Here is a 144,179-nt window from a genome sequence, read left to right as displayed (position 1 = left end):
GACCAAATTCTAATTAGTCCAATCGTTTGTTGTCACAGCAACAATTTTTTGAAGAGCTATTAACAAACAGCTTAAGCAACAAGTTAAATGAAAGCAAGGTACACAACCGGGAATAACTGATCTAAGCCATACTGAAGGAAATGAAACCAAATTAACCCTCATTAATTCCTTATTTTATCGAAATTGTTCAAAAACCTGTAACCAAATCGAAACAAAAAACTTAATTTCACGGTGCCTCGAATTGCTCAAAAACAGCTCATCTTTCATTTCATCAAAAAATTTATAAACAAAACAGTTGGCTCAAAACTGAGAACAAATTAAGCACAGTAAAAATTCAGGAGAACAAAAGAGAAGATAGGTAGTAGTGGAAAAAAGATACCTTAGAAGGACAATTACAGGATGACTAGAGAGAAGCCTTGTCGGACCCAAAATGGAACTGACTGGGCAGCAATAAAGAAAGAAAAGAAGTACCGTTCGAAGAAGAAGAAGAAGCAATAGAGACATTCCAGAGAACTAACGCGAGGGTAGCAAAACGTCGGTTCCAGAGAAGGCACGAGGCGTCGGTCGAATGCGGGACAGTTCAAAACTGGATCATTTACCATAGCAAAATCAATTTTTCCCTGCAAAGACTTTATTCCGAACAAACAGCTACAGTCTTTCTGGCAGTTGATCTGAGAGAACTAAGGTGAGGCGCCTCGATACGAAGAAAGACCGAAAAAAGATCGAGTTAGAAAGAAAGACAACGGAGATGATATCAGAAGAGTAGCAACTACGAGACTAATCAGATCAATTCCAACCAGGACACAGGCATGTCGCGAGGTGTATCTAACAATAAACGAACAAAACACTCAGGATTTTTTTTTACCACAAGTAGGGTTGAGCCACTTCTAATGAAGATATTTTGATACACTCAGAGCAGTTTGGAGAAGAAACACACACTAAGATCACTACACTGTTCAACAAAAATCTAATCACTAAGTTTAAGATGATTGATAAAACACATGACTATACAGACTGAAACGTTAAGTGGAATGAGAGGATCGACAATGATTTGAACTAGTGGGGCCATAAACAAACAAAAGATAGAATCAGATGGCGGCTGCAGCTGATTGCAATCTCCTAGACAACAGGCTCTCCGCGCTGGTTCAGCTCAGACCAGGGTTTGGCACAATGCAGCGGGAAAATTCGCGTCAGGAAGCCTTACTTGATCTATTCAACTGCTACTGGTAGCCCCACACGCACAAAGACATTTCGAACTTTTTAGAGGAGGGTCGTACTTGCACGAGATACTTTAAGAAAGACAATTAAAGTTGTTTCGACGCAAACAGTTTAGGTTATACATGCCACTAAAAAGAAGTCAAACAAACAAACAATCCGCGAGAGCAGCTTCGGGACAGTTTTGTTGGCTATCAATGGCTGTATAGCAGAGGGAGTAGTTATCGTTAGTCAAAGATAAAAAATTATCATTTGGTTTGCTAACCTCCCGCCATAAAACAACGAAAAAATTGATTAATTTCTGCCAATTCTAATTGCATAAACATATCTTTGTTCTTGGCAGATACTGCGTTTATTGCTCTCAAAAGCACGTCAAACAAACAATAGAACCAACAAAAACGGAAATAATTCACCAATTCTTTGTAAAAAACTGATGCATTGCTGTAACGAGCGCGCTGACCAATCTTTTCGACTACTGAAAACATGTATAGAATTTTCTCATCGTTGCTCTTATGACAATTAAACGTTTTTTTTTGTAAATGAGTCGGTAAATTGAATGCATGTTGCGTTAATAGCTTGTTATTAGCCTAAAATTTTAATTGAGGTGCTCCGATATGAAAACGGAAAAAGTTTTCCTCGACAATCAGAAAATTTTTGTCCCGATCAATTGAAAAATGGTGAGAAACTCGTTTCGAATGTGTTTTTTTTTCTACCCAAAACTAAGTATCACAAATAACCAATCGACTGGGTTGATTGATATATATCATATTCAAGCCCTTTTATTTTGTGATTACAACGTCATTCAAACTTTATCAAGTTTTAGGCTCACAAAACTTGATTTTACTATTTCGTTTTTTGTTTGTTTGTTACTTATTTTTCTTCTAAATATGCTATTTTTTGTAGTTTTTGTTTTCTCGACTAACTTTTAACGCGTTCGTATAGTCCTCGAATTAAAAGTGACACTTTTTTTGCAGAAAAGAAACTAAAATAAAAACATATTTCTTCTGAATATGGTTGGAGCCTTTCATGCTAAAAGCACAACAACCAGCTATACTTATTCTAATGGTAACTAAATTGTTCAACATCTGATTAAAAAATATTTATTTGAATTAATTTTACTTGCGTGAAAAAAAAAACTCTTTAGAGTAAATGATTTCATCTCTTTATTTCCTCAGCCTGATTGAATTAATAAATTAAAGACAATTTAGATTTTTTTGCGTATATCTAAGTTTATGTCTGGTTCATTTGGAAATGCAAGTTGTTTATTTTCAATTACATCTTGATATTTTGATAACCGTCATATTTAAATAATTGTAATACTATTAAGATCTACTTTTCAAAAAAAAAGTTGCAAAAATTTTTTATTCTTATTTTTTTTCTGTCGTGTTAAAGGAATGATGGCATCAAAACCGTCAAAAGCAGAGGAAGATCCGATCGCGTGTCCGGACACTAATGCAAACACATATAAATCTGAACGGCTATCGCCAGTTATCGCGTGATGATGTCGCCGTCGGAACACTCTCAGCTACTTGCACAGCAAGCGGCAAACCTTGTTTAACTTTGTACTTGGAACGCTTATTACAAAAAATATCTTGACACGTCATACCACTTGCTATTCAAAATGTAGTTAGAACAGTTTTTGATAGCGATGAAGCTGAAAAAAGTGTAGGTCCGGACTTGTTATTAAAACAACTAAAAGAGGTGCTGGAAAAGCTACCTCCCCAGCACGAATCTACAAGAACATGCAACAGCAGTCAAAGAGTCGCCGCATGGGAAAAAATGAACGAAAAACGAAAGGCCAGAAGACCAAAAGATGGACATATTATATATATCAACATACTTTAAAGTCCAGGAAAAATGATGTTTACCGCTATATTTAGCGTTGCAAACCTAAGGAAAAAAGTTCATGCAGAAAAATCCATATGTAGAAACCTCAAAAACAAAATTAAAAAAATTTAGCGCTATAGCAGGAGATGCTTATGAAAAAGCTAAAAAGGTGAGAAACTAACGGTAGAGAACTTTTTTTAGTACTCAAGAGCAATAAGAAATTTTAGAAGCAAAGTGAAATTTTTGAAGCAAACGTTACAGAAATTCTTATAGAAACCAAAAGCCGAGTGAAATTTTAGAAGCATTACACGCCACTCTAACTGCGCTAACAGCAAGATCAGAACTGAGAAATTTTGAAGACGAGTAGCAGTGAGCAAGAAAGTTCACACATAGCATACGAGCAATACTTTCTTAAAAAACTAACGCATTTTTTGCAGCAACAGCAACATCATCGAAATCAACAAGGAAAATAAAACAAGAACAAATCATTACAATCAAGAACTCCGTCTAAAACAAGAGATAATTTTCAATGTTAAAGGTAATAAGGTAATTTTATAAAAAGGCAACAACACAAAGCACGTCGGAGAAAAACGGTGCGACAGCTTTAGACAAATAGTTTCAGATGGATATCTGAAATGTGGCCCTGCATTGGGAAAAATGTTCACCAGATGGAACGATTACAAAATAAAACAAGGATAGACGGTTACTGCGCAAGTAGCACAGAATGTTCCGACCACAACCTTAGAACAATGGAAAAACTTTCTTATTCAAATTGGTGTCGTTTTCTCTGCATGGTGTGATAAATAGAACTTTGACAATCATAGTAAAAAAACTTTTCGGAAAACAGTTATTGAAGAAAATTGAATTAAAAAAATTGTTAAAAAAATTTAAAGAAAAATTTAATAATTTTTCAAAATTTTTTTAAAGAAATTTTTAGAACCTTTGTTTAGAAAATGGTGCTAAAAACTCAAAAAAAAAAAAATTTTATTTCAGTAAAACGAAGTTTTCTTGGATTAAAAAAGAAGCTTAAATAAGCCATTCTAAGCTTAAACGCTCACAACATATTAGTTCGAACTTAGACTAAAATTTCAAACCGGTTTTGTTGGACTTTGTGCAAAACTTATTGAAATTTTTAAATGTCGTTCGAATCACGATTGAAACGGCTTCACTATGATATATAAATCGACCGATTTCGATAATTATTTGTGGCACCTGATTTTGCATGGAAAACAAAAACTTCTCTGCTTAACGGTTGGGAAGCAAAAACTTTTACTAGATTTAAATGTTGATTCGCTAGACAAAGACAGTTAAAGATTCATTGAATGAATTTTTTGCCAGATCAAGAAAAAAATTTCTATTCATATTCAAAACAAAGTTCAAACCGTTTTTACGTAAATTTCTTAAAAATCATGAAATCGGAAGAGATAACAAAATTGAATCATATAAAAAGCTAAAACAACTCACATAGTTTTCTGCCAGCATGAATCACTTCAACTCTCCCGATTGTGGGCCAGCCTATTAGGGAAACTGAGGCTAATTTGAAAAAAAAACTAGAAGAAACAATTTGAAAATACCCGTGAAAAAAATTGAATTTGGGAAGAACACACAAAATTATATGAAAACATCAAAACAGCAATAAAATTTATCTGGAAAGTAAAAACTACGAGTCTGAAAGAGACACTAGATTGAAGTGTGAAGCCAGCCATAATGGAAAAGGTGCCTGACTAGAACAATGAACAGCAAACAACAAAAAGGTTTCAGAGTCATTTGCGAAAAGACATTTGGTTGTACAAAAAAAACACCCTTCTAATGTTTTAGATTCACTCGCAGTAGTTTGGGCATTAGAAATGTACAAGCATTACCTGTTAGGAAACAATTTCATCATTGGAATAAAGGACAACGCCCCTATATCAGCAGTAAATTGAAAGAAGTCCAATAAAAGAACCAATTTGGGTTAAATAGGTGGTAAGATCAAATATTACCGAATGAAATTGGAGTGCTATGCTTTCCTGCTGTGGGTATGACCATAATCGATTGTCTATCCAGAGAACCAAACGGTGACCCAATGTTTATTTAGTCCGATCGTTTGTTGTAACAGCCACAAATTTCTAAAATATACTTTTAGAAATTTGTGGCCTATAATTTCTAATTTTCTAAAAATATACTGAACGAACTAAAACAAAATTAGTAGAACTCACATCCTCATCGAAAAATTTCAAAAATTTAATAACTAAATTGTTAGAAAAAAGTCGAAACTCCCGGTGGCTCATATTGCTCAAAAACAGCTCACCTTTCATTTCATCAAAAGTTTTCTCCAGAGTACAGTTGGTTCAAAAGTGAGGAAACTTAAGCAGCAAAAATGCCGGGGGGCAAAAGAGAAAATATATAATAACTGGATAGAAGATACGTTAGAAGGACAATGACGGGATGACTAGAGAGAAGACTTTGTCGGACCAAAAATGGAACTGACTGGGCAGCAATAAAGAAAGAAAACAAGTACCGTTCGAAGAAACAAAAGTAAAAGGAACATTTCAGAGAACCAACGCGAGGGTAGGAAAACGTCGGTTCCAGAGAAGGCACGAAGCGTCGGTCGAATGCGGGACAGTTCAAAACTGGATCATTTACCATAGCAAAATCAATTTTTCCCTGCAAAGACTATATTCCGAACAAACAGCTACAGTCTTTCTGGCAGTTGATCTGAGAGAACTAAGGTGAGGCGCCTCGATACGAAGAAAGACCGAAAAAAAGATCGAGTTACCATCTTTCTGGCAGTTGATGTGAGGGAACTAAAATGATGAGGAGCAACTACGAGACCAATCAGATCAATTCGAACCAGGACACAGGCAAGTCGTGAGGTGTATCTAACAATAAACGAACAAAAAACTCAGGTTTTTTTTTACCACAAACATGTTTGAGCCACTTCTAATGGAGAGATGGTTTGATATAGTCAGAGCAGTTTGGAGAGTAAACACACTCTAAGCTCACTAGACTGTTCAACAAACATCTAATCAATGAATTTAAACTGATTGATAAAACACCTGGCTATACAGACTGGAAAGTTTAGTGGAAAGAGAGGATCGACAAGGATTCGAACCAGTGAGGCCATACACAATTACAATATGGAATCAGATAGCGGTCGCAGCTGGTTTCATTCTCCTAGACAACAAGCTAGCCGTGCCTGTTCAGCTCTGGCCGGGGTTCAGCACAATGCAGCGGTGAAACTCGAGTCAGGAAGCCTAACTTGAAGTATTCAACTCTTATTAGTGGCCCCACATGCACGAGGACATTGTTAACCTTTCAGAGGAGGGTCATAGTTGAACGAGAAACTTTCAGAATGCCAATTATAGTCCTTTTTTTCGGCTAAACTTTTTACATTGATAACGCAACCAAGGCAGTAAGTACAACGTGACTCTGTTAGATCTAGAGAGGACCAAAAAACCGAAACTATACGTACTTGTCGCAATAGATAGTTTCACAAGTAGTCTCACGAAAGAGTCATTAAATGAAACGGTGATAAATCGGCCACAAATTTCCTAGGAAAAAACTATGAAAAACGGATCTAATAAAGCGGGCCATTTTTTAGGTTTAAAAGAGATATGCAAAAAAAATTTGTAAAGAAAAATGGAGGAACCATTTTTCCCGATGGGGACCATGGATGCTGTAGACAAGTCGAACAAACAACCCGGGTTGAACAAAAATGCTCATCATACAATTTTCATATATGAAAAAAAAAGCTTATCATGCAATTTCGTACAATTCCTTAGATACAGAAAATGTTAACAAAACTCTAAGATAAGCGTTTTTTCATCAATGAAAAATGTAGGACAAGCATTTTTTCATAAACCAAGAAATTTTTAAAAAATTTTCTCAAAATTTTTGGGATGTGTTCGTGACCGAACACAAGTGACGAACAACCATGGTTCACTCAGAGCTAGAGTCATCAAAATGTTGATCGTCTAGCATTTACAATGCATTGGAAACGACCTGAATTGTGTAAGACTTCTTTTCACAAATCATATAATTGAAGGATCAAACTTTTAAATGTTGGCAAAAAAATTCAAAGATGATTATTTCTAAAATTAGAATGATCAAATTATCAGATAATGATCAAGGCATATATAAACTTGCCATACAAAAAATAGGAGGTTTTCAGCCTATTTGAAAAAAGTTATCCAGAGAAACGGAAAAAACCAATTTTTGTGTATCCAGGACCAGGGGCAGATTTAGTTGGGGGGGGGGGGGCGGGGGGGGGGGACGCCCCCTCCTCAGGGATTGGACCCCCTGCCGGCCCGCCGGCCCAAATGTTCCCCCCTTTGTACTATTTTGAGATATCTAGATCCGGCGCCGGACCCTAAAAAAATATTAAAGGTGCATTCGGCGCCACTATATAGTAATTTTGAGGGGGGAGAGCTCGACAAAAAACGCAATTGTTTTGGTTAAAATTTTTCAAAAAATGCCGTAAAACACTTTTTTTGGCCTGTTTTTAATTTTTTGCCTGCGGCGCACAAAAATTTGTCAAAACAGCGTCTTTTTAGTACTTTGGGAGAGCTCGGAAATCTCGGAAATCTCGGAAATCCTAGATTCGCCCCTGTTCAGGACTACGTTATGCAGACAAAAAAATTTAAATTTGCATGCAAAAAAAATTTTTTTGGAAAATGTTTGTTTGAGAACAAAATTCGATTTGCGATTGAAAAAAAAAATTGGGGAATTTTCAGTAGTACTTGGAAAAATTGTTGTCGCCATCAAAAAAATGCTAGTCATACAATTTTCATATATGAAAATTGTATTCAAACCATTTGTTTCCAAAAAAAAAGTTTTTTTTTTAATCACCAGACTGTTTTATTTGGTTCAAATAGCCGCAGAAACTAGTTCGAATCTTTTTTTAATGATTTTTTGAAATTGTATGAAAATTGCATGACTAGAATTTTTCCATAATTTGATGTATGGAATTGTATGATAAGCATTTTTGGTGTATGGAATTGTAAGATAAGCATTTTCATTTTATGAAGGTCAACCCGGGCATAATAGCGGCAAAAAGAAAACTAGGAACAATGTTGTTAGACGGAAACAAAAACAAACCGATAAAACTCAGTATCAGCACGATAATTAGAGATGTGAAATGACTATGCCCGATCGTGACTATGCTGGATCTATAGAGAACCTTAAAAAAACCGGAAATATACTACAGCGTCAGAAAAAAAATGTCATGCGGGCTCAAATAAAACTTCAAGCGAACTTCAAATAAAACTGCAAGGTTGATTGCGAAAATCAAAGACGCAGCACAAAACGTCATGAGAAAGATTGTACGCTTAAAAATTCTGCCGATTCACCGACAAACCCTTTGAAAGGGAAGGTGTTATCAGAGGTCGAGTCCGAAAAAAGAAGGGTGGAGCAGCTAACCGACCAGAGAATTGCCTCAACCTAAGACCAACCTGTTAGCGGAGCCAAGGCAGACCGGAAATTGTCCCGTCGTTGAACTGAAGAGCTGACATCGGGAGACCGAGGCTTCGCAACCAGAGGAGAGCGAGGAGGCAGAAAATGAGACATTGATCTTAAATTAATTCTAAATGGGAAGACACAAGTAACAGTCAACACCGTTCGTTAAAAGTCGATGGCACTTTTTGAAAACATGACTTTTTAGGATTTTTTTATAGCAGTGAAAAAATGAAAAAAAAATAAATTTCTCTCATTCCAAGTCTAGCTCTCAGGAAAAGTTTGAAGCTAAAAAGCACTAATGAAAAATTGGAAGCTACTCTATTTACGGATCATTTGAGCGGAGATGAACTTAGCTATAAGGTGGGCGGAAATTGTGGAAAAATTGACAAACTCCGCTAATCCTATCGAGATTATACGACTGAAGTTTGATTGAGGTAGTTTGATTTATGAAAGGGACAGAAGATGCGGAAAGTTGGAAGTTTCTATCCTTTCCAAGGGTATGTTTCGACCATAACCATCTGCAGATCAGCTTTAAATTGTATTTCAAATTTCGGATATTTATTTGGTTCAATTCAAAGAACTGAAGCGGCTTGAAACCTTCTTGTTTACATTACATACACGAGTCCAAAATTTCGCCAAAAACAATTTTAAACGTTAATTACTTTCTAAGTTCGTTTTTATCAATTATCTTTTTTCTTCAGAAAATGCGCTTCAAATTGTGGTCTTCGAATTTGGGCAAATAATCAGTGCTCTGTATTCGATCCAGCGCTAACTCTTTAGAAAAGCCCAAAATCCTCTCCGAACGTCCTGTTCAAAATATCTTGGGTAGTTTCTGCGTTTTTAATATAAAACGGCTGAATTTGCGAAAAGCACAAATTGTCGGCTAGTGTAATCGCTTCCTTCGTCGCCTCGTAATCTTGAACTTGTTTCTTCTGCATTGAAACGGCGTCTGATGATGTTTTGAGCAATTTACAGTCTTTTTTCAATGAAAATAAATAAAGTAGCAAGTCATTCATAACGAACTCTTTAGTTCGGTTTATTAAATAGTGAACCACAATTTTGGTAAACTTGTCACATAAGTTTTTCTTAATAATTTTCATGTACTCTAGTGTCAAATGTCGAATGAGGGCCACACTTTCGTTTAGCTGGCCATTGAGGAAAATATCGTTAGATAAATCCTGGAAACTGTCGTTTACTGGAAATACACCAGCGCGTAGCAGTTGCGTTTTCCATCTTTCAGCGTCGTCTTCGTTTTCAGCCACAAGAGTAAGTCTTTCGTAATCCTCACTCACTCTTTTACCTAAAAAGCGATACTCGTCATCAAGGTTTCGACCATCAACCAAAGAGTCCCCCATGACATCCATTTGATGCGACGCCAATAGTGAACCGGATTAACTATGAAAAACGGATCTAATAAAGCGGGCCATTTTTTAGGTTTAAAAGAGATATGCAAAAAAAATTTGTAAAGAAAAATGGAGGAACCATTTTTCCCGATGGGGACCATGGATGCTGTAGACAAGTCGAACAAACAACCCGGGTTGAACAAAAATGCTCATCATACAATTTTCATATATGAAAAAAAAGCTTATCATGCAATTTCGTACAATTCCTTAGATACAGAAAATGTTGACAAAACTCTAAGATAAGCGTTTTTTCATCAATGAAAAATGTAGGACAAGCATTTTTTCATAAACCAAGAAATTTTTAAAAAATTTTCTCAAAATTTTTGGGATGTGTTCGTGACCGAACACAAGTGACGAACAACCATGGTTCACTCAGAGCTAGAGTCATCAAAATGTTGATCGTCTAGCATTTACAATGCATTGGAAACGACCTGAATTGTGTAAGACTTCTTTTCACAAATCATATAATTGAAGGATCAAACTTTTAAATGTTGGCAAAAAATTTCAAAGATGATTATTTCTAAAATTAGAATGATCAAATTATCAGACAATGATCAAGGCATATATAAACTTGCCATACAAAAAATAGGAGGTTTTCAGCCTATTTGAAAAAAGTTATCCAGAGAAACGGAAAAAACCAATTTTTGTGTATCCAGGACCAGGGGCAGATTTAGTTGGGGGGGGGGGGCGGGGGGGGACGCCCCCTCCTCAGGGATTGGACCCCCTGCCGGCCCAAATGTTCCCCCCTTTGTACTATTTTGAGATATCTAGATCCGGCGCCGGACCCTAAAAAAATATTAAAGGTGCATTCGGCGCCACTATATAGTAATTTTGAGGGGGGAGAGCTCGACAAAAAACGCAATTGTTTTGGTTAAAATTTTTCAAAAAATGCCTAAAAACACTTTTTTTGGCCTGTTTTTAATTTTTTGCCTGCGGCGCACAAAAATTTGTCAAAACAGCGTCTTTTTAGTACTTTGGGAGAGCTCGGAAATCTCGGAAATCCTAGATTCGCCCCTGTTCAGGACTACGTTATGCAGACAAAAAAATTTAAATTTGCATGCAAAAAAAATTTTTTTGGAAAATGTTTGTTTGAGAACAAAATTCGATTTGCGATTGAAAAAAAAAATTGGGGAATTTTCAGTAGTACTTGGAAAAATTGTTGTCGCCATCAAAAAAATGCTAGTCATACAATTTTCATATATGAAAATTGTATTCAAACCATTTGTTTCCAAAAAAAAAGTTTTTTTTTTAATCACCAGACTGTTTTATTTGGTTCAAATAGCCGCAGAAACTAGTTCGAATCTTTTTTTAATGATTTTTTGAAATTGTATGAAAATTGCATGACTAGAATTTTTCCATAATTTGATGTATGGAATTGTATGATAAGCATTTTTGGTGTATGGAATTGTAAGATAAGCATTTTCATTTTATGAAGGTCAACCCGGGCATAATAGCGGCAAAAAGAAAACTAGGAACAATGTTGTTAGACGGAAACAAAAACAAACCGATAAAACTCAGTATCAGCACGATAATTAGAGATGTGAAATGACTATGCCCGATCGTGACTATGCTGGATCTATAGAGAACCTTAAAAAAACCGGAAATATACTACAGCGTCAGAAAAAAAATGTCATGCGGGCTCAAATAAAACTTCAAGCGAACTTCAAATAAAACTGCAAGGTTGATTGCGGAAATCAAAGACGCAGCACAAAACGTCATGAGAAAGATTGTACGCTTAAAAATTCTGCCGATTCACCGACAAACCCTTTGAAAGGGAAGGTGTTATCAGAGGTCGAGTCCGAAAAAAGAAGGGTGGAGCAGCTAACCGACCAGAGAATTGCCTCAACCTAAGACCAACCTGTTAGCGGAGCCAAAGCAGACCGGAAATTGTCCCGTCGTTGAACTGAAGAGCTGACATCGGGAGACCGAGGCTTCGCAACCAGAGGAGAGCGAGGAGGCAGAAAATGAGACATTGATCTTAAATTAATTCTAAATGGGAAGACACAAGTAACAGTCAACACCGTTCGTTAAAAGTCGATGGCACTTTTTGAAAACTTGACTTTTTAGGATTTTTTTATAGCAGCGAAAAAATGAAAAAAAAATAAATTGCTCTCATTCCAAGTCTAGCTCTCAGGAAAATTTTGCAGCTAAAAAGCACTAATGAAAAATTGGAAGCTACTCTATTTACGGATCATTTGAGCGGAGATGAACTTAGCCATAATGTGGGCGGAAATTGTGGAAAAATTGACAAACTCTGCTAATCCTATCGAGATTATACGACTGAAGTTTGATTGAGGTAGTTTGATTTATGAATGGGATAGAAGATGCGGAAAGTTGGAAGTTTCTATCCTTTCCAAGGGTATGTTTCGACCATAACCATCTGCAGATCAGCTTTAAATTGTATTTCAAACTTCGGATATTTATTTGGTTCAATTCAAAGAACTGAGGCGGCTTGAAACCTTCTTGTTTACATTACATACACGAGTCCATAATTTCGCCAAAAACAATTTTAAACGTTAATTACTTTCTAAGTTCGTTTTTATCAATTATCTTTTTTCTTCAGAAAATGCGCTTCAAATTGTGGTCTTCGAATTTGGGCAAATAATCAGTGCTCTGTATTCGATCCAGCGCTTACTCTTTAGAAAAGCCCAAAATCCTCTCCGAACGTCCTGTTCAAAATATCTTGGGTAGTTTCTGCGTTTTTAATATAAAACGGCTGAATTTGCGAAAAGCACAAATTGTCTGCTAGTGTAATCGCTTCCTTCGTCGCCTCGTAATCTTGAACTTGTTTCTTCTGCATTGAAACAGCGTCTGATGATGTTTTGAGCAATTCACAGTCTTTCTTCAATGAAAATAAATAAAGTAGCAAGTCATTCATAACGAACTCTTTAGTTCGGTTTATTAAATAGTGAACCACAATTTTGGTAAACTTGTCACATAAGTTTTTCTTAATAATTTTCATGTACTCTAGTGTCAAATGTCGAATGAGGGCCACACTTTCGTTTAGCTGGCCATTGAGGAAAATATCGTTAGATAAATCCTGGAAACTGTCGTTTACTGGAAATACACCAGCGCGTAGCAGTTGCGTTTTCCATCTTTCAGCGTCGTCTTCGTTTTCAGCCACAAGAGTAAGTCTTTCGTAATCCTCACTCACTCTTTTACCTAAAAAGCGATACTTGTCATCAAGGTTTCGACCATCAACCAAAGAGTCCCCATGACATCTATTTGATGCAACGCCAATAGTGAACCACTAGTTTTACATTAATTTTGAAGGAGAGCGCGCGGCGACCAAATTGTAACTTTTTTATAAAGCTCCAAAAAGTGCCCAAGCAAGACATTTTTGCCTTGCTTTTTTCAAAAACTTGCTAAAAACTCTTTATTTCCTTGGAGCGCTCGGAAAATCAATTTGGTCAAATAAAAATTCCTAGATCTGCTTCTGCTTGAAATACTCCGTAAAAAGGCTAATGAATTTGTTTATTTGCGTTTTTGAACTTTTCATACTAATAATGCCACTGCAAGACCCATGTTCTCTCAAGTTGATTTTTTTTTACAGTCCTCATCTGAAATATGCAAACCTGTTAGGTAAAACATGCATATTGAGCCTTCGACGTCCCCGTCCATGAGTCGCAAATTGTCCAGCTTCAAGCATGCCACAAATGTCTTCTTGTCTTTGTGCTTGAACCATTGTAATTCGTCACTTGAAAGAACAAACCAAAACTTATGCTTTGTGTTCGTTTCCGGCTGCAAGATACTCAACGGTCCAGACTTGTTCAGATTTGTACTCATAATTGACCGCTTGACCTTGAAACTATGCCCGTCTTCAGCTAAGGCGTTTGCTCGTTCAACTTGCTTTGCAAAATCTTCATTCGCTGAATTTATATAGCATTCCTCAATTTTGAGAGCAGCATCGATTGCATCTTGAACTAGCATGTCATTTGTTAAAACAAATTCCACGCACTTGCGGGTTATTTCATCCATAAGAACAGGGTATGATTGCAAGGTAAGTCTGCCACATCGAGCTATTGCCCCTTTCACTTGAACTACAATGTCTTTCAGACAGTTCATCAACGGCAGTCTGAACCTCTCGATACGTTGCCGAGCAACCGTATTGAACGCTTTGTCGGGTATGAAAAAACCGGTTCGGATCGCCCTCGAGTTTTTGATCGCGTAAACAACTTGACGGTTGTCGTTTTCATTAAAAACCGAGTTGATATTGCGTAATCGGTTTACGAGTGTCTTTTGAAATATCATGTTGATCCGAGCGCCTTCTGTTAAGTCGGTGCTTTCTTCTTTCGGCTCCGAAGAGCTACTAGCACAGCCGAACAAAGCTTTGTTCAGGCTATCGCCGAATGTTTTAACGAGGGTTGACACCGAAATGTCACTTCGAACCGAAGTAATTGCTTTGATCTCGAAACAGTTTCGTTGCAAAGTAAACATCTGCTTTTGGAGTTTATCTCGGATATCGGTAACTGACTTCCGGACAGTTTTTGCAATCAAGTTCGAAATCATGACCCGAGCTGCTCGAATGCCAATGTGATTTTCATACGGAGCGAATTTTGGAATTGCCGCATGAATTTTATTGTTAAATTTATCTACACATAAAACTTCTTTTTGGTTGATTCCGTCGTCCATGTTTCCAATTCCGACTACTTGAGGAAAAGTAGACAAGTAAGAATCCAGAAAGGTTTGAATATCGTCAACTGAAACCAGATCGAGTTTGGTCAAAATTAACGATGATCTGACTCGGTGAGAATCCAAATCACCAAGAAGTTTAAGAACCCTGGCTTGGTTATTCGGATCAGTCACAGGCACAACTCCAATTAAAATACAATCGGAAGAGTAGTCAAACTCTCTCATCACAAATTCCCTGAAACTATTCCAGTTATCGCTGTTTTTGACACCTGGGAAATCAACGAATGTAATATCCCCGCAGAGGTCAAATGAGTTAAGTTTCACTTTAATCGGACTTTCTAGGATCTCTGTTTCTGTGAAGCCAAGAGTCGCTGCAGTTCTGATTAACTCAGTGCCCAAATCTTCTCCCGTGAGGAATCGGGATCCCTTTAGATCCTCCAGTTCGAACCAGGAATCAAGACCATCAACATGACAAGTCTCGACATGCACAGGTCGGTCAATTTTCTGGTCTTTAATGTAAACTGAGCTTCCAAACAATTTTTCCAGCAGCGAACTTTTCCCGGATTTTTCGTTTCCAAGTAGAACTACTTTAGGAATTTGAGGCGTTTTTGCGAAAGGGACGCCTGTTTTGAGAAGCACATTGTTAAAGTTTTGAACTTCTGCAATGAAGTTTTTCCTGATAACAAAGCGGAAAACCGTTTATGTTATTATTACACTATAAAATCAAGCGCTTGAAGAAAATTTTGCTAATGAAAACCTTAATATATTGAAATTAACTAATCAAGTTTATCGCCCACGAACGTATATCACAGCTAAAACAATTTCATGGGAATGGTTAAATAGTCGTAGCCTCAATTGTGGATACGAACGACTTTTTCCAATATAAACCTTCCCAACTTAATTGAATTTTAAAAGGTATTAAACTTTTTATTCCGATCCTTTAATGAAGAAAGCGCTAGAAAGTTTGACGACGTTTGCTGAAATTTGTTCCTTAAATCAGCTTCAAAGTCTTCCGAAAAAGTGACCTTAACAACAAAGTTACTCACATGCTTTCACTCGAAAAAATAACCTTAACAACAAAATTACTCACATGCTTTCTTCACTCCAAAAAACACTTGAAATTTAAACTCAAAATCTTTTGATTCAGTTCACTCAATAGTTTTGCATTAAAGTCAGAAGTGAAAAGTTTCAATCATCCGTTGAACTAATTTCTTCTATGTTTGAAATTTTATAGTTTGTTCACCTTTTCCCGCAACTAATTTACCAAATAGGAAGCTCACAGCTTGCTGTTTTGAAGATTACTTTAAGTCATTATCGGTACAATTTTAAGACATTTGGTCAGCATTCAGGGTTTTCCGAAGCCCAAAAAGTTGGGTATGTCTTAAAAGAAGCAAAAAGTTTTCAATTTTGCTCTAGAATCTTACACATCCCACCCCCAGGAAAGCAAAAGATGGACATTTGTTTAAAATGTATCTCATCATAGATGTATAAAAAAAGCGTAAAATTAGCGCAATAACCGGTTATTGTTTCTACTAAAAAAAACGGGTGTCCCATTTTAAAGCATCACAAGAAATTTTAGAAAAATTGTTCGGCCGGGGACCGGTATTTGGACCGGTATAAATGTGGTCTACTGATGCACACGAAATCTTGTTATACTGCCATTGATCGGTCAAAGGGGGTTTCGTAATTACACCCTGGATTAAAAGTGGAAATAAGTCAATTATTTGAGAACTGGGGAGGGAACAGTTGCAATTCTTTAACTCTATCCGCAAATTGGAGAAAACGATGGTTGGTTTGTAACAGTTATAAATCTTCATATTACACAAGCGAAGTGGATCTTCGCACCACTTGCGATACAACACAATCGTAAAAAAGCTTAAGTCAATTTTTTAATACTGAAAAAAAAACTCGGTGAACCAAAAATTTCTCGAAAAAAAATAATTATGGGGTCCAGATAAAGCTGGAGGTACAGGTTTGATTTTGAATGAATTGGCTATACTGATGCTGCACGAAGAAAATGAATTCAAAAATTGGTCTTTACCTAACAAAAATATAGGAGTCGCCGCTTCTGCAGGACCAATTGTCGCAACCGGTTCTATCATTTAATTTTCAATCTGAAATTTGATTGTGTAAACTTTAACAAAGTTCAAAAAGTTTTCTAAAAAACTCTAAAAAATTCTAAAAAACGATCACAAGACTAATAAAAATTCACAACTTTTTTCTGCAGAAAGCAGGTTGTGTACACTTAAGCAGAGAAAACTCCCAAGTTTGGTTTTCTTGATTGAACACAGCCTAAGAACTGTCACGGTAGTTTTTGCGTGAAGTGAAAAAAAAATCGAAAAAAAATTGTCAAAACTTTGACTTTTTTGATCGCCATCAGATTTTTTAAGCAAACTGTGCATAAACAACTTTGAAACGTTATCTTTCAGCATCCTGTTGTTTCGATTAAATTTATCATATTATGTTTGTCAGGAGAGTTAGCAAAAAAAGTCCAAAAAAAGGTCCAAACAAATGAAAAATTTTGCATTCAGGAGAATCATAACTTTTTGCATAAAAAAATAAGTCATAGCCCCATAAGCAGAAGGAGTTCGCAATCTGCGTCTTTGATTGGGTTCAAATTTCAGATTTGGGAAGTAGTTCTTGAGAAAAGTCAAAAACTTCCAAAAAAAACGGTCAAAAAGTCAAAATTTTGACTTTTCGAGGCCCATAAATTTTGCTGTCAACAATTTTTGGTGTAGTCGCTTAAGAAAATGAGCTTCCGACAACTTTTTGTTTGAATTGAACCAAAAGTCTCAGTTATGGCAGGAAAGTTTTCGAGAATATTCAAAAAGTTTGAAAAATTGAAAAAAAAATCACAAATTCAACTTGTCCGGGGGCAATAACCAATCCGGGGGCATTATCCCCGTTGAACCCATAATGGCAGATATGAGAAACAGTTTTCGAAACAAATCAAAGGTTCACGAAACAGTCAAAAATGAAAACTTTGACTATTCCGAGGGCCATTAATTTTTGTATAGAAAAAATTTTGAATATAGCCCCTTTAGGAACGAAGACTTTTTAAAAGCTTTTTTTTTCATTAAAGCTATGTACTCAGATTTCAGAGTAAAAGTTTTCAAGAAATCGAAAAAAGATCAAAAATATGGGTCAAAGATTCCCTCACAGACTTTTACGAAGGCTGTAGACAGAGGGGTTTAGTTAAGAAAGGCTTTAGGAGAGTATGGAGGCACACAGGGGAGTGAGCAGTTTTTCAATTTAGACGCATTTTTTGAAATTTAGCGGAAGATTCAGAGAAAAACTAAAATTTTTGCAAAAAGCGAAAAAATTCTTCAAAACGAAAAAAAATGATATTTTAACACACCGAGTCGTAAGCATGCAGCTAATTTGAAAAGTGCGGAGGGAAGAGTTAAAACTGTATTTTCCTTCAAGTGACCCAAAAATAGGTCATTAAGTCAATAAAAAACTTTCTTTCTAGCTAAGCAACAAAAAGAAAGGAATGCGAAGTCAAGGTAAGTGAGAATACAAACTGCAAGAACAAAACAAACACTAAAAACAATTTTGAAAATTCGCGGGCAAAAAATTGATTCCAAGATTTGACACTTCAACTGACAACAGGTAAGCAGACAAATAATTGACCAACATTTTCATTTGAAACATTAAACTACCCGCTTGAAAAAAACACAGATCCTGGTCAGATTCGAACCCAGGACTTTTACCGCCTCAGACTAATTTAGCCGGGAATGCTAAAAAATTTGTTTATACTATGAAACAAGGTACCACTAGCAATGAGTCCAGACATCCAACTTGTGAGCAAAGTTATTTACGAAACAAAAGTAAAGAAACCGATTGCAATACACTTGCTTATCGCAAGGATAAAAAATCAAATGAGCTAGTCTTTGGAAATAACAGTCGTTTAACACCGAGTTCTAAATTCAAAAATCAACGCAATGCAGAATCTTTAAAATTTATGGGTAATTTGCTGACAACTATGTGTGATTTACAGACTCTGATTCCACACAGAGGCGATGCTGCAATGTGAAAACAGAAGCAAAAAAAGGGATAAAAGTAGCTCTAAAAAAAGAAAAAGAGTAAAACAAGCATCGAAAAACAAAACGCTTGCAATCTGTCGGATTTGTCTAGCATCTGCGCCAAGTTTCTTGAATGAGTGAAAACACCAGCCTTTAAAACGGCGATAGAACACACTATGACATTGAATTACCATCGCTATATAGTAGCAGTGCCACAACTAATGCACTTTATTTTCGAGTTTAATTGGAAAAAATACGATTTTAAAAAAAACACTATGCGTGCTAGCTGGCGTGAGTAAAAAATTAGTGAGTCTGAACTTTGTCTCGAAGAAAATATAAAGGATTTCCATAAACTGCTTCTTCTTTGCAGTTTCAGAAAATTCGAAAACTTTTTCATTAACCACGAAACGCAAAACATTTTTTTTACCGATGTGACACTGACCAGCTTAAAGATGATGTGACATTAACCAGTTTATGGCATTAAAATCAAATAAAATCGAAGCCACAAAATATATGTAATTATTTCGGCGACAGATAAAGTTCTCTAGAACGTCAAAATGTAATAATCCTATAAAAAAGTAAGTACTGCGTTTATTGACAATTTTAGAACTCTCTGCTGGATCTTTATCTTTATGTGTTTTAATAAACACATAGCTACAGAGAGTTAAACAAATGTCAATATACGCAGTGTTTAATTTGTCATCGGAAAATTACATTTCGACATTCTAGAGAAAAGTGTAAACAAAACATATTTTTTGTGTCCTCGGTTTTACTTCAATTTCCCACTTCATCGTTTTCAAAATAAGCGAACTATGTTTGACCGAAGCGAAAATCTGGTCAGTGTCACATCATTTTTAACCTGGTCAGTGTCACATCGGAAAAAAAACTGATTATTGCATTTTTCGTTAATGTCAAAGTAATTAAAAATTCTGAAAATGCAAAAAGTAGCAGTTCGAGGAAAATATCGAAGAAAATTTAAATTTCAAAAAAAGACCTGAAAACCTAAATAAATTCAGAAACAATTTATGACCAATTTTGTTTGATAAAACTTGATCAATTTGAGAAAACTGAATCAATAGGTATATTTAATTTCCGATTGGAAAACTAGAAGTGTTTGCACCATTGCCATTTTTTTTAATTTGAGAGCCAAATTTTCTATTCTTCGCTGCAATTAAATTTAAATTGAACCTAAAAAATTACAATCCGATAACAATCTAATTTGACGTGAAAAAAATCTAGACTTTTTCCGAACAAAAAAAAACTAAAAAAAAAAACAAAAAAACTGCACAAACTAAATAAAAGTTTTCACTGCTTTCGTTGACCAAATTTTTGAAAAAAATTCAGCTCAATTTTTTCCTGTTCAAGTCAAATAATTATTGTTTTTCAATGAATATTCCAAATTTGTTTTAACACGATTCGCTTTCTCAGTTGTGAAGCATCAAAGCAATTGTCATTTTCAGTCAGATGCCAAGTTTTCGAGTGCACAAAAAGAATAACTGAAAATTTCCGTGGGTAATGAAAATCTGCTTAGCAATAAATTTTGCTTTCAAGATGCGGGAAGAAAGTGATGTCGGTTTAGTAGAAAAAAATTACTAAAAAGAATTAAGTCATCTGTGGCCTGCGGTTGTTCTTTCTGAAAATGTTTCTTCTAATTTTCCATTTTTTGGTAAGTAGTCTCTTGGCTATCCGAAAACACAAAAATAAGCCCTGAGAGCGAATTTTGGAATTGCCGCATGAATTTTATTGTTTAATTTATCTACACATAAAACTTCTTTTTGGTTGATTCCGTCGTCCATGTTTCCAATTCCGACTACTTGAGGAAAAGTAGACAAGAAGAATCCAGAAAGGTTTGAATATCGTCAACTGAAACCAGATCGAGTTTGGTCAAAATTAACGAAGATCTGACTCGGTGAGAATCCAAATCACCAAGAAGTTTAAGAACCCTGGCTTGGTTATTCGGATCGGTCACAGACACAACTCCAATTAAAATACAATCGGAAGAGTAGTCAAACTCTCTCATCACAAAATCCCTGAAGCTATTCCAGTTATCGCTGTTTTTAACACCTGGGAAACCAACGAATGTAACATCCCCGCAGAGGTCAAGTGAGTTAAGTTTCATTTTAATCGGACTTTCTAGGATCTCTGTTTCTGTGAAATCAAGAGTCGCTGCAGTTCTGATTAACTCCGTTCCCAAATCTTCTCCCGTGAGGAATCGGGATCCCTTTAGATCCTCCAGTTCGAACCAGGAATCAAGATCATCAACATGACAAGTCTCGACATGCACAGGTCGATCAATTTTCTGGTCTTTAATATAAACTGAGCTTCCAAATAATTTTTCCAGCAGCGAACTTTTCCCGGATTTTTCGTTTCCAAGTAGAACTAATTTAGGAATTTGAGGCGTTTTTGCGAAAGAGACGCCTGTTTTGAGAAGCACATAGTTAAAAACTTTAACTTCTGCAAGGAAGTTTTTCCTGATAACAAAGCGGAAAACCATTTATGTTAATTTTTTACACTATAAAATCAAGTGCTTGAAGAAACTTTTGCTGATGAAAACCTTAATATATTGAAATTAACTAATCAAGTTTATCGCGAATGAACGTCTATCACAGCTAAAACAATTTCATGGAAAGGGTTAAATAGTCGTAGCCTCAATTGTGGATACGAACGACTTTTTCCAATATAAACCTTCCCAATTTAATTGAATATTAAAAGGTATATAAACTTTTTATGCCGATCCGGTCCAAGAAAGTGATGTCGGTTTAGTAGAAAAAAATTACTAAAAAGAATTAAGTCATCTGTGGCCTGCGGTTGTTCTTTCTGAAAATGTTTCTTCTAATTTTCCATTTTTTGGTAAGTAGTCTCTTGGCTATCCGAAAACACAAAAATAAGCCCTGAGAGCGAATTTTGGAATTGCCGCATGAATTTTGTTGTTTAATTTATCTACACATAAAACTTCTTTTTGGTTGATTCCGTCGTCCATGTTTCCAATTCCGACTACTTGAGGAAAAGTAGACAAGTAAGAATCCAGAAAGGTTTGAATATCGTCAACTGAAACCAGATCGAGTTTGGTCAAAATTAACGAAGAGCTGACTCGGTGAGAATCCAAATCACGAAGAAGTTTAAGAACCCTGGCTTGGTTATTCGGATCGGTCACAGACACAACTCCAATTAAAATACAATCGGAAGAGTAGTCAAACTCTCTCATCACAAAATCCATGAAACTATTCCAGTTATCGCTGTTTTTAACTCCTGGGAAACCAACGAATGTAACATCCCCGCAGAGGTCAAATGAGTTAAGTTTCATTTTAATCGGACTTTCTAGGATCTCTGTCTCTGTTTCTGTTTCTGTATTTGGACCGGTATAAATGTGGTCTACTGATGCACACGAAATCTTGTTATACTGCCATTGATCGGTCAAAGGAAGTTTCGTAATTACACCCTGGATTAAAAGTGGAAATAAGTCAATTATTTGAGAACTGGGGAGGGAACAGTTGCAATTCTTTAACTCTATCCGCAAATTAGAGAAAACGATGGTTGGTTTGTAACAGTTATAAATCTTCATATTACACAAGCGAAGTGGATCTTCGCACCACTTGCGATACAACACAATCGTAAAAAAGCTTAAGTCAATTTTTTAAAACTGAAAAAAAAAACTCGGTGAACCAAAAATTTCTCGAAAAAAAAAAGTTATGGGGTCCAGATAAAGCTGGAGGTACAGGTTTAATTTTGAATGAATTGGCTATACTGATGCTGCACGAAGAAAATGAATTCAAAAATTGGTCTTCACCTAACACTTCCTCTACTATATTAAGTGCAAAGAGGAGAGAAAAGTTTGAGTTAATCAATTTTCCCAAAGAGTTGCTGCAATGTGAAAACAGAAGTGAGTTGCTGCGATGCTGCAATGTGAGTTGCTGCGATGCTGCAATGTGAAAACAGAAGCAAAAAAGGGATAAAAGTAGCTCTAAAAAAAGAAAAAGAGTAAAACAAGCATCGAAAAACAAAACGCTTGCAATCTGTCGGATTTGTCTTGCATCTGCGCCAAGTTTTCTTGAATAAGTGAAAACACCAGCCTTTAAAACGGCGATAGAACACACTATGACATTGAATTACCATCGCTATATAGTAGCAGTGCCACAACTAATGCACTTTATTTTCGAGTTTAATTAGAAAAAATACGATTTTCAAAAAAAAAACTATGCGTGCTAGCTGGCGTGAGTAAAAAATTAGTGAGTCTGAACTTTGTCTCGAAGAAAATATAAAGGATTTCCATAAACTGCTCCTTCTTTGCAGTTTCAGAAAATTCGAAAACTTTTTCATTAACCACGAAACGCAAAACATTTTTTTTACCGATGTGACACTGACCAGCTAAAAGATGATGTGACATTAACCAGGTTATGGCATTAAAATCAAATAAAATCGAAGCCACAAAATATATGTAATTATTTCGGCGACAGATAAAGTTCTCTAGAACGTCAAAATGTAATAATCCTATAAAAAAGTAAGTACTGCGTTTATTGACAATTTTAGAAATCTCTGCTAGATCTTTATTTTTATGTGTTTTAATAAACACATAGCTACAGAGAGTTAAACAAATGTCAATATACGCAGTGTTTAATTTGTCATCGGAAAATTACGTTTCGACATTCTAGAGAAAAGTGTAAATGAAACATATTTTTTGTGTCCTCGGTCTTACTTCAATTTCCCACTTCATCTTTTTCAAAATAAGCGAACTATGTTTGACCGATGCGAAAATCTGGTCAGTGTCATATCATTTTTAACCTGGTCAGTGTCACGTCGGAAAAAAACTGATTATTGCATTTTTCGTTAATGTCAAAGTAATTAAAAATTCTGAAATTGCAAAAAGTAGCAGTTCGAGGAAAATAGCGAAGAAAATTTAAATTTCAAAAAAAAAGACCTGAAAACTTAAATAATTTCAGAAACAATTTATGACCAAGTTTTTTTGATAAAACTTGATCAATTTGAGAAAACTGAATCAATAGGTATATTTAATTTCCGATTGGAAAACTAGAAGTGTTTGCACCATTGCCATTTTTTTTAATTTGAGAGCCAAATTTGCTATTCTTCGCTGCAATTAAATTTAAATTGAACCTAAAAAATTACAAGTCAAACCGATAACAATCTAATTTGACGTGAAAAAAATCAAGACTTTTTCCGAACAAAAAAAAACGAAAAAAAAAAACAAAAAAACAGCACAAACTAAATAAAAAATTTCACTGCTTTCGTTGACCAAATTTTTGAAAAAAATTCAGCTCATTTTTTTCCTGTTCAAGTCAAATAATTATTGTTTTTCAATGAATATTCCAAATTTTATTTAACACGATTCGCTTTCTCAGTTGTGAAGCATCAAAGCAATTGTCATTTTCAGTCAGATGCCAAGTTTTCGAATGCACAAAAAGAATAACTGAAAATTTCCGTGGGTAAGGAAAATCTGCTTAGCAATAAATTTTGCTTTCAAGATGCGGGAAGAAAGTGATGTCGGTTTAGTAGAAAAAAATTACTAATAAAGAATTAAGTCATCTGTGGCCTGCGGTTGTTCTTTCTGAAAATGTTTCTTCTAATTTTCCATTTTGTGGTAAGTAGTCTCTTGGCTATCCGAAAACACAAAAATAAGCCCTGAGAGCGAATTTTGGAATTGCCGCATGAATTTTATTGTTTAATTTATCTACACATAAAACTTCTTTTTGGTTGATTCCGTCGTCCATGTTTCCAATTCCGACTACTTGAGGAAAAGTAGACAAGTAAGAATCCAGAAAAGTTTGAATATCGTCAACTGAAACCAGATCCAGTTTGGTCAAAATTAACGAAAATCTGACTCGGTGAGAATCCAAATCAACAAGAAGTTTAAGAACCCTGGCTTGGTTATTCGGATCGGTCACAGACACAACTCCAATTAAAATACAATCGGAAGAGTAGTCAAACTCTCTCATCACAAAATCCCTGAAATTACTCCAGTTATCGCTGTTTTTAACACCTGGGAAACCAACGAATGTAACATCCCCGCAGAGGTCAAATGAGTTAAGTTTCATTTTAATCGGACTTTCTAGGATCTCTGTTTCTGTGAAATCAAGAGTCGCTGCAGTTCTGATTAACTCCGTTCCCAAATCTTCTCCCGTGAGGAATTGGGATCCCTTTAGATCCTCCAGTTCGAACCAGGAATCAAGACCATACCATCAACATGACAAGTCTCGACATGCACAGGTCGATCAATTTTCTGGTCTTTAATATAAACTGAGCTTCCAAATAATTTTTCCAGCAGCGAACTTTTCCCGGATTTTTCGTTTCCAAGTAGAACTAATTTAGGAATTTGAGGCGTTTTTGCGAAAGGGACGCCTGTTTTGAGAAGCACATAGTTAAAAACTTTAATTTCTGCAAGGAAGTTTTTCCTGATAACAAAGCGGAAAATCATTTATGTTAATTTTTTACACTATAAAATCAAGCGCTTGAAGAAACTTTTGCTGATGAAAACCTTAATATATTGAAATTAACTAATCAAGTTTATCGCGAATGAACGTATCTCATAGCTAAAACAATTTCATGGAAATGGTTAAATAGTCGTAGCCTCAATTGTGGATACGAACGACTTTTTCCAATATAAACCTTCCCAATTTAATTGAATATTAAAAGGTATATAAATTTTTTATGCCGATCCTTTAATGAAGAAAGCGCTAGAAAGTTTGACGACGTTTGCTGAAATTTGTTCCTTAAATCAGCTTCAAAGTCTTCCGAAAAAGTGACCTTAACAACAAAGTTACTCACATGCTTTCACTCGAAAAAATAAACTTAACAACAAAATTACTCACATGCTTTCTTCACTCCAAAAAACACTTGAAATTTAAACTCAAAATCTTTTGATTCAGTTCACTCAATAGTTTTGCATTAAAGTCAGAAGTGAAAAGTTTCAATCATCCGTTGAACTAATTTCTTCTATGTTTGAAATTTTATAGTTTGTTCACCTTTTCCCGCAACTAATTTACCAAATAGGAAGCTCACAGCTTGCTGTTATGAAGATTACTTTAAGTCATTATCGGTACACTTTTAAGACATTTGGTCAGCATTCAGGGTTTTCCGAAGCCCAAAAAATTGGGTATGTCTTAAAAGAAGTAAAAAATTTTCAATTTTGCTCTAGAATCTTACACATCCCACCCCCAGGAAAGCAAAAGATGGACATTTGTTTAAAATGTATCTCATCATAGATGTATAAAAAAAGCGTAAAATTAGCGCAATAACCGGTTATTGTTTCTACTAAAAAAACGGGTGTCCCATTTTAAAGCATCACAAGAAATTTTAGAAAAATTGTTCGGCCGGGGACCGGTATTTGGACCGGTATAAATGTGGTCTACTGATGCACACGAAATCTTGTTATACTGCCATTGATCGGTCAAAGGAAGTTTCGTAATTACACCCTGGATTAAAAGTGGAAATAAGTCAATTATTTGAGAACTGGGGAGGGAACAGTTGCAATTCTTTAACTCTATCCGCAAATTAGAGAAAACGATGGTTGGTTTGTAACAGTTATAAATCTTCATATTACACAAGCGAAGTGGATCTTCGCACCACTTGCGATACAACACAATCGTAAAAAAGCTTAAGTCAGTTTTTTAATACTGAAAAAAAAACTCGGTGAACCAAAAATTTCTCGAAAAAAAATAATTATGGTGTCCAGATAAAGCTGGAGGTACAGGTTTGATTTTGAATGAACTGGCTATACTGATGCTGCACGAAGAAAATGAATTCAAAAATTGGTCTTCACCTAACACTTCCTCTACTATATTAAGTGCAAAGAGGAGTAAAAAGTTTGAGTTAATCAATTTTCCCAAAGAGTTGCTGCAATGTTGCTGCGATGCTGCAATGTGAAAACAGAAGTGAGTTGCTGCGATCAAAAATTAACGCAATGCAGTATCTTTAAAATTTATGGGTGATTTGCAGACAACTATGTGTGATTTACAGACTCTGATTCCACACAGAGGCGATGCTGCAATTTGCAAACAAGCAAAAAAAGGGATAAAAGTAGCTCTAAAAAAAGAAAAAGAGTAAAACAAGCATCGAAAAACAAAACGCTTGCAATCTGTCGGATTTGTCTTGCATCTGCGCCAAGTTTTGTTGAATAAGTGAAAACACCAGCCTTTAAAACGGCGATAGAACACACTATGACATTGAATTACCATCGCTATATAGTAGCAGTGCCACAACTAATGCACTTTATTTCCGAGTTTGATTGAAAAAAATACGATTTAAAAAAAAACACTTTGCGTGCTAGCTGGCGTGAGTAAAAAATTAGTGAGTCTGAATTTTGTCTCGAAGAAAATATAAAGGATTTCCATAAACTGCTCCTTCTTTGCAGTTTCAGAAAAATCGAAAACTTTTTCATTAACCACGAAACGCAAAACATTTTTTTTACCGATGTGACACTGACCAGCTTAAAGATGATGTGACATTAACCAGGTTATGGCAGTAAAATCAAATAAAATCGAAGCAGCCACAAAATATATGTAATTATTTCGGCGACAGATAAAGTTCTCTAGAACGTCAAAATGTAATAATCCTAAAAAAAGTAAGTACTGCGTTTATTGACAATTTTAGAAATCTCTGCTGGATCTTTATCTTTATGTGTTTTAATAAACACATAGCTAAAGAGAGTTAAACAAATGTCAATATACGCAGTGTTTAATTTGTCATCGGAAAATTACATTTCGACATTCTAGAGAAAAGTGTAAATAAAACATATTTTTTGTGTCCTCGGTTTTACTTCAATTTCCCACTTCATCTTTTTCAAAATAAGCGAACTATGTTTGACCGATGCGAAAATCTGGTCAGTGTCACATCATTTTTAACCTGGTCAGTGTCACATCGGAAAAAAACTGATTATTGCATTTTTCGTTAATGTCAAAGTAATTAAAAATTGGGAAATTGCAAAAAGTAGCAGTTCGAGGAAAATAGCGAAGAAAATTTAAATATCAAAAAAAAAAGACCTGAAAACTTAAATAATTTCAGAAACAATTTATGACCAACTTTTTTTGATGAAACTTGATCAATTTGAGAAAACTGAATCAATAGGTATATTTAATTTCCGATTGGAAAACTAGAAGTGTTTGCACCATCGCCATTTTTTTTAATTTGAGAGCCAAATTTGCTATTCTTCGCTGCAATTAAATTTAAATTGAACCTAAAAAATTACAAGTCAAACCGATAACAATCTAATTTGACGTGAAAAAAATCAAGACTTTTTCCAAACAAAAAAAAACGAAAAAAAAAACAAAAAAACAGCACAAACTAAATAAAAAATTTCACTGCTTTCGTTGACCAAATTTTTGAAAAAAATTCAGCTCATTTTTTTCCTGTTCAAGTCAAATAATTATTGTTTTTCAATGAATATTCCAAATTTTATTTAACACGATTCGCTTTCTCAGTTGTGAAGCATCAAAGCAATTGTCGTTTTCAGTCAGATGCCAAGTTTTCGAATGCACAAAAAGAATAACTGAAAATTTCCGTGGGTAAGGAAAATCTGCTTAGCAATAAATTTTGCTTTCAAGATGCGGGAAGAAAATGATGTCGGTTTAGTAGAAAAAAATTACTAAAAAGAATTAAGTCATCTGTGGCCTGCGGTTGTTCTTTCTGAAAATGTTTCTTCTAATTTTCCATTTTTTGGTAAGTAGTCTCTTGGCTATCCGAAAACACAAAAATAAGCCCTGGGAGCGAATTTTGGAATTGCCGCATGAATTTTATTGTTTAATTTATCTACACATAAAACTTCTTTTTGGTTGATTCCGTCGTCCATGTTTCCAATTCCGACTACTTGAGGGAAAGTAGACAAGTAAGAATCCAGAAAGGTTTGAATATCGTCAACTGAAACCAGATCGAGTTTGGTCAAAATTAACGATGATCTGACTCGGTGAGAATCCAAATCACCAAGAAGTTTAAGAAGCCTTGCTTGGTTATTCGGATCAGTCACAGGCACAACTCCAATTAAAATACAATCGGAAGAGTAGTCAAACTCTCTCATCACAAATTCCCTGAAACTATTCCAGTTATCGCTGTTTTTGACACCTGGGAAATCAACGAATGTAATATCCCTGCAGAGGTCAAATGAGTTAAGTTTCACTTTAATCGGACTTTCTAGGATCTCTGTTTCTGTGAAGCCAAGAGTCGCTGCAGTTCTGATTAATTCAGTGCCCAAATCTTCTCCCGTGAGGAATCGGGATCCCTTTAGATCCTCCAGTTCGAACCAGGAATCAAGACCATCAACATGACAAGTCTCGACATGCACAGGTCGGTCAATTTTCTGGTCTTTAATGTAAACTGAGCTTCCAAACAATTTTTCCAGCAGCGAACTTTTCCCGGATTTTTCGTTTCCAAGTAGAACTACTTTAGGAATTTGAGGCGTTTTTGCGAAAGGGACGCCTGTTTTGAGAAGCACATTGTTAAAGTTTTGAACTTCTGCAATGAAGTTTTTCCTGATAACAAAGCGGAAAACCGTTTATGTTATTTTTTACACTATAAAATCAAGCGCTTGAAGAAAATTTTGCTAATGAAAACCTTAATATATTGAAATTAACTAATCAAGTTTATCGCCCACGAACGTATATCACAGCTAAAACAATTTCATGGGAATGGTTAAATAGTCGTAGCCTCAATTGTGGATACGAACGACTTTTTCCAATATAAACCTTCCCAACTTAATTGAATTTTAAAAGGTATTAAACTTTTTATTCCGATCCTTTAATGAAGAAAGCGCTAGAAAGTTTGACGACGTTTGCTGAAATTTGTTCCTTAAATCAGCTTCAAAGTCTTCCGAAAAAGTGACCTTAACAACAAAGTTACTCACATGCTTTCACTCGAAAAAATAACCTTAACAACAAAATTACTCACATGCTTTCTTCACTCCAAAAAACACTTGAAACTTAAACTCAAAATCTTTTGATTCAGTTCACTCAATAGTTTTGCATTAAAGTCAGAAGTGAAAAGTTTCAATCATCCGTTGAACTAATTTCTTCTATGTTTGAAATTTTATAGTTTGTTCACCTTTTCCCGCAACTAATTTACCAAATAGGAAGCTCACAGCTTGCTGTTTTGAAGATTACTTTAAGTCATTATCGGTACAATTTTAAGACATTTGGTCAGCATTCAGGGTTTTCCGAAGCCCAAAAAGTTGGGTATGTCTTAAAAGAAGCAAAAAGTTTTCAATTTTGCTCTAGAATCTTACACATCCCACCCCCAGGAAAGCAAAAGATGGACATTTGTTTAAAATGTATCTCATCATAGATGTATAAAAAAAGCGTAAAATTAGCGCAATAACCGGTTATTGTTTCTACTAAAAAAAACGGGTGTCCCATTTTAAAGCATCACAAGAAATTTTAGAAAAATTGTTCGGCCGGGGACCGGTATTTGGACCGGTATAAATGTGGTCTACTGATGCACACGAAATCTTGTTATACTGCCATTGATCGGTCAAAGGGGGTTTCGTAATTACACCCTGGATTAAAAGTGGAAATAAGTCAATTATTTGAGAACTGGGGAGGGAACAGTTGCAATTCTTTAACTCTATCCGCAAATTGGAGAAAACGATGGTTGGTTTGTAACAGTTATAAATCTTCATATTACACAAGCGAAGTGGATCTTCGCACCACTTGCGATACAACACAATCGTAAAAAAGCTTAAGTCAATTTTTTAATACTGAAAAAAAAACTCGGTGAACCAAAAATTTCTCGAAAAAAATAATTATGGGGTCCAGATAAAGCTGGAGGTACAGGTTTGATTTTGAATGAATTGGCTATACTGATGCTGCACGAAGAAAATGAATTCAAAAATTGGTCTTTACCTAACAAAAATATAGGAGTCGCCGCTTCTGCAGGACCAATTGTCGCAACCGGTTCTATCATTTAATTTTCAATCTGAAATTTGATTGTGTAAACTTTAACAAAGTTCAAAAAGTTTTCTAAAAAACTCTAAAAAATTCTAAAAAACGATCACAAGACTAATAAAAATTCACAACTTTTTTCTGCAGAAAGCAGGTTGTGTACACTTAAGCAGAGAAAACTCCCAAGTTTGGTTTTCTTGATTGAACACAGCCTAAGAACTGTCACGGTAGTTTTTGCGTGAAGTGAAAAAAAAATCGAAAAAAAATTGTCAAAACTTTGACTTTTTTGATCGCCATCAGATTTTTTAAGCAAACTGTGCATAAACAACTTTGAAACGTTATCTTTCAGCATCCTGTTGTTTCGATTAAATTTATCATATTATGTTTGTCAGGAGAGTTAGCAAAAAAAGTCCAAAAAAAGGTCCAAACAAATGAAAAATTTTGCATTCAGGAGAATCATAACTTTTTGCATAAAAAAATAAGTCATAGCCCCATAAGCAGAAGGAGTTCGCAATCTGCGTCTTTGATTGGGTTCAAATTTCAGATTTGGGAAGTAGTTCTTGAGAAAAGTCAAAAACTTCCAAAAAAAACGGTCAAAAAGTCAAAATTTTGACTTTTCGAGGCCCATAAATTTTGCTGTCAACAATTTTTGGTGTAGTCGCTTAAGAAAATGAGCTTCCGACAACTTTTTGTTTGAATTGAACCAAAAGTCTCAGTTATGGCAGGAAAGTTTTCGAGAATATTCAAAAAGTTTGAAAAATTGAAAAAAAAATCACAAATTCAACTTGTCCGGGGGCAATAACCAATCCGGGGGCATTATCCCCGTTGAACCCATAATGGCAGATATGAGAAACAGTTTTCGAAACAAATCAAAGGTTCACGAAACAGTCAAAAATGAAAACTTTGACTATTCCGAGGGCCATTAATTTTTGTATAGAAAAAATTTTGAATATAGTCCCTTTAGGAACGAAGACTTTTTAAAACTTTTTTTTTTCATTAAAGCTATGTACTCAGATTTCAGAGTAAAAGTTTTCAAGAAATCGAAAAAAGATCAAAAATATGGGTCAAAGATTCCCTCACAGACTTTTACGAAGGCTGTAGACAGAGGGGTTTAGTTAAGAAAGGCTTTAGGAGAGTATGGAGGCACACAGGGGAGTGAGCAGTTTTTCAATTTAGACGCATTTTTTGAAACTTAGCGGAAGATTCAGAGAAAAACTAAAATTTTTGCAAAAAGCGAAAAAATTCTTCAAAACGAAAAAAAATGATATTTTAACACACCGAGTCGTAAGCATGCAGCTAATTTGAAAAGTGCGGAGGGAAGAGTTAAAACTGTATTTTCCTTCAAGTGACCCAAAAATAGGTCATTAAGTCAATAAAAAACTTTCTTTCTAGCTAAACAACAAAAAGAAAGGAATGCGAAGTCAAGGTAAGTGAGAATACAAACTGCAAGAACAAAACAAACACTAAAAACAATTTTGAAAATTCGCGGGCAAAAAATTGATTCCAAGATTTGACACTTCAACTGACAACAGGTAAGCAGACAAATAATTGACCAACATTTTCATTTGAAACATTAAACTACCCGCTTGAAAAAAAACACAGATCCTGGTCAGATTCGAACCCAGGACTTTTACCGCCTCAGACTAATTTAGCCGGGAATGCTAAAAAATTTGTTTATACTATGAAACAAGGTACCACTAGCAATGAGTCCAGACATCCAACTTGTGAGCAAAGTTATTTACTAAACAAAAGTAAAGAAACCGATTGCAATACACTTGCTTATCGCAAGGTTAAAAAATCAAATGAGCTAGTCTTTGGAAATAACAGTCGTTTAACACCGAGTTCTAAATTCAAAAATCAACGCAATGCAGAATCTTTAAAATTTATGGGTAATTTGCTGACAACTATGTGTGATTTACAGACTCTGATTCCACACAGAGGCGATGCTGCAATGTGAAAACAGAAGCAAAAAAAGGGATAAAAGTAGCTCTAAAAAAAGAAAAAGAGTAAAACAAGCATCGAAAAACAAAACGCTTGCAATCTGTCGGATTTGTCTAGCATCTGCGCCAAGTTTTCTTGAATGAGTGAAAACACCAGCCTTTAAAACGGCGATAGAACACACTATGACATTGAATTACCATCGCTATATAGTAGCAGTGCCACAACTAATGCACTTTATTTTCGAGTTTAATTAGAAAAAATACGATTTTAAAAAAAACACTATGCGTGCTAGCTGGCGTGAGTAAAAAATTAGTGAGTCTGAACTTTGTCTCGAAGAAAATATAAAGGATTTCCATAAACTGCTCCTTCTTTGCAGTTTCAGAAAATTCGAAAACTTTTTCATTAACCACGAAACGCAAAACATTTTTTTTACCGATGTGACACTGACCAGCTTAAAGATGATGTGACATTAACCAGTTTATGGCATTAAAATCAAATAAAATCGAAGCCACAAAATATATGTAATTATTTCGGCGACAGATAAAGTTCTCTAGAACGTCAAAATGTAATAATCCTATAAAAAAGGAAGTACTGCGTTTATTGACAATTTTAGAACTCTCTGCTGGATCTTTATCTTTATGTGTTTTAATAAACACATAGCTACAGAGAGTTAAACAAATGTCAATATACGCAGTGTTTAATTTGTCATCGGATAATTACATTTCGACATTCTAGAGAAAAGTGTAAACAAAACATATTTTTTGTGTCCTCGGTTTTACTTCAATTTCCCACTTCATCTTTTTCAAAATAAGCGAACTATGTTTGACCGAAGCGAAAATCTGGTCAGTGTCACATCATTTTTAACCTGGTCAGTGTCACATCGGAAAAAAAACTGATTATTGCATTTTTCGTTAATGTCAAAGTAATTAAAAATTCTGAAAATGCAAAAAGTAGCAGTTCGAGGAAAATATCGAAGAAAATTTAAATTTCAAAAAAAGACCTGAAAACCTAAATAAATTCAGAAACAATTTATGACCAATTTTGTTTGATAAAACTTGATCAATTTGAGAAAACTGAATCAATAGGTATATTTAATTTCCGATTGGAAAACTAGAAGTGTTTGCACCATTGCCATTTTTTTTAATCTGAGAGCCAAATTTTCTATTCTTCGCTGCAATTAAATTTAAATTGAACCTAAAAAATTACAAGTCAAACCGATAACAATCTAATTTGACGTGAAAAAAATCTAGACTTTTTCCGAACAAAAAAAAACTAAAAAAAAAAACAAAAAAACTGCACAAACTAAATAAAAGTTTTCACTGCTTTCGTTGACCAAACTTTTGAAAAAAATTCAGCTCAATTTTTTCCTGTTCAAGTCAAATAATTATTGTTTTTCAATGAATATTCCAAATTTGTTTTAACACGATTCGCTTTCTCAGTTGTGAAGCATCAAAGCAATTGTCATTTTCAGTCAGATGCCAAGTTTTCGAGTGCACAAAAAGAATAACTGAAAATTTCCGTGGGTAATGAAAATCTGCTTAGCAATAAATTTTGCTTTCAAGATGCGGGAAGAAAGTGATGTCGGTTTAGTAGAAAAAAATTACTAAAAAGAATTAAGTCATCTGTGGCCTGCGGTTGTTCTTTCTGAAAATGTTTCTTCTAATTTTCCATTTTTTGGTAAGTAGTCTCTTGGCTATCCGAAAACACAAAAATAAGCCCTGAGAGCGAATTTTGGAATTGCCGCATGAATTTTATTGTTTAATTTATCTACACATAAAACTTCTTTTTGGTTGATTCCGTCGTCCATGTTTCCAATTCCGACTACTTGAGGAAAAGTAGACAAGAAGAATCCAGAAAGGTTTGAATATCGTCAACTGAAACCAGATCGAGTTTGGTCAAAATTAACGAAGATCTGACTCGGTGAGAATCCAAATCACCAAGAAGTTTAAGAACCCTGGCTTGGTTATTCGGATCGGTCACAGACACAACTCCAATTAAAATACAATCGGAAGAGTAGTCAAACTCTCTCATCACAAAATCCCTGAAGCTATTCCAGTTATCGCTGTTTTTAACACCTGGGAAACCAACGAATGTAACATCCCCGCAGAGGTCAAGTGAGTTAAGTTTCATTTTAATCGGACTTTCTAGGATCTCTGTTTCTGTGAAATCAAGATTCGCTGCAGTTCTGATTAACTCCGTTCCCAAATCTTCTCCCGTGAGGAATCGGGATCCCTTTAGATCCTCCAGTTCAAACCAGGAATCAAGACCATCAACATGACAAGTCTCGACATGCACAGGTCGATCAATTTTCTGGTCTTTAATATAAACTGAGCTTCCAAATAATTTTTCCAGCAGCGAACTTTTCCCGGATTTTTCGTTTCCAAGTAGAACTAATTTAGGAATTTGAGGCGTTTTTGCGAAAGAGACGCCTGTTTTGAGAAGCACATAGTTAAAAACTTTAACTTCTGCAAGGAAGTTTTTCCTGATAACAAAGCGGAAAACCATTTATGTTAATTTTTTACACTATAAAATCAAGTGCTTGAAGAAACTTTTGCTGATGATGGGAAACCAACGAATGTAACATCCCCGCAAGGTCAAATGAGTTAAGTTTCATTTTAATCGGACTTTCTAGGATCTCTGTCTCTGTTTCTGTTTCTGTATTTGGACCGGTATAAATGTGGTCTACTGATGCACACGAAATCTTGTTATACTGCCATTGATCGGTCAAAGGAAGTTTCGTAATTACACCCTGGATTAAAAGTGGAAATAAGTCAATTATTTGAGAACTGGGGAGGGAACAGTTGCAATTCTTTAACTCTATCCGCAAATTAGAGAAAACGATGGTTGGTTTGTAACAGTTATAAATCTTCATATTACACAAGCGAAGTGGATCTTCGCACCACTTGCGATACAACACAATCGTAAAAAAGCTTAAGTCAATTTTTTAAAACTGAAAAAAAAAAACTCGGTGAACCAAAAATTTCTCGAAAAAAAAAAATTATGGGGTCCAGATAAAGCTGGAGGTACAGGTTTAATTTTGAATGAATTGGCTATACTGATGCTGCACGAAGAAAATGAATTCAAAAATTGGTCTTCACCTAACACTTCCTCTACTATATTAAGTGCAAAGAGGAGAGAAAAGTTTGAGTTAATCAATTTTCCCAAAGAGTTGCTGCAATGTGAAAACAGAAGTGAGTTGCTGCGATGCTGCAATGTGAGTTGCTGCGATGCTGCAATGTGAAAACAGAAGCAAAAAAGGGATAAAAGTAGCTCTAAAAAAAGAAAAAGAGTAAAACAAGCATCGAAAAACAAAACGCTTGCAATCTGTCGGATTTGTCTTGCATCTGCGCCAAGTTTTCTTGAATAAGTGAAAACACCAGCCTTTAAAACGGCGATAGAACACACTATGACATTGAATTACCATCGCTATATAGTAGCAGTGCCACAACTAATGCACTTTATTTTCGAGTTTAATTAGAAAAAATACGATTTTCAAAAAAAAAACTATGCGTGCTAGCTGGCGTGAGTAAAAAATTAGTGAGTCTGAACTTTGTCTCGAAGAAAATATAAAGGATTTCCATAAACTGCTCCTTCTTTGCAGTTTCAGAAAATTCGAAAACTTTTTCATTAACCACGAAACGCAAAACATTTTTTTTACCGATGTGACACTGACCAGCTAAAAGATGATGTGACATTAACCAGGTTATGGCATTAAAATCAAATAAAATCGAAGCCACAAAATATATGTAATTATTTCGGCGACAGATAAAGTTCTCTAGAACGTCAAAATGTAATAATCCTATAAAAAAGTAAGTACTGCGTTTATTGACTATTTTAGAAATCTCTGCTAGATCTTTATCTTTATGTGTTTTAATAAACACATAGCTACAGAGAGTTAAACAAATGTCAATATACGCAGTGTTTAATTTGTCATCGGAAAATTACGTTTCGACATTCTAGAGAAAAGTGTAAATAAAACATATTTTTTGTGTCCTCGGTTTTACTTCAATTTCCCACTTCATCTTTTTCAAAATAAGCGAACTATGTTTGACCGATGCGAAAATCTGGTCAGTGTCATATCATTTTTAACCTGGTCAGTGTCACGTCGGAAAAAAACTGATTATTGCATTTTTCGTTAATGTCAAAGTAATTAAAAATTCTGAAATTGCAAAAAGTAGCAGTTCGAGGAAAATAGCGAAGAAAATTTAAATTTCAAAAAAAAAGACCTGAAAACTTAAATAATTTCAGAAACAATTTATGACCAATTTTTTTTGATAAAACTTGATCAATTTGAGAAAACTGAATCAATAGGTATATTTAATTTCCGATTGGAAAACTAGAAGTGTTTGCACCATTGCCATTTTTTTTAATTTGAGAGCCAAATTTGCTATTCTTCGCTGCAATTAAATTTAAATTGAACCTAAAAAATTACAAGTCAAACCGATAACAATCTAATTTGACGTGAAAAAAATCAAGACTTTTTCCGAACAAAAAAAAACGAAAAAAAAAACAAAAAAACAGCACAAACTAAATAAAAAATTTCACTGCTTTCGTTGACCAAATTTTTGAAAAAAATTCAGCTCATTTTTTTCCTGTTCAAGTCAAATAATTATTGTTTTTCAATGAATATTCCAAATTTTATTTAACACGATTCGCTTTCTCAGTTGTGAAGCATCAAAGCAATTGTCATTTTCAGTCAGATGCCAAGTTTTCGAATGCACAAAAAGAATAACTGAAAATTTCCGTGGGTAAGGAAAATCTGCTTAGCAATAAATTTTGCTTTCAAGATGCGGGAAGAAAGTGATGTCGGTTTAGTAGAAAAAAATTACTAAAAAGAATTAAGTCATCTGTGGCCTGCGGTTGTTCTTTCTGAAAATGTTTATTCTAATTTTCCATTTTGTGGTAAGTAGTCTCTTGGCTATCCGAAAACACAAAAATAAGCCCTGAGAGCGAATTTTGGAATTGCCGCATGAATTTTATTGTTTAATTTATCTACACATAAAACTTCTTTTTGGTTGATTCCGTCGTCCATGTTTCCAATTCCGACTACTTGAGGAAAAGTAGACAAGTAAGAATCCAGAAAGGTTTGAATATCGTCAACTGAAACCAGATCGAGTTTGGTCAAAATTAACGAACATCTGACTCGGTGAGAATCCAAATCACCAAGAAGTTTAAGAACCCTGGCTTGGTTATTCGGATCGGTCACAGACACAACTCCAATTAAAATACAATCGGAAGAGTAGTCAAACTCTCTCATCACAAAATCCCTGAAATTACTCCAGTTATCGCTGTTTTTAACACCTGGGAAACCAACGAATGTAACATCCCCGCAGAGGTCAAGTGAGTTAAGTTTCATTTTAATCGGACTTTCTAGGATCTCTGTTTCTGTGAAATCAAGAGTCGCTGCAGTTCTGATTAACTCCGTTCCCAAATCTTCTCCCGTGAGGAATCGGGATCCCTTTAGATCCTCCAGTTCAAACCAGGAATCAAGACCATCAACATGACAAGTCTCGACATGCACAGGTCGATCAATTTTCTGGTCTTTAATATAAACTGAGCTTCCAAATAATTTTTCCAGCAGCGAACTTTTCCCGGATTTTTCGTTTCCAAGTAGAACTAATTTAGGAATTTGAGGCGTTTTTGCGAAAGAGACGCCTGTTTTGAGAAGCACATAGTTAAAAACTTTAACTTCTGCAAGGAAGTTTTTCCTGATAACAAAGCGGAAAACCATTTATGTTAATTTTTTACACTATAAAATCAAGTGCTTGAAGAAACTTTTGCTGATGAAAACCTTAATATATTGAAATTAACTAATCAAGTTTATCGCGAATGAACGTGTATCACAGCTAAAACAATTTCATGGAAAGGGTTAAATAGTCGTAGCCTCAATTGTGGATACGAACGACTTTTTCCAATATAAACCTTCCCAATTTAATTGAATATTAAAAGGTATATAAACTTTTTATGCCGATCCGGTCCAAGAAAGTGATGTCGGTTTAGTAGAAAAAAATTACTAAAAAGAATTAAGTCATCTGTGGCCTGCGGTTGTTCTTTCTGAAAATGTTTCTTCTAATTTTCCATTTTTTGGTAAGTAGTCTCTTGGCTATCCGAAAACACAAAAATAAGCCCTGAGAGCGAATTATGGAATTGCCGCATGAATTTTATTGTTTAATTTATCTACACATAAAACTTCTTTTTGGTTGATTCCGTCGTCCATGTTTCCAATTCCGACTACTTGAGGAAAAGTAGACAAGTAAGAATCCAGAAAGGTTTGAATATCGTCAACTGAAACCAGATCGAGTTTGGTCAAAATTAACGAAGAGCTGACTCGGTGAGAATCCAAATCACGAAGAAGTTTAAGAACCCTGGCTTGGTTATTCGGATCGGTCACAGACACAACTCCAATTAAAATACAATCGGAAGAGTAGTCAAACTCTCTCATCACAAAATCCATGAAACTATTCCAGTTATCGCTGTTTTTAACTCCTGGGAAACCAACGAATGTAACATCCCCGCAAGGTCAAATGAGTTAAGTTTCATTTTAATCGGACTTTCTAGGATCTCTGTCTCTGTTTCTGTTTCTGTATTTGGACCGGTATAAATGTGGTCTACTGATGCACACGAAATCTTGTTATACTGCCATTGATCGGTCAAAGGAAGTTTCGTAATTACACCCTGGATTAAAAGTGGAAATAAGTCAATTATTTGAGAACTGGGGAGGGAACAGTTGCAATTCTTTAACTCTATCCGCAAATTAGAGAAAACGATGGTTGGTTTGTAACAGTTATAAATCTTCATATTACACAAGCGAAGTGGATCTTCGCACCACTTGCGATACAACACAATCGTAAAAAAGCTTAAGTCAATTTTTTAAAACTGAAAAAAAAAACTCGGTGAAAATTTCTCGAAAAATTTCTCGAAAAAAAAAAATTATGGGGTCCAGATAAATCTGGAGGTACAGGTTTAATTTTGAATGAATTGGCTATACTGATGCTGCACGAAGAAAATGAATTCAAAAATTGGTCTTCACCTAACACTTCCTCTACTATATTAAGTGCAAAGAGGAGAGAAAAGTTTGAGTTAATCAATTTTCCCAAAGAGTTGCTGCAATGTGAAAACAGAAGTGAGTTGCTGCGATGCTGCAATGTGAGTTGCTGCGATGCTGCAATGTGAAAACAGAAGCAAAAAAGGGATAAAAGTAGCTCTAAAAAAAGAAAAAGAGTAAAACAAGCATCGAAAAACAAAACGCTTGCAATCTGTCGGATTTGTCTTGCATCTGCGCCAAGTTTTCTTGAATAAGTGAAAACACCAGCCTTTAAAACGGCGATAGAACACACTATGACATTGAATTACCATCGCTATATAGTAGCAGTGCCACAACTAATGCACTTTATTTTCGAGTTTAATTAGAAAAAATACGATTTTCAAAAAAAAACTATGCGTGCTAGCTGGCGTGAGTAAAAAATTAGTGAGTCTGAACTTTGTCTCGAAGAAAATATAAAGGATTTCCATAAACTGCTCCTTCTTTGCAGTTTCAGAAAATTCGAAAACTTTTTCATTAACCACGAAACGCAAAACATTTTTTTTACCGATGTGACACTGACCAGCTAAAAGATGATGTGACATTAACCAGGTTATGGCATTAAAATCAAATAAAATCGAAGCCACAAAATATATGTAATTATTTCGGCGACAGATAAAGTTCTCTAGAACGTCAAAATATAATAATCCTATAAAAAAGTAAGTACTGCGTTTATTGACAATTTTAGAAATCTCTGCTAGATCTTTATCTTTATGTGTTTTAATAAACACATAGCTACAGAGAGTTAAACAAATGTCAATATACGCAGTGTTTAATTTGTCATCGGAAAATTACGTTTCGACATTCTAGAGAAAAGTGTAAATAAAACATATTTTTTGTGTCCTCGGTTTTACTTCAATTTCCCACTTCATCTTTTTCAAAATAAGCGAACTATGTTTGACCGATGCGAAAATCTGGTCAGTGTCATATCATTTTTAACCTGGTCAGTGTCACGTCGGAAAAAAACTGATTATTGCATTTTTCGTTAATGTCAAAGTAATTAAAAATTCTGAAATTGCAAAAAGTAGCAGTTCGAGGAAAATAGCGAAGAAAATTTAAATTTCAAAAAAAAAAGACCTGAAAACTTAAATAATTTCAGAAACAATTTATGACCAATTTTTTTTGATAAAACTTGATCAATTTGAGAAAACTGAATCAATAGGTATATTTAATTTCCGATTGGAAAACTAGAAGTGTTTGCACCATTGCCATTTTTTTTAATTTGAGAGCCAAATTTGCTATTCTTCGCTGCAATTAAATTTAAATTGAAGCTAAAAAATTACAAGTCAAACCGATAACAATCTAATTTGACGTGAAAAAAATCAAGACTTTTTCCGAACAAAAAAAAACGAAAAAAAAAAACAAAAAAACAGCACAAACTAAATAAAAAATTTCACTGCTTTCGTTGACCAAATTTTTGAAAAAAATTCAGCTCATTTTTTTCCTGTTCAAGTCAAATAATTATTGTTTTTCAATGAATATTCCAAATTTTATTTAACACGATTCGCTTTCTCAGTTGTGAAGCATCAAAGCAATTGTCATTTTCAGTCAGATGCCAAGTTTTCGAATGCACAAAAAGAATAACTGAAAATTTCCGTGGGTAAGGAAAATCTGCTTAGCAATAAATTTTGCTTTCAAGATGCGGGAAGAAAGTGATGTCGGTTTAGTAGAAAAAAATTACTAAAAAGAATTAAGTCATCTGTGGCCTGCGGTTGTTCTTTCTGAAAATGTTTCTTCTAATTTTCCATTTTGTGGTAAGTAGTCTCTTGGCTATCCGAAAACACAAAAATAAGCCCTGAGAGCGAATTTTGGAATTGCCGCATGAATTTTATTGTTTAATTTATCTACACATAAAACTTCTTTTTGGTTGATTCCGTCGTCCATGTTTCCAATTCCGACTACTTGAGGAAAAGTAGACAAGTAAGAATCCAGAAAGGTTTGAATATCGTCAACTGAAACCAGATCGAGTTTGGTCAAAATTAACGAACATCTGACTCGGTGAGAATCCAAATCACCAAGAAGTTTAAGAACCCTGGCTTGGTTATTCGGATCGGTCACAGACACAACTCCAATTAAAATACAATCGGAAGAGTAGTCAAACTCTCTCATCACAAAATCCCTGAAATTACTCCAGTTATCGCTGTTTTTAACACCTGGGAAACCAACGAATGTAACATCCCCGCAGAGGTCAAATGAGTTAAGTTTCATTTTAATCGGACTTTCTAGGATCTCTGTTTCTGTGAAATCAAGAGTCGCTGCAGTTCTGATTAACTCCGTTCCCAAATCTTCTCCCGTGAGGAATCGGGATCCCTTTAGATCCTCCAGTTCGAACCAGGAATCAAGACCATACCATCAACATGACAAGTCTCGACATGCACAGGTCGATCAATTTTCTGGTCTTTAATATAAACTGAGCTTCCAAATAATTTTTCCAGCAGCGAACTTTTCCCGGATTTTTCGTTTCCAAGTAGAACTAATGTAGGAATTTGAGGCGTTTTTGCGAAAGGGACGCCTGTTTTGAGAAGCACATAGTTAAAAACTTTAATTTCTGCAAGGAAGTTTTTCCTTATAACAAAGCGGAAAATCATTTATGTTAATTTTTTACACTATAAAATCAAGCGCCTGAAGAAACTTTTGCTGATGAAAACCTTAATATATTGAAATTAACTAACCAAGTTTATCGCGAATGAACGTATCTCATAGCTAAAACAATTTCATGGAAATGGTTAAATAGTCGTAGCCTCAATTGTGGATACGAACGACTTTTTCCAATATAAACCTTCCCAATTTAATTGAATATTAAAAGGTATATAAATTTTTTATGCCGATCCTTTAATGAAGAAAGCGCTAGAAAGTTTGACGACGTTTGCTCAAATTTGTTCCTTAAATCAGCTTCAAAGTCTTCCGAAAAAGTGACCTTAACAACAAAGTTACTCACATGCTTTCACTCGAAAAAATAACCTTAACAACAAAATTACTCACATGCTTTCTTCACTCCAAAAAACACTTGAAATTTAAACTCAAAATCTTTTGATTCAGTTCACTCAATAGTTTTGCATTAAAGTCAGAAGTGAAAAGTTTCAATCATCCGTTGAACTAATTTCTTCTATGTTTGAAATTTTATAGTTTGTTCACCTTTTCCCGCAACTAATTTACCAAATAGGAAGCTCACAGCTTGCTGTTATGAAGATTACTTTAAGTCATTATCGGTACACTTTTAAGACATTTGGTCAGCATTCAGGGTTTTCCGAAGCCCAAAAAATTGGGTATGTCTTAAAAGAAGTAAAAAATTTTCAATTTTGCTCTAGAATCTTACACATCCCACCCCCAGGAAAGCAAAAGATGGACATTTGTTTAAAATGTATCTCATCATAGATGTATAAAAAAAGCGTAAAATTAGCGCAATAACCGGTTATTGTTTCTACTAAAAAAAACGGGTGTCCCATTTTAAAGCATCACAAGAAATTTTAGAAAAATTGTTCGGCCGGGGACCGGTATTTGGACCGGTATAAATGTGGTCTACTGATGCACACGAAATCTTGTTATACTGCCATTGATCGGTCAAAGGAAGTTTCGTAATTACACCCTGGATTAAAAGTGGAAATAAGTCAATTATTTGAGAACTGGGGAGGGAACAGTTGCAATTCTTTAACTCTATCCGCAAATTCGAGAAAACGATGGTTGGTTTGTAACAGTTATAAATCTTCATATTACACAAGCGAAGTGGATCTTCGCACCACTTGCGATACAACACAATCGTAAAAAAGCTTAAGTCAGTTTTTTAATACTGAAAAAAAAACTCGGTGAACCAAAAATTTCTCGAAAAAAAATAATTATGGTGTCCAGATAAAGCTGGAGGTACAGGTTTGATTTTGAATGAACTGGCTATACTGATGCTGCACGAAGAAAATGAATTCAAAAATTGGTCTTCACCTAACACTTCCTCTACTATATTAAGTGCAAAGAGGAGTAAAAAGTTTGAGTTAATCAATTTTCCCAAAGAGTTGCTGCAATGTTGCTGCGATGCTGCAATGTGAAAACAGAAGTGAGTTGCTGCGATCAAAAATTAACGCAATGCAGTATCTTTAAAATTTATGGGTGATTTGCAGACAACTATGTGTGATTTACAGACTCTGATTCCACACAGAGGCGATGCTGCAATTTGCAAACAAGCAAAAAAAGGGATAAAAGTAGCTCTAAAAAAAGAAAAAGAGTAAAACAAGCATCGAAAAACAAAACGCTTGCAATCTGTCGGATTTGTCTTGCATCTGCGCCAAGTTTTCTTGAATAAGTGAAAACACCAGCCTTTAAAACGGCGATAGAACACACTATGACATTGAATTACCATCGCTATATAGTAGCAGTGCCACAACTAATGCACTTTATTTCCGAGTTTGATTGAAAAAAATACGATTTAAAAAAAAACACTTTGCGTGCTAGCTGGCGTGAGTAAAAAATTAGTGAGTCTGAATTTTGTCTCGAAGAAAATATAAAGGATTTCCATAAACTGCTCCTTCTTTGCAGTTTCAGAAAAATCGAAAACTTTTTCATTAACCACGAAACGCAAAACATTTTTTTTACCGATGTGACACTGACCAGCTTAAAGATGATGTGACATTAACCAGGTTATGGCATTAAAATCAAATAAAATCGAAGCAGCCACAAAATATATGTAATTATTTCGGCGACAGATAAAGTTCTCTAGAACGTCAAAATGTAATAATCCTATAAAAAAGTAAGTACTGCGTTTATTGACAATTTTAGAAATCTCTGCTGGATCTTTATCTTTATGTGTTTTAATAAACACATAGCTAAAGAGAGTTAAACAAATATCAATATACGCAGTGTTTAATTTGTCATCGGAAAATTACATTTCGACATTCTAGAGAAAAGTGTAAATAAAACATATTTTTTGTGTCCTCGGTTTTACTTCAATTTCCCACTTCATCTTTTTCAAAATAAGCGAACTATGTTTGACCGATGCGAAAATCTGGTCAGTGTCACATCATTTTTAACCTGGTCAGTGTCACATCGGAAAAAAACTGATTATTGCATTTTTCGTTAATGTCAAAGTAATTAAAAATTGGGAAATTGCAAAAAGTAGCAGTTCGAGGAAAATAGCGAAGAAAATTTAAATATCAAAAAAAAGACCTGAAAACTTAAATAATTTCAGAAACAATTTATGACCAACTTTTTTTGATGAAACTTGATCAATTTGAGAAAACTGAATCAATAGGTATATTTAATTTCCGATTGGAAAACTAGAAGTGTTTGCACCATCGCCATTTTTTTTAATTTGAGAGCCAAATTTGCTATTCTTCGCTGCAATTAAATTTAAATTGAACCTAAAAAATTACAAGTCAAACCGATAACAATCTAATTTGACGTGAAAAAAATCAAGACTTTTTCCAAACAAAAAAAAACGAAAAAAAAAAAAAAAAAAACAGCACAAACTAAATAAAAAATTTCACTGCTTTCGTTCACCAAATTTTTGAAAAAAATTCAGCTCATTTTTTTCCTGTTCAAGTCAAATAATTATTGTTTTTCAATGAATATTCCAAATTTTATTTAACACGATTCGCTTTCTCAGTTGTGAAGCATCAAAGCAATTGTCGTTTTCAGTCAGATGCCAAGTTTTCGAATGCACAAAAAGAATAACTGAAAATTTCCGTGGGTAAGGAAAATCTGCTTAGCAATAAATTTTGCTTTCAAGATGCGGGAAGAAAATGATGTCGGTTTAGTAGAAAAAAATTACTAAAAAGAATTAAGTCATCTGTGGCCTGCGGTTGTTCTTTCTGAAAATGTTTCTTCTAATTTTCCATTTTTTGATAAGTAGTCTCTTGGCTATCCGAAAACACAAAAATAAGCCCTGGGAGCGAATTTTGGAATTGCCGCATGAATTTTATTGTTTAATTTATCTACACATAAAACTTCTTTTTGGTTGATTCCGTCGTCCATGTTTCCAATTCCGACTACTTGAGGAAAAGTAGACAAGTAAGAATCCAGAAAGGTTTGAATATCGTCAACTGAAACCAGATCGAGTTTGGTCAAAATTAACGATGATCTGACTCGGTGAGAATCCAAATCACCAAGAAGTTTAAGAAGCCTTGCTTGGTTATTCGGATCAGTCACAGGCACAACTCCAATTAAAATACAATCGGAAGAGTAGTCAAACTCTCTCATCACAAATTCCCTGAAACTATTCCAGTTATCGCTGTTTTTGACACCTGGGAAATCAACGAATGTAATATCCCCGCAGAGGTCAAATGAGTTAAGTTTCACTTTAATCGGACTTTCTAGGATCTCTGTTTCTGTGAAGCCAAGAGTCGCTGCAGTTCTGATTAACTCAGTGCCCAAATCTTCTCCCGTGAGGAATCGGGATCCCTTTAGATCCTCCAGTTCGAACCAGGAATCAAGACCATCAACATGACAAGTCTCGACATGCACAGGTCGGTCAATTTTCTGGTCTTTAATGTAAACTGAGCTTCCAAACAATTTTTCCAGCAGCGAACTTTTCCCGGATTTTTCGTTTCCAAGTAGAACTACTTTAGGAATTTGAGGCGTTTTTGCGAAAGGGACGCCTGTTTTGAGAAGCACATTGTTAAAGTTTTGAACTTCTGCAATGAAGTTTTTCCTGATAACAAAGCGGAAAACCGTTTATGTTATTTTTTACACTATAAAATCAAGCGCTTGAAGAAAATTTTGCTAATGAAAACCTTAATATATTGAAATTAACTAATCAAGTTTATCGCCCACGATCGTATATCACAGCTAAAACAATTTCATGGGAATGGTTAAATAGTCGTAGCCTCAATTGTGGATACGAACGATTTTTTCCAATATAAACCTTCCCAATTTAATTGAATTTTAAAAGGTATTAAACTTTTTATTCCGATCCTTTAATGAAGAAAGCGCTAGAAAGTTTGACGACGTTTGCTGAAATTTGTTCCTTAAATCAGCTTCAAAGTCTTCCGAAAAAGTGACCTTAACAACAAAGTTACTCACATGCTTTCACTCGAAAAAATAACCTTAACAACAAAATTACTCACATGCTTTCTTCACTCCAAAAAACACTTGAAATTTAAACTCAAAATCTTTTGATTCAGTTCACTCAATAGTTTTGCATTAAAGTCAGAAGTGAAAAGTTTCAATCATCCGTTGAACTAATTTCTTCTATGTTTGAAAATTTATAGTTTGTTCACCTTTTCCCGCAACTAATTTACCAAATAGGAAGCTCACAGCTTGCTGTTTTGAAGATTACTTTAAGTCATTATCGGTACAATTTTAAGACATTTGGTCAGCATTCAGGGTTTTCCGAAGCCCAAAAAGTTGGGTATGTCTTAAAAGAAGCAAAAAGTTTTCAATTTTGCTCTAGAATCTTACACATCCCACCCCCAGGAAAGCAAAAGATGGACATTTGTTTAAAATGTATCTCATCATAGATGTATAAAAAAAGCGTAAAATTAGCGCAATAACCGGTTATTGTTTCTACTAAAAAAAACGGGTGTCCCATTTTAAAGCATCACAAGAAATTTTAGAAAAATTGTTCGGCCGGGGACCGGTATTTGGACCGGTATAAATGTGGTCTACTGATGCACACGAAATCTTGTTATACTGCCATTGATCGGTCAAAGGAAGTTTCGTAATTACACCCTGGATTAAAAGTGGAAATAAGTCAATTATTTGAGAACTGGGGAGGGAACAGTTGCAATTCTTTAACTCTATCCGCAAATTAGAGAAAACGATGGTTGGTTTGTAACAGTTACAAATCTTCATATTACACAAGCGAAGTGGATCTTCGCACCACTTGCGATACAACACAATCGTAAAAAAGCTTAAGTCAGTTTTTTAATACTGAAAAAAAAACTCGGTGAACCAAAAATTTCTCGAAAAAAAATAATTATGGTGTCCAGATAAAGCTGGAGGTACAGGTTTGATTTTGAATGAACTGGCTATACTGATGCTGCACGAAGAAAATGAATTCAAAAATTGGTCTTTACCTAACACCTTATTTTTTTCCTCTACTATATTAAGTGCAAACAGGAGTAAAAAGTTTGAGTTAATCAATTTTCCCAAAGAGTTAATAATTCTCTGCCAAAAATATAGGAGTCGCCGCTTCTGCAGGACCAATTGTCGCAACCGGTTCTATCATTTAATTTTCAATCTGAAATTTGATTGTGTAAACTTTAACAAAGTTCAAAAAGTTTTCTAAAAAACTCTAAAAAGCTCTTAAAAACTCAGGACCAATTGTCGCAACCGGTTCTATAATTTATTTTTCAATCTGAAATTTGATTGTGTAAACTTTAAGAAAGTTCAAAAAATTTTCTAAAAAACTCTAAAAAATTCTTTAAAACTCAGGACCAAATGTCGCAACCGGTTCTATCATTTATTAATCAATCGGAAATTTGATTGTGTAAACTTTAAGAAAGTTCAAAAAGTTTTCTATAAAACACTAAAAAATTCTAAAAAACGATCACAAGACTAATAAAAATTCACAACTTTTTTCTGCAGAAAGCAGGTTGTGTACACTTAAGCAGAGAAAACTCCCAAGTTTGGTTTTCTTGATTGAACACAGCCTAACAACTGTCACGGTAGTTTTTGCGTGAAGTGAAAAAAAATCGAAAAAAAATTGTCAAAACTTTGACTTTTTTGATCGCCATCAGATTTTTAAAGCAAACTGTGCATAAACAACTTTGAAACGTTATCTTTCAGCATCCTGTTGTTTCGATTAAATTTATCATATTATGTTTGTCAGGAGAGTTAGCAAAAAAAGTCCAAAAAAAGTTCCAAACAAATGAAAAATTTTGCATTCAGGAGAATCATAACTTTTTGCATAAAAAAATAAGTCATAGCCCCATAAGCAGAAGGAGTTCGCAATCTGAGTCTTTGATTGGGTTCAAATTGAAAAAAGATCAAAAATATGGGTCAAAGATTCCCTCACAGACTTTTACGAAGGCTGTAGACAGAGGGGTTTAGTTAAGAAAGGCTTTAGGAGAGTATGGAGGCACACAGGGGAGTGAGCAGTTTTTCAATTTAGACGCATTTTTTGAAATTTAGCGGAAGATTCAGAGAAAAACTAAAATTTTTGCAAAAAGCGAAAAAATTCTTCAAAACGAAAAAAAATGATATTTTAACACACCGAGTCGTAAGCATGCAGCTAATTTGAAAAGTGCGGAGGGAAGAGTTAAAACTGTATTTTCCTTCAAGTGACCCAAAAATAGGTCATTAAGTCAATAAAAAACTTTCTTTCTAGCTAAGCAACAAAAAGAAAGGAATGCGAAGTCAAGGTAAGTGAGAATACAAACTGCAAGAACAAAACAAACACTAAAAACAATTTTGAAAATTCGCGGGCAAAAAATTGATTCCAAGATTTGACACTTCAACTGACAACAGGTAAGCAGACAAATAATTGACCAACATTTTCATTTGAAACATTAAACTGCCCGCTTGAAAAAAAAACACAGATCCTGGTCAGATTCGAACCCAGGACTTTTACCGTCTCAGACTAATTTAGCCGGGAATGCTAAAAAATTTGTTTATACAATGAAACAAGGTACCACTAGCGATGAGTCCAGACATCCAACTTGTGAGCAAAAACATTTACGAGACAAAAGTAAAGAAACCGATTGCAATACACTTGCTTATTGCAAGGGTAAAAAATCAATTGAGCTAGTCTTTGGAAATAACAGTCGTTTAACACCGATTTCTAAATTCAAAAATTAACGCAATGTAGTATCTTTAAAAATTATGGGTGATTTGCAGACAACTATGTGTGATTTACAGACTCTGATTCCACACAGAGGCGATGCTGCAATTTGCAAACAGAAGCAAAAAAAGGGATAAAAGTAGCTCTAAAAAAAGAAAAAGAGTAAAACAAGCATCGAAAAATAAAACGCTTGCAATCTGTCGGATTTGTCTAGCATCTGCGCCAAGTTTTCTTGAATGAGTGAAAATACCAGCCTTTAAAACGGCGATAGAACACACTATGACATTAAATTACCATCGCTATATAGTAGCAGTGCCACAACTAATGCACTTTATTTCCGAGTTTAGTTAGAAAAAATACGATTTAAAAAAAAAGACTTTGCGTGCTAGCTGGCGTGAGTAAAAAATTAGTGAGTCTGAATTTTGTCTCGAAGAAAATATAAAGGATTTCCATAAACTGCTCCTTCTTTGCAGTTTAAGAAAATTCGAAAAATTTTTCATTAACCACGAAACGCAAAACATTTTTTTACCGATGTGACACTGACCAGCTTAAAGATGATGTGACATTAACCAGGTTATGGCATTAAAATCAAATAAAATCGAAGCCACAAAATATATGTAATTAATTCGGCGACAGATAAAGTTCTCTAGAACGTCAAAATGTGATAATCCTATAAAAAAGTAAGTACTGCGTTTATTGACAATTTTAGAACTCTCTGCTGGATCTTTATCTTTATGTGTTTCAAAAAACACATAGCTACAGAGAGTTCAACAAATGTCAATATACGCAGTGTTTAATTTGTCATCGGAAAATTACATTCTGACTTTCTAGAGAAAAGTGTAAATAAAACATATTTTTTGTGTCCTCGGTCTTACTTCAATTTCCCACTTCATCTTTTTCAAAATAAGCAAACTTTGTTTGACAGATGCGAGAATCTGGTCAGTGTCACATCATTTTTAACCTGGTCAGTGTCACATCGGAAAAAAACTGATTATTGCATTTTTCGTTAATGTCAAAGTAATTAAAAATTCTGAAATTGCAAAAAGTAGCAGTTCGAGGAAAATAGCGAAGAAAATTTAAATTTCAAAAAAAAAAGACCTGAAAACTTAAATAATTTCAGAAACAATTTATGACCAACTTTTTTTGATAAAATTTGATCAATTTGAGAAAACTGAATCAATAGGTATATTTAATTTCCGATTGGAAAACTAGAAATTAAAATCCACTTTCGAAGCTAGAAGTGTTTGCACCATTGCCATTCTTTTTTAATTTGAGAGCCAAATTTGCTATTCTTCTGTATATGAATTTACAGGTGGCTTTGAATCATGTTTTTAACCGGAAAAATTAGCTTTTGCATGCAAAACTTTGCTAAAATTGTTCATCTGCTCTTTTTAATTAATTCTGTCTGTTCCAATTTTTTGCAACACTCTATAGAATTCAGAGTATGTATGTTCTAAGTTTTTTCTGTGTGCTACTTGCACAGCAATAGCAATTTCTTGTTCCCACAATTGGACATGAAGAGGAACTTTGTGTCGTGTGTGTTTTAGTTTTTTTTGTTTTTTAAAAATTTTTCTTTTTGTTTTCCACACACAATCAGGTACCACAAATAATTATGTGAATGAATCGAGTGAATTATCAGATTCATGCGCTTTTAGTGGTGATTCGAAAGACATTCAAGCAAATTCCAAAAAAATTCTCAGTGCCAAGAAAAACCGGTTTGAAATTTTTGATTTTCTATCTAATTCCGAGCGAGCATGCTTATTGTTCACTTTCGAAGAAAACGGATTATTTATGCTTGGTGTGATTTTTTATTCAGTCAAACTTTGGCAATAAAAAAAACAGTTTTTAACAAACAAAGTTTTGTAGGTTATTGAAGATATCGACTTCCCGAGTTCAAATGTAAAAAAAAATTTAACATCCGATATTTTGCAATGTTCTGGGAGTTTGAAACTTGTCAATTTGGCCACGTACTGGACTAATTTATGTGCGTTTCGAATAATTTAATCATAAAGCTGAGAGCGTAACGCTACCTGTTTATGCGTTACAAATCATGCCAAAACAAAAATCGTTCAAATTAGAATTGAGGCTAGCTAATCGGTGGTATTAATTTTGTGCGACTCAAATGTTCTCACTTGATCATTATTATTGTCCAAAATTTATAGATTTTCAATATTTTTCCCACGAACTAATCAATGTGGATTAGGGAGCAGTAGGAATATTCAGGGCTTTTGCCCTGATATACGAGCAGTCTTGTATACCTTTTTTAATATACGTTTTCAACGCTATTTTGGCCATTAAAAATTTCAAGAATTCAAAAAAATTCTGCGAAAAAAATAGAAACATTAATGAATTGTATTTATTTTTCTAGTCATTTTTCTTCAAAAACTGTTGTCTAGTTTCTCTAAGTACTGTGACTGTTGAATATGCCTAAGTTGTTTTTTTTTCAGATCCTTTTATCAATCCACGCAGAAAACACAATTTGAGAAAAAAAATTGTGTTACATTCTGTGCTACTTATTGTTCAATTTAAATTTGACTGTTCAGTATCTGATAAAAAAAACACATTTATTTGAAATTGATTTAATTGCCCGAAAATTATCATTAGAGTAAATGCTTTCACCGCTTTATTTCCTCAGCCAAATTCAAATACTTCAACCAATAAATCAGATACAATTTTAGAAATTCATACATATTTCTCAGTTCATGTCTGGTTCATTTGGAATTTCTTCTTTTTTTTTGGTTTTCGAATCACATCTTCATGATAACCGTCACATTTAAATAATTTCAATACCATTTACATAATTTTTGCAGAACTTATATTTCACTTTTTTGTATTTTTTTTCTGCCTCTTTAAAGGAATGTTGGCATCAAAAGGGTCGAAGGCAGAGGAAGATCCGGTTGCTTGTCGGGACACCCAGTCGTACACCCGCAACTCTGCACTGCGATCGGGAGTTCTCGAGTAATGATGTCGCCGTCAGGACAACTGAATTCGACAATAATATTGTCGAACACTCCTTGGCAACATCTGCAGTCGGTTACGAAGTCGATAACTCCCTCATTGGTCAATTTGGCCTCGTCCAATACCTTAGAAGTCTCGCCACATTCACCCGAACAGTACTCAATGGTAACAGTACCATTCGTAACACAATTCTGTCCATCTGAAACAGTCTACGAATGTGAGATTGCACTCTTGCGGATCTATTCCAGTGTCTTAAGTCCTAATGATCATATAATAGAGTTTCTTCCAGTTGCATACTGAGTTTTATTTGCATTTTGGCTAACTGACATTAGGAGATTGCTTGGTTAGGACATATTCCAGTTAGAACATGTTCCAGTCTCAGAGCAAACCTCCAGCCCATACTGATGATTTTTAGGTGGTAGGCCAACAAGCCGAAGGGCCAACAAGCCGAAGGGCCAACAAACCGAAGGGCCAACAAACCGAAAATAGGTTTACCATTCCAACCATTTTTTTTATCCAACATAGCAACAGATTTTCATTATTGTTATGCAATTTTTACGTAATTCTGATGTAAGTAACGTAATGCTGATGCAATTTCAGCTTCAAAATGTGGCGGGTTGTTGTTTATCCACCGATCTTTAATGAGTGCTACTCACAATTGTCGACGGAGAGGGTGGTATTCTTCCTCTTTGTGTCACAGGGCGGCGGGTGGTAGCAGCCGGGACAACAAGTGTCAGGGTTTATCTCATCCGACAACTCTCCTCCGCTATCCTAAAATAATCCAGACTCAGTTTTAAAATTAGTTCTACAAACACTCGCAACTCCAAAACCTAAAATACAAGTTAAATTCTGTCAAGCTTTTTAGGTCAACCATTTCGGATTTTTTTGAGCTCTGCCGATGCCCTTAAACGACCAATTTCGGCAAAAAGTTAGCATCTCTCCACCTTTAAAATGAGTATATATTGTCGCCAAAGATACCATTCATAAAGTTTTTAGTGTTGGTCAGCCAGAAATGGATGTCGCAAAATAATACAAAATGGGAACCTCTCAAAAATTTAGCAACCATAATTGAAGGGTATCGTCGCCAACACCTCGGCCCGCAATTTAGCTGTTATTTCTTTGATTGAGGAGCTAGTCAGACCAATTATCCATCAGAGAAAGAACCAACGTACAAACTGTTCAGCTTTTCGCGGAGAGCCGTTGTTGTGCCAAAGATTAAAACCTACATTAGATAAAGTTTTCGGGCTGAGAGTTATCGTCTCATTCGCAGGCAATAACACGGATCATGGTAGGAGGCCTCAAACCACCGCCATTTCCAGTGAGAGGCGAGAACCCTAGCCAGTTAACTATCGCTCTTCAAGGTCCGAAAAATCTGAAAAGTTCTAAGATCTCAATGTAAACTCACCACACACTGTTCGATGATGTCACTGCAGTTATAGTCAGGAGTTATCTCTATAACTGTACCATTCTCGGCACATGAGTACTCCTTACAAGTGTCATCTTTGTCGGTCCACGTCTCATTCGCCTACACGAAAAATGAAACAATAATTACACAGAGGCGAAGCAGCAACTTCGCATAAACAAGAAAAAAGGCGAAAAAATAGCTCTAACAGGGCCAAAAATTGAAAGACAAAACTAATAAAAAAATAATCTGCTATAGGCCGGAATCGAACCCCAATGGATATCGTAATATGACACTACGCTGGGCATGTGAAATGAAACAAGAATAGCTTTTAATTGTGCAAGTGGAACAGAATGTTCCGATTTCAGCCATCTGAGCAAAAAAAGTTGAAAATTAAAAAAAAAAAAACTTTTTTTCCATAAAAGTTCGCAGGACAAGAGCAGGACATTCAACTTCAAGACTGTAAAAATGTGAAATTAACATCCGACGAGAATTTACCACGCGGCAACAAAGCCAAAATACTCTAGGAGAAACTCTTCACGCCGAAAAATATCGACATGGCTGAAGACTTATAAAAAGTTACTAAGTCCCTCTCACCCTCAAAACACACACGCAATACCAAAGTTTAATTAGCTCGTCAAGTAAATCAATATAAGGCCACTAAGCCAATATAATATAAGCCGAAACCTATTCAGCCAAAAAATAAAGAAAAGAAAAACAAAAAGGCCGAAAAAAAATCACAAACAAATTTTTTTTTAAAGAGCTTCGCAGCACAAGAATTTTTTTTGTTCGTGGACACAAATAGGAGAGAAAAAGAGACCAATAAAAGAACTAATTCAGCTTTCCAAATGGATAACAAAACAATAAATTTTGTTAAAACAATAAATTCCAATACAGAGGCAACGCTGAGCTTCGCACCACAAAACAAGTCGCTAAGCCCGAAAAAATCAAAAATGTCCAAAAAAACTAGATCTATCAAAAATAATAAGAATAATTTTGAAACAAAAACATGCCAACACAATAGAATATGATATTAACAGCGGATGAAAGCTTACCAAGCGATAACAAAAAGCCAAAAATACCTTAGCAGAAACCCTTCAGGACGAAAAATATCAACAAGACTGAAGACTTATACAAAGTTATTAAGTCCCTCTCACCCTCAAAGCACACACACGACACAAAAATTCATATCGCTTGTCAAAAGAAAAAATATAAAGCTACTAAGCCGATATAATATAGGCCGAAACCTATATAGCCCAAAAATAAAGAAAAAAGCCAAAAAAATTCAAGAAAAAACTAAGACTAATTACAAGTAATAAAGTCCCTCTCACGCTCAAGAACACACGCAAACATACAATTCATTTTCTCTCGTTGAAAGACGCAATATGAAATTATTAAGCCAGAATTATATAAGCCGAAAACTGTAAGCGGAAAAAAGAACGAAAAAAAAAGCCGAAAAATGTTGTTATGAAAAACTTGAACTATAAAATTTATTGAAAATTTAAATATTTTGTGCAATCCAGAGGGCAGCGTTTAAATAATTTTTACCTTGAAACGACAAAAAATTATTTCACTCAGCCAATAAAATACATGCCGAAATCATTTGAGCAGAATGAAGTTTATAAGCGAAAAAAAAAGAGTTAAATTTACGAAGTCAAAAATAGCAAAATTCAATCAGCAGAAATAAGTCAAAACACTAAAAGTAGCTACAATGCAAAGTGTTTAGAGCAAAAATATTCTGCGATAGGGCAACTAACTCGACAACACAAAAGCAAAAAATAATAAGCAGACAATTTTTAGAAAATTAAATACTTCTCGTTTAAAAAAAAAACAGGTCCTTTCAGATTCAAAATTACAACTTTTGCCATGCCAGGTGTATTTGTTGTCTCCAGGCTCGTTGCCTCTGTGAACCAAGTTTTTTGCGGGAGAAAAGTCTAATACCCGATTGCAATGCCCTTACTTATCGAAAAGGTAAATAAAATAGTAGTGCGACCTTCGTTGTAAACTACTCTAAAAGCAAAAATGTTCAACCATTTCTTTGCATAATTAATATAAAATTTTATGCAAATTTTTATATATTATACAAATCACGGTTTCAAGGGCTTCCGTGTGGCATCTGATTCAATCTTCTCTGACATTTTTTGGTATTTGATTTTGCATGAGCTTTGATTTTGCATGTTTTAATCTTTTTTGGATACTTTTCGACAATTTCTCCTAAATTTACAGTTGGGAAAAACGTGTATTAACCAAAAAAAAACAGGTTAAGTTAAATTCCCAACTCTTTTAGTCCCCCTCAGTTAATTAATACATTAGAAAAAGGAGAATATTCATACCAGTTTATCTCGACACTTATGAGAATTACGAGCTTTCGTTGAAACTTTCACGTCTAAAAGCACTTTATTGACACTACTTGGCTTCCTACGAGCTTGTATTGAGGTTCATTGAGAAAAATGTCTCTGAGCAATCACTCGGAGAGTGGTCTGTCGGATCAATACAACGGAACGATTGTTGAGCTCAATTTCATTGAAGAAAAAATAACTTGGTTGGTTGGGTCCACATAGCTAGTGGATCTTGAAGATTGGGTCATTTGTTCTAGTATGATGGATACCTGACGGGTGTGAACTGACCTTTCTGCAGACTCCATCATAGTCATTGCACGTGGTCACGTTGCAACTGAGCTCACCCGCGAAACATGTGCTGAAAAGAGAAAAAAATTGAATGGTTTACATAAGGTCATTGTTGTATTGTTATAATCAGTAGCAAAAAGATCGGGAAGACAATAATAATTAAAGACAAAAATAATAACAATTGATCTATTTTGCAAAACTTTTGCATGTAGATGCAACTTTTTTAGTCAATATTATAATTTGGATGCAACTTTTGTTGGCAATTAGCGGATTGGTTTTTCTAATTATATTTGTCTGTTTCAAATTTTGCAAACTACATTTTCTATTTTCCGACATTTTAAAAATTCCAAAAACAAATCAAAAGCTTTCATGATATTAATTGCTCCTTTCGGTAGCTATGCTTTCTCGAACGCAAAAACAGCTTGAATTCATTGCTTATCGAAACTTCACGCCCTTTATAAGACAAACTAAAAACCTTTGATCTAACATTTAATGAAAACTAATAAATGAAGAGATTCAAAATCGGCTCTAAAATACAAAAAAACGGACGCCTTAGCTTCCACCTCACCATTTAGTCATATTACGTACCACTTGCAACTGAAAATGAGGTCGCGGTCATATCGGTCGTCGTAAATGGGACAGGTTATGGCATTAAAATCAAATAAAATCGAAGCCACAAAATATATGTAATTAATTCGGCGACAGATAAAGTTCTCTAGAACGTCAAAATGTGATAATCCTATAAAAAAGTAAGTACTGCGTTTATTGACAATTTTAGAACTCTCTGCTGGATCTTTATCTTTATGTGTTTCAAAAAACACATAGCTACAGAGAGTTCAACAAATGTCAATATACGCAGTGTTTAATTTGTCATCGGAAAATTACATTCTGACATTCTAGAGAAAAGTGTAAATAAAACATAGTTTTTGTGTCCTCGGTCTTACTTCAATTTCCCACTTCATCTTTTTCAAAATAAGCAAACTTTGTTTGACAGATGCGAGAATCTGGTCAGTGTCACATCATTTTTAACCTGGTCAGTGTCACATCGGAAAAAAACTGATTATTGCATTTTTCGTTAATGTCAAAGTAATTAAAAATTCTGAAATTGCAAAAAGTAGCAGTTCGAGGAAAATAGCGAAGAAAATTTAAATTTCAAAAAAAAGACCTGAAAACTTAAATAATTTCAGAAACAATTTATGACCAACTTTTTTTGATAAAACTTTATCAATTTGAGAAAACTGAATCAATAGGTATATTTAATTTCCGATTGGAAAACTAGAAGTGTTTGCACCATTGCCATTCTTTTTTAATTTGAGAGCCAAATTTGCTATTCTTCTGTATATGAATTTACAGGTGGCTTTGAATCATGTTTTTAGCCGGAAAAATTAGCTTTTGCATGCAAAACTTTGCTAAAATTGTTCATCTGCTCTTTTTAATTAATTCTGTCTGTTCCAATTTTTTGCAACACTCTATAGAACTCAGAGTATGTATGTTCTAAGTTTTTTCTGTGTGCTACTTGCACAGCAATAGCAATTTCTTGTTCCCACAATTGGACATGAAGAGGAATTTTGTGTCGGGTGTGTTTTAGTTTTTTTTGTTTTTTAAAAATTTTTCTTTTTGTTTTCCACACACAATCAGGTACCACAAATAATTATGTGAATGAATCGAATGAATTATCAGATTCAAGCGCTTTTAGTGGTGATTCGAAAGACATTCAAGCAAATTCCAAAAAAAATTCTCAGTGCCAAGAAAAACCGGTTTGAAATTTTTGATTTTCTATCTAATTCCGAGCGAGCATGCTTATTGTTCACTTTCGAAGAAAACGGATTATTTATGCTTGGTGTGATTTTTTATTCAGTCAAACTTTGGCAATAAAAAAAACAGTTTTTAACAAACAAAGTTTTGTAGGTTATTGAAGATATCGACTTCCCGAGTTCAAATGTAAAAAAAATTTAACATCCGATATTTTGCAATGTTCTGGGAGTTTGAAACTTGTCAATTTGGCCACGTACTGGACTAATTTATGTGCGTGTCGAATAATTTAATCATAAAGCTGAGAGCGTAACGCTACCTGTTTATGCGTTACAAATCATGCCAAAACAAAAATCGTTCAAATTAGAATTGAGGCTAGCTAATCGGTGGCATTAATTTTGTGCGACTCAAATGTTCTCACTTGATCATTATTATTGTCCAAAATTTATAGATTTTCAATATTTTTCCCACGAACTAATCAATGTGGATTAGGGAGCAGTAGGAATATTCAGGGCTTTTGCCCTGATATACGAGCAGTCTTGTATAACTTTTTTAATATACGTTTTCAACGCTATTTTGGCCATTAAAAATTTCAAGAATTCAAAAAAATTCTGCGAAAAAAATAGAAACAAATTAATGAATTGTATTTATTTTTCTAGTCATTTTTCTTCAAAAACTGTTGTCCAGTTTCTCTAAGTACTGTGACTGTTGAATATGCCTAAGTTGTTTTTTTTTCAGATCCTTTTATCAATCCACGCAGAAAACACAATTTGAGAAAAAAAATTGTGTGACATTCTGTGCTACTTATTGTTCAATTTAAATTTGACTGTTCAGTATCTGATAAAAAAAACACATTTATTTGAAATTGATTTAATTGCCCGAAAATTATCATTAGAGTAAATGCTTTCACCGCTTTATTTCCTCAGCCAAATTCAAATACTTCAACCAATAAATCAGATACAATTTTAGAAATTCATACATATTTCTCAGTTCATGTCTGGTTCATTTGGAATTTCTTCTTTTTTTTTGGTTTTCGAATCACATCTTCATGATAACCGTCACATTTAAATAATTTCAATACCATTTACATAATTTTTGCAGAACTTATATTTCACTTTTTTGTATTTTTTTTCTGCCTCTTTAAAGGAATGTTGGCATCAAAAGGGTCGAAGGCAGAGGAAGATCCGGTTGCTTGTCGGGACACCCAGTCGTACACCCGCAACTCTGCACTGCGATCGGGAGTTCTCGAGTAATGATGTCGCCGTCAGGACAACTGAATTCGACAATAATATTGTCGAACACTCCTTGGCAACATCTGCAGTCGGTTACGAAGTCGATAACTCCCTCATTGGTCAATTTGGCCTCGTCCAATACCTTAGAAGTCTCGCCACATTCACCCGAACAGTACTCAATGGTAACAGTACCATTCGTAACACAATTCTGTCCATCTGAAACAGTCTACGAATGTGAGATTGCACTCTTGCGGATCTATTCCAGTGTCTTAAGTCCTAATGATCATATAATAGAGTTTCTTCCAGTTGCATACTGAGTTTTATTTGCATTTTGGCTAACTGACATTAGGAGATTGCTTGGTTAGGACATATTCCAGTTAGAACATGTTCCAGTCTCAGAGCAAACCTCCAGCCCATACTGATGATTTTTACGTGGTAGGCCAACAAGCCGAATTACAACATGTTCCAGTCTCAGAGCAAACCTCCAGCCCATACTGATGATTTTTAGGTGGTAGGCCAACAAGCCGAAGGGCCAACAAGCCGAAGGGCCAACAAACCGAAGGGCCAACAAACCGAAAATAGGTTTACCATTCCAACCATTTTTTTTATCCAACATAGCAACAGATTTTCATTATTGTTATGCAATTTTTACGTAATTCTGATGTAATTAACGTAATGCTGATGCAATTTCAGCTTCAAAATGTGGCGGGTTGTTGATTATCCACCGATCTTTAATGAGTGCTACTCACAATTGTCGACGGAGAGGGTGGTATTCTTCCTCTTTGTGTCACAGGGCGGCGGGTGGTAGCAGCCGGGACAACAAGTGTCAGGGTTTATCTCATCCGACAACTCTCCTCCGCTATCCTAAAATAATCCAGACTCAGTTTTAAAATTAGTTCTACAAACACTCGCAACTCCAAAACCTAAAATACAAGTTAAATTCTGTCAAGCTTTTTAGGTCAACCATTTCGGTTTTTTTTGAGCTCTGCCGATGCCCTTAAACGACCAATTTCGGCAAAAAGTTAGCATCTCTCCACCTTTAAAATGAGTATATATTGTCGCCAAAGATACCATTCATAAAGTTTTTAGTGTTGGTCAGCCAGAAATGGATGTCGCAAAATAATACAAAATGGGAACCTCTCAAAAATTTAGCAACCATAATTGAAGGGTATCGTCGCCAACACCTCGGCCCGCAATTTAGCTGTTATTTCTTTGATTGAGGAGCTAGTCAGACCAATTATCCATCAGAGAAAGAACCAACGTACAAACTGTTCAGCTTTTCGCGGAGAGCCGTTGTTGTGCCAAAGATTAAAACCTACATTAGATAAAGTTTTCGGGCTGAGAGTTATCGTCTCATTCGCAGGCAATAACACGGATCATGGTAGGAGGCCTCAAACCACCGCCATTTCCAGTGAGAGGCGAGAACCCTAGCCAGTTAACTATCGCTCTTCAAGGTCCGAAAAATCTGAAAAGTTCTAAGATCTCAATGTAAACTCACCACACACTGTTCGATGATGTCACTGCAGTTATAGTCAGGAGTTATCTCTATAACTGTACCATTCTTGGCACATGAGTACTCCTTACAAGTGTCATCTTTGTCAGTCCACGTCTCATTCGCCTACACGAAAAATGAAACAATAATTACACAGAGGCGAAGCAGCAACTTCGCATAAACAAGAAAAAAGGCGAAAAAATAGCTCTAACAGGGCCAAAAATTGAAAGACAAAACTAATAAAAAAATAATCTGCTATGGGCCGGAATCGAACCCCAATGGATATCGTAATATGACACTACGCTGGGCATGTGAAATGAAACAAGAATAGCTTTTAATTGTGCAAGTGGAACAGAATGTTCCGATTTCAGCCATCTGAGCAAAAAAAGTTGAAAATTAAAAAAAAAAAAACTTTTTTTCCATAAAAGTTCGCAGGACAAGAGCAGGACATTCAACTTCAAGACTGTAAGAATGTGAAATTAACATCCGAAGAGAATTTACCACGCGGCAACAAAGCCAAAATACTCTAGGAGAAACTCTTCACGCCGAAAAATATCGACATGGCTGAAGACTTATAAAAAGTTACTAAGTCCCTCTCACCCTCAAAACACACACGCAATACCAAAGTTTAATTAGCTCGTCAAGTAAATCAATATAAGGCCACTAAGCCAATATAATATAAGCCGAAACCTATTCAGCCAAAAAATAAAGAAAAGAAAAACAAAAAGGCCGAAAAAAAATCACAAACAAATTTTTTTTTAAAGAGCTTCGCAGCACAAGAATTTTTTTTGTTCGTGGACACAAATAGGAGAGAAAAAGAGACCAATAAAAGAACTAATTCAGCTTTCCAAATGGATAACAAAACAATAAATTTTGTTAAAACAATAAATTCCAATACAGAGGCAACGCTGAGCTTCGCACCACAAAACAAGTCGCTAAGCCCGAAAAAATCAAAAATGTCAAAAAAACTAGATCTATCAAAAATAATAAGAATAATTTTGAAACAAAAACATGCCAACACAATAGAATATGATATTAACAGCGGATGAAAGCTTACCAAGCGATAACAAAAAGCCAAAAATACCTTAGCAGAAACCCTTCAGGACGAAAAATATCAACAAGACTGAAGACTTATACAAAGTTATTAAGTCCCTCTCACCCTCAAAGCACACACACGACACAAAAATTCATATCGCTTGTCAAAAGAAAAAATATAAAGCTACTAAGCCGATATAATATAGGCCGAAACCTATATAGCCCAAAAATAAAGAAAAAAGCCAAAAAAATTCAAGAAAAAACTAAGACTAATTACAAGTAATAAAGTCCCTCTCACGCTCAAGAACACACGCAAACATACAATTCATTTTCTCTCGTTGAAAGACGCAATATGAAATTATTAAGCCAGAATTATATAAGCCGAAAACTGTAAGCGGAAAAAAGAACGAAAAAAAAGCCGAAAAATGTTGTTATGAAAAACTTGAACTATAAAATTTATTGAAAATTTAAATATTTTGTGCAATCCAGAGGGCAGCGTTTAAATAATTTTTACCTTGAAACGACAAAAAATTATTTCACTCAGCCAATAAAATACATGCCGAAATCATTTGAGCAGAATGAAGTTTATAAGCGAAAAAAAAAGAGTTAAATTTACGAAGTCAAAAATAGCAAAATTCAATCAGCAGAAATAAGTCAAAACACTAAAAGTAGCTACAATGCAAAGTGTTTAGAGCAAAAATATTCTGCGATAGGGCAACTAACTCGACAACACAAAAGCAAAAAATAATAAGCAGACAATTTTTAGAAAATTAAATACTTCTCGTTTAAAAAAAAACAGGTCCTTTCAGATTCAAAATTACAACTTTTGCCATGCCAGGTGTATTTGTTGTCTCCAGGCTCGTTGCCTCTGTGAACCAAGTTTTTTGCGGGAGAAAAGTCTAATACCCGATTGCAATGCCCTTACTTATCGAAAAGGTAAATAAAATAGTAGTGCGACCTTCGTTGTAAACTACTCTAAAAGCAAAAATGTTCAACCATTTCTTTGCATAATTAATATAAAATTTTATGCAAATTTTTATATATTATACAAATCACGGTTTCAAGGGCTTCCGTGTGGCATCTGATTCAATCTTCTCTGACATTTTTTGGTATTTGATTTTGCATGAGCTTTGATTTTGCATGTTTTAATCTTTTTTGGATACTTTTCGACAATTTCTCCTAAATTTACAGTTGGGAAAAACGTGTATTAACCAAAAAAAACCAGGTTAAGTTAAATTCCCAACTCTTTTAGTCCCCCTCAGTTAATTAATACATTAGAAAAAGGAGAATATTCATACCAGTTTATCTCGACACTTATGAGAATTACGAGCTTTCGTTGAAACTTTCACGTCTAAAAGCACTTTATTGACACTACTTGGCTTCCTACGAGCTTGTATTGAGGTTCATTGAGAAAAATGTCTCTGAGCAATCACTCGGAGAGTGGTCTGTCGGATCAATACAACGGAACGATTGTTGAGCTCAATTTCATTGAAGAAAAAATAACTTGGTTGGTTGGGTCCACATAGCTAGTGGATCTTGAAGATTGGGTCATTTGTTCTAGTATGATGGATACCTGACGGGTGTGAACTGACCTTTCTGCAGACTCCATCATAGTCATTGCACGTGGTCACGTTGCAACTGAGCTCACCCGCGAAACATGTGCTGAAAAGAGAAAAAAATTGAATGGTTTACATAAGGTCATTGTTGTATTGTTATAATCAGTAGCAAAAAGATCGGGAAGACAATAATAATTAAAGACAAAAATAATAACAATTGATCTATTTTGCAAAACTTTTGCATGTAGATGCAACTTTTTTAGTCAATATTATAATTTGGATGCAACTTTTGTTGGCAATTAGCGGATTGGTTTTTCTAATTATATTTGTCTGTTTCAAATTTTGCAAACTACATTTTCTATTTTCCGACATTTTAAAAATTCCAAAAACAAATCAAAAGCTTTCATGATATTAATTGCTCCTTTCGGTAGCTATGCTTTCTCGAACGCAAAAACAGCTTGAATTCATTGCTTATCGAAACTTCACGCCCTTTATAAGACAAACTAAAAACCTTTGATCTAACATTTAATGAAAACTAATAAATGAAGAGATTCAAAATCGGCTCTAAAATACAAAAAAACGGACGCCTTAGCTTCCACCTCACCATTTAGTCATATTACGTACCACTTGCAACTGAAAATGAGGTCGCGGTCATATCGGTCGTCGTAAATGGGACAGTCATTGGCCGAGAATGACAAGGAGCCACTGGATGAGAGAAAGTTTCGGACTGTTCCAGACGCATCATTGTAGTAACATCCACACTCACTCACAGCCACACATTTATTCAGCTTGTCGTCGTATGCCATTCCTTCTGCACACGAACAGCCTTCGTAGCATGTGAAATCATCGTCCGACGATTCTGATTGGCTGCAGTCTGAGCCAATGGAAGCACAGGTGGATCCACACTTGTTGCTGCAGTTAGACGCCACTAGGTCACCGGTACACTCTGAAAATCAAGGCTATCAAAAAGAATTGTCTTCTTTTTTAATGTTAATTACATAGTACATTATATAAACTCGTTGGCTCACAAGTGCTAGTCTAACATCATTAAGTATCCTTCAAAATTTTACCATGAAAAAAAAAGAAAAAAAAATTTATCACGTTAAACACCTACGAACTTCAAGAATCTTGTAAATTGAAAATTTGTTCACAAAATTATCGCATTTAGAGAAAACTCGGTCAATTTGAAACTTTTCTCTGGACTTTAATTATCAGAGTTTCCAGAGAAACAATAAGTTTCAAACTGACCGAGTTTTCTCTCATTGCGATAATTTTGTGAACAAATTTTCAATCTGAGTTTTCTCTCATTGCGATAATTTTGCGAACAAATTTTCAATCTAAGAAATTCTTGAAGTTCTTAGGTGTTTAACGTGATAAGTTAAAATTCTGATCCTTTATGAAACGATTCAGAATTAGTTCAAAACAAAGTGAGAACACTGATCTACGTATTGTGGTTGTTTTTTTTTGTCTTTTTTTTGGAAAAAGTCTTACAATTTCTGCACGCTCAAATTTTTTGTAGCAGTTTGGCAGATTTTGATTTTTCAAGTTCAATTCAAATCATTTGCTACAAGAATAATACTACGCTTTTTAATAACAGCAAGTGCAAATGTGTGAAAAACTTGACTGATTTTTTTTTTCAAAAATGGACTGCAATTATCAGTCAAGTTTTCACACATTTGCATTTTGCTGTTATTAAAGAGCGTAATATTATTATTTTAGCAAATGATTTGAATTGAACTTAAAAAAAATCAAAATCCGCCAAACTGCTATTAAAAATTTGAGCGTGCAGAAATTGTAAGTCTTTTTCCGAAAAAAAAGACGGAAAAAAACACAATACGTAGATCAGTGTCTTCACTTTGTTCTGAACCAGTTCGGAACCATTTCATCAAGGATCAGAAGACTGAAACTATTCTGTAACTGTCCAGAATTACTCTGAAAATAGTGTTAGAAAAATTCTGGGAATGAAAATGAGCAAAATAACAAACCATTGCAACATCCAGGCACGATCTCCGCAGTGGTCACTTCCTTTCCGCACTCGGGTTTACAAATGGAGTCGTCGTCGACGGATGAGTCATTAGTACAGGGTCCATTTACTATTTTGGTTTTGAACTGACCACATGGCACGTCTGGATCACAGGGGGGCGTAGATGTAGATCTGGAGGGGGTGTTGGTGGTGGTGACAGTGGAGACGGATTGAGTGGAGGACCGAGAGGTGCTGATTGGCGTGCTGCCGGAGACAGTGGTTGATGAAACTGGCGAGGAAGTGGACAGCGACGGAGTTGAAGATACGGAAGTTGAGAGAGAGCTGGTCGAAGGGAACGACGACGACGTGGACTCTTCAAATGTTGTGGTCTCCACAGCTAATACACAAAACAAACTTTTGCACAACAGTGATTTTACCTAACATTTGAATATGTATTAACAAAACTGTTTGCATCAGGGCAAAGCCATGAATGTTCCAACTGCCCTTTTATTGGTCTCGGATAGTTTTTGGTCAATTAAATATTGGCAAAACTACGAATTTTAGGCTGATAATATTGTGCATGGAATTAATAAGACCAATTAGCTGCCTCAATTCAAATTGGAACGATTTTGTAGTGCGGGGTAGTTCGCCACGTGCAAAGTATAAAACTATAGCGGTGTGCACACCCGCTGGGCCCACGCAGATTAAGCGATCGCTCCCTCCCTTCGAGGGAGCAAAGAGTTTTGTAAAATTAGTCCGAACAAAAACTTCCCATAGCTTTGACATTCCTCACTTTTTTTTCAAAAGTCGGGACAATTAGTAACGCGAACTTTGTATGACTTCAAAAGCGTTTGATGCGGAAATTTACTTTACCTATGTAAAGTCACCTCATTTTCAATTAGCCCAACCGGCATATTACAAACGCGGTACTACTATGAGAGAGTGGTACCACGAAAAAGCAACTATGATGGACAGGTCCCGCATGCAATTCTCATCTTATAATTTTGAAAACTAATTCATTTCAAAAATCTCGCAAAATATGTTGAGCCAGAAACTGTTCAGGTTAATAATTGTAATTACTATCTAGTTTATATCAAGAAATATGCTCGCTACAACCTACTTTTGGGTTTATCAACTATAATTGGGTTTGCCTTATTTGTCATCAAAACTCAATGTTGGCAGTTTTTTTTTTCGAATTTTCCACCTTAAATTGTGAGGGGTGAAGTTTTAGGAAGTTACGAAATATGAAATTTGTTCGAAAATAAACTGCGACATCTTCTGAAGGGCGAAATCATAATAGTAAAACAATTTGAGAGCTCTAGTTGTCTTATTTTCAAGAGATAAGGTTAGTTTGAAAGGGACCACTCTATGATAGAAGTACCTACAAACGCTTCGGAAACTAACGCTTTTAAGTAACCGAACCATTATTATTATTATCAATATTTTGAAATTGTTTCAGCAAGTTCTGAGAATTTCAGTTTCCAAGAATTCAGCAGACAAACAAGTTTTGTAATCAATAAATCTGCTGGATCTATTCTAAGCTTTTAAAACTTTTACAGCAACAAAAGCGAATCTAGGATTTACTCGAGGGGGATGGATTTTTTTCAAAAAGTTTTCTTAGGTGGACCAAATAGATTTTTCGAGCTCTCTCACTGAAATTACTGACAAAAAATGTTGCGCCGCAGATAACTTTTGAAAAAAAAAACAGGTAAAAAATGCCGTTTTTGGGCATTTTTTGGAAAACTTTGACGAAAAGGTTGCGCGTTTTTCCGGCGCGCGCTCCCCTTCAAAATTAGTATATATTGGCGCCAAAGGCGCCTTAAGAAAAGTTTTGGGTTGTTCAGTCGAAAATAGACGTCGAAAAAAATCCAAAGAGTTGGCGAGGGGATCGAATTCCCCTGAACCCGCCCCTGTTCTGATATGCTTTAAAACAAATGCTTATCTTGCAAGATCTTTCAGAACTTCAAAGATAAACGTTCAACATCATAAAACATCACTTATATCCGTCAAATACGAGTAAAACTCGTATCAGGAGCGGAGCAGTACCTTCAAGTAGCAAGCAAAAAACCGGGAGCAAAAAAAGAGAAAAAAGCAAGAAAAATACAAAAAAATGGTTGGGAAGAAAATCAATTGAAAAATCAATTTGAGACAACAAGATGCAAACTTTGTCTCTCTCCCAACTAAGAGTCACTTGCCTTAAGCATTGTGTTTAATTCTCTACTAGCTGTTGAATTAATACATAGATGCCGTAAAACTCTGTACTACAATCATTGTAAGAAATGATTTTGCGACTTCCAGTTTTATAATCTTTCAATATCGTTCAAGATCGTAAAGTTACTTGGAATTTATTGAAAAACTATTATTACACAAGTGAGCTTCAGAGCCGTAAGGTCATGAAATCGGTCTACCGCAAGTCGCTTGTGTAATGAGGTCTTTCAATAAATTCCAAGTAACTTTACGATCTTGAACGATATTGAAAGATTATAAAACTGCAAGATATCAGATTGAAATGCATTCGGCGCTTGCTCAAGTTAGTGCTCCTGCAAAAATTATCGACATTTTTTGAAGGCTGTACGAGTCCAAACTAATTTATTGTGCCGAGCACTGAAAGATTGGAAAATAACTTTGTTTTCGATGTGTTTACGTTTTTTTTGTTACTTTTTCCACACAAAATTAAAAATCACAGAAAATCTTCAGAATAGGTCGAACAATATATTATTTTAAAACCCTTTCTATCGTGATTCAAATGATATTATTTTATGTTCAAAATTTTTTTTCTGTCGAGAAAAACAGATTTGAAGTTTTTGGATTTTTTACCCTAATTTCGAGCGAGGAAAGCGAGCGAATAGTTGATACAACAAAAAATTTTTTCTTTAAGCCATGAGTGCCTTCATTTTACTTATTAAGAACAAGTTTTGAAGCGGTGTTTGGCATCTTCATGGCAAAAATAGGTTTTTAGAATTGTTTTTCGTTTTTTTATTGTTCCGACCTTCGTAACGAAAGTAACGGAACATTTGTGCTCGGGGTGAGTTTTTTCTTCAGACAAATTTCGATTTTTTAACTAGCCGTTTTTGACGGCATTTTTTATATCATTCAAAAGGTATTGTTGTCTTGAGCTTAAATTTGACAATATATTTCACCTGTTATCATTTTTCGTAAAGTTATGGGGGTTTAAAGATTGCTATTTTGGCCAATTTGGGACAAATAACGCGCTATATATTTCCCGCTATTAACGCGTAAGCGAAGATTTAATCCGTCTTAGAATTCGTTCCAAATTGGTTGAACGAAGCTTATTTGCCATAATTGATTTGTTACTAGGAGCGAAATTTATCACTTTGAATTTTATATGGCGTAAGGGGGATGACTTTCACAAAAACTCTCAAATTAAAAAAAAATCGTTTTTCTATTACATTTAATTTTTTCATGTTATCACTGCTCCATAGACCTTAAAAGGCAGTCGGAACATTCAGGGCTTCGCTCTGATACGAGCAGTCTGTTTCCGTCTTAGAAATCATTCCAATTTGGTTGAAGGAAGCTTATTTGCCATAATTGATTTGTTATATAAAATAATATAAAAATTTAAGATAATATAAAATCTATAATTGAAATGTAAAATCTATCACTTTGTACTTATTGTGGCGTGTGGGGAGATGATTTTCACAAAAAACTCAAATTGAAAAAAAAAATCATTCTATTTATATTACATTTAAGTTTTTTCACTGCTCATGTTATCACTGCTCCATAAACCTTAAGAGGCAGCCGGAGCATTCAGGGCCTCGTCTTGATACGAACGGTCTTGTTCTTATAGTAATTCAGAGAACATGACACAGCACAGAGCAGGTTACAATTTTTGTTTTGGATTACAAAATGTAAATACTTTAGGTAAATTTTTGACGAGTCGCCATATACTTAAGTATGTTTTCAACTTCGTTCTTTTCTGTATTCCTTCTCCTTCCATTGGCAGTAACTTTTGTGAACATAGAAAAAAAGTGTGAGCTTACTTTTTGTGAAATTAATAATAGCAATAAAAGTTAGGCGCCCGAGGCTTCCTCCAATACATTGCCAACAGCAATCGAAAATCAAAGAAAAAAATAGATGCCCTAAAGCTCTTTGAATTTCTAGAGCAACTTACGACTGACACTTTTTTAAATAAAATTAACCCAATTTGAGAAAACTGGATCAAAAGGTGAATCTTTAATTCTACTGAGAAACCTGAAATTTAAAATCCACTTGAAAAATTAGAAGTCAACAACGTTTTGGGCCAGATCGACTGGCCCAACAATGCTCAAGTATCGGTGGTATTTGAACCACCCGAAATGTAAACCAGCTGAAGTATAAACCAGTCGAAAATACGCAGTATTATATAAGTTTAGGTAACAATTACGAAAGTTATGCAAATTTCATGGATATGATGTAATTTTGCGGCTGATTGATATACTGCACGTTTTCGGTTGGTTTATAATTCAGCTGGTTTATTCACACTCCAAGTATCAAAGAAAGTAAACTAGCTATATGTTCACTGTCACTTACTGGAACCTGACGAGGTAGTCGAGGGTAGAGATGATGACTGTGTCCCATTCTGCATATGAGTTGTTTTACTTGGTGTAGTCCTAGGAGGTCTAGACCGTGTTGCTGCAAAAATTAAACATGCAAATTAAACATTCGATGATAAAATTGCAAACAAATTCGCCACACGCAGACAGTTAGTTTTTCTTTAGATTATAACTGAAAGAATGAGCTTAATTCGTATCAAACTGACAAACAAGAAAGTAAAGTGTAACTAACCCCGATAAAAAGACCAAAAATAACTTAAAATAATTTTGAGTAATTTGAACTCAATTCGGTTAGCGCTACTGTAAAAGAGACTGATTTATTGATCGAAAACTCTAACTTTGACGTTACGCCAATTTTACGACGATAACATTTCGTTGACGGTATACCATAGTCGACTTTGGACCATTTCAATTTATGTTTCTTTTCCCGTATTCCCAAAAAACCGATTTCTATTTTTTTCCTTTAGACTGGTCACATCGAAAAATGAAATTTTAAATAAAACAAACTAACAAACCTACCTTAAAAAAGTCTGGCAAATTTATGCAAACTATCAAAACAAAACGTCCCCCGGAACAACACAACGGTTAGAAAAAAATAGGCTTACCCCAAGTCTCAGTGGTAGTAGAGATGGAACTTATAATTGAGGAAGATGCAGAACTGGTTGATGTTACTGATGAACCAGACGAAGTTGACGATCCAGGGCTTGTGACACCAGAACTTGTTGAGCCAGAACTTGTTGAGCCAGAACTTGTACTGGCAGATGTTGAGCCGGAACTTGTAGGCCCTGAAGTTGATCCTGAGCTGGTCAGACCAGAGCTTGTAGAGCCAGAGCTTGTGGAGCCAGCACTTGATCCAGAACTGGTTGGGCCTGATGACGAGCCGGAACTGGTAGCTGAGGAAGATGCAGAACTGGTTGATGGTACTGATGAACCAGGCGAAGTTGACGAACCAGAGCTTGTGACACCAGAACTTGTTGATCCAGAACTTGTAGTGGCAGATGTTGAGCCCGAACTTGTGGGCCCTGAAGATGATTCTGAGCTGGTCAGACCAGAACTTGTAGAGCCAGAGCTTGTGGAGCCAGCACTTGATCCAGAACTGGTTGGGCCTGATGACGAGCCGGAACTGGTAGCCGAGGAAGACGCAGAAGCTGTTGATGGTACCGATGAGCCGGACGAAGTTGACGATCCAGGGCTTGTGACACCAGAACTTGTTGAGCCAAAACTCGTAGTGACAGAAGTCGAGCCGGAACCTGTAGGCCCTGAAGTTGATCCTGAGCTGGTCAGACCAGAACTTGTAGAGCCAGAGCTTGTGGAGACAGAGCTTGATCCAGAACTGGTTGGGCCTGATGAGGAGCCGGAACTGGTAGCCGAAGAAGATGCAGAACTGGTTGATGCTACTGATGAACCAGACGAAGTTGATGATCCAGAGCTTGTGACACCAGAACTTGTTGAGCCAGAGCTTGTAGTGGCAGAAGTTGAGCCCGAACTTGTAGGCCCTGAAGTTGATCCTGAACTGGTGAAACCAGAACTTGTAGAGCCAGAGCTTGTGGAGACAGCGCTTGATCCAGAACTGATTGGACCTGATGAGGAGCCGGAACTGGTAGCCGAAGAAGAGGCAGAACTGGTTGATGGTACTGATGAACCAGACGAAGTTGACGATCCAGGGCTTGTGACACCAGAACTTGTTGAGCCAGCGCTTGATCCAGAACTGGTAGGACCAGATGAAGAGCCAGAACTGGTAGCCGAAGAAGATGCAGAACTGGTTGATGGTACTGATGAACCAGACGAAGTTGACGATCCAGGGCTTGTGATACCAGAACTTGTTGAGCCAGAACTTGTAGTGGCAGAAGTTGAGCCTGAACTTGTAGGCCCTGAAGTTGATCCTGAACTGGTCAAACCAGAACTTGTAGAGCCAGAGCTTGTGGAGACAGCGCTTGATCCAGAACTGGTTGGGCCTGATGAGGAGCCGGAACTGGTAGCCGAAGAAGAGGCAGAACTGGTTGATGGTACTGATGAACCAGACGAAGTTGACGATCCAGGGCTTGTGATACCAGAACTTGTTGAGCCAGAACTTGTAGTGGCAGAAGTTGAGCCCGAACTTGTAGGCCCTGAAGTTGATCCTGAACTGGTGAAACCAGAACTTGTAGAGCCAGAGCTTGTGGAGACAGCGCTTGATCCAGAACTGGTAGAACCAGATGAGGAGCCAGAACTGGTAGCCGAAGAAGATGCAGAACTGGTTGATGGTACTGATGAACCAGACGAAGTTGACGATCCAGGGCTTGTGATACCAGAACTTGTTGAGCCAGAACTTGTAGTGGCAGAAGTTGAGCCTGAACTTGTAGGCCCTGAAGTTGATCCTGAACTGGTCAAACCAGAACTTGTAGAGCCAGAGCTTGTGGAGACAGCGCTTGATCCAGAACTGGTTGGGCCTGATGAGGAGCCGGAACTGGTAGCCGAAGAGGCAGAACTGGTTGATGGTACTGATGAACCAGACGAAGTTGACGATCCAGGGCTTGTGATACCAGAACTTGTTGAGCCAGAACTTGTTGAGCCAGAGCTTGTAGTGGCAGAAATTGAGCCCGAACTTGTAGGCCCTGAAGTTGATCCTGAACTGGTCAAACCAGAACTTGTAGAGCCAGAGCTTGTGGAGACAGCGCTTGATCCAGAACTGGTTGGGCCTGATGAGGAGCCGGAACTGGTAGGCGAAGAAGAGGCAGAACTGGTAGATGGTACTGATGAACCAGACGAGGTTGATGATCCAGGGCTTGTGACACCAGAACTTGTTGAGCCAGAGCTTGTAGTGGCAGAAGTTGAGCCCGAACTTGTAGGCCCTGAAGTTGATCCTGAACTGGTCAAACCAGAACTTGTAGAGCCAGAGCTTGTGGAGACAGCGCTAGATCCAGAACTGGTTGGGCCTGATGAGGAGCCGGAACTGGTAGCCGAAGATGCAGAAATGGTTGATGGTACTGATGAACCAGACGAAGTTGATGATCCAGAGCTTGTGACACCAGAACTTGTTGAGCCAGAGCTTGTGGAGCCAGCGCTTGATCCAGAACTGGTAGGGCCAGAAGAGGAGCCAGAACTGGTAGCCGAAGAAGATGCAGAACTGGTTGATGGTACTGATGAACCAGACGAAGTTGACGATCCAGGGCTTGTGAGACCAGAACTTGTTGAGCCAGAACTTGTACTAGCAGATGTTGAGCCGGAACTTGTAGGCCCTGAAGTTGATCCTGAACTGGTCAAACCAGAACTTGTAGAGCCAGAGCTTGTGGAGACAGCGCTTGATCCAGAACTGGTTGGGCCTGATGAGGAGCCGGAACTGGTAGCCGAAGAAGAGGCAGAACTGGTTGATGGTACTGATGAACCAGACGAAGTTGACGATCCAGGGCTTGTGATACCAGAACTTGTTGAGCCAGAACTTGTTGAGCCAGAGCTTGTAGTGGCAGAAATTGAGCCCGAACTTGTAGGCCCTGAAGTTGATCCTGAACTGGTCAAACCAGAACTTGTAGAGCCAGAGCTTGTGGAGACAGCGCTTGATCCAGAACTGGTTGGGCCTGATGAGGAGCCGGAACTGGTAGGCGAAGAAGAGGCAGAACTGGTAGATGGTACTGATGAACCAGACGAGGTTGATGATCCAGGGCTTGTGACACCAGAACTTGTTGAGCCAGAGCTTGTAGTGGCAGAAGTTGAGCCCGAACTTGTAGGCCCTGAAGTTGATCCTGAACTGGTCAAACCAGAACTTGTAGAGCCAGAGCTTGTGGAGACAGCGCTTGATCCAGAACTGGTTGGGCCTGATGAGGAGCCGGAACTGGTAGCCGAAGATGCAGAAATGGTTGATGGTACTGATGAACCAGACGAAGTTGATGATCCAGAGCTTGTGACACCAGAACTTGTTGAGCCAGAGCTTGTGGAGCCAGCGCTTGATCCAGAACTGGTAGGGCCAGAAGAGGAGCCAGAACTGGTAGCCGAAGAAGATGCAGAACTGGTTGATGGTACTGATGAACCAGACGAAGTTGACGATCCAGGGCTTGTGAGACCAGAACTTGTTGAGCCAGAACTTGTACTGGCAGATGTTGAGCCGGAACTTGTAGGCCCTGAAGTTGATCCTGAACTGGTCAAACCAGAACTTGTAGAGCCAGAGCTTGTGGAGACAGCGCTTGATACAGAACTGGTTGGGCCTGATGAGGAGCCAGAACTGGTAGCCGAAGAAGAGGCAGAACTGGTAGATGGTACTGATGAACCAGACGAGGTTGATGATCCAGGGCTTGTGACACCAGAACTTGTTGAGCCAGAACTTGTAGTGGCAGAAGTTGAGCCCGGACTTGTAGGCCCTGAAGTTGATCCTGAACTTGTCAAACCAGAACTTGTGGAGCCAGCGCTTGATCCAGAACTGGTTGGGCCTGATGAGGAGCCCGAACTGGTAGCCGAAGAAGATGCAGAAATGGTTGATGGTACTGATGAACCAGACGAAGTTGATGATCCAGAGCTTGTGACACCAGAACTTGTTGAGCCAGAGCTTGTGGAGCCAGCGCTTGATCCAGAACTGGTAGGGCCAGAAGAAGAGCCAGAACTGGTAGCCGAAGAAGATGCAGAACTGGTTGATGGTACTGATGAACCAGACGAAGTTGACGATCCAGGGCTTGTAACACCAGAACTTGTTGAGCCAGAACTTGTAGTGGCAGAAGTTGAGCCCGGACTTGTAGGTCCTGAAGTTGATCCTGAGCTGGTCAGACCAGAGCTTGTAGAGCCAGGGCTTGTGGAGCCAGCGCTTGATCCAGAACTGGTTGGGCCTGATGAAGAGCCGGAACTGGTAGCTGAGGAAGATGAAGAACTGGTTGATGGTACTGATGAACCAGACGAAGTTGACGATCCAGGGCTTGTAACACCAGAACTTGTTGAGCCAGAACTTGTAGTGGCAGAAGTTGAGCCCGGACTTGTAGGTCCTGAAGTTGATCCTGAACTGGTCAAACCAGAACTTGTAGAGCCAGAGCTAGTGGAGCCAGCGCTTGATCCCGAACTAGTCGGACCAGATGACGAGGCTGAACTTGTGGCAGTTGAGGATGAACTTGACTCCTCGAAAGTTGTGGTTTCCTCAGTTGTTCTCTGAGTTGATGGTGAAGTTGCAGGATTGGTTGATGGTGCTGACGAGCCAGAGGACGGCGATGATGATCCAGCACTAGTTACAACTGAACTTGTTGAGCCAGAACTTGTAGTGGCAGAAGCTGAGCTGGAACTTGGTGGCCCTGAAGTTGATCCTGAGCTGGTCAGACCAGAACTTGTAGAGCCAGAGCTTGTGGAGCCAGTGCTTGATCCCGAACTAGTTGAGCCAGATGACGAGCCGGAACTGGTAGCTGAGGAAGCTGCAGAATTGGTTGATGGTACTGATGAACCAGACGAAGTTGACGATCCAGGGCTTGTGACACCAGAACTTGTTGAGCCAGAACTTGTAGTGGCAGATGTTGAGCCGGAACTTGTAGGCCCTGAAGTTGATCCTGAGCTGGTCAAACCAGAACTTGTAGAGCCAGAGCTTGTGGAGACAGCGCTTGATCCAGAACTGATTGGGCCTGATGAGGAGCCGGAACTGGTAGCCGAAGAAGAGGCAGAACTGGTTGATGGTACTGATGAACCAGACGAAGTTGACGATCCAGGGCTTGTGACACCAGAACTTGTTGAGCCAGAGCTTGTAGTGGCAGAAGTTGAGCCCGAACTTGTAGGCCCTGAAGTTGATCCTGAACTGGTGAAACCAGAACTTGTAGAGCCAGAGCTTGTGGAGACAGCGCTTGATCCAGAACTGGTTGGACCAGATGAGGAGCCGGAACTGGTAGCTGAAGAAGATGCAGAACTTGTTGATGGTACTGATGAACCAGACGAAGTTGACGATCCAGGGCTTGTGAGACCAGAACTTGTTGAGCCAGAACTTGTACTGGCAGATGTTGAGCCGGAACTTGTAGGCCCTGAAGTTGATCCTGAGCTGATCAGACCAGAGCTTGTAGAGCCAGGGCTTGTGGAGCCAGCGCTTGATCCAGAACTGGTTGGGCCTGATGAAGAGCCGGAACTGGTAGCTGAGGAAGATGCAGAACTGGTTGATGGTACTGATGAACCAGACGAAGTTGACGATCCAGGGCTTGTAACACCAGAACTTGTTGAGCCAGTGCTTGTAGTGGCAGAAGTTGAGCCCGAACTTGTAGGCCCTGAAGTTGATCCTGCACTGGTCACGCCAGAACTCGTAGAGCCAGAACTTGTGGAGCCAGCGCTTGATCCAGAACTGGTTGGGCCTGATGAAGAGCCGGAACTGGTAGCTGAGGAAGATGCAGAACTTGTTGATGGTACTGATGAACCAGACGAAAATGATGATCCAGGGCTTGTGACAGCAGAACTTGTTGAGCCAGTGCTTGTAGTGGCAGAAGTTGAGCCCGAACTTGTAGGCCCTGAAGTTGATCCTGCACTGGTCACGCCAGAACTCGTAGAGCCAGAACTTGTGGAGCCAGCGCTTGATCCAGAACTGGTTGGGCCTGATGAAGAGCCGGAACTGGTAGCTGAGGAAGATGCAGAACTGGTTGATGGTACTGATGAACCAGACGAAGTTGACGATCCAGGGCTTGTAACACCAGAACTTGTTGAGCCAGAACTTGTAGTGGCAGAAGTTGATCCCGAACTTGTAGGCCCTGAAGTTGATCCTGAGCTGGTCAGACCAGAGCTTGTAGAGCCAGGGCTTGTGGAGCCAGCGCTTGATCCAGAACTGGTTGGGCCTGATGAAGAGCCGGAACTGGTAGCTGAGGAAGATGCAGAACTGGTTGATGGTACTGATGAACCAGACGAAGTTGACGATCCAGGGCTTGTAACACCAGAACTTGTTGAGCCAGAACTTGTAGTGGCAGAAGTTGAGCTCGAACTTGTAGGCCCTGAAGTTGATCCTGAGCTGGTCAAACCCGAACTTGTAGAGCCAGGACTTGTGGAGCCAGCGCTTGATCCAGAGCTGGTTGGACCTGATGAAGAGCCGGAACTGGTAGCTGAGGATGATGCAGAAGTTGTTGATGGTATCGATGAGCCGAACGAAGTTGATGATCCAGGGCTTGTAACACCAGAACTTGTTGAGCCAGAACTTGTGGAGCCAGTGCTTGATCCAGAACTGGTTGGACCAGATGAGGAGCCGGAACTGGTAGCTGAGGAAGATGCAGAACTGGTTGATGGTACTGATGAACCAGTCGAAGTTGACGATCCAGGGCTTGTAACACCAGAACTTGTTGAGCCAGAACTTGTAGTGGCAGAAGTTGAGCCCGAACTTGTAGGCCCTGAAGTTGATCCTGAGCTGGTCAGACCAGAGCTTGTAGAGCCAGGGCTTGTGGAGCCAGCGCTTGATCCAGAACTGGTTGGGCCTGATGAAGAGCCGGAACTGGTAGCTGAGGAAGATGCAGAACTGGTTGATGGTACTGATGAACCAGACGAAGTTGACGATCCAGGGCTTGTAACACCAGAACTTGTTGAGCCAGAACTTGTAGTGGCAGAAGTTGAGCCCGAACTTGTAGGCCCTGAAGTTGAGCCTGAGCTGGTCAAACCAGAACTTGTAGAGCCAGAGCTTGTGGAGCCAGTGCTTGATCCAGAACTGGTTGGACCAGATGAGGAGCCGGAACTGGTAGCTGAAGAAGATGCAGAACTTGTTGATGGTACTGATGAACCAGACGAAGTTGACGATCCAGGGCTTGTGAGACCAGAACTTGTTGAGCCAGAACTTGTACTGGCAGATGTTGAGCCGGAACTTGTAGGCCCTGAAGTTGATCCTGAGCTGATCAGACCAGAGCTTGTAGAGCCAGGGCTTGTGGAGCCAGCGCTTGATCCAGAACTGGTTGGGCCTGATGAAGAGCCGGAACTGGTAGCTGAGGAAGATGCAGAACTGGTTGATGGTACTGATGAACCAGACAAAGTTGACGATCCAGGGCTTGTAACACCAGAACTTGTTGAGCCAGAACTTGTAGTGGCAGAAGTTGAGCCCGAACTTGTAGGCCCTGAAGTTGATCCTGAGCTGGTCAGACCAGAGCTTGTAGAGCCAGGGCTTGTGGAGCCAGCGCTTGATCCAGAACTGGTTGGGCCTGATGAAGAGCCGGAACTGGTAGCTGAGGAAGATGCAGAACTGGTTGATGGTACTGATGAACCAGACGAAGTTGACGATCCAGGGCTTGTAACACCAGAACTTGTTGAGCCAGAACTTGTAGTGGCAGAAGTTGAGCCCGAACTTGTAGGCCCTGAAGTTGATCCTGAGCTGGTCAGACCAGAGCTTGTAGAGCCAGGGCTTGTGGAGCCAGCGCTTGATCCAGAACTGGTTGGGCCTGATGAAGAGCCGGAACTGGTAGCTGAGGAAGATGCAGAACTGGTTGATGGTACTGATGAACCAGACGAAGTTGACGATCCAGGGCTTGTAACACCAGAACTTGTTGAGCCAGAACTTGTAGTGGCAGAAGTTGAGCCCGAACTTGTAGGCCCTGAAGTTGATCCTGAGCTGGTCAAACCCGAACTTGTAGAGCCAGGACTTGTGGAGCCAGCGCTTGATCCAGAACTGGTTGGACCAGATGAGGAGCCGGAACTGGTAGCTGAAGAAGATGCAGAACTTGTTGATGGTACTGATGAACCAGACGAAGTTGACGATCCAGGGCTTGTGAGACCAGAACTTGTTGAGCCAGAACTTGTACTGGCAGATGTTGAGCCGGAACTTGTAGGCCCTGAAGTTGATCCTGAGCTGATCAGACCAGAGCTTGTAGAGCCAGGGCTTGTGGAGCCAGCGCTTGATCCAGAACTGGTTGGGCCTGATGAAGAGCCGGAACTGGTAGCTGAGGAAGATGCAGAACTGGTTGATGGTACTGATGAACCAGACGAAGTTGACGATCCAGGGCTTGTAACACCAGAACTTGTTGAGCCAGAACTTGTAGTTGCAGAAGTTGAGCCCGAACTTGTAGGCCCTGAAGTTGATCCTGAGCTGGTCAGACCAGAGCTTGTAGAGCCAGGGCTTGTGGAGCCAGCGCTTGATCCAGAACTGGTTGGGCCTGATGAAGAGCCGGAACTGGTAGCTGAGGAAGATGCAGAACTGGTTGATGGTACTGATGAACCAGACGAAGTTGACGATCCAGGGCTTGTAACACCAGAACTTGTTGAGCCAGAACTTGTAGTGGCAGAAGTTGAGCCCGAACTTGTAGGCCCTGAAGTTGATCCTGAGCTGGTCAAACCCGAACTTGTAGAGCCAGGACTTGTGGAGCCAGCGCTTGATCCAGAACTGGTTGGACCTGATGAAGAGCCGGAACTGGTAGCTGAGGATGATGCAGAAGTTGTTGATGGTATCGATGAGCCGAACGAAGTTGATGATCCAGGGCTTGTAACACCAGAACTTGTTGAGCCAGAACTTGTAGTGGCAGAAGTTGAGCCCGAACTTGTAGGCCCTGATGTTGATCCTGAGCTGGTCAAACCAGAACTTGTAGAGCCAGAGCTTGTGGAGCCAGTGCTTGATCCAGAACTGGTTGGACCAGATGAAGAGCCGGAACTGGTAGCTGAGGACGATGCAGAATTGGTTGATGGTACTGATGAACCAGATGTTGACGATCCAGGGCTCGTGACACCAGAACTTGTTGAGCCAAAACTTGTAGTGGCAGAAGTTGAGCCCGAACTTATAGGCCCTGAAGTTGATCCTGAGCTGGTCAAACCCGAACTTGTAGAGCCAGGACTCGTGGAGCCAGTGCTTGATCCAGAACTGGTTGGACCTGATGAAGAGCCGGAACTGGTAGCTGAGGATGATGCAGAAGTTGTTGATGGTACCGATGAGCCGGACGAAGTTGATGATCCAGGGCTTGTAACACCAGAACTTGTAGTGGCAGAAGTTGAGCCCAAACTTGTAGGCCCTGAAGTTGATCCTGAGCTGGTCAAACCCGAACTTGTAGAGCCAGAGCTTGTGGAGACAGCGCTTGATCCAGAGCTCGTTGGGCCTGATGAGGAGCCGGAACTGGTAGCCGAAGAAGATGCAGAACTGGTTGATGGTACTGATGAACCAGACAAAGTTGATGATCCAGGGCTTGTGACAGCAGAACTTGTTGAGCCAGAGCTTGTAGTGGCAGAAGTTGAGCCCGAACTTGTAGGCCCTGAAGTTGATCCTGGACTGGTCACACCAGAATTTGTAGAGCCAGAGCTTGTGGAGCCAGCGCTTGATCCAGAACTGGTTGGGCCTGACGAGGAGCCGGAACTGGTAGCTGAGGAAGAAGCCGAACTGGTTGATGGTACTGACGATCCAGTCGAAGCTGAAGATCCAGGGCTTGTGACACCAGTACTTGTTGAGCCAGAACTTGTGGTCGCAGATGTTGAGCCGGAACTTGTGGGCCCTGAAGTTGATCCTGAGCTGGTCAGACCAGAGCTTGAAGAGCCAGGGCTTGTGGAGCCAGCGCTTGATCCAGAACTGGTTGGACCTGATGAAGAGCCGGAACTGGTAACTGAGGAAGATGCAGAACTGGTTGGTGGTACTGATGAACCAGACGAAATTGACGATCCAGGGCTTGTGACACCAGAACTTGTTGAGCCAGAACTTGTAGTGGCAGATGTTGAGCCGGAACTTGTGAGCCCTGAAGTTGATCCTGAGCTGGTCAGACCAGAACTTGTAGAGCCAGGGCTTGTGGAGCCAGCGCTTGATCCTGAACTGGTTGGGCCTGACGAGGAGCCGGAACTGGTAGCTGACGAAGATGCAGAACTAGTTGATGGTACTGAGGAACCAGGCGAAGTTGACGATGCAGGGCTCGTGACACCAGAACTTGTAGTGGCAGAAGTTGAGCCGGAACTCGTTGGCCCTGAAGTTGATCCTGAGCTGGTCAGACCAGAACTTGTAGAGCCAGAGCTTGTGGAGCCAGCGCTTGAACCAGAACTGGCTGGGCCAGATGAAGAGCCCGAACTGGTAGCTGAGGAAGAAGCAGAACTGGTTGACGATCCGGGGCTTGTGACACCAGAACTTGTTGAGCCAGAACTTGTAGTGGCAGAAGTTGAACCAGAACTTGCTGGCCCTGTAGTTGATCCCGAGCTGGTCAGACCAGAACTTGTAGAACCAGAGCTTGTGGAGCCAGCGCTTGATCCAGAACTGGTTGGGACTGACGAGGAGCCAGAACTGGTAGCTGAGGAAGATGCAGAACTGGTTGATCGCACTGACGATCCAGACGAAGTTGACGATCCGGGGCTTGTGACACCAGAACTTGTTGAGCCAGAACTTGTAGTGGCAGATGTTGATCCGGAACTTGTGATCCCTGAAGTGGATCCTGAGCTGGTCAGACTAGAACTTGTAGAGCCAGAGCTTGTGGAGCCAGCGCTTGATCCAGAACTGGTTGGGACTGACGAGAAGCCAGAGCTGGTAGCTGAGGAAGATGCAGAACTGGTTGATGGCACTGACGATCCAGACGAAGTTGATGATCCAGGGCTTGTAACACCAGAACGTGTTGAGCCAGAACTTGTAGTGGCAGAAGTTGAGCCCGAACTTGTAGGCCCTGAAGTTGATCCTGAGCTGGTCAAACCCGAACTTGTAGAGCCAGAGCTTGTGGAGACAGCGCTTGATCCAGAACTGGTGGGGCCTGACGAGGATCCGGAACTGGTAGCTGAGGAAGATGCAGAACTAGTTGATGGTACCGTGGAACCAGACGAGGTTGACGATCCAGGGCTTGTGACACCAGAACTTGTGGAGCCAGAACTTGTAGTGGCAGAAGTTGAGCCGGAACTCGTTGGCCCTGAAGTTGATCCTGAGCTGGTAAGACCAGAACTTGTAGAGCCAGAGCTAGTAGAGCCAGTGCTTGATCCAGAACTGGTTGGACCAGATGAGGAGCCGGAACTGGTAGCTGAGGACAATGCAGAACTCGTTGATGGTACTGATGAACCAGATGTTGACGATCCAGGGCTCGTGACACCAGAACTTGTTGAGCCAGTACTTGTAGTGGCAGAAGTTGAGCCGGAACTTGTTGGCCCTGAAGTTGATGCTGAGCTGGTTAGACCAGAACTTGTGGAGCCAGCGCTTGATCCAGAACTAGTCGGACCAGATGACGAACCTGAAGTTGTAGCCGATGAAGATGAGCTTGACTCCTCGAAAGTAGTGGTTTCCTCAGTTGTGCCCTGGGTGGATGGAGAACTTGCAGGAATTGATGATGGTGCTGATGAACCAGATGAAGTTGACGACGCAGGGCTCGTGACACCAGAACTTGTTGAGCCAGAAGTTGTAGTGGCAGAAGTTGAGCTGGACCGCGTTGGCCCTGAAGTTGATCCTGAGCTGGTCAAACCAGAACTTGTAGAGCCGGAGCTAGTGGAGCCAGCGCTTGATCCAGAACTAGTTGGACCAGATGAAGATCTGGAACTGATAGCAGATGAAGATGCAGTAGTGGTTGATGGTACCGATGAGCCGGAAGAAGTTGACGATGCAGGGCTCGTGACACCAGAACTTGTAGTGGCAGAAGTTGAGCCGGAACTCGTTGGCCCTGAAGTTGACCCTGAGCTGGTCAATCCAGAACTTGTAGTGCCAGAGCTAGTGGAGCCAGTGCTTGATCCAGAACTGGTTGGACCAGATGAAGAGCCGGAACTGGTAGCTGTGGAAGACGCAGAACTGGTTGATGGTACTGAAGAACCAGGCGAAGTTGACGATGCAGGGCTCGTGACACCAGAACTTGTAGTGGCAGAAGTTGAGCCGGAACTCGTTGGCCCTGAAGTTGATCCTGAGCTGGTCAGACCAGAGCTTGTAGAGCCAGAGCTAGTGGAGCCAGTGCTTGATCCAGAACTGATTGGACCAGATGAAGAGCCGGAACTGGTAGCAGAGGAAGATGCAGAACTGGTTGAGGGTGCTGATGAACCGGATGTTGACGACCCAGGGCTCGTGACACCAGAACTTGTTGAGCCAGAACTTGTAGTTGCAGAAGTTGAGCCGGAACTCGTTGGCCCTGAAGTTGATTCTGAGCTGGTCAGACCAGAGCTTGTAGAGCCAGAGCTAGTGGAGCCAGTGCTTGATCCAGAACTGATTGGACCAGATGAGGAGCCGGAACTGGTAGCTGAGGACGATGCAGAACTGGTTGATGGTACTGATGAACCAGATGTTGACGATCCAGGGCTCGTGACACCAGAACTTGTTGAGCCAGTACTTGTAGTGGCAGAAGTTGAGCCGGAACTCGTTGGTCCTGAAGTAGATCCTGAGCTGGTCAGACCAGAACTTGTAGAGCCAGAGCTAGTGGAGCCAGTGCTTGATCCAGAACTGGTTGGACCAGATGAGGAGCCGGAACTGGTAGCTGTCGAAGATGCAGAACTGGTTGATGGTGCTGATGAACCGGATGTTGACGACCCAGGGCTCGTGACACCAGAACTTGTTGAGCCAGAACTTGTAGTGGCAGAAGTTGAGCCGGAACTCGTTGGTCCTGAAGTAGATCCTGAGCTGGTCAGACCAGAACTTGTAGAGCCAGAGCTAGTGGAGCCACTGCTTGGTCCAGAACTGGTTGGACCAGATGAGGAGCCGGAACTGGTAGCTGTCGAAGATGCAGAACTGGTTGATGGTGCTGATGAACCGGATGTTGACGACCCAGGGCTCGTGACACCAGAACTTGTTGAGCCAGAACTTGTAGTGGCAGAAGTTGAGCCGGAACTCGTTGGCCCTGAAGTTGATCCTGAACTGGTCAGACCAGAACTTGTAGAGCCAGAGCTAGTGGAGCCAGTGCTTGATCCAGAATTGGTTGGACCAGATGAGGAGCCAGAACTGGTAGCTGTCGAAGATGCAGAACTTGTTGATGGTGCTGATGAACCAGATGAAGTTGACGAACCAGGGCTCGTGACACCAGAACTTGTTGAGCCAGAACTTGTAGTGGCAGAAGTTGAGCCGGAACTCGTTGGCCCTGAAGTTGATCCTGAGCTGGTCAGGCCAGAGCTTGTAGAGCCAGAGCTAGTGGAGCCAGTGCTTGATCCAGAACTGATTGGACCAGATGAAGAGCCGGAACTGGTAGCAGAGGAAGATGCAGAACTGGTTGATGGTGCTGATGAACCAGATGAAGTTGACGAGCCAGGGCTCGTGACACCAGAACTTGTTGAGCCAGAACTTGTAGTGGCAGAAGTTGAGCCGGAACTCGTTGGCCCTGAACTTGATGCTGAGCTGGTCAGACCAGAACTTGTAGAGCCAGAGCTAGTGGAGCCAGTGCTTGATTCAGAACTGGTTGGACCAGATGAAGAGCCGGAACTGGTAGCAGAGGAAGATGCAGAACTGGTTGATGGTGCTGATGAGCCAGATGAAGTTGACGACCCAGGTCTCGTGACACCAGAACTTGTTGAGCCAGAACTTGTAGTGGCAGAAGTTGAGCCGGAACTCGTGGGCCCTGAAGTTGATCCTGAGCTGGTCAGACCAGAACTTGTAGAGGCAGAGCTAGTGGAGCCAGTGCTTGATCCAGAACTGGTTGGACCAGATGAAGAGCCGGAACTGGTAGCTGTCGATGATGCAGAACTTGTTGATGGTACTGATGAACTGGAAGTTGACGACCCAGGGCTCGTGACACCAGAACTTGTAGTGGCAGAAGTTGAGCCGGAACTCGAGGGCCCTGAAGTTGATCCTGAGCTGGTCAGACCAGAACTTGTAGAGCCAGAGCTAGTGGAGCCAGTGCTTGATCCAGAACTGGTTGGACCAGATGAGGAGCCGGAACTGGTAGCTGTCGAGGATGCAGAACTTGTTGATGGTACTGATGAACCGGAAGTTGACGACCTAGGGCTCGTGACACCAGAACTTGTTGAGCCAGAACTTGTAGTGGCAGAAGTTGAACCGGAACTCGTTGGCCCTGAAGTTGATCCTGAGCTGGTCAGACCAGAACTTGTAGAGCCAGAGCTAGTGGAGCCAGTGCTTGATCCAGAACTGGTTGGACCAGATGAGGAGCCGGAACTGGTAGCTGTCGAAGACGCAGAACTGGTTGATGGTGCTGATGAACCAGATGAAGTTGACGACCCAGGGCTCGTGACACCAGAACTTGTTGAGCCAGAACTTGTAGTGGCAGAAGTTGAGCCGGAACTCGTTGGCCCTGAAGTTGATCCTGAGCTGGTAAGACCAGAACTTGTAGAGCCAGAGCTAGTGGAGCCAGTGCTTGATCCAGAACTGGTTGGACCAGATGAGGAGCCGAAACTGGTAGCTGAGGACGATGCAGAACTGGTTGATGGTACTGATGAACCAGATGTTGACGAACCAGGGCTCGTGACACCAGAACTTGTTGAGCCAGTACTTGTAGTGGCAGATGTTGAGCCGGAACTTGTTGGCCCTGAAGTTGATGCTGAGCTGGTTAGACCAGAACTTGTGGAGCCAGCGCTTGATCCAGAACTAGTCGGACCAGATGACGAACCTGAAGTTGTAGCCGATGAAGATGAGCTTGATTCCTCGAAAGTAGTGGTTTCCTCAGTTGTGGAAGCTGCTGAAACACGTAAGTTTTTGATTGCGAACTGTGTAAAATATTTTCAGCATTAATGGGAATGGACAGAGCTATGACATAAAGGTATCTAGACCAGGGAAGGCTATTTTCGAAAGGCAGTTTTCGATATTAAAATCGATATTGATATTTTTGACACGTTAATAATGAGTTTTCCATAAAAATGTAAAATATTTCAATATTTTCGATACTTTCGTGTTAAATTTCGACTTTGGCAAATGAAACGTTTGCAAATTTTCACGAAATTATAATATATTTTTTTGAATGAAAGCTTTTTTCCTGTGCCGGTGTCAATAAAAACTAGTTCATTTCATTTTTGAGCAAAATATCGATATTCCATATTTCATTTCAAATATCGAAGAATATCGATATATCGATACTGTCATGATTTCGATATTCGATATTGACCTGCTCCGATATATCAAACTCCCTGATCTAGACAAAACAACTAACAAACTACACTCTTGTGTCATTTTGGAAAACTTTCGATACGGATTTTTCATGAAGTTTTTCAGTTCTCCCTAGGCGGTAGGTTTCACCTGTTACAAGTTAATTTTCACAGTATTTTATTAGAAAACATACTGTGCCAATCATCAGAATGGTAACTTTCTAAATATGTTACAATGTAGCACACTCAAGACGTTCTATTTTCAAGAGAACCTATTCACTATCAAGGAGAACCTAGTTATCTTCAAGGAATAGCCTATCATAGTTGTTCCGAGGGCTGAACGACCGACACGATATGGAAAACAGTTTAAACTGAAAACTTTAGCCAACGCGATACAAAAAAATTATGAGTTTTGAAAACCAAAACATAGAAAACAGACAGTTGGGAAAGAGTCATTAACGCATGGAAATAGAAAACAAATCCTTCTTTGTTTTTTTTACTTCAATCTCGAATTTCAAAGAAAACTAAATATGGCCTCAATTTCAAAAACAATCTATGTTGAACTTCAAGAACAATTTATGATTGACACTTTTTTGATAAAATCAACCCAATTTGAGAAAAGTGGATTAATAGGTTAATTTTTCATTCTGCTAGGAAATCTGAAAAATAAAATCCTATTTTGAAACTAGAATTCGTCCAATTTTTTTTTTCGCGCCATATCCGTTTTCGGAAATGAAGAGCGCAATTTACCTTATTTTTAGCAGATGAATTCGAATTTACCTTATTTTAAGCAGATAAACTCGAAACTCAAAAAGTGTATATATACCTATGAGCATTCATAAATGCATTAATACCAATGAATGCACTTTGTGATTATTAGACCATTTTAGGACTTTTGCTGAAAACAAAAACAAACCTAAAAACACCAAGACTGAGTATTCAATACGTTCATGAATCTTGATTTAAAAAGTTGAAATCGTAATAGCATAGTAGATACAATAGTTTCTGTCACAAGAAAAACTGCCGGTTAAACGTGCCTTCAATAGAAACAATCCGAGTTACCAATCAGCTTGAGTATTTTTTTGTTATCGCTGAAAATTCGCTGACTATGTATTAGCTGACAGATCTTTTTTCATCTTTTTCTGTAACATTTTCGTTTTATTCGGAGCATCTCAGAGTCTGCGTCGACTCAGGACCGTAATTTTAATGGATTCATAATTTGACATACGGGTACAACATCAGAAGCAAAAGCAAAATAAATTACACTTACTAGTCAAAAGGATCAAGTGCAAGATCTTGGAATCGATTTAGAAGAAACTTCAGAAGTAAACTTAAAATATGAATAAATGTAAGAGCTTTTTATGACAGCTTATTTGATACAATTAAATTTTTGAGTTAATATTGGGCAAAAACGAGTAAAAGTTTTGAAAAACGGTTAAAAAAATTACTAGTTGTTTGACAGCAAGCCGAGTCCTTGTCTTCGTCATTTCGGCATCGCTTTTCGTCCGAGGGAAATGTGGTGTTACATACTTCGTCATAACTCATGCAGACCAATTCGTCCAGTGTCGGGTGCTGACACACCAAGTGGCACGGTTCTGAAGTCACACACACACACACATAATTCTATATTTTAGCTTTAGGGTATTATTTTCATAAAGAAGTGCTCATTTTCATTAAGAAGGGGGTTTTAAGTTATAAAAGGGATCTCTAACAAACCCTCAAAGGTACCTATTGAACAGAATTTCCACACCTATAAAGCACTAATTGAATGGTTACGTATCTAAAAATTTGCACCTTGCTATGAAACCCCCATTTTTATCTGTACAGGGAAATAATTTACTAGATGCAAAAAAATCGCTCATTTTTAATGTTTGTCTTAAATTTTAACCTACCATCGACTTCGCAGTACTTCTTGAATTCCCCAGCCTTGCATACGCTATAGTTGCCAGTGGTACAGAATCCACAGCCCAGTTCCACGCAAGGACACACATTTTCATCGAATCCCTGCAAAATTATCAAATGATGGCTCTAAACCAAAATCAGCTCCACGCCTCCCAATAAAACAGTAACTTTTGAACATCCGAAGAGTTCTTAAAAACTCAATGGACACTTGTTATGTGCAAATTTTAAGTAAGTGGGCTCAGAAAGCAAGATAAAGTCGAATTTCAGGGGGAAAAGTATTTTAAAGGTCTTCGAATTTTACGAATTTATAATAGTTTTGACAAAAAAGTAGCTGAGTCGAAACTACGTCGAAGAAAAAATTAAATTGCCTTCAATTTCTTTGAATTTCAAAACTATTCATGATTGACACGTTTTTGATAAAAATATAAAATCAACCCAATGTGAAAAAAATTGATCATTGGGTTAATTTTTAATTCCGTTGGGATCTCTCAAAATTTAATTCCACTTTCGAAAAACCTTTTTTCGCGCCATGTCCACTCGCTATTGGAGAGCGTAACTTGTCTTCATTTTAGCAACTGAACTTGAATTGAATTCAAAAAGTGCATGTATACCTGCGGGCATTCATAAATGAATTGATATGTATAAAGGCACAACTGAAGTTATTAGAGCATTTTGAAAGACTTTTTCTCAGCAAAAAAAAAACAAACAAAAAACCATTAAGACCTATGTAAGAGTCTTCACTACATTCAATGATTCTTAAAATCTATCATAGCTTATTCTAGAGACCTGTCTATCAGAGTTGTACCCAAGTATTTTTTAAACCCGTCTGGTGATGGTCTCAAGATTGAGATGAAAAACTTCATGAAAAGTTTTAGGCCACCAAGATCCTTGAAAAGTTTTGCCAAGATCTTTTAAACATTTCCTTGCATCAAGGTTATCTTCGCAAATAATCATGCATGCTCACTTGGCTAAATCTTGTATGATCTTTACAAGGTTTCTTAATAAGGCTCCCACTTAAAAAAGGATACTTTGAACTGTTAAACTGATCTTGGCAAAATTGGAAAAACACACAAAGTGGAAAAAGGAGTGGAAAAAAACACACAAACCTGTGCCCTGTCGAATTCACATCGGTAAGTGGAGTTATTGGAACAAACATTGGAGCAGCAGTCGGATTCGTCGCTGCAGTCGGCACAGTCGCAGTGTCCGTCACACTTGGCCCCTCCTGGGAGACATTCGAACTCACCTTTGGGGGTGTAGCACTGGTAGTATGTCTCCGGACAACAATCCCTAAATAGCAAAAAAAGTAGATAGGGAGGTGCAAGCTCCAACAGACACAATTAAAGGAACGATCTGCCCTCGATTAGTTGATTTATGGTCGTAAATTGTAAGAAAGAAGAAATAAATTTATCCGGCCAATCATTACATAAATTTAGCAATTCATTGTTATTAGTAATTTTTAAAATGAGACTCGGAGAAATTCGTAAATTCATCCATATTCGTAAAAATTCGTAAATTCATCCGTAACTCCTAAGCTACGAGCATTTGGACGGTCAAGTTTTACCAGTCTAATCAAAATTCTAAATTATACCTTCGTAGGCAGGCAATCGCCGGTAAGAAAGAAAAAAACAACTAAATAGCAAATTATTTAGATTTTTTTCCAAGTTTTTTAACTTTTTTTCAAAAATCGTTCATTTCTCCTAAGCTAGGAGTTTCTGTAAGGTCATGTTTTAGCATTAGAGCCTCAATCTTAAAATACACCCCCATTAATATGACATCAAGGGTTCAATAAATTTTTTCTTCTAATAATTTGAGGATGTAATCGATTTGGTTTTTTTCTAAGTTTTTGAATTTTTTTCAGAAATCGTAAAATCGTCCATATCTCCTAAACTCAGAGTTTCTGGAAGGTCAAGTTTAGCGTTAGAATCTCAACCCTAAAACCCACCTCCATTAGCACGCAACCACGGGTTCAATAAACTTGTTCTTCTTATAATTTCAAAATGTAATCAATTTAAACTTTTTTTTCTAAGTTTTTGAATTTGTTGGCGTTATCAAATTTTAAGACTACTTTGTAAGAAAAACAAAAAAATCATCTCGACCTAAAAAGATTTTCACTACGTCCATTGACTTTTTAAAAAAGCTTTACTTTCTTGTCGGGGTGTCTAAAAATTTGTGCCACGCAGTGAAAATTGAGGCTATTGAAAATATACAATTACCCCACTCGACAAATACGGCTCCCAAAAATAATCATTTTCTTGAAAAAATGCCAATCTACTCATTAGGTTAAATGAAGTGCATCATTTGAAAAAATGTAAATGTATTAGACCAACTTTTCGTCGGCACACTCGCCGTCTGTTTCGGGACAGTCGCAGGTGCCATCGCAGACATCACTTTCTCTGAAACAGGGCGGACATCCCTCCTGCTCGTTGTAGTTAATCGCTTCACAGATCGTATAGCCATCAGGGCACGTGCATCCTACCAAGACCATGTTATGAATCATTGAAAAATAAAACCTACACCGTCATTATTTATTTTCAAGTCACTAAGTAAGTCTATAGGGCCAAGTAAGTCTATAGTCTTACTGGCCTGAACAGTATCCTTGGTAGTGTTTTGTCAAAAACTCAATCTTTGCTAGACATTTTTCAAAAATTCAAAAAATCTAAATAAATTCAATATTCAAACTATATTCAAATACAACAATTATAGGATGAGTGCACCATGACGCTTAAAAAAGTGCAAACAGAACTTAGAACGAAGTTATAATTCAAAAAAGAAGTGGAAAAACTGGGGAAAAAAAAAACAAAAGCATCATTGCTTATTGCTACGATAACGATTATTTTTTTTGTAATTGATCGATCACGCAACTCACCGCAGTTGACCTCGTCTCCGCCCCCTGGACAAGAGACCATTCCATCGCATTCTTCTTTTGGATCATAGCACTCCTTGGAGTCGTCCCCACAACAAAGCTGGCCGGGGGCACAGTCGTCACATGTCCCGTCTAAATCATAGCAAATCTTACTAATGAGACCAATTCGAATCAGTTATTTGTTTTTAGTTATTTTATTTTCGAATCAGTTATTTGTTTTTAGTTATTTTATTTTCGAATCAGTTATTTGTTTTTAGTTATGTTATTTTCGAATCAGTTATTTATTTGCCTGTCAACAAAAATAATAGACTATTTTAGTCAAAAAAAACTATCAAGCTCCATAAAAAATGCAGTTACTTACTGACTTTTATGAACCAAATTTTAAATAAACTCTTGACCGCAATTGAAGCTGCGTATAAATAACGCGCCAGGTGCACCAGTCGATAAAACTTATGATCCAAAATCTTTTTCAACACCAAAAAAGCTCTAACTTTTAAATTTCACACCGTACGCGAGTTTTTAAGAGAAAAGCACACATGTTTTTTTTAAACTTCGGAGGGTCTTCAAACCAGTCAGGGTATCCTGGATCTAGAAAATTAGTGGACCTAGAAAATCAGGCAAGACTTACTCTTTTTGCAGTGGTCTCCGATTTCGTCGCAACACTCTCCATTGATCTTTGGGCCATCACAGACACCGTCGCACCAGACGTTTTCTGGGAGGCAAATGTCCCCACAGAGGATTCCGGTCACACAACAACTTTCAATTTCAACACAGTTCATCGACCCTTGTTTGCATGTACTGGAAAACAAAACACATTGTTGACAGATGGAATGATTACACAGACGAAATAACGAAGCAAATGGCCAATTTCTTGAAATTTCAAAATGCCAGTCCGAAAATGTTTGCTGTTTGGTCGATGATTTAGGCGACCTTGGACCAGTAGCGGATTTATAAGGTGAGGGTAGAAGCCCAAATCATATCCTCAGAGATTCGACCTCTTTATCATAAGCTCCTCCATATGGCACTGTTTTCCGCAAATAAAGCGGAGCTTTGCACCGCTTGCTATACAAAAAGGCATGAACAGAAAACCTGGAAACCGTTTTCAAAAAACAGATTGAAATTAACACAATATCTGCAAATACATTAGATAACATGAACAAAGGACTTCTGAATGATATTCAAATATGGAAAGTTTGATAATGATAACGTCAACGACATTACAATGAGCGTGTGGTCACTTAACTGAAAAAAACTAGATCAACTCGGGCAAATTTTGTTTTGCAAAGATTTTGATTGCAGAATTGAAAAACTATACGGCACCAGAGAAAATTTGGACCAGCAGCAGCCCTGTATAGCCTCAATAATGAGTAGAGATTCTGGAGCTTGCTTACGTCTTTGTGTTCAATTCCACGCTTAGCATAGTCTTCTAGTTTGAGTTTACTAAAGGATATATTCGGCTTCGCACCAAGTAAAATTTTCACGGATTGTTTGCGCAGTAAAATTTCGTTTTACCGGTCAATCCAAACTAGGACAAAACTGTTATGCTATCTCTCCAATTAGGAGTTGACTGGGGTTTCAATCGCAGTTCATTAGCCGTGAACTTGCACAGCCGTGCGCTCATAAAGGCGGCTTGAAGTTCCAAAATTAAAATGCTTTCATTGTTCAGTGGAGCTACCTTTGTTCTGCCAATCAAAAAGTAGAACGTAAACGTATGCCAGAGTTACCTACAGTTCGGAAGAAGATACAAGTAACCATGGCTTCTTGCGAAGCGTCGTCAAACACAATAAGCTGTATGTCACTAAGTGACAGTTGTGGTCCAAGTAAGCGCGGCAGCATCACAGGGGTCCTTGTTTGCATTGGTCGACCTATTTGTCGATCATTGGAACAAAGTCACTGGGCAGGGGTTCGTCCACGAAATACCAGACTTCGACAGGTTTTGATGAGGGTTTTTAAGCTGTATGGCAAAAGGCGCAAAGATAACTAGAGGGTCGAAAACCTTTGCTACTGTAGATAGGACTGTTGGGAGTGTAGAGGTTGTAGTATCAGGTAATTTGGTTGTTGGTTGCACGAATATCGTATCGTCAGTTGTATCCCATTTGATGCCTAGAAGCCAAGGCACTCTATCATCAGTAGGATTTTTCACTTCCATCAATTGACTAGATGACGTTGTGAAAGTTAAATACGAACTTGGTTAGGTTGAATCCCCCTGTCTTAGGGACGATTTTAGTTGTAGAGTAGAGACTCTGTAATTTCATTTTTCGTTCTCAACGAATGAACAAAGTAGTCTATTTAGAAACATTCATGCAGCAGTTGGGCAATTTTGGGCTTGGTTACGCAGTAATCGGCAGCTGTTTGATGAAGCGCGAAATAGCTAGGGATGATGAGCATTTTGGACCAAAGATAAGTCGCGTGTATTGGTATTGCTTCATACCGTTTTTGGTAAATCAAGCGAAGCGAAGCGCATTTTGATCTTCCTCTTTAATACCTATTTGCCTAAACAAGCCTTCAATATCCACCGATACGGCCACAGGTTTTTCCCGGAATTGTAGTAGAAGGCCAATTATGTCGTTCAGTAAGTCATGTCCAGTTTCAAACCAAGAATTCAACGAGACGCTTTTGTACGTCGAGGCAGCGTTGGCCATTCTGCGGTTGCATCAATGAAATTGCAACTGACATGATATGATATGATTGTGAACAAAAAATCAGCAGTTAAAAAGTGAAAACCTTAAACCCCGGATTACTCGAATCAGCGATCAAAAAAAGGAAAGTTTCAATGACAGGATTAATGAATGAGTTGAAGACTAACCACATGGTGCAATTTGACCGTTTGACCATCTCGCCCGGCTGCGCAACTTGGTTGAACCCATTGTCGTCAATGTAGTAACAAGGACACGATTCTTCCTCTACGCACTCTCCTGTTTCTGAAAACAGACACAAAACTTGTTGAACAGCTGAAAATTTAATTATTTTTCAATTCATCACCCAAATTTGATTCTACTTTAAATGTATAAAGAGTGTTTCATTAGTTTTCCAGAGAATCTAGTTTAGCCAATCGGATTCGTCAAATCTGCTCTAATTTTCAATTTGACAGTTAGAGGGCTATAGCCCAAAAGAATTAACTTTTCATTATCCTCTTCTTAATACATGAAAATTGTAATCATTCCTCGCAACTTATCCAGAAATGCGTCAATTAGGACGCTTAGTATGATTTTGATTTACCCCGCTTTCTTTCACAATATCAAGTTTCTCGAATATGTATTAAAACACACGTGATTACTTTCCAGGAATACAAAAATTTTCGCTTTTTTAAATGCTGCGGTTTTCGGATACAACCAAATATCATTAGCACGTAGACTACTAATTGTGCATCATGAACAAAGCCCCACCCTAAAATGACCAAAGCACCCTAGTCATGATCATGTTTAAGTCAATAGGCAAAATGCTGGATTTTGATTTTCGGGAAAAATGAAGCTCAAAAATAAGTAAACGATATCCCCCAACAAAGCGATAGTTTAGTGGGTCCGCATGTTATTTACCTTCGTTTCTGAAGAATCCCGCTTTACAAGTGCATCCTTCGAAGCAGTCCATAGATCGTAGAGTTTTGATGTCTGTGTCATTCTTGTACTTACACGAGTTCTCCCTCCCCATACAATAAGAGAACTCCTCCTCAGTATTGTCGCAACAGTAGGCTGGAAGCAAAGCAAGAGATAGCCATCACACTTCGCAAAATGTTAACGACTTCAAATAAATTTAAAAATGATTTTGTTTTCAAACTAATGGGAGCAGTGGTGAAATGGTTACGTCTCCGCCTCTCAATCGAAAGGTCGAGGCCCGCCATGATCCGTGCTCGTTGCTTGAGGGTGAGGCAACATTACCCAGCCCAGAAAAGTTAAAAAAAATTGCATGTAGTTCATAAGCAGGGGCACAACAGCGGTTCGCCGTGATGAGCTGTACAGCTTGTATGTTGGCCCAATCCATCGTGGATAAATGATCTTAAACTTCGAATTTCAGAGAAAAAATGCCATACCACCTTAAAACTCTCTCTATTTCTCGATTGTTTTCTGATTGACAATTTAATGATAGAATTAAGCCAATTTCAGAAAACTAGAGCAACAGGCAAGTTTCTGAGAGAACGCTTTAGATTTTGACCGGACATTAAGGTGACTGTTACAGTTGGATGGCTTCAAGCTACCTATGACTTCGAATCACATCAATTGACTCACGGCATCGCTCATTGGTTCGCCAATCGACAATGATGCCGGCCTCCTTGCACAGCTTGGCATAGTTCTCGGCAGCGGTGCAGAAGCAGGAGATGTCTCCCGACTCGACACAGGCACACGCGTCCGACTTACAGTCGTCCTCGAAGGGTTCCCTTCCAAGCAGTGCCACGCAAGGGAGGAAGGCGTCCTCTCGGAAGAAGCTGCACTGAGACTTTGCCCACGTTTCACGAATTCCGCCGTCCACCTACGCAGAACACGAAAACATGCTGTCATGTTCAAAGATCAGATTTGAGAGTATTTAGACCATTCGTAACCAAATTGAGAGCGGCTCAGCAGTTAAGCAACTTCGTATGACAGTCCAGGGACAAAAGCAAGCAACTTTTAGTTTTCAATCATTGAAATGAACAGAATTTTTCTTCAGTTTATTAACGTTTTATCTGTAACTACTTGAGATTCATGGCTGAATTGTTGACATTTAAACTATTTATTGAAAGAATCTAGCCGGATCACAAAGAGAAACACTTATAATTTAAGCCGTTGTTTCGCAATTCAAACGGAGTTCGTGAGTGAGGTGATTCGGCTGCCATAAAATCATGGTGCGTATTCATAGGTCCCAAAAGGAAAATTCAGTCCCATAGGTCCCAAAATAAAAAAGCAGTCGCATAAGTCCCAAATCTTTTCAATTGGTCAAAAGACTAAATTAGCCGAGTCTTGGTTTAAGGTCTCTTTGCGGCGATAACCGGCTCTAAATTTCGTATAGAGTCGTACCATTTAGTGGCAAGCTCGCAACACGTTGGCGCGGCTGCTGCGGTCACTATTCTGCAGCTTGAGTTTATGCTGCTTGAACAGTATACAATCGATCCAAAAATTAGTTGGCTCAAATTTCAACCAATCAGAATTCAATAAGATAAAATTTCGGGACTTATGCGACTGATTTTCATTTTGGGAGCTATGAATATTGGAACCTATTGGAATTCACCAAAATCATCGCGAACAGGACAAAAAGTTTCGACTTTTGGACTAAAAATTGTTGTATCGAAAGCAAAAGATACTACACTCCGAAATCTTTTTAGCCGAATAAATAGAAAAAAAACAGACTTTAAGCCAACTGGGAGATGGTAAACTTAAAAGCAAGGCAGAAAGAAATTTCAGATATAACGCGCATTCAAATGCAAATATACTCAAAATATGTCTGTTGGTTGTTGAGAGTACATATTTGAGAACACTATATAGTACTTAAGTTAGACAAGACTGCTCGTATATCAGGGCAAAGCCCTGAATGTTCCGACTGTCCCTTAATTGAAATCGAATAGTTTTTGGGAAAAGAAAATAATGAAAACCTATAAATTTTTGGACAATATCAAAGTGAAATTTACGAAATTGTTACGACCAATTAGCTAGCCTCAATTTGATTTGGAACGATTTTGTTGTGCGGGATAATTCGCCACGCATAAATAATTCGCGGTACGCTCTCAGCAATTTGAATAAATTCTTCAAAGCGCGCATAATTTAGTCCAGAACATGGCCAATTTGGCAATTTTCAACTAACACAAACCCCCTGAATTTTACAAAAAATAATCTGAGGTAAAAAAATATTTTTACATTTGAGCTCAAGAAGTTGATACCTTCAATGGGGTATAAAAAAGTTTTGTCGAAAACTATTATTTCGATCGACGAAAATCGACTGAATAAAAAAAATCACACCGAGCATAAATATTCCGTTTTCTTCGAAAGTCGGAATAATTAAAGGTTTAGATGGGAAAAGTCTACGTTCCGATTTGATAACGCTTGCGGCAATTTTTAGCGGGTCAGATTTAATTCTCGAACATAACTTACTAGTTTTTGCCAACAAAATCCATGAAGTATTTTATTCATCTGATCAAAAGAAGGTTTTTGTTTAATTATTCTCCTTAAAAAATAGCGCATGTTTATCCGATTTTACAACATCATTCTGCAATCATATACATATTCAACTACTCGTCTGCTTCGTCCATTACGCAAAATTGTCGCAACAGATACCTGTATACACGTATGACATAATTGTTCCGACCATTGAAAATGTGGAGGAACTTGTATTCGGGTGTGTTTTAGTTTTTTCTTTTTTTTTTGTTTTCCACACACAAACGGTGCCACAGATACTTATTGAACTGAATCGAGTGATGTATCGCATTGAAGCTCTTACAGTCGTGATTCGAACGACATTAAAAAATTTCCGATAGGTTATCCCAATGTGGAGAAAAACTGGTATAAAACGTTTGAGTATTTGTCCAACTTCGAGCGATTAAAGCGAGCGCGCAGGCTTTTTATAGAAAGATAGCCTCAGTATTAGTCGCAAAATAAGCCCGGGATTTTTTATTCAAGCCCTGAAAAATCTAGTCAAACTATTTTTCGAAGTTTTAGAGCCATCTTGGCAATAAACGTTTTCAAAAAATTTTTGCAAAAAACTGAATTTTGTTTTCTTTTTATTAGCCATTTTTCGAAGAAGATTGTTGTACAATATGCCTATGACTATCCGAAATGCCGAAAAATTAGGCTTTCGCACATATCCTTTCATCACACCACTCACAAAAAAACGAATATGGTCTTTTTTGGTAGTTTTCCAAGAAAGCGCTCGGAACATTCTGTGCTACTTGCACAGCAACCAGCTATGCTTGTTCCAATAAGTTAAGTTAACAAATGCTAAACGTAAGAAAGCTCTTTGTCGTTTTCAGAGGTACAAAATTTAAGTAAAAAGTTGTTTTAGGTGCCGAGGTGTGGGGAGGCGATTGGGGATGTTTTTTTTACCTCGCAGGGATTTTCAGAAGGCACAGCGATATCCAAGTTCCTGCATTGGCTTGATGCTCCGAAAGACTTAGCGAATGTGATGTAGTTGTCGGTTCTGAGTCCGTCGGCTCCCGTGAAGTCGTCAGTCGAGTCCCCGTTGAAGTTACCACACAGTCCTTCGAAACGGTTTTGCATGATTTGTGGCATTTTGATGTAGATCCTCGTTTCTGAAAAAAGAATCTTGCATGATGGACACTGTTTGGATATAACTCAATTTCATTCTATTCCGAAGGTACGAAAATCTTTAAAAAAACGAAATTTTTTAAGCAATTGGTGCTTGTTTTAGAGAAGCTCTTAAATTTTTGAGCTCAACTTATAAAGAAACCAGAACTCAAACTACCAAAACAAAACTTATAACTTTTCGAATTTTTCTTTAACAAAAAGCCATCGAAAAAAAATATCACCTAAATAGGTGAAAATTAATTTCGTTTAATAACACTATACAGTAACAAATCAATAGAGGCAAAGCGGCTCCCGTATTGGCAAAGAATTGCACTCAATTTTATACAGATGATGTAGAAGAGACTTTAAAAAATTCGATCTGAATCGATTCAAAATCGATTTAGAGGTATTACAAAAATGTATCTTAAAAATCAATTTCAATCGGTTCTAAATAGATTTTAAACTACTTTTTTGTATACTCATTTTATACAGATTATATATAGATTATGTTCAGATTTTGTAAACTATCAAACAATAGAAAAATAGTGGAAGAGAAAAATAGAAAAATAAAATTTTAACATATGATTTTCAATTAAGTTTTCGTTTTGATGTTTGGTCTGAAAAAAAGCTATGAGAATAACAAATATCTAACTTTTCTGCACCAAAAAATGATTTTTTTTATTTGATATTTTTATTATATGGTATTTGCCTAACAATATTGAGCCTAAAACGTTGATAATAAAAATGACTTTTGAAAAAAATTTGTATAGTTTTACTTCTCATTAACTGGGGAATTAGAATGTAAAATTTGAAAGGGAATCCCTAACACGCAAAAGTTTGCGGTACAAAACTCTCCTTGAGCAAAACTTGCTCTCTGTAGCTCTCCTTGAGATTTTCTTGAGTAGAACATTTTGCGCCAGCTCCGAAGCCAAAAAAAAACAGTTATGTAAATCAATTTGTTTTGAGATTTTCCTTTCCTTGCAAAAAACCATTCAAATCGATTTAAATCTATTTTTTATACATTAAATTGATTTTTTTTCTACCGTAAAAAACCATTTAATCCAGTTTAAATCGATTTACGGATGTAAATGAGCTATCGTAAATCAATTTCTATAAAGTATTTTATCTGTATAAAAATCGATTTAGAACTATTTCAATTTCAAGTTTGTCAGTGCGGGCTGCTATTTGCAAAGAAAACCAAAGCAGGCAATCGCGCGTTAATTGTCCCAAATTGGCAATTATAAACCCCATAACTTTACAAAAAACGATCACAGGTGAAATATCTTTTCAAATTTAAGCTCAGGACAACAATACCTTTTGAATGATATAAAAAAATTCCGTCAAAAATGGCTAGTTAAAAAATCGAAATTTGTCTGAAGAAAAAAAACCCACCCCGAGCACAAATATTGCGTTACTTTCGTATCGAAAGTCGGAACAATAATTCGATAAAAGCTTTGAAAAATAAAAATGCTGACTACAGGATTCAAAACCGTGGACCTCCGGTTAAAGCACTATTCGTCTTCTTGACTACGACAATTTTCCTAGCTGTCTTATAGGTTCTACTCATCTTCTAATAGTATATTCCAGCGCACTTCTAACCACATGAACCACATGCTACTAAACCGCTCGCCAAATAAATTGAGAGCAAACTTCAGTGAGTTAGGTTTTAAAAAACACGACTGTATTTCAACACAAGCGTATAGAAGAGAACAGAAAGAACTATGCGTTTTCAAGCGAAAAAATTGATTTAAAAATGCTTTTGCTATGTTGAGCCATTCCTTTTTCATCACAAAAGACAGTGCTGACTATTTAAATAACAGACTTTACACAAAAGCTAGCAAATAGAAAATGAGACGAAAAACAATAGAAGAAAAAATACTCTGAAAGTTCAAAAAAAAAATACGAAATTTCATAAGTTTGTCTCAACTGATGTTCAATTTCATGAAAACACAGTCAAGATGCGCAATGTATTGAATTGGCATTCATAGTCTTATACGGCGCGGAAATTAGCCGAGTTTACTTGAGTGGACACGCGTATAGCCATCAAACACCATGAAAAATTAATTTTGTCATAAAATTTTGAAACCAATCTCTTGAACACTTCACCCATCCTAAAACAAAAAAGCATAATTTTTTAAACTGTTTTAAACGTTAAACATAAGATGGCTAAGACTATACAAGTGAAGCTGAAACAATTTAGGCGAGAAAAAAGACACAAAAAAAATTATTCAGAGATGATAGTTTTAGAGATGATAGTTTTACAGAGATGATAGTTTTACAAAAAATCAGAGATGATAGTTTTACAAAAAACAGAATGACTTTTAAGTATTGCTTAAATTAGTTAAAGCAAAAGAAAACTCAACACTTTGGAAATTAAGCCCACCGATAAAAACTAATAAATTCAACGATAGTCCAACATTTCAAGTTTTCCCAGAAAAAATTTTCATTTCATGCGTACCGAGAAAAACAGAGTCCGACCAGGACTAGAACTCCCGTCCTTTGGATTCAAAAGCACGAGCTTAACAGTTAGACCAAATATGAACGGACCCGAAAGTTTTTGGGGTTCCATAAAAAAAACCAGTTCAATCTGTTACAGGAAAAGTTTAGTCGCCGATAACAGTTCACTTGCTTTCGCAAGTGAAAGTGAAAAGATATGTGAATATTTAACAAACAAAAATACTGCCATCATAGTTTAAAAAAATGGTCATTAATACGAAACATTCGATTGCTGTGGAGAAATATATTGTGTTAAAGCTCTTCGAATTTCATTAAAAACTCAATTGGAGAAAAGTAAAACTCAATTGGAGAAAAATGGACGAACAAGTGTTTTTTATTCAACCAGCAATTCCAAAAATTAAAACTCAATGTTCAAAACTGAAAGTCAATTACGATTTTTTGCGCGATTTCCACTTTCGTTACTGCAGAGCGTAGTTTGTTTTTTATTAAGCAAATGAAATTAAATTGACCTTACAAAAAGAAAATATGCTTAAGTGCGTATATCATGAGTTTATCAATTTGTATGAATGCTTTTCCGTACATATAATTTAGAGTTTATTGAAACTTAAATACGGAATCTCTTAACGCTTTTGAATAAAATCTGGTAAATTATCAGTCTTGGTTACAGATCTGGCTAGCTAAGAAGTAACAAAATCACGGAACTCCATTCTCTATCCTTGCCTCCGCTGCTACTGCTGATTGCATTTTTTCTGGAGCAGCTCCATTTGGTGGAGAATTGACGTCATTCTTTGAGTGTTAGGTTGACCAAATCAAAGCTCAAATAAGTATAAATTATTCTATTTTGTTAAACTAGATTGCGTCTGTTGATCAAATCTATAGAAAAATTGAAAGAAAGCTGTTGAGTTTTGATCAGAAAATATTTCAATGGCCAGGCTTAATTAAAGCAGACAAAAATAAGAGCATTTCAAAAAATATATTTGGTTTTCAAATAGAAAAAACTCATATCTATGTTTGAACCGACTATAAAAAGATAGATATTTTGTTAAGCAAAATAGCGTGTTAAACAGATCTGTTGAAAAATTTTATAACAGCTGTTGAATTTTGATGTACAAACATTTAAATGATCAGCACTGATTAGAGCAGACAAAAAATTGAATGTTTCAAAAAAATTGTTTTGGTTGTCAAACTGGAAAATTTGCATATCTATCTTTAAACTGACAATAATAACTTCCGCTTTTTCTAAACCTTCATAAGCTCCACCAACTTTGTCTTAATTGTGATTTCAAAAGAATTCAAGTTGTTGTCCTGACCATTTGAAAAACGCAAAATCAGGTACCGCAAATAATCATTGGAATGGGCCAAGTGATATATCATATTGAAACCCTTTCTGTCGTAATTCGAACAAAATTTAAAAAATTTTCCGTGCCGAGAAAAACGAGTCTAAATTGTTGATTTTTGATCTAATTTCAAGATGATAAGGTGAGCGTGTAGGTTTACAGTAGCTTATTTATGTTTAATTTAAGCCGCAAAAACTGAGTTATACTTGAGTTAAGTTCGTTTTTGGGAGTTTTTTAGCGCTATTTTGGAAATTAAAAACTTCAAATTCGAAAAAATTCTGTAAAAAATGTGTAAAAAATGTGTAAAAATTTTCATATATTATTTTACGATTTTTTTTCGTTTTTTTTCAACCCAAACTGTTTTCCAATTGGCCTATTTGAGTATGACTGTCGATTACACCTATTTTTTTTCATTCAGATCTTACTGTGAACTTTTTCTATGATTTTTAAAAGTTTTTCTAGTCAAGTTTTCTACACAAAATGATGTTTTAAAATTGGCTTACTTTACTATGAGTCTCGAATATACCTAAGTTCTATTTTTTGTCGTTCAGATCTTTTTTATCACACCACGTAGAAAAACGACAGTAATTTGACAAAAAAAAAACAATCTGTGCTACATGCACAGTAACCGGCCCGGCTATCCTTGCTTTTATTTTGAAACTAGTTAATTGTTTCAAAATGACCACATTGTTGCTATTACCGCTGAATTAATACTAACTTCCGTCCCATTCCAGTGTGAACTCCACCTCGTCTGTCTTGACCATGACGACAGTGAAGAGTCCCTGCTGCATAATCTGGATGCTCTCAGTCATGAATGGAAGCTGGAGATCGTGTGAGTTATAGGTCACTTCTCTTCCTCTGATCAGCTTAATTGTCACGTTGGAGATGGTGATTAACACATCTTTAGCACAAGTCACTCCACCCTTGCCACAACCAACGTTCTCATACTGAAGTCAAAATGAAGGTTAATTTAACACAGAGACAAAGCGGATCATCTAAACACTTGCGATATTAAAAAATTCTAACACCTTTGTTTCGGATGATGTTCAGAAACAGCCTTAAAAAATCTCGAAAAACATAAGCAACTAAGGCGAAAAAAAACGAAAACAAAACTGTAGTCATGAAAAGTTTTAAGCTATAAGTTTCGAAATTTAATGTTTTTCACAAACCATCCCTCCTGAAACACACGAAAGCATAAGAAAATGTTTCGCCTCAAAACGAAGCAATATAAGTTGTCGATATAACATAAGCCGAAAAAAAATTGATGCCAACAGAAAGTTGAAGCGAGTCAATGAACGCATAAATTCAAGCTACGAAATTCAAAAAAAGTAAAGATGAAATTAAAGCTGTTCAAAGTTCTAAAACAAATAGTTTGACCTTTTTCTGATTAAATTATCACGTTTTGAGAAAACTGGATCAATAGATAAATTTTTATTCCGCTTGGAAATCTGAAATTCACTTTCGCAATAGGAGTCGATCACATTTTGCGTGACATAAATTTTTTTGTTCGATAGAGGACCAAATTGCTCATTTTTAACAAAGAAAATGAGCTGAACTTAAATAAAATCCAAAGTCGATCTGCAAAAAAATCAAAATTGAGCTACGCCAATTTTTAAGACTTTTCCTGAAAAAAAAACATAGCCAACAGATAGTTGGAAAAAAAGTCAATGCACGCAAGTGAACAAAAAATATACTGACTTTAAAAAAAAATCAATTTTCGAATTTCAAAAAAAAGACTTTTTGATAAAATTAACCCAATTTGAGAAAACTCGATCAATAAGTAAAACTTTTATTTCGCTGGGAAATCTGAAAATTGAATTCCACTTTCGAAACTAGAAGTCGATCACATTTTTTGTGACCTTTACACTTTTGCTGATCGATGGTAGAGTTTGCCTTCATTTTAAAAGAGGAAAAGGACTGAACTTAAAAAGACATTTAAAGTCAACCATGAAAAACTAGGTTGAACTAAGAGAAGCCTGAACAAATTTCGAAAAAAAATTATCTGAACAACGCTCATCGACTCTTATTAACAAAAAAAAATCAACACGAACTATACTCAAGTTTTCGCTATGTCTATTTTAAAAATTATTACGAATCAGAAATTTAATTTATAAAATAAAAACTAGTTTCAAGTATAGTATAAACGGTTTAAATTAAAATTAAAAACAAATCCATTGGAAATTAAGCTGCTAAAAAGCGTGCCAGATAATAAAAATTGCGTTTCAAAAGAACACGATAATTTACCTAATGGAACTTGGGACTAAAACCACGAACCCGAAAAATTTTTAGGATTTAATCAAAAAAAAATTTCACTACCTACATTGAACCAACGGTAGTTTTATTTGAAATTTCAAGAAATTGAGCATGTCAGCGCAGCCTGCACGTGAAAGTAACAGCAGCACGTATTTCTTACAGAGTTACATTAAGTTGTCTATAGGAAAAATATCTAGTTCCCTACAACACGTACACTTGCTCTCGCAATTGAAAGCAAACAATTTTTCAAAAAGCAAACATCTCATTTCAATTTTAACTTACAGCATATTTATGATGTAAAAATAAAGTCAACTGTTGATGGCAGCCATAGACACCATAAATAGCAACCATGAACGATAAAACTGCTCATACCAGACAGAGGCGGAAAGGAGCTTCGCACCACTTGTGATACAACACAAACATAAAAAAACATAGGTCGAAAGAATATTTTAGATGTTGAAAAAAATTGAACCAAAGTTTCTTATATATCGATAAAAACTACTAGCAGTCCAGGTAAAGCTGAAGGTAAAGTTCTAAAAATGAATGAATTTGCTATACTGATGCGACAAAAATGGGACTTCAAAAATTGGACTTTGCCCAACACCTTGGTTGCTTCTCTACTCAAAGGAGCGAGAAGAGTAAAAAATTATTATGGATTTTGCCCAAAGAGACAAAAATTGTATAACAAAAAAATAGAGGTTGCCGCTTCTGCAGTTTCAATTATTTTAACCGGTTCTTTCACTAGAATATTTCGTCTCAGAGTCTCAAGAAAATTCGAAAAGTTTCTATAAAAACGGTCAAAAACTCTATGAAAGGGTCTAAACAATTTCCAAAATCGATTACTTTTTTCTACAAAAAGGAGGTTGTGGCCGCTCAAGAAGGAAAAACTCCCAAAACTGAGTTTCTCGGTTGAAAACAACCTAAAAACTGGCCCGGTCGTTTTCGCGTAAAGTCAATATGTTTCCAAACAACTCAAAGTTTCAAAACTTTGACTTGTTTGAAAGCCATAACTTTTTCTTAAGCAAACTGGGCAGAGACAATTAATATGGTAGGCTTCAAAAAACCTCTTGTTTCTATTGACCCTAAGCTATCAGATTTGGCAGGATAGTTAGCAAGAAAAATCTACAAACGGTGAACAAATTAAAAATTTGACATTTCCGAGAATCATAGCTTTGTGTGAAAAAATAGAGCCTAGCCGCTTATGCAGAAAGGATTCATATAACCTGTATTTTCTTTTGAACAAAAAATCTCAGATATGGCAGGGCGTAGGGTAGTTTTTGAGAATATTCAAAAAATGAAAAAAAAAAGGCAAAATCAAAAATTTGACTTTTCCGAGTGCGATAAATTTTTGTTTAAAAGTTTTTGTGAGTGACCACAAAAACTACACGTTATCTCGCTTAAACCCTTAATATCAGATTTGAGAAGTTTATTTTCGAGACAAGTCAAAAAGATTCACAAAATGGTCGAAAATCAAAAATTTGAACATTCCGAGTGCCATAACTTGACGTACAAAAAAAGTTGGGCATAGCCGCTTATGCAGGGGAGCTTTTCAAAAAAATTCTATTCATTGAAAAAAAAAATCCGATTTAAGAGGGAGATTTTTTGAGGAAGCGAAAAAAATCAAAAATATGGGTCAATTATTCCCTCACAGATTTATCGAAGGCTGTAGACAGAGGGGTCAAGTAAAAAGAAACTCTAGGGGAGTATACAGGCACGCAGGGAAGTAGAAAGTTTTTCAACTATTACCCCTTTTTTGGAAATCAGTAAAACTTTTTGGGAACAATAGTTTTGCAAAAGTTGAAAAGAACTTTCCAAAATAAAAAAATGTAACTTCACACAGGCGAAGCAGCGCTTCGCATACAAGCGAGAAAAATGCAAAAAAGAGCTCTAAACAGGCAAAACGGAAAAGATTAAAAATACACTTTAAAAATTTTTTCTTAAGATAAGGATTATCACGTTCTCATATCTGCTCCACGACCGCTTGTAATTTTAGTAATACAAGCCACAAAAAAAGCAGCAAGTTTCTATCAAATTGCAATGTTATGCAGCAAAAACTCGACCAAAAAAAAATAAACTATTTATATGTTCCGGATTTGAAAATCCGACCTATTGATTAGGAGTATCACATCCTCGCATCTGCGCCACGGTAGCTTGGGAGTCAACCAGTGGCCCAGCTAATGCTGGATTTAACTGTTCCATATTATTAATCATATATTGTACTGATAGGGTAATGCGTAATTTTCAAACTTTCAAAAAAAGGACTCTACGCCAAACCCTGTTTTTTCTCTGCTTAAGTAGGGTATTAACCACTCATTCAGGAGAAAAAACTACTACTCGCCCTTTAAATTTAAGTCTTTTTCTCGGATTTAGCTGGCTTTTTAGATTGAGCTTTGATGTTAGATTTGACTAGCAGTTTTCAAGAATAGTAACGTAATTTCTTTAAAAAACTGTAAGCATTTGAAAGTGAATTTTTCCGAGGACCATATCAACCTTTCTGGAAAAAAAAACACGGTAAAACAGATTACGCAGGGAAAAACTAAGCACAATGTTAGATTTGATAAACTATCAACGTCAGAATCAGCAGGTTAGTTTTTGAAAACAGGCAATTTTTTTTTTTAAAAAAAGGAAATTTTCTAAAGCCATTTTTTTCAAAACGCAGGGAATTGCCGCTTGCGCGAAAAAGAATCTCATAACTGATTTTTTAAAATATTTTGGTTAAAACCTTAATCTCCAACTTGGCAGGGTAGTTTTTGAGAAAAGTCAAAAAGTTTTAAAAATTAATCAAAATGTCAAAAATGGACTTGTTTGAGCCATAAATGTTTTTCTACACAAACTTAGGGAATAGCCACCTGAGAACGGGATATCCAAATAAATTGTTGTTTTGATAGAAACTTTCATCTCAGATCTTTGCATTTATTAATTGAGAAAATTCAAAAACTTCAGAATAGGTAGGCCAAAAACCGCCCCACTGAAACTTTCGAAGGCCGTAGAACGTCAACTAAAATGAAAAGAGACTAGCGAAATATGCAGGCACATAGAAGAGCCGCCCGTCTTTCTATTAGTACCATTTTTTTAAAATCGGTACAGTCGTTTTTGAGAAACATTGAAATTTCCTTGAAAAGTGCAAAAATTTAGCTAAGCGTCGCAAAAAAACGAAAAGCAAAAAATTCCATATATTTTCATAATACCTGTTTTTTCAAACAGTACCTAACACTAGCCAAAACAATGCAGCAACATATGCGATTAATGCATTTATGCTTAAATAAGCATAAATATGATTAAATTGAAATATACCAAAAGTGCCACCAAATGAGCACTTTGAATTTGCGACTTAGGTTCAAAAAAACTTCTTCGTAATAATGCACTACGCTTCGTTTGTGTAAACAAACTTAAAAGGTAAACATATAACCAACTTGAAAAGTTTCTAGAGGGAAGTGTCAAAATTGTTTCCCTTTAAACGACCCAAAACTAGGTCATTAGGCCGATAAAAAATAGGCCAAAATATATTGGGCCGAGGAATTTTTTTAGCGAAACAAAAAAAGAAGAAAATGCGAAATCAAGGTAAATAAGATTACAAACTGTAGGCGTAAATCAAACACTAAAAGTAACATTGAAGAACAATGCGCGCAGCAGAAAAAATTGTTCAAGAAGTGACAACTAGGCCGACAACAGATAAACAGACAATTCATTGGCCGGCACATTTATTTGTAACAAAACATTTCCCGTTTGAAAAAAAAACAAGTCCAGGTCAGATTCGAACCCGGACACTTTGCCTTCCCAGACATATTCATTTCCTCCAGGCTAAGTTGGCCGGGAACACTGAAAATGCGAGAGGTGGCGGTTGCTTGTGATTTTCGAATTAGCGATACAATCGGGTGACGCCATTCCGTCTCATATCTCCTCATTTCAGATCATCTTATTTCAAGGGTTAAGTAATTGTACTTAGTTACGAGTTTCCTCCTTTTGTAATAAGGAAGGGGATAGAACCCAATTTTTAACTGAGCGGTTACTTGCCTGAATTGAGAAGTCGACTTCGCTGTCGAAGTTCTGTTTTTTCTCCTTCACTAGGTAGTAGATGCAATCGCCTTGGAAAGTGTAACTCGTGCCATCGAATGTAGTGAAGTGGGGGTCCCCGTAAGACGAGCAGATGGAGTCACACTCCTCATTAGAACATTCCCATTGACCAGCATAACATGTGCAAGTCTGGCATCCGTTACTTTAGAAACAAAAAAAAACAATGAAAAGTAGAAATAGAAACATAGGAAAGAAAAAAAATAAATCTTGTCAAATGAAATGCAGAGTTACAATTAAAAATTTTGTTGGAAAATATCAAAACTTCGTAGAATTACAAAGTTTTTCTACGAAGTTTGGAGTGTTTCGAATCACGTAGTCGACTAAATCAATTGCGACCTATGTTTCGACTTTCTAGATCGAAATTGGGTTTGTTTCGACTGGGCTCGACCTATGTTTCGTATCCGCTCGACCAAAATTGGGTATTTTTTGACTGTGCTCGACATATATTTCGACTTTCCAATAGCATGAGTAAATTGACAAAAAATTAAAATGCATGCTTTTAGGTTTCTGTTATGGTGCTTGATTTAAAAATAAACTATAAAAATTTATAAAATGCAAAAAATTCCTGTCGAAAACTAATTTTTTCAAACTGAATCTCGCAACTTAGCTTTTATTTTGTTCACAAAACTGGACTAAAAACGTTGATTTGAAAACCGACATTTGCGGAATTTTTGGTAGAAATTACTTTTTCTTGCAGCAAGAATCCTTAGATTTCCAAAATTTTAACGGCTTTCTCTGAAACTTCTAGTTTTGCGGTAAGCAAATCTCCTCATTTGATTGTTACGGGTTGCAATTTTCCGACAGAGATTTTTTTGAGCAGATTTTTTCGCTCAATTTCCAATTAAAATTTAAATAAATCTTGAAAAAAAAATTAAATAATGAGGCTGTGCTCGACCTATGTTTCGACAGCGCTAGACCTATGTTTTGACTAAAATCAAGTATGTTTTGACTGTGCTCGACCTATGTTTCGACTTTCTCGACTTATCTTTTGACCAAAATAGGGCATGTTTCGACTCTCTGGACGGAAATCGGGTATGTTTCGACCTTGTGCTCGACCTAAAACTGCTTCTCGAACGCGGAATATCAGTCGCGGAGCTGAACTTGCTCGACTTTCAAAGTCGAAACATAGCCAATCGAAGATTGGAAAAAAATAGAATGGACGCAAGAAAACATTTAAAAAAAACTCTGACTTTGTTGAAAAATCTCAACTTTCGAATTTCAAAGAGCAAAATAGATGCCCAGTACGCTGTTTAAATTTTTAAAACAAGTAGCGCTTTTTGATAAAATTAACCCAACTTGAGAAAATTGGATCAACAGGTAAAGCTTTTATTCCGCTGGAAATCTAACAATTAAATTCCACTTTCCAAAGTAAAAATCGTTCACGTTTTTTGCGCCATTTCCACGTTCGTAATTGAAGAATGCTGATTACATCACTTTCAGCAGATGAATTTTAATTGAACTCAAAAAAGGCATATATACATAAAAGCATCCATAAATGCATCAATATGTATGAATGCACATCTGTAGTTATCAGAGCGTTTTAAGACTTTTTCATGAAAAACAAAACAAAAAAAATCACCCAAGACCTATATAAGAGTCTTCGCTACGTTTATTACTTTTAAACATAAGTCGAGCACCTCCACCCGTGTATAAACTAAATCTTTCGTCAAATAGAATTTGAGCCTTATTAAAATATACTGAAAGATATACTTTATTCCATCGCACAAGCGTGTGGGAACAAATAAATTGCAAACTGGAATTTCCTCGATGTTTGTAAGCAAGGAAGCCTGCTAAAATTTTGGCTCCAAAGTGATGCGAGCCAAATTTGATACAAAAATTCCTACTAGGAAAAAATCCAGTGCCCGTTTGCAGTACGTTTCTATCGAAAGGGTGAAGGATTACCTGAAGGTTTCATTGGAGTTGTATGGGATTCCGTCATGTTCGCAGGGACAGGCCTCGAACTGGTAGCAGTGGTCTCCCTGACAACAATACAATCCAATCATTGACAATTTAAGATTTGAATTTGAAAGTTTCCATGTTTCTTTTAATTTGAGTTGCCAGGAGTTTCACATTAAAACAAAGATAGCCGGTTTTTCATTTTTTTTACAGTTTTTTGCATTTTCGGCGTTTTTGTTTCCAAAAAGGCACAAAAATACCAAGACAACTAATTTTAGGCGAGTAAAATCAAGTTTTAACCGCTTAAATTAAGCATTTGTAAGCTTTTAAGCTATTGAAATTAACTATTATAACCCTGCTCGCTCACTCGAAATTAGACGAAAAACCAAAACTTTCAAACTGGTTTTTCTCGACAGTTGGAAATTTTTTCGAAATTTTGTTTGAAATTTTTTTAATGTCGTTGATATCACGATTGTTAGGGCTTCAATATGATATTATCACTCAACACTCTCCAATGATTATTTGTGGTAACTGATTTTGCCATGAAAAAAAAATAAAAAAACCAAATTACACCCGAATAAAAAGTTCCTCCCCATTTTTAAATGGCCGAACAATCAGCTTCTTTAAGAAATCTCAGGATCCACTAAAGTTGGTCATAGAAAACTAGGTATGCATTTTTTGATATTTGAATCGTTGCAAGCAGTAATTTTTTAAATGCTCAAAATAAAAATTATGTTGTTAAAAAATCCAAGATAATAATCCAAAACTCCGACTTACCCTCCCCATTAATGGCAAATCTCAAGGAAAGCTGGAAGTTATGTTATTTGTTTGGAAAAGCAATTGATAGACTTCGTCAGCATCTGAAAATCTTCCCTTTTGATGAATATAATATTTTTTTACTGGACTTACCATCCGATAGTATCCTTCCTGGCACACACAGCCCATCTCGACGATGTCCTCAGCTTTGCACGTAACAGACTCGCCCAAAGCCCTTTTTTTCACCTCGTTCTGGCATGTCTGCGGACACTTGTTGTAGTCGAGTGACAGCACGAATCCGTGGTCCAGGTCACAAAGCTCTTCCAGACATTTTTCATACGAGCAGCTCCACACACCAGCCGAACAGTTGCTGAAACACGGAGAATATACAAAATTTTTCTCTTTTTTACCTAATTATCTAACAAAAAAGGTACAGCAATATCAAAAACCATTTGAAACATTTTTCAAGTGAATGAGCAAAAAATGAGCCAACGTCTCATAAAATATTTAGACTGTTGGGTACTAAATTAACCAACTATATATTTGAAAACACCAACTACTATATTTGAAAACCTCGTTTAATTCATTTTATTAAGGCAAACCCAAACCGGTAGTGTTAGCCAGATTGTCACTTTTTGCCTTTGAAACAATCGAGCTTTATAAAAATGAAATAAGAATTAAATCAAGAATTTAGAAGGCTAGTTTAGTTGTATGCACTTGGGGCTTCTGAAAACTCACAGTCAACCATCTCATTTTCCAGAAGGTATCATAGAGACTTGATTTTTGTATGCTTTTTATCGGAAGATAAATTTTGAGTTCTAAATCAATTGAATTCAAAAAATTCCTGCTCTATTAAGGATTGGGGAGTATATGGTATGAATAGCTTAACACCTGGTACATGCTACTTATTCAAAAGAGGCCTTGTAAAGAATAAAACTCAATACTAATCACAAAAATTGTTCCTGGCCAAAAAATAGATCTTAAGGAGTCAACTTTAAAGCGCCTACCACATGGCGCATCCTTGTTCCAGCTGTTCTCCACTGTTGTACATGTGGTTCTTGTACTCGCACGGACAATTCTCATACGACACACAAGTGACTGGATCGTCCTGCGCCACTACTTCGTTAGCTCCTGGACACACGCATCCTCCCACACATGGCATTGAGCAGTCGGGTAGACGAGATACGCCACCCCAGAAGGTGACACCGGAACATGATTGCATGATGCAAGGGTTGCTGCATTCCTGGTAGACCAATCCATTGCAACAAGAGCGACCTGCAGTTGGAGCAGACGAACTGATCAATTAGAGAATAACTTTTTAGTTTAAGTAAAAAAACAGCCTCAGCGTTGTCAGACTCAAAGGAAAAAAAATAAAGCGAAATAGTTCACAAAAACAATAAAGTCGAATAAAAGTTTGCGCTTAATTGGGAAAAAAGTGGAGCAAGAAGAGGAGAAGGGGACAGAAAAGATCTCTTACCGCAAAATCCGCCCAGCAGAGCATCCGATCGCCAGTCTCCGATGATGGAAGCGTTGGATGCCTGGCTGTTGGCGCCTGAGATTTCCAGACACATGACCACGTATGCCTCGATAACCTGGCACTGTGATATATCGTTTTTCAAAGTGGAATCGAGGTACGCGTGGCAGGCATCGAATCGACACATGTCAACAAACTTGGAGATCTCCACGTACTCATAACAGGCCCCGAAGTACGACTCGTCACGAAGCACCTCACAGTGAGCTGCATACAACCTTAAATCAATTTAATAGAAGTGGACATTCTTCAAAGTAATTATGGTGTTTTTTTTGTAAAAGAAATGTTCGTTTGAAAATTGGGTTGCTGACAAAAATTACAGAAAAAAGAGATGAAGTTGCAAATGAATTGAGAATCATGCAAGTCAAATAAATTTTCGTGAAGCTGTGGCTTATTAACTTAAGACAGGCGATAAAAATGGCAGAAATCAATGTCTACGAGGCTTATTTAAAACTTTTTAATTACTCCAATCTCATTGGCTTATTTTAACTTTGTACAATGAGGAATTTGGCTTTCAGAACTTACTTGGGGTCGAGACTACTACACGCGTCATCTAGCTCCCGATGCATGTCATCGGTGACCATGACGGAATTGTCGCTTACTTCGTACGAGAGGGCAAACTCGGAGACAGAAGTGACAACCACATTGTCGAGTTTTCTAAAGTCGTCCTTGTTAAGGTTGTTGTAATAGCCACCCATACCTTTCAGCTGTAAACACAAAAATATGTTTCGATGCAAAACAAACCCCCTTCTCACTCTCAAAATAAAAACCTATTATATATTGCATCATTGGAAAAAAATTAGGGTTTAGGTCAGCCAATAATTGAAGCCGTAGAATTGCACCAAAGATGGATCCATTAAGCTGAGAGTGAATCGAATTCCTGTAGGGCATCCGCACCCCTCTCTCAATCTGACCCTGGTTAAGATTAAGGCTTTTTATCAGCGCTGAAAGGGATGTTTTGTTCTTATCAATGAAGCGCTATTTTATACCTGATGAAGCCTCACGCAATTGCTAGTAATTTTTCTTGACTGGGAATGTTACCTAACTCATGAAAAGATCATGGTGGTCTACTGAATTATCATGACACTATACTAACTAATTTAACTTACAATTGCAAGGCCGGCGAAACAAACGCTCTCCAAGATAACTACATCCTATCCAATGTTTCCCTTGGACTTGGTTATTTTTAATAATAGAGGGAGGTACTTATTGTGACCTAGAAGACTGACCATGTCGAGGAATGAGGGAGTGAGAGTGATGATTGCGATGGATCCTCTGTCGTAGAGGATTGAGATCGTGCCCATGGAGTAGGTGTCCACTTGAACCAGGTAGTAACTCATGCCCAGACTCATCACACTGGCCTCCGTGAACAGACCAACCTTCAGCACCTTGCTATAAGCAAAAATAGCCCATGATCATATAATAAAGGAAGTGAACAAATTCGAAAGTGAAGATAGCGAAGAAGTAATGAAAATTTGTATAGCACAGAATGTTACAACCAGAGTTTGAAAAATACATTTTTTTTTTCCAAATTGGTGTCTTTTTTTTCTGTGTGGCGTGACGGTAAGAAATTAGATATATTCGACATAGTCAAATATGCCAATAGGGAAACAGTTTCGGTAGAAAAAAAAAGAAAAACAATCGTAAAATAATTTGAAAAAACTTCCGTTTTTTTTTGCAGAATTAAAAAAAATTTGAAGCTCTGATTCCTAAAATGGCGCTAAAAATTTAAATAAGCTATTGTAAGCTTGCAAAATAAGCTATTGCAAGCTTGCAAAACTTGTTTTGACAAACCTTATTAGCTCACAAATAAAAATTCAAACCGGTTTTTCTCAACACTTTACAAAATTTTTAAATGTCGTTCGAATCTTGACTGCAAGAGCTTTAATATATAATTCTCAACCCATTATGATGATTATTTGTGGTAAAAGATTTTGCGTGGACACACCCAAATATAGTATCCTCCACATTTTTCAGATGATCGGAACAACAAAGAATGAATGTTTGCCGTGCAACTAGGCCAGAATGTTCCTAACGCATTCATTAAAACACCTTTAAAAGAGGTTCTTTCATTTTTCTACAAATAAGTGTAATTTCTCAAGCATGACGTGAAAAGAAAACTATACAAACGCTTATAGCGTTAGTAATTAGGTATAACTGCCAAAATTTGTTTTTGAAAAGTGAAAAACAAACAAAAAATCCAAAAATGTTTCCTTAGCTTTCAGCAAAAAAAACTCTTTTTGAATTTTTTAAAAATTATTTGCCAAGGAATTGCTAAATGAAGCTACCAAAGTTAAATTTCCTGGGGAAAACTACTTGAGTGAAATACTTTCTTTCATAAAATCTACTTGCTCGTTCATTTTACTTGCTCGGCATTAGACGAAAACGTAAGCCAATTTTTCTGAGCGTTGGGAAAGCTTTTTGATTTTCTTTATTTCGTTCGCATCACAACTAAAAGTGCTTCAGTATGATAGATCAGTCAATTAAATCCGATTATTACTTGTGGTATCTGATTTTGCCCGAAAAAAACATAGCCGACGACAGTTGAAATAGAGTCATTGAACCAAGAAAACAGAAAAAAAAACATCCAATTTTTCATTACGAATTCAATAAAAAACATGAATTTACAGCTCTTTGAATTTCAAGAACATTTTATGATTGATATATGTTGGTAAAATTAACTCAATGTGACAAAACTGGACCAATAGGTAAAGTTTCTATTCCACCGGAAAACCTGAAATTCAAAATCCATTGAGGGAATTTAGAAGCCAATCACGTTTTTTGTCACCTGTACACTTTTGTTTTGCTATTCGATAATTGAGTTTGCCTTCCTTTCAAAAAAGTGACCTGAGCTTAAAAAGAAATTAAAAGTCGAACATCGAAAAATGAAACATGGGCCTGAGCAAATTTTAAGGCTTCTGAAAAAAATATCACAATCTATAAAAATCTGATCCAAATTCATCGACTCTCACTCAGCACCTTTAGCAAAGTTCAACAAAGTTTTATTGGGATACTAAAATCTGTAATTTTAAACTCTGCGGAAGGATTTAGCTTGGCATTAAATTCTCAACACAGAGTCGAAGCTCCGCTTTGCAGACACTATCGAGAAAGCGACAAAAGCCAGCTCTATAAAGTGAAATAAGAAAAAGTAGCAAAAAGCCTCATATTGGATAAACTTTTGCAAGGTGTCTGATTCGAATCTGCGACCTCAACATTTGGAGTCTCACGTCCTTCTCTGTCAGCCACGTACGCTTTACGATCGACAAACACTAGTCACAAAAAAACGGAGAACAGATGTTATGAAATTTCCAATGCTACAGATCGTGATTATAGCACCAATGCCACCAAATACGCTCTTTTATTTGCAAGTTAGATTGGAAAAAAGTAGATTCATACTAATACACTACACTCACTAGCTCGCTAATGTAATGACAATATGACAAAAATTGATAACCTGTCCTGCATCCAATTGCCTGTAACCTTCTGTCATGTTTTTGGTCATTTCTTGCTATCCAAAAATATTGGTTGAAGACTTTCAAAAATTCGAAATCAATACTTTTCCCATAATTTAAAGAGGAAAACTATAAAAAGTACTAACTTGTAAGGGAACTTGTTGATAGAAGCTCCATTACATTTTACTGTATCCTTCCACAATTCCACACTCCAGATTGAACTCTCTCCGTCCATCAGTTCCATCCTGATCGAAATCGGTATACCAGTCGGTACCATTTTCCTCAACCCAGTCGAGGCATCTTTGGGTGCATTGGGATGGTCGATGTAGATCTTGAAGCTCAGATCTTTCATTTCCTCTACTAGGATATATTCACCTGTCCCGCAGAAGGTGTACCAGGTGTGGTCGAATGTTCGGAAGTGCATGCCGATAATCTCCATCTGGTGGTTGCAACTGTGAGCCACGCAATCCCACATACCGCCCGACCCACAAGTGCTGCGAACAACCAAAAACGAGTCATAAAATAAAAGATGGATTTTTTTTAGCAGTTCGCACTAAATATTTTGTTCATTTTCTTGGCAACTAATGTGCTATTTGACGAATAACTATCTTATATCTAGTTTTGAATTTGGTAAAATAGTTACCATGAGGAGCAGCTGACTTGAATCACGTCTCCTTTCTTGTAGGCAACGTCGTTGTGGTAGCATTTGCAATCATCAGGCATCACACAGTCCAGCTGGGGACTCTTGGAGTCAATCAACATCGAAGCGGGACAGAAACATCCCGCAATCTGCTTTTCTAAAAACAATCAGACTTGATATTTGAGCCACGAGTTGATTGCCAAAAATAAAAAGAAAACACATTTTATATCTCCAAATATCATCACAGAGGTTATTAACACTTGTATAAAAAATATAACATACATAACTGTTGCATAATTATGCAGATGTTTTATACGTTTGCTGGTTAATATATAGGTTGGTATATAATAACCACAAGAGAAAATATTAGGTAAAAAAGCCTTACTGCAGTAGTCGTTGTTCATTCCTGGTTTGGGCGTTCCACAGGCAGGCTGGCAGATGCTACCTTGGGGCTTGTACACTTTATTCTTGCTAGTGCACTCGTATTTGGCTAAAACAAACACACACTAAATCAACCAAAACCGACATAACGATCACATTCAAAAATGAACAATACTATATCTAATAATATATTACAGGCTTTTTCAAAAATTCTGCACAAATTCAATTGGCTATAACTTGTAACCGGAATAAGGCAATTTGTATAATTTTTTATAGAATAGATATAAATAAAATAAAGGACGTTTTGTGTGAGTCACTTTAGCAACTGCTGAAAATGGTTTCCTCCAGACATTTAAATATTCGCATATATAGTGCACCAGTGGCCTTCAGAACGTCACTTTTTGAGATCAATCTATTGAAGTTTTCAAGCATCTGCCTTAATTCTGTGATACTTGAGGAACGCTGAGAGCCGAGTACTGAAAAATATTAAAATAGGCAGATGGACGATAGCCCAAAAAAGCACAAAAAAATCAAGTTTGCACGACCCTTTAAAATTTTATCAACACTAGCCATCAATCAAGCAGCTAGAGTTTCTATCAAATTGTCAAGGTTATTCGGCAAAAATTCGACCAAAACAAAACAAAACTATATAAAGGTTCCGGATTTGAATACCCGACCTGTTGATGAGGAGTCTCGCGTCCTCGCATCTCCGCCACGGTCGCTTGGAAGTAAACTAGTGGCACAGGTAAGGCTGGATCTAGATCTACCTGTTCTTATATTTTTTATCATATATTTTCCTGATACGGAAATGCGCAAATTTCAAAAATTCAAAAAAGTGGACTTCACGCTAAACCCTGGTTTATCTGCTTAAGTAGGGGATTAACCGCTTATATAAATGACTACTCTCTCTTTCAATTGAAGTCTTTGTCTCAGATTTGGCCGGCTAGATTTGGAAAAAAAAGAAAAAGATGAAAATCGATCCAAAATTTGACTTCTCCTAAATCCACACCCTGATTTTCAGATTGAACACTTCCGCACCCTGATTTTTCAGATTGAATACCTAAAATCAGATTTAGCAAGTAGTTTTCGAGAATAGCGACCAAAATTTCTAAGCAAAAAACACGTTAAAAATTTTAAAAAGAATTTTTCCAAAGTCCATATCAGCTTTTTTTTTACAAATTAAATAAAACAGATAAAGCAGAGAACATCTAAGCACAATGTTAGTTTAAATGAACTATCAACCTCAGAATCAGCATGTCCGTTTTTGAAAAACAAAAAAACAACTTTCCAAAAAATGGACAACATTTCATAAAATTGGACACTTTCTAGGGCCGAATATATTTTTTACGAAACGCGAGGCATAGCCGCTTGCGTAAAATGATTCGCATGACTGATTTTTTTTCTTTCGGCTAGCCCATAATTTCGGAATTGGCAGGGTAGTTTTTCTTTTTTTTCTACCGATTTTAGGGCATAGCCGCTCAAAAAGCGGAGGTCCACATAATTTTTTTTTATTGAAACCTACATCTCAGATTTGTGCATTTAAAATTTGAGAAAATGAAAAACTCAAACAAAACAGCCAAAAATCCCCTACTAAAACTTTCGAAGGCTGTAGAACGTGAATTTAAATAAAAAAAAGACTGGCAAAAATTGCAGGCACATAGAAGAGCAGCCGGTTTTTTTCACTGGAACCATTTTAAAGAAAAAATCGGTACAGTAGTTCTTTGAGAAAAATTGAAACTTCTGCGCAAAGTCAAAAAACTTCCACGGGGTTGCAAAAAAACAGAAAACAACAATCCCATACATTTTCGTTATACATGTATGTTTACAAATTAACTCTAGCCAAAAAAAAGCAGCAACATTTGCCATTAAATTGGTTAAGCTTAATTAGGCTTAAATATGATTAAGCTGAAATTCACCAAAGTTGCCACCAAATGAGCACTTTTATTTGCGACTTAGGTTAGAAAAAAAGTCTTCGTAATATTACACTACGCTTCGCTTGAGTAAAAAAAGAATAAGAAAAAGCCTGTCATCGTGTTACTTTTTCGAATTGAGTTTAATAATCAATTGAGTTGAATTTTCAAAAAAAAAGCAGCCGGCAAATATGCCGACAAAAATTAGACCGAAACCAATTAAACCTGCAAAAAAAACAATTTTACATCTGAAATTTTTTACCAGTAGATCCAGGAACGCATTCACTCTGGGCACAATAACTCGAGGTGTTAAACGTGCAACATGCTGAAAAAGGAGATCTTGAAATTGGAAATCATTCTGTTGAAAAAAATGTCTAGCACCCGATTGCAATACCCTTTCTTATTGCAAGGGTAAAAATGGTCAACACATGGACAGTTGTTTACTATACTCTCAAATTAACAAAAATGGCCAACACGTGCTCAGTTGTTGACTTTTTTAATATAAACATTTTTGTACCATCAATTTTTATACTTTTTGTTCCAACCAACTTTAGAAGTGTGGAGGAACAATGGCATAAGGTCTTTTTTCAGGCAATTTTAAACACTTCAAGAAAACTCTTCTTTGTGTTTTCAGACTTCAAACTAAATTTCAGACTAAATGATACAGAATTTACAAATAACAGGATAAAAAATGTACTCTCGAATGGTTTCCATTGCAATTTTTTCACATTATTTTAGCTAAAATTACCTCATTAATTACAGCTCGCACGTACTTCAATAAATGGTTACTGAAAAAAAAGCTACCAAAATATTTGAAGGAACGATGACGAAAAATTCTCACGTTTCTTTAAAATCAGCTTCAAATAATTTTACTTTAATGATTGTACTCGGATCATTATGTGCTTCTTGCACAGCAACCGGTTATCCTTGATTACTTCACTATTTTGTATTTTCTCTCACTTATTTGAAGTTTTTCTAAGGTGATTTTGTATTTGAAGTTTTTCTAAATTGAAACTCGACAAACATTGTATAGCGAAAACAAAATAATTAAGATTGGGACTCACGGCATATTTTGGAGTCGTGCCAGTCTACCTCTCCGATGCTGAGTTGCTCATCGGCACAGGACTGGACGAAAGCGTCGAAAGTGGTGCAGACTGCCTTGTTTCGGATCTCAACCTCATTGTCACCATAGAGGCAGTATTCCCATGTACAGGCCAGGATGAATGATGGCACACACAGCTTAACACAAACGATGCTTACAAACGATCGATGAATAAAAAAAACTTCAAGTTAGGTGCTTGTTCCATGCTTATTTTTTTAGCGCAATTGATCACCGCTTGAGGTTACTAAAATTGAGGTTGTACATTTAAGGTTACTAAATCTATTGAAGAAATACACAAAAACACATGAACTCTTCAAGAGCTCCTTTCAGGAGATAGTCTCTACGAAAACCTGGAATAGTCATTTTGAAAAATCTATCTGATGATTTTTAATTTTTAAATTCTAATTAAGCAGATAAATTCGAATAGTTAGAAACATGAAAAAATATAAAAACATTTTGACTGAAAGATAAGAATATCTTCAAGATTGCACAGTGAAAACAAAAAACCTTTTCGCTTCCACCGGCGCATTCTCCAAAAGTTGCGTTGTCCTTCATTCTTCCGCAGAAAGACAGTGCCTCCTCCCAGAGATCTGGCTTGTTTACACACGTGTGCAGTGTAGCCTCGGGCGCAGAACAAGTCTAAATTAGAGAGTTTATTTAAAACTAATCATAGCCAAAACAAGTGAACAGAAAAAAAATATTAAATTGCTTTTTTATATATCAAATTTCAAATTTAAAAAAAATTGATATCCAAAAAGCATGAATTTCTAGAACAAACTATGACCGACCTTTTTTTTGATAAAATTAACCCAAATTGAGAAAACTGGATCTTAAGTATTTTTTTTATTTCGCTGGGTAATCTGATGACTTAATTCCACTTTCGAAACAAGAATTCGATCACGTTTTTCGTGACCTTTACGAAGAGGAAGTATCACATAATGTTCCGACCATATTTGAGAAAAAAAATACAAATGAGAGAATCTAAACGAAAGCCTAGAAATTCGATATTAAAAAATATACGGAAACTTGTCAACAGTTTTCGACATAAAATGAATGTCCAACAACTTGTACTTCGATTGTTGGGCTTATACAGAAACTGTATCGATATGCCCCTGCAGACACCTTAGCCCCCAAACAGTCATTTAACATAAATGAACTGAACTTATGTTGAAAATGATTAGCATAATCTGGAGTCAGGGGGGTTGAAACCCATCAAATTTTATAAGTGTTCATCTATTATTTTCGCATTTATAAAGTGGTTGTAAAGTGGAAACGCCTGATTTCGCGGGGGAAAAGTATTAAAAAATTTAAGCAATTTATTCAATCGAAAGCAATGTTGCTCCACACTTTGGGAATGATGACTGTGTTGTGGGTAGCCTTCCTTTTAAGAAAAAACTGGATTGAAATATATACTTTTTACTCCGCTGAGAATTCAGAAAAATAAAGTGTATAGATGAAACTAAAAGACATTTTGAATTTTGCTGCTCGATGGTGGAGTTTGACTTCATTTAACAAAAGAATTGAAGTGAACATAAACAATTTGAACGTGAAACAAAATTTAAGCGTGAACAAAAATTAAAAAACAAACTTGAGCGCGAACAAAATTAAGACTTTTTCCTGGAAAATGAAAAAAAAAAAAAAAAACTATCGCGACCTTTATAAATGATAATCACTTATACACAAAAAGTTGCTTAACTCGCAAAGTTATGGATGTTCAAATCTGGGACTAATTTGACCAATTTGGAATAATTAATTTGCGCTATTTGCCAATTTGAGTAAATTGTGACCACTCACTTGTCCTTCGCCGCGTTTTTCACTCTGCAAGATGAACGAGTTCATGGGAATAGTCGATCCAGACGAGTCGACAACATCGTCTGAAAAACAAAAAATTCGATCATATATATGCTTGAATCCGATTGGATGAACCTAATTATTAGAAAAGAAACCTGATCTCAATTTTGAACATAATAACTACTTCAAAATTTTTCTAGTTTTGGACCGCATAAGAAGAAAAGATCCCATTTCTCACTGGTTAACCAATGTCAGCCCAAAACGTGCTTTTCAATTTCGCTTTTGTTCACTTTTTATATAAAACTCATTCATGAACAAAAAGAATGGATAAGTTAAGTTAGTTAAGTTATTCAGTTCTATTCGGGAAAATCCTATTGAATACATGACCAAAGCATAATAATTTTAGCTTCCTTTTTTGGCTCCGAAATGTCTCGTCCTCGAGAAATGAGTAGAGATAAGTCGGTATAAGCCACCAATTGACATATTAGAGAACTCTTATAGGGGTGTGAAATAAGCTAAACCTAGTAAATTACCAACCCTGGTTGTCGCCGTTGTAGTTGCTGCAAAGACCACTGACTTTGGTACTGTATGTAGTCTCGTCATCGTCCGACTCCCAATAGTCACTCAGAGTTACATAGACAGAATCAGTCCCGTACAGCTTCACTGCGAAACCTACCGCGCGGCCTAAAACAAGCAACAGATCTCTATAACTAAGCCCAATACTTGCATTTCCAGAAGATCTATCAGAAGTGTTAGCATGTCCAAGGGTAGTCTGGTAGATGCTAATTCCTCATTTTTTAGGGCAGGCTTTTTTAAGAAACAGCGAGGTAGCGGTAGGCTCGTCCTGAGAATTTCATTTTTATGGCAAGATATTGAATATACACAATCTGCAGATCTCAGAGTGAAAGCCTTGTGGAACCAGCTCAAAACATGTATTTATTATATACCTGGATATTTATCACCGTAAAATAATATTTAGAACTAACTAATCATGATCCATTACTTAAACTTACACAGAGGTGAAGTTGCACTTCGCATACACAAGCAAAAATATGACCAATAACGCTACTGGGAAAGACTGAATGATTAAAACTTTCAGTCCACAAAATTTCTTAAGTGACATCAATTATGAGTCTATATTATTGCTCAGTGATGCCAGCCAATTATCACGCATTAGCAAAACCAGACAATTTGAAAAAAAATGGCAACTAACATGCCTCTATTGATAGAGCGGACGCATTTTAAATAGTATACGAAAAAATTCATTAAAAACATCCAACCCGGTCCAGATTCGAACACTCTTATTTTGTGGCTGGTCTCCTTCCCTACCTCTACGCTACAGATCCATGATACCTTGAAGCTAAAGTGCTATTTGTAATAGAATAATCTGTGTTAATATCCTTAGCATTGGTTGTACTGAATAGCTGGCTATTGATCAAAATGAACACTTTCAAAATCACACAAGCTTTGCTAGTGTACAAAATGAACACTAATATTTGCGACTTAGGTTGGAAAAAAGAAAGTACATACTATCACACAAGCTAGCTTTTGTAATGATAAACTGTAAAGCTGAAACTATTCATAGTTTCAGCCAGAGAAAAAAAAATTCAGCTTAGAAATCAGTTGCCTCTTTCTGTCCTCTAGCCTCGCAAGAATACAAGCATATGCTAGATCTATTGAGACTAGGAAATATAAAAATAAGGTAAGGATCGGTACTAGACTAAGAAGTTGCACGAATCTATCCGGCCGAAAATATGATAGCGTGATGAACAGAATGTGCACCTTATCCGAAATTACTCTATGAGAAGGCCAACCCGGACCTAAACGCACTTGTCACTGTACTAAAAGCCTCAGTTGAGGAGGAATCCATTTTTCAAAACTCTAATTTTACCATGCTGAGAAATAGAACGATCTTTTTTGCACCGTTATGTTAATCAATGTATATTTATTTTGGCCCAGGATCTTTTGAAACGCCAGATATATAAAGGGTATCCGAAAAAAGTAACAGCATACAAAAAATCTATCAATGCTGTGTCATCAACAGTTGCTATCTTCAAATACTGGCCACCAAAATCACGAGAAATGCAGACAAAGTGCCACGAAAAAGCACAGATTTATGCGAGTTCAGATGGAAGAAAGAACTGACACTGCTGCTTGCATGTGAAAATAGGAGCAACGAGGAAAATAAAGTGAAAAATGCATAATAATAACACTAAATCACACTTGAACACAACGATGAATCAGAGCTTCACACCACTTGCGATACAATCCTAACATAGTACGGTATATATATATATATATATATATATATATATATATATAAGAAATTGAAAAAACTAAATTAGACCAAATTAGAGTTGGTAAATTTAGAACCAGCAAAAAAAACTGAAAGACATTTTTATCAAATTAAAGACATGCTCAAAAAAATGCTGTTGTTGACAAAATCAAAACTGACCAAACCATTCGAATGACTTAGTCAAACAAGTTATCAGCCTAAAAACAGTCTATGCTCCCATTTGAAAACGCGTGTTAATTGCAGGCGTGAAAATAAAAACGCACCTACTCTATATATATTACACAGAGGCGAAGCAGAGCTTCGCACCACTTGCGATGAAAAAAACTATGTAAAGAAAAAAAATTTGAAAAATTAGATAAGAAAATTTTTGTAAAACATTTTTGAATTTTAAACAAGCACTATTATTATCTCCGACTGACGTTTTAAACCTGCCTGCTATGCATCAAAGAGTTCAAAAGACACGCGATGAAAATATCTGTAAACATCAAACAGATTAAAAAAACGAATTCTGATTTTTTACAGAAGACAAAGATATACAAACTTTGCCAGAACCAAAACAGATAAAATTCGCAAACAAAACGATTTGTATTAAAAAAACTCAAAAGATGTCTCAAAACAACACTGAACTATTGAGAAAAAATGTTTTAAAAAAATGAAAAGTAAAAATGCATAACAGTTTAAAATCTTAGCATTAATCCATCTTGCTCAAAAAACTCGAAGCAAACAAAGAGAATCAAAAAAGAAAGAGATACTGACTAAGAACAATCATATTATTTTGAAAAGTTCTGAAGCCGAAAACAAACGCCAATTTTAATTCCTAAAAAAAATGAGCATCAGATCGGACAAAAAGTACAAGTTTACAGAAAAAAAATTGAGCAAAACTCAATCGGAAAAAAGCTAATAAACTACTACTGATGAAAAAGAAAATGAATGCCTGTCATAGAACCATTTCAAAAAAGGAATGAGACCGGAAATGTATCAATATTATCTGGACGTGAAAAAAATAGAACATTTTCAACAATTGACAACAAAAACTCAAAAATTAATTCGTTAATGTTTTAAACACATTAAATCTACAAAAGTTATCGGAATAGAAAAAATTTATTAAGATAATTAGCAGACAGCAAGTCAAGTTGACAGAGTAAAACAACAAATTCGTCTACCAATTTTGAACAAAATTACCGAACATTTTGAGTTTCTTCAATTCTGATTTAATAGGAATGCAGGCTTGCTTGGTTCTCATTTTTCTCATGAAAGGGCTACTTTTACAAAATATGAGTTATAATCCAATGAGAGAAAAAAAATGAAATATCAAATGTCGAAACGTTCAAAATAAATTAAACAAAAAAATGTGGAAAAACTAATGAGCTATTTTAACCACACCAACAAGAATGCGATAAATACAGACAATCGAGCAACCAAAAGTATAAACTTTTGAACCAGTTTTTGCTAGGCAAGCTGAGAAAAATAAGCAGAAAACTAAAAAAAATGATTTTTTTGCAAAAAAAATATTGAAAATTTTTTATGTTCAATTATTTCGCTTTTTCAAGAAGGGTCGAGGAGATTGATTTGATTTTTTTTCGAAATTTCATGTAAGCATTCAATCACTCCCATCCCATAAAATACCAACAAAAGTTAATCGAAAAAAAAACATTCGGAAAATAAGCCGACGAAATTAAAGCCGACCTCTTCCAGCGCCAAAACTCCCATACATGATATCCAACACTACACACTACACTAACCATTTTGATATTGATTTGAAATGATTATCTTTACGTCCATTCTGTGAACAAAATTTTTTAGAGAAAAAAAGTATAGTACCCGATTGCAATACCCTTGCTTTTGCGCAAGGGTAAAAGGCAATTATATTGCCAAACAAGAATCATGATAAGAGCCGTTTCCAGAAAATATTGCAGAAAAAAGGCACACTAAAATAATTATTTTGAGCTACTTTTCAGCATTTTTTGAAACAATGTTTGAGAAAGTCTGAAAACCTGGCATATTTAGCTATCAGATAACCAAACAAAATCTTCTAACAATTTTCAGTAATATATCAGGCTTAAAATTTGATGATTTCAGCATGGAGCTGGGTTTGAAAATTGAACCGATTGTTTTGCGTTAAATTTGATCACACAAGTTGAGGCGTTAGAATTAAATTTTCAAAATGAAATTTTGGGATGGAATTTCACAACACCTTTTCACCGCCAAAAGAAATCGGGCAAAATTCAAAACGATTTTCATTCTTTTAATATTGCCCTAAATCAACCAAATTAGAGAAACACGTATTTTAAAGTTCAAATTTTTTTCGTTTTTTTAGAGATAACGAAAGCACAGAGGCGAAGCGGACTTTCGCACCATTTTCAATAAACAAAATAAATACATATATCACAAACACACATAGCATGAAAATTTAGCCGATAGAAAACTAGCCGCTTAGTCAAAGTTTATTTATAAACGCCCAAAGAAAAATTTTCAGATCTTTGTTTTAATTTGACTAAATCAAGTTCTTTTTAGGAAACACATGGCAAGTCAAACATTTAAATTTTCAAATGACATGAAAACAAAACTAACAAAGCGGTAGCAAAGCCTGCAGAGCAGAAAACTTTTGAAGAAAAAAATCATTAAAAAAGTTTTCAAGTCCCCCACAGAGAACACATTTGCGTGAGAAAGTTATTGCGCTCATCAAACGACGTAATGTGAAGCGAATAAAAACAAAAACTAGATTACAATCAACTAGATTCGGAAAAGTACAATCAACATAAAAAAACTTATTTACGATAGAGTAAGTATTTTAATTACAATCATGCTCAAAATATGTCAGTTGGTTGACAAAATTGCTTGTAAAATACTGAAAAATTAGGTTAAATTGAGTTTATTTTATAAGAACACCCAATTTAAGCAAATATCACATCTAAAAGGTACACATTTCTATCTCTACGCCTCTATAGTGAGTTGCAAAAAGAATGAAAAACCGCATATATCAAAAAGGATAGCCACTTGCCGTGCAGTTAGCACAGAAGGTTCCGACCATATTCATGTTTTGGCCAAATTCAACCTTTTCGAAAAAATTTTCAAACTTTTTGCAGATATCAAAAATTTCAAACCAGTTTTTCTAAACAATATTAAAACTTTCAGAAAATTTTTAATGTCGTTTGTATAATGACTAAGAGGGTTTTAACATGATATATTTACACAGAGGCGAAGTTTCACTTCGCATACACAAGCAAAAATATGACTAATAACACTATTGGGAAAAACTGAATGAGTAAAACTTTGAGTCTACAAAATTTCTTAAGTGACGCACGCCAATTATGAGTCTACATAACTGCTAAGTGACGCAGGCAAATTATGTTGCATTAGCAGTACCAGTCAATTTGAAAAGAAATTAATCAACTAAAATGTCTCAATTTATATAGCTGACGCATTTTAACTAATATACGAAAAAATTCGTTAAAAACATCCGACCCTGCCCGGTTCGAACCCTCTTATTTTGTTGCTGGTCTCCTTCCCTACTTCTACGCTACAGATACATGATACCTTGAAGCTAAAAAGCTATTTGTTAACTAATAGTCTGTGTTAATATCTGCGGAGATGAGCACTCTGGTAGCTAACTGGCTTTTTTGATGTTCTTGCAGGATCGGATTCTTTTATGGTTATTAGTTATGTAAATCAGAATCAAGTGCTCTCTTCTTGATAACGAATATATTATGATTTTTACCAGTGGATCGACATATCTGTTTTAAGGTAACTATTCATAGGACATAGCCTAGAGACAGTTGGAAAAAGTCAAAGAACGCAAGTAAACAGAAAAAATTAAGGACTCATTTTTTGAAAAAATCTTCGAATTTTAACGAAAAAAAAGAGATGCCCTTACAGCTCTTTGAATTTCTAGAACATTTTGTGATTTACATTTAAAAAAAATCAAATTAGCCCAATTTGAGAAAACTGGATGAATAGGTAAAACTTTTATTTAGCTGGGAAATTCGATAATAAATTTCCAATTTCGAAACTAGAAGTCCGTCACGTTTTTCGTGACCTTTACGTTTTCACTGTCCAATAGTGGAGTTTGCCTTCATTTTTAACAAAGGAAATGAACTGAATTTCAAAAAAAATCAAAAGCTAAAATGCGAAAAATGAATTTAAGCCTGAACAAATCATCGTGACCTATATAAGATTCTGAACTATTCTCATCGACGACTCACTCTCAATGTATACATAGTCCTGCTCCTTTTCAATTGACACTTTGTGGTTGTCTGACCAAGCGTCACTGGTGCTGCTGTTGGAGGAAGAAGATACCAGATCCCAAGTCAAGATTGGGTCTGCATTCAGAACATCCGAACCGAAAGCCACCTTGTACAGAGTCAACTGCAGGTCCTCTGACACGAACACCCTGTATATGAAGTCACCAACTGACCATTTCACGTCCACTGTCTGAAAATGAAAAAGGCAATTTAAAGACTGGCTTAGAAAAAGTATGAAAACTTGATTTAGAAATTTCTTGTTTCACTATCTGAAAGTGAAAAAGGAATATAAAGATTTGAATAAGACAAAATTGTTCCTTCTCTAAATATTTTGAGAAACTTTAAAACACAGTAGACTCAAACTGTAGAGATCTTTCAAAAAAAATGTTATTCGAACTTGACGTTAAGTATTTTCCAAAGCATAAAAAATATATTATTAAGTTCCATTCAAGCAGAAGCGAAAAGTAATGCTCGGGTCGCTTTTTTTATTTGAAAGGAAGATGCACAAAACTCATTAAAAATAAGTATTTCTACACAGAGGCGAAGCTGAGCTTCGCGCCATTTGCGATTGGACACACATCGAAGAGAAAAAACGAAGAGAAAATTAAGCCGAAAATCTTTGAGCAGGCACAAGTTCAGCAGGAAGAATATGATTTCATAAAACATCTTTGCAGTTGTAAGTCCCACCTGAGACTAGAATGAATAACACTTGCATTTTCAACTACTGGCAATTCAGGCTTGTTTGCTTATCGTTTTTCAATTGAAATAGCTAAACTTCAGAACAATGTGGACTATAAAGCGATGAACATATATTTTCAATTGTCGTAAAAAAACTTCAGAAAAATAAACGAAAAAAATTTGAAAACTCATAAATTCAATCACTTACACCAGAATAAAAAATAGTGAAAAAACAGCTGATTGAACAATGAAAGCCATCAAGTGTTTAAACCAAATTGATTGTGCAAACTGAAAAAAGAACAAAAAATAAAACTAAAATTTTTTTTTTAAATTTGCAAAAAAAATTGAAATTTTTTTCATGTTTTAATTTTCTACTTCAATTAAAAAAGGTCTAGCAAATTGATTTAGATTTTTCCAATACATTGCAAGACGACTTCAACCAATCTTACAAAAAAAAAACAAGAATTAATTGAAAAAAAAATCATTCGGAAAATAAGCCGACGGAATTAAAGCCGACACTCGTAAATACTATTAAAGGAACTCATAACAGGCACACAAGGCCCATACCTAACATGCACCTACTACTTATCGCAAGGGCAATGAAAATTCATGGCTTTTATCATTATATTCCTCTACAAAGACACTAAATAAATTTCTCCAAAGTTAAGACTTAAGCAACATCATCAAAAATTAATCGAATAACCACAATGATTGAGGAAAGGATAGACGAATGACATAGTTCACATCCACTGAGATTCTAGTCTTTCACAAATTTTTTATATTCATTAACAACAATCAGTACGAAATTCAATATACCCGCATATACACTTCGAGCATTGAATAAGTCATTGTCATTTATATACAACAAAGCCAACACACAATTTGAAAACTATCAGGAGCCTTAAAAACGATATTTCAACTTTTTTCAACAAACGAAATTCGAAAAAATATATCAAGTTAAAGGACTTTGAATTTTAAAAATCTTTAATTTTTGTCATTTTTTCATAGAACTAACCGAATTAGAGAAACTGGATTAATGAGTAATTTTTATTTTCTGGTGAAAAATCCATAAAAAAACTTTTTTGACTTTTGAAATCATTCATTTTTTTGCGCCATTTAAAATTGGTGTTTAGATAGCGTATTTTGCCTTCTTTTAACCAAATTAATTTATTTTTTCAACTGAATTCAAAATGAAATCAAAAATCATACTGCAAAATCCTAAAACTTTTCCTGAAAAAACAACAAAAGATAACACAATATTTATACGTGTTAAATAACTTCGTTCGTTAACATTTAAGACAAAGCCAACAGAAGTTCGAAAAATATCAAACAATTGGTTAACCGAAAAAACTACCGAATTTTTTTTTGGAAGATTTCGAAAAAAAATTATGTCCTTAAAGCTCTTGACTTTCAAGAACAATTTATGATAAAATGACATTAATTTGAAAAAAACTGGATCATAATCTTTCAAAATTTAAACAAAATATATATTTTTTTCAGCTTTCAAACAAATCTCGATTTCTCAGCAACTCTAATTTTTAGGTTATACAGAAATCTCAACTTAAAAAATTATTAGGCACTAACAAATCGGTTCTACCGATTTTGTTTGGTAATTTGTTTCAGGTTTTTTTTTGGAAAAAGAGCAAACTTGCAACACAGGGGCGAATGGAAGCTTCGCATCACTTGCGATAGCACAACAACAGCATTGCAAGGAAGCAGACAGGAGAAAAAGAGAGCCACTATGTCCAAAGAAAATCGAAACATTTTCGAAGAAACCATAATTAAAAAAATTTCAAAATGTTATCTGAAATGATGCTCTATTTGCGGAAAACACGTCCAGAAAAAATTCGACGGCGCTTAATGAAAATTCGAATACAATTTTTGAGCGAAAAAAACTTTTGTCATGAAAAACTTTGAACTATAATTTCTATTCTGAGATTTTCAACCTTTTGTGCAATCTGGGGAAAAGCATACAAGTTCCCTTGAACTACTCAAAAGATTCCCTCGAACTACCCAAAAAGAAAGTGAGTAGGCCAATAAAAATTTTTTAAGCGATAAAAAAATCAAAAAGGAAAATATACGAAGTCAAGGCTGGTAGAATTACAAATTGCAGGAAAAAATGAGAACTTAAAAAGCAACAAAAAAAACTGCATACAGAGAAAAAATCTAAGATGCGGTAACTAAGCCAACGAAACATAAGCAGACAAATAATGAGCCGACAATTTTTTTGAAACGGTAAAATCTATTGGTCAGATTCGAACTCAGGACCTTCGCCGTCCCAAGCGTGGCGATGCCTTCAAACTAAGTGTGCCGTAGAAGCTTAAAACTATAAATTCATTATGAACCAAGATGCCAAGTGATTATGTTAAACAAGTTGTTAACCCAAAAAAACTCCATATTCCGATTTGATTACGCTTGCTTATCGCAAGCATTAAAAAACTACGATTGCTAGAAAACTAAAGGGATTTAGAAGATCATCTTTTTAGGACAAATTCGCAACCTCAAATTAGCCGGTAGTATTTAAATAATGGTGCACTATTATTATTTTTAGAAATATAGACCCTCGAGAACTATATTATTAATTAGACTATGCCATTCACTTTAGGGGGAATATTTTTTCTGAATGAGTCATTATAACAAAAAGCCAGAAATTAAATGTTAAATTTTGGGGTTTTTCGTTTGTTTTTCAGAATTGTCAGTTATTTAAATCAAATATCGTTCTTTTTTGGACTCATTCTTGTGGTTTGAGCATCCTCTATCCAAAACAAACTTTCAAGCAACGCAAAAAAAATGACTAAATAGTGACATAGGATTTGATAGCCAAAAACTTTAGCACAACTAAATCAAAACTAACAACCATTTAACAGATGACTGTCAAAATCAAGAGCAGTAGCCGCTGCCTTTCTCTGTTTTAACTCCTTTCACCATAGTTCATAATCTTGTGGGGTAAGATGTAAACTTTTTTCAAGTATAGAGCTTCGTCAAAGAAGAAGTATTCGTGTTTAGACCCAATCATCTAATGAAAACAACTTCAAAAACAACCATAGAAATCACTGGCTCTATTTTTTATGCTTTATGTTTTCAGTCACGATATGTGGTATATAATATTTTTTGCTATGTATTGATTTCTGAACTTTTCTACAAAAAAATATTCTCACTCTATGAAAAAAAAAGATGATCGCCTATGAGTGTACCTTTTTCTTGCATTGAGTGTCAGTTCCGTTCTTGCAGCTCAGGTAGTCTAGGAGGACGTGGAAGCTGTCGTCCTTGGCCTTGGTGAGATAGTAGCGACAGTTGGGCATGAAGTAGTAGTAGTGGTTGTCGAAGGTACGGATTGCGTGGCTGCCCATTGCAATACACGTGGCCATTACTCTATTCGGGTCCACTGGCTGCATGCCTAACAACCACAATGTTTTTTGTCATCTTATTTTTATATTAAGCCTATAAACGACAATGTTTTTTGTCATCTTATTTTTATATTAAGCCTAACAACGACAATGTTTTTTGTCATCTTATTTTAATATTTTAAACTACACCTAGAAGCGTGAATTTTGCGTTGATTTTCAGATTTTGGCAGCAATTTTTATGGTTCTTTCTTGGGTTCTGTCTATATGTTCTTAATTAATCAAAGAGGCGAAAAGATTTCGCTCATGGAGATGCCACCCGACAGTTTGATGCTATTTTGATATTATCCCAAGTCGAACTAAATTGTCAGCATACAATTTCATGTAATGTTTGGTTATAAGTTGCTAGCTTGAAAATAAAATAACTATTAACCAACTTTCATTTCATGACATGGAGTACCAATGGTGAAAAAAAAACTTTTGAACTTCTCAAAACACTAAATGATCGAACACTCTTTTTTCAAACTTTTGAATTCTGCGTTCTGATCGGCTCATATGATTTTGTCTGATTATGACATGATATGATATGATATGATTATTATTAAATAATTAAATAAAAAAAATAAAATAATTTTTCGGGACAATAAACGCAAATCTCTGGACATTCTATAAGGAAACTTGCGAACTATACCGCGAATAAGCGGTACCTTGAGAAACACAAAACATTGATTTTTAAAAATTGGCGATAGCGAAAAGCGATAACAATACTCTTGGGACAAATTAGGTTTTGACGAACCAAGTTTGCTTAGCTATTAAAAACTCCCAAATACGCCACTGCCTTGATATGCTAAGAAATGATCTTATGATCTTTTAAGTTCTTCTCATGAGCAACCAAATCATAATCTGGGAAGCTTGTAATCAATCATAAAATTTATTGAATATTTTTGAATATCATATTTTAGAAATTTTTTTTGATCTTTTTGAATGCCTGGTGACAAAAAAATATATACATCCCAACTCACCATTTGTCCCACATTCGTCCGTGAGTTGATCCAATTTCTTCATGAAATTTTCCTTCACGTACGTTCCAGATGCTGAAAATACATCAAAAACAATTAAAGAGCTGACAAAGTATCAATATTATCTTTTCTCAAATCATAAATCCAGTGGAAACGGTCAGCATTGATCATTTACTCATTTATTTGAATCCTCTTTCAGTGAAGAGTAAGATGGCTCATCTCAAATTAAAACTTCATCTCAAGGAAAAGTAAGATGGCGATAGTATGTATCATAATAATATGTATCATGTATGCCTTTGGGTATCCTCTCCATGATTGTTTTTTTTAATTTAAGCTAATTTGGGTAAATAGCTGAAAGTTTTGTGTTATTGTTTGCTAAAAACTTATACTGGGGAAAAATTCTTAGTTAAAAAATTAAATAACGAATTTAAATAACTTATACCTGACATACTGTCCTCGGTTAATGAGCAGTCTGCACCCACGTATCCTTCACAGCATTGAACGTTGTCTCCAGATAGAAGACCTTCAGTTGTGGGCCTGAAAAAATTGGTTCGAGACCGATTCAAAACAGAGCTGGTTTTACGGGAGAGAGGATAACAAGTTGAGATTCAATGCTTAGATTTTAGACACTATTTACGAGATACTGAATACCTAGTTTACAAAATATTGCCCATTAAAATCATGATTTCAGAGACCTAATAATTTTAGGGTTCAAAACTTCTATGAAACTTGATAATGCACCATTTTGCTTTCATGTTAAAATTTCTTGACCATTTTTTAAAAATTGACATAAATTTCAACAAACGTAAAACTGATTTCAAATGGGCGCTTACTGACTTTTAATTTCCAAGCTCCTGCAATTTCATTTCGACAACTTTTCAATTTCACAATTTCAACAAACAGCATTTTGCTTAAAAAACATCGCATGAGGTAACACTGAGGGCGTTTTGTTGAAACTGATACGTTTTAGATACAATAAAAGCTCATGACTGATGAACTTAAAAGACTGCATATTGAAATCGAAGTCAAGTTTGTTCAAGAATACGATCAGAAAGCAAAATTGAAATGAAAACACAAAAAGGAACAAATCAAGCAATTTTTTCCAGAAAGAGTGTTCGACGATTTGTATGATTTTCATTCGTAGAAAATTTTAAGACATTCGACCTTTCTGCATACAAACGGACATTTTCCATCATAGCACCCATCCAACAAACTTTAGCACACCAACAAATAACAATACAAAACTGCCGGTTGTGCTAAATTTTTAAAAATATTTCTAGGATGGGAAAGGGGGGCTGAGAGGCTAGAATGATAAAGATTAGGAAACAGCACTTCAAATATTTTACGGTGAGACTCTTGAAGTAAAAAAAAGGTTAGCAAAAAACTGCGATAAAACAGACTTCAAAAAAACTAAGATAGCTTAAAAAAGTTTAAATAGTTTCGGAAAAATTTAAACTGATTCCAACAATTTTTTTTTCTTGAAAAATTTTTAAATTTTCATTTTTTTCATTTTTTAAATGAGCTTCATTGGGTGAGAGAAGATGTTTTCTACTCACTTTTCTAAGAAGCAAGTGATGTTGTCAGTCTTGCTCTGCACCAAGCTGTATCCATCTTGCTGCAGTACGGCAATCTTATCTGTCGAATTGCATGCCAGCTGGATGAACAGACAGTAGTGGGAATCACTAGCTGCGGGATCGGAGGCTGAGGAGTTACCACCCGAAGAGGCATCACTACACACTGCGAACAGTGCTATAGCGAGCCACGCACTGTAGAAAAAAAATAGTGTTATTTGTGCTTCGTACAGAAGCGAAAAGGAGTTTTAAATTACTTGAATAAATTGCAACACAGAAAGATATGTAGTTAGCAGGAGCCGACAACAACGAGAAATGGTCAAAATTAAAGAAAAAACAGCCTACTTTTTAATTCGTCAATTATAATAAAACGACGGTTTATGAGGAACGGAGAACGCATGTCTCTCTTCTGTTGGATATTAGTTTCTTCTTCGACAGACAGAAGGCCCCTTTTTCAATACTCAACGAAAGTATTTTTGGTAGACACCCATTGGTTTTAATTATCAGAGCGAAATCCTAGATAGCGTTTGCCACATTGTAAATTTTTCAACAAAACCTACAAAAAAAGTCTAAATAAAAGCTATGTACAGCATCAGCAAAAACGCCCATGGGTTATTTGCACAATACTTGGTTAACCCGACCTTGCTTTATACTCTTCTTATACTAACTTTTGACTACTCTTCTCCATTTTTGTACATTCACCGATATATTTTTTAAAATTTTTGATTTAAATGAAAAGGATCCGGAAGTTTTGTAACTCAGCAGCATTGCCTGTAAATTTCATATAAGAGACAAAATATGTTCATTACTTACCAGAAGATGATATTTCTCATCTTCTCTGGTCGAGAAAAAAAATCGCCTCAGATTGTTTTTTATTTCAGTTAAATAAAGGCAAAGAAAAGTTTATTTCTTTTTTGAGACGATAACTGATCAATGATAGTTAATCGGGAACAATGATAGCAGCAAACAAAAACACGCATTCGACATATGTACGTGAAGATCCTTAAGTGCTCCTTTATTTCAACCTGCGTCGAAAAATCCCCATTTAAAAGTGAAAAAAAAACTTTACATCAACTTTAACCATGTAAAATAAGGGCCATCTATCTTAACGTGTATTATTAAACTGAGATGGTAAATGACACCAGATTTAATTGCACTGAACAACTTTTGAACCAAGCAAATGTGTTTTTCAAGGGTGCAATTTAAAGTCAACCAGGAACCGAACCGTTTTTAATACCAAAATGAAAATCATCATACATTTATGTTACCATAGTGTATTGAAGTATGCCGCTGTTTTATGAAAAATAATTTAGAATAAAGGCGTTTTGTCGTCAGTTTTTTTTTTCATCTCAGTTAAGACAACAGTTTGACACCTATTTGTCCAATTTCTAGTTGCCAAATTTTGTTTTCTAAGGTTTCAAATTTTGCTATTTCCTAGATTACCTGGGTCATTGCGATAAAACTATTTGTCATAGACTGTTTTAAATCGAGTATTTGAAAATTATATGACTAAAATTTGATAATAAAAATAAAGCAACATGAAAATTACTTTTCAGAAATGCTAAATCTTGCGTTTCTGTCCAACAAAGAATTTAAAATAGCTAAAGCTAGTCTTGTTATAGTTTAACATCGAAGCTGAAAACATACCAGATATTCAAATAATTTCGTTTAAATAATACTGAATGCCTGTTGTGGGAAGCGAGTATCGAAAATTAGTTTTGAGTATCAGCTAAACGCGTTTTACATAGTTTAAAGCTTTCAGAATAGTTGGATTGCGATACAAAAAGAATTGCGATGCAAAAAATAATGAGAGTGATAAAAAATAAGAAAAAAAATTTAAAAACCTTCAAAAAATTGTTTTAACCAAATCAATTTATAAAAATTGCATAAACTTCCCAAAACATTCGGAACAAAATTACCTGAACCATAAAAACTAGAGAAGGAGCTTTCGGAATTCTAGACAAATCTGAACTTTTAAAATTTAAGCCGACAAAAAAAAGCAGACAGACAATTAAAAAGCCCATCTCCATTTATCTATCAGCTCGTAAAAAGTTATTTGCGCTCAGCAAAACTTTCAAGTATTGAAACTTTGGGTAAATTCAAGTTATTCTGTATCGTGAATCATTTGCAAAAGTTTAGATATACTTTCTAGACAAGCCACGCAAGTGATAAAACAAGTGAAAGTTTGTAAGGCTAATTCATACCACGAATTGGTTTGAAAAAAGTCAAAAATTTTTCTAAACATTTATGCATTCTGAATTTATGCAAAATTTGAAGTTTTCGCGGTATTTCATACCATGAATCGATTGATCAAAAGTTAGTTTTTCTAAGCAAACCATTCAAGCGATGATTTTCAAAGAAAAAAAAATACATTTGTATTATGCCGTTATTAACCAATGAGCAAAACTTTTAGTTTTTTATACAACTTGATTATAGCTTGAATAGAGATCTTTCATAGCGTGACTCGTATCGCAAACGCAAAAGTTGGTGTTTTTCAAGGTACGCTATGCAAGCGATGATTTTCGAAACTTTTCAGGTAATAGATTGACTGAATTGGTTTGCTAAAAAATCGAGTTTTTTAAGAATGCTATTCAAGCAATAAAACTTTGAAAACTTTCTAATTATTTAATTCCATGAATCGCACACAAAATTTAGAATTTCTTGGCAAGCTATCCATGCTTTGAGCTGTTTGAAAAATTTACTGAAGTTTAGGACAAGGGATTTCATAAAGAAACGATTCTCATCAAGTTGAAGATTCTCAGCAAGCGTGGAAACTTTGAGTTTTTTTTTTATAATATTCCATAATAGGACTCGATTGACAAGAAAAATATTTTCGAAGCAAAACAATTTTTGAAAAGTTTGAAGTTGCTATTGAGCGTGAAATGGTTCGCGAAACTGATGACATTTTATGCAAGCTATTCAAGGGATGACCTTCAAAATTTTTGAACTTAAATTATAGCATGAATCAGATCGCACAAACGTCAAGTTAGCATGAGTCGGAAAAAAAACGTATAGCATAAATCGGATTGCAAAAAACTAAGCCGTTATTCAACAATATTTTGCGTAAATCGTTCGCCAAAATCAAAATCTTTAAGGTGAGCTATTTTAGTGAGATCGTCGATTTTTTGAAACTGTGCTATAAGGTGAAGGGTTCACGAAATGTTCAAGTTGTTTAGCAAGCTAATTAAGCAACAACACATCGCATAATTTAAAGATGTACCACAGCCTGATTCAGCTTCCAAGACGTGTTTCTAAGCAAGCAATAAAAAAATCGGTTTGAAAAAAGTTTGGATTTTTTGAGGCAGTCTATTGAAGTGATGACACGTTGAAAAAGTTGAAAAGTTTTTCAAGAACGAAACAGTTCGCAAATGTAAGTTATTTTGAGATAATCAGGAAAATAAATGAATCGCGCCGCCCAATTTGGAGACATTTAAGAAAAAAACGCCCCGGCCAATCAATTATATGAAAAGCCAATCAAGGGCTGAAATTTTAAAACCCTAAGTGCTTAAAAATTACTTTGTATTGCATGAAAGTGTAATAATTTGTCAATTTGCAGTAATCGTAACCGAATCGTCACATAAAAATTCCTTTTTGTCTCAGCAATCAGGGAAACTGTAAGCTTTTGAAAAAAATCCATACCAGGAGTCCATTGACAGACAATTAGATTTTTCTAAGACAACCATTCAAGCTTCTAATACATTTAAATTTAAATTACTGTGTGAATCGTATCACAAAAATTTATGATTTTTAAGCCAAGCAAGGATCTCCAAACTTTTTAAATCTAACATTTAGCGTGAACCGGTTTACCAAATCTTCAAATGTTTCTTAGCAAGTTATTCAAGTAAAAACCTAGGATTTTTGAGAAGTAATTTCATGGGGTGAATTGGTTCACAAAACTGTTTTTGAGCAAGCTAACTAGCTGGTTTTATTTCATCATTGCACAAATCGGTACACGAAAACTTCATGTTTAAATTGCACCTGCATTAGCATGCAAGTACGAGTACAAGTCTGAAATAAAAATTAAGCTTTGAAATTTTTTCTTAATTTTGACAAAAATTTGAGAAATAGAAAAAAAATTTTGACAAAAAACTGAAGACTGCAAGAAGCATCTGAAAACTTATTACAGCAAGAAGCATCTGCAAAGCTTTTAGGTTTGGTTGAATTATATAACGTTTTAAAAAAAACGCCAAAAAACACCTTGTGAATTAAAAAAGCAAATCCCACTCCTCGTTATTTCACCTCGTTGCGTTGTCAGTATTTTCACCAATCGCATATAAATGATCAACGCTTGGATTGCAGCAAAATCGAGTACAGACATCTTATTACCCTGCTTTTCGATGCCTTGTCATGCTATGCGCTGTACTACCATGCTTCTCCAAGCCTTGTCTTGTACTGACAGGGCATGCGCTGCTCTGCCTTACCCTGCCATTGTCTGCCTCTCCTTACACTTCCCTGCCTTCCCTTGATTTGTACTGCCTTTGTGTTGATTTGCACTGCGCTTTGAGCGGCCCTTTGTTGCTATAGGCTGCGCTGCCTTGCCTTGCCTTGCGCTGCCCTGCTTTGATCTACACTGCCTTGTTTTGCGCTGCACTGTCTTGCTTGCCCTACGCCGCAGCTCCTTGTCTTGAGCTGCCCTGCCTCTGCTTGTTTTGCCCGGCTTCTCTTAGAGCTGCCCTGACTTGCGATGTCCTGGCTTCCCTTATTTTGCACTGCCTTGTGTTGATTTGCGCTGACCCTTCCGTCAGAAAAGTCCTTTCTGCAGGTACTAAGCCGACAAAAATAAGCAAACAGACAATAGTCAATAGCCCAAAAAGTTTCATTTAGCAATAAAAACAGACACCGACTGAAATGGACCCACTGGAAATCCTCATCTCAAGCATGGGTATTACCACTGCGCCAAATGCATAGAATGCTCCTTGAATTTGAATTTATATCAAAGCAAGTTCAACACGTGTATTATTTTCAAGTATGAATTGTGTGAACAAAGTTATTTAAAGGAAACAAAGTCCAGTACCCGGTTGCAACACCATTGCTGATCGCATGAGTGATAAAGCAAGATCAATACTCTACCTACAGCAGCTAAGTAAATTTATGTGGCTGAACTTTCAAGTACGTACATGTGAGAAAATTGATTCCGCCGGAGTGGAAAACAAACAAACTTACACACATATTTTTAAACTCCAAAACTGATCGCCAAAAACGTTCACAAACAAATGCTGCATTCGTCCTATTTTTAGAACTGGAAAATTCGCAATAAAGTGGGCAAATCTCCTAAGTTATAATAATTAGCTTGCCGTAAGTTAACCCAATCTTTTAACAATTGGGTGGCTTAAAATAAGCCGACACGATATCAACCAAGTAAATGTGCCTATAAAATTGTTTTTAATAATTTTGAACAATTTACTATCAAAATAACAAAGTTATTTAGTTTTCGAGACCAAAAAACGGCTATGAACTAAAGTTTTATCAAAGTTCATTATAATATGCAAAAACTTTTAGAAAGTAAGCCGGCAGAATGCCACAGAAGCAAAAAAAACTCAAGAAAATTAAAAATAAAACTAGCAATAATTCGCAAAAAATGTGCTTTTCAGTTTTTTGGTCCGCTTTGACTGTCATAAGGCAATCCCATTTCGGTCACATTTGGAGGGGTCCCTGTGTCAGCCGCCTCCGAAAAGTGGGACCGGATACGGCAAACTGCATGAGGTTCCCCTCCTCCACGGTTAGTCCTGCATTTAGTAGGACCGGGGTAATAGAACGAAAAAAATTTAGTCAATTTAAAAAACTATAATCAGAAAAAAATTATATTAGGTAAGTAAGCCGGTAGAATTAAAGCCGACACTCAATTAAATTATACCTGCCAAAAAAGTTAGCAAACAACAAAACGACGAAGAAAAACAATGAGCGCTTACAGATGAAAATATCGCCAACAGACACTTGGAAAAGAGTCAATAAACGCAAAGAAACAGAAAAAACATTGACTTGTTTTTTTTTTTAAAACTTCAACTTTCGAATTTCAAACAAAAAATATATGGCCTTCAAGCCCTTTGAACTTCAAGAGCAATTTCAAATTGGCTTTATATTGATAAAATTAACAGAATTTGAAAAAAATGGATTATTAGGAAAAGTTTGTATTCCGCTGGGAAATCTAAAAATTAAATCCCACTTTCGAAACTAGAAATCGATTACGTTTTTTCGCGCCATTTCAGCTTTCATAATTGGAGAGTGCATTTTGCCTACCTTCTAGCAAATGCATTTAAATTGAACTCACAAAATGCATTTGAACTCCAAAAAACCTGAGTGCTTTCAAATGTGCATTTATGAGTATGAATGCACTTCTTTTGTTATTAGAGAAAAAAAAGATTTTTCCTGAAAAACGAAAACAAAAATCATCACAAACTATATAATAATCTGAATTACGTTTATCGTTTCTGGGAAACCATAGCCAATAGACAGTTGGAAAAGAGCTAAACAACGCGCAGAAACAGAACGAATTTGTCTTTTTTTTTTAAATTTTCGATTTTCAGACAAAAAAGATATAGCCTGGAAGCTCTTTGAATTTCAGAAAGCAATACTATATTGGCATTTTTGATAAAATAAGCCCAATTTGAGAAAAAAAGTTTCGAAACTATAATTCGATCACACTTTTCCCCCATTTCAGCTATCATAATTGGAGGGTGCTTTTTGCCGATCTTCTAGCAAATTAATTGAACGCAAAAAGTGCAGATATAATTAAGTGCATCTATGTGCATTTATAAGTATGAATGCACTTCTTTTGTTATTAGAGCATTTTACACCGAGGCAACGCTGGGATTCGCAAACACTAGCGAGAACACGACAAAAAAGCAGTTTTATAAAGTTAAATATGAAAACACAAAAATGAGCCTCGAATTTTTAAAACTTTGCTACGTATGTGGTTCGAACCTTCGACCTCCAGAATTGTAGCCTCACGCCCTGCCTTCTAAATAAAGCAGCTACATATGCTAACAAATTGCCAATGCTAGGCAGCAAAAGTGGCACCAAATAAAAATAGACACAATTTTGCAAGTAATAGTTTAGAATACAACATACTGAAGGAATCCAAACTAAATTTGCATGTAATAAATTGGAAAGCATAAAACCACATTATGTATTAGTTATGCATATCAAAAAATTGCAAGATCTACTGAGTTAGAAAATTTCTGAAATTGAGTTTTTATGATTGTCATGTTTGAAACAAATAGCTTTTTTTGGTTCATTTGATAAATTTAAAATGTGTCAGCTGTGTTAACTTATTACTATTTGAATATCAAAGCATATGCTATCAAAGAGCCATAAAGGTGCCCTAAAAGTAGCACCAACATTTGGCACCTAGGTTAGAAAAAAAGAATAGTCGTTATATAACATCAACGCTCACTAAAGTTCGCTAAGGTAAGGTAACGTTTCCAGAAAAAAAGAATAAAATGATCACGACCTATATAAGAGTGTGAACTACGTTAATCGACTCTTAAACATGCAAGCGCTCAACTACCAAAATTGCACTCACCGGTGCAGATTTGCCACTTAATTTACCTCAATGAAAGTTGTTAACGGGAAAAAAAATGTCTATTACCCTAATACATGGCCCATGCAAATCGCAAGGGTAATAAAGCAAATCAAAGCGTTATCAATATTTCCCTTCCCAATTATGATTTCAAAATACAAACACAAAATAAATAAAAAAAATTCAATAATCAAGCTCAACTTGAGACATTGCATGGCGTAAATATCAAAGTGAAACAGCAGATACTTCATATCCAGAACTTCAAAAATCCAAAATCAGCAAACCGTGTCTGAATATGTTCAGAAATTTACTAGCAGCACACAAATAAAATCACACAAAGCAACCTGCCCCGGTGTTAGCATCACTTCGTTCAAAAGGCTCCTTCTAAAAGACAAATCAATCTTCTATAATCCTTTTCTTTAAATAGAACTTTATTTAGGTCGAGGTTTAAAACAAAATATGACGAGGTTTAAAACAAAAAGTCCATATGAAAAACAAACAATCTAGTCGATTATCAACAAAAATCTATTAAAAACAGTTTTCTTCAAATGCGCTCACGAGATTGGCAACAAGATTGACTTTTCTAAAACCCGGTTGGACAAACAAAATGCAGGAATTGTGCCCAATTTTGGATCTCCTTATTTTTTTCTATATTCCGTATAACGCTTGAGCGCTTAGAGCTCGCTCGTTTTCATTTTGACCCGCTATCTTTTATCTATATTAGCTCTCTATGGGGAGGAGGGGGAAAGGAGGGGCATATGAACGATTTTAAAGTTAGAAAAAAGCACCATCTTGAGCTGAAGTATTTCATACACTCGAGGCTTGAACCGCTGTCCATATTTAGAGTTCAGTTGAGATGAATGAAACCTTGTTTTAAAGATCAATCGTTTATCTAGTTCAAAGTATCTAAAACTTTCTATAAACTAGGTTTTGAAAGTGAACATAAACAGTAAGTAGTTGCCAAGAAACATTTTTAGTATATTTTTTGTATGTTGAAAAGAATGGTCAAATATCTTTTTAACAAAACCAATTTTTTTTCTAAAACAGTTAAAACTTCCAAAACGGTCAAATTGACTATGAGTTGATTATCAGGCGGTAAGAACTGATAGTAGATCCCTGGAGTATCGATACGGAAAAATCATTCAATGTTAGACAGGCGCGGATCTAGGAGTTTCTCGAGGGGGGCTTTTCAATTTTTTTCCTTTTTTTAGGTCGACAAAATTGATTTTCCGAGCTATCCCAAAGCATTGAAAAGACCGTTTTTTGGTCAAATTTTTTGCGCCGCAGCCAAAATTTTGAAACAACAGGCCAAAAAGGCACTTTGCGTCACTTTTTGGAAAATGTTGACCAAAAAATGGCACTTTTTCGGAGGGCTACCCCCCCTCAAAGTTAGCAAATATTGGCGCCGATGGCACCTTTAGACAATTTTTAGGGTCCGTCGCCAAATATGGATATCTCAACATAGTTCAGAGGCGGGACCCTTTGGGTCGGCAGGGGATCGAATCCCTTTTTGGGGGGAGGGGCGTCCCCCGTCTTAATCCGCCAATGGTCTTAGACCAATATAACATTACATCCTACGTACAAAATCATAAATAAATTTTATAAGCAGGTGTCACAAAAAAAACATTGACCGAAAATTGAATACCGCAATGACCATCTCCACAGACCTTTGTGAACAGATTTGATTAACGCTATCGTTTTAGACAGTTAAAACAAAAACAAGCAGGAAGTTTTCAAAAATATTTAAACAGCTGCAGTGTTTTAATCTTTAAAGATAATTGGTTGAAGTGAAGTTTGGTAAGGTATTGAACTTCTATAAGAATAAAACATGGAAGCTTAAAGCCTTCAAAAATTTTGAATTGAGCATGGAGAAACATTGCTACACAAAAACTAGGTAAAAAACTTAGAGACCAATCAACAAAAACGCGCGCTACTCCAACTTAACTAACGAAAGACAATTAAGCTTATAAAAGCTTCGAATAAATCTTTTTGGCATGAGAAAATTATTAAGAAACAATTGATTTTTTTTTTGAGATTCCAACTATTCTTTTCATAATAATTATATTTTTTATTTAACCACCATACGCGTTTCATTATTGCCATCAAATTTAACAATCAGAGCGAATTTAGCAGACAGAAGAAGTATATTCGTGATGTATTTGGAACAACGAGATTAACTGGGAGAAAAGCTATTCAACTACCGAAGCACATATGTGATGTATTTGGAACAACGAGATTAACTCGGAAAAAAGCTATTCAACTACCGAAACATTAATTTTGAACATTTTTCAAATCTCACACTGTAACAGAGTTGAAAAAACTTATTCGGACCCCGAAAAATTTTTTAGTTTCAAACAGACAAATAGCCGTGCGAAACCAACTTTGAACAAGGGCGAAGCTGCATTTCGCACCACTAGCGATTCAGATCTT

The 144,179-nt window shown here is 36.5% G+C and overlaps 3 protein-coding genes across 3 annotated transcripts; all 3 read right to left on the bottom strand.

Moving 5' to 3' along the window:
• Positions 1 to 9,254: 9,254 nt before the first annotated feature.
• LOC134839721 (dynamin-2-like) lies at positions 9,255 to 9,833 on the bottom strand. Its single transcript, XM_063855343.1, has one exon. It carries the CDS (start codon positions 9,831 to 9,833, stop codon positions 9,255 to 9,257), a length of 579 nt encoding a protein of 192 aa, XP_063711413.1.
• Positions 9,834 to 51,705: 41,872 nt separating this feature from the next.
• Positions 51,706 to 58,310, bottom strand: LOC134839720 (uncharacterized). The gene is made up of 6 exons (XM_063855342.1): positions 58,303 to 58,310; positions 56,718 to 56,954; positions 56,130 to 56,199; positions 53,506 to 53,625; positions 52,757 to 52,871; positions 51,706 to 52,299 (listed from the first exon to the last, which is right to left on the bottom strand). The coding sequence occupies exons 1-6, from the start codon at positions 58,308 to 58,310 to the stop codon at positions 51,992 to 51,994; spliced, it is 858 nt and encodes a 285-aa protein (XP_063711412.1). The 3' UTR covers positions 51,706 to 51,991.
• A 425-nt stretch (positions 58,311 to 58,735) lies between these two features.
• LOC134838895 (pneumococcal serine-rich repeat protein-like) lies at positions 58,736 to 135,164 on the bottom strand. Its single transcript, XM_063854200.1, has 39 exons — positions 135,044 to 135,164; positions 134,216 to 134,425; positions 133,102 to 133,196; positions 132,663 to 132,734; positions 131,491 to 131,693; positions 127,580 to 127,808; positions 121,619 to 121,765; positions 121,085 to 121,164; positions 119,798 to 119,929; positions 119,253 to 119,427; positions 116,283 to 116,387; positions 115,901 to 116,054; positions 115,404 to 115,751; positions 113,035 to 113,197; positions 112,331 to 112,512; positions 111,752 to 112,023; positions 111,282 to 111,549; positions 110,428 to 110,644; positions 109,525 to 109,601; positions 107,563 to 107,764; positions 102,014 to 102,242; positions 97,301 to 97,506; positions 94,520 to 94,760; positions 93,833 to 93,985; positions 93,103 to 93,217; positions 90,925 to 91,094; positions 90,300 to 90,428; positions 89,761 to 89,905; positions 88,540 to 88,720; positions 87,424 to 87,535; positions 86,980 to 87,126; positions 70,318 to 85,128; positions 69,690 to 69,791; positions 65,182 to 65,556; positions 63,821 to 64,142; positions 63,233 to 63,302; positions 60,612 to 60,731; positions 59,863 to 59,977; positions 58,736 to 59,329 (listed from the first exon to the last, which is right to left on the bottom strand). The coding sequence occupies exons 1-39, from the start codon at positions 135,061 to 135,063 to the stop codon at positions 59,022 to 59,024; spliced, it is 21,402 nt and encodes a 7,133-aa protein (XP_063710270.1). The 5' UTR covers positions 135,064 to 135,164; the 3' UTR covers positions 58,736 to 59,021.
• Between the last annotated feature and the right edge of the window lie 9,015 nt (positions 135,165 to 144,179).

Source organism: Symsagittifera roscoffensis, chromosome 2, assembly GCF_963678635.1.
Source record: "Symsagittifera roscoffensis chromosome 2, txSymRosc1.1, whole genome shotgun sequence".
Lineage (NCBI taxonomy): Eukaryota > Metazoa > Xenacoelomorpha > Acoela > Convolutidae > Symsagittifera > Symsagittifera roscoffensis.
The sequence above is the reverse complement of the archived record's forward strand: the minus strand, read 5'-3'. Positions and strand labels throughout refer to the sequence as shown.

Excerpts from the sequence above, each read along its gene's own strand:
- LOC134839721 (XM_063855343.1), bottom strand. The coding sequence starts at position 9,833 with ATGGGGGACTCTTTGGTTGATGGTCGAAACCTTGATGACGAGTATCGC.
- LOC134839720 (XM_063855342.1), bottom strand. Across the intron at positions 56,200-56,717 it reads CTCATTTTCAGTTGCAAGTG|CACATGTTTCGCGGGTGAGC; the intron begins GTACGTAATATG and ends TTCTCTTTTCAG. Across the intron at positions 53,626-56,129 it reads ATGATGGAGTCTGCAGAAAG|GCGAATGAGACGTGGACCGA; the intron begins GTCAGTTCACAC and ends TTTTTCGTGTAG.
- LOC134838895 (XM_063854200.1), bottom strand. The coding sequence starts at position 135,063 with ATGAGAAATATCATCTTCTG. Across the intron at positions 111,550-111,751 it reads TCTGCTGGGCGGATTTTGCG|GTCGCTCTTGTTGCAATGGA; the intron begins GTAAGAGATCTT and ends CTCCAACTGCAG. Across the intron at positions 59,330-59,862 it reads CACCCTCTCCGTCGACAATT|ATGGACAGAATTGTGTTACG; the intron begins GTGAGTAGCACT and ends AGACTGTTTCAG.